The 121,896-nt window shown below is 41.0% G+C and overlaps 1 protein-coding gene across 1 annotated transcript; it reads right to left on the bottom strand.

Moving 5' to 3' along the window:
• Window positions 1-11,079: 11,079 nt before the first annotated feature.
• ofcc1 (orofacial cleft 1 candidate 1) lies at window positions 11,080-99,954 on the bottom strand. The gene is made up of 23 exons (XM_037757599.1): window positions 99,937-99,954; window positions 95,438-95,508; window positions 94,895-95,070; window positions 91,032-91,136; window positions 90,297-90,380; window positions 86,184-86,411; window positions 85,810-85,907; window positions 84,371-84,457; window positions 83,378-83,448; window positions 82,020-82,143; window positions 75,939-76,181; window positions 71,264-71,412; window positions 70,230-70,344; window positions 69,139-69,448; window positions 62,325-62,416; window positions 60,389-60,534; window positions 45,306-45,557; window positions 41,772-42,024; window positions 41,106-41,269; window positions 37,801-37,960; window positions 16,944-17,141; window positions 11,355-11,493; window positions 11,080-11,193 (listed from the first exon to the last, which is right to left on the bottom strand). The coding sequence occupies exons 1-23, from the start codon at window positions 99,952-99,954 to the stop codon at window positions 11,120-11,122; spliced, it is 3,357 nt and encodes a 1,118-aa protein (XP_037613527.1). The 3' UTR covers window positions 11,080-11,119.
• Window positions 99,955-121,896: the final 21,942 nt, after the last annotated feature.

Genomic DNA, 121,896 nt, shown 5'->3' with positions numbered 1-121,896 from the left:
AAAGAAAGTGGGCTACTGCTGTTGTGATGCTGTATTTCTGTAATAACCGAATGTATCATGCTGGTAGAGCGCACTGCAAAACTATGAGAAAGCCAAAGTAAAAGGACAAGTAGGAACGAGTTCAATACTGTATGAATAAAGTTGAACCGATCTTAACACATTTCTGCTGTTCAATTAAACTATCTTTTTTTTTTTTCCTTTGCCGCATCTGTCTCCACAGCCATAAGTAACAAGGAAGCAATTTCAACCATTAATTGTTGATCAAGGCGGTTGGGAAAAGCGCCAAAGGAAAAGGATGACAAATAAGCGCCCACCACGCGAACAGCAGTACAAATTACACCACAAGCAGGAGACGTTTATGCTTGATTGGAGCAATTTAATGTTTTCTTACAAAAAAAAAAAAAAAATGCTCGCAAATCCTGGGAGGACAGTTAAGGAAATGACTTTTTAATCATCCAAGGAGCCGCTGTGCCTTGTCTCTCCTGATGGCCCCATATTGAAGACTTGGAGCCATTAGGAGAAGAAGGAGTTCATTGGTGGAGGCCGTTCTTAGCAACAGTTGGACTGATGTTACTTAAGGAGATAACTTTTTAGGGCGCAAACTGAACAGAAAGAGTTTGAATTGGGGGATGAAACAGGGAATTTGATGCATTTGTATTTCTTTACTTTGTTAAAGGGGCTCTATGTAAGAATCAGGTATTGCTTGTTAACAGTGACACCTGTGGCCGTTAAGTCTCCTGCTGCTCACGCTTGTGCTTGTACTACGTATGTGAGTAAGTATTGGTCAAAACGACCAAAACGACAATATCACTATGTATTTCACATGCTGGGCAGTAATGTTAGATTACCAAACGAAGGTCCCTCCATGAATCAAAGGTCCGGCCGATGTTGATCCTAGTTTTCCCCCCCCGACGTCGGTCAAATTTCTGTTTTGCAAGACGGGCTTCACTATAACTTTAATATTTTTGTTCTTCCGTGGAGTTTGTGTTGGAATCTGTGCTGTGGTGACTGCTGGTTGTTTGTTGGCGTTAGCGGGCTCCATTTCTAACCGAACATTAGCTAAGATGGCACACTGTTAACCCTGTAGCGGAGCTGAAGAGCATAAAGCCACTTGCAAGCGCGTATGATGTCAAACCCGTTGGATTTTCCCATAAAAATCGTCCCGCATTTTTCACATTAAAAGCAGTCTACAAGCTGATAGAGGAAAGGAAGGTTACAAATAGGGCTGTCAAAGTTAATGTGATAATAACGTTTTGATACAAAGACATTTTAACACCACTAATTTCATTAACATGTTAACGCAATTGATCTTTTGGAGGTTGTAGCGGGCTCAGTTCTAAATATACTGGCATCATATGAAACTAGAAAACCCAACGAATCCATTGGTACCAACCATGTCATACTAGCTTGTCCCGAAAGAAGTTAAATAACGCTCCAAACTTACGCTACATTTTGGGAAAGAAAAACTGTCATGGCCATTTCAAAGGGGTCCCTTAACGTCTGACCTCAAGATATGGGAATGAAAATGGGTTCTATGGGTACTCACGAGTCTCCCCTTTACCGACATGCCCACTTTATGATAATCTCATGCAGTTTCGGGCAAGTCAAAGTCAAGTCAGCACACTGACACACTGACAGCTGTTGTTGCCTGTTGAGCTTGAGTTTGCCATGTTATAATTTGAGCATATTGTTTTATGCTAAATGCAGTACCTGTGAGGGTTTCTGGACAATATTTGTCATTGTTTTGTGTTGTTAATTGGTTTCCAATAATAAATATATACATACATTTGCATAAAGCAGCATATTTGCCCACTCACATCTTGATGAGTCTTAAATACTTGAAAAATCTTCTTTTAAGGTACATTTTGAACAGATAAAAAATGTTAATTAATCTGCAATTAATCGCGATTAATCATGGACAAACATGCGATTAATTGCGATTAAATATTTGAATCCATTGACAGCCCTAGTTCCAACCTGTTCACACATTGGCAATGAAAACGATTAAAAACATTTATATGTGTAAAAACTTACATACAGTCCCTTTAAGATGACTTAAAAAAACATTCCTTGCTTGATATAGATATTCAGTTTTTGTAAGATTACGTGTAAAAACATCAGCATGGAGAAGAATTTGTACTCCTGTCTGTTTCTCCAAACTGGGGGCACGCCGACCACCATCTACGTTAATACACTAACTATGGATAAGTACCTCATACAACTTCAAAACACCCAAACTATCCCTTTAAAACATAACATATGCAGTTTTAATCACGGCTCTAAATGCTTTTAAAAGAGGTCCAAACTACACGTTTTGTGAAACAACATAAGCCACAGCCGTCTGTCTACAACCACCACGTCAGGGGGAGCATATGCTTAACAATGCCACACTTACATGCACAACACATTAGGAAATTGACTAATCTCCGCTGTGACATTATGGCCTGTACAAACTTCATGATGAATTCTGTTTTTCCAGGGCCCTCGGAAAATATATTCATGAAATTTCAATGTCCGATGAAACAAGTCATCTTTTAACCAGAGCTTGACTGTGACATACCATTCCTCATTTCTATTCCAGGCAAGGCTTTATTTTAGTCAAATAAATATCCATTTGTCTTGTTGTATTTCTTTTTCTTTTTTTTTTTTTTTCAATCCACACACAGCCCCGGTAATTGAACAGTAGTTGTTGTCGAGGGCCCCGGCAAATGAAACTGCCATTGTAGCATCAAAAATAATCAATTTGATGAGTCTTGTATATACTCCCATACTCAAAGTAATGTGATATTGATTTGGCGCTCTGATATAGTACTCCTCTTCTGCACCAGAATGATTATTGGCTTTAGACAAATTCCAGCACAATCTCTTATCGCCCCTCCCGCTTCGCCCCGGCCTCCTCTTTTGTCTCAAAGCACCGGTGCCAAAGCCCTCAGCTCCAATTCCACTCTGCAGCCTGACTCTGTGTGTGTTTGTAACACACTTGGACAATAAAATACTCTTTTCTTTATTGCCAAACAACAGCGGGAATACAATTTGACCCGATCAGTCTGCATCAAACCATTTTACACGCAACTCAATTTGCATCTAAAAGACGTGCAATTTCATGTAGTATGCCTCTCTCTCTCTTTTTCTTTCTTTCACCTTCACACACACAAACACACACACGCACGCACACACGCAGACACACATACACACACACACACACACACACACACACACACACGTGCGTACCTTTAAGTTATTATGTTTCATAGTGGTGTGAGGCATTGTGGATGGTAGCTCTGAAAATCTAATACATTATTTAAATCCAAATCACCCTCCCCTGTCCGGCCATGTTATAGATGACAATGACGCTGCCTCTCTCTCTCTCTCTCACACACACACACACACTCTCTCTCCCTCTTTTATCCCCTTTCTTTAGCTCTCTTTTCCCTCTGATTCAAAGAGATGTCAAGGACCAAAACAATCATATGTACAGAGTGATGGTTGGAGTGTAAGGTGACGGGATAGAAGATGATGGATGCATGGACAGACGGACGGATGGATTGAATTCAGGGCTGGAGAGACAGAGGGGTGGATGAATGAAAGGAAAGGGAGGAATGGGAGAGATGAGTGATGGGACGGAGGGATGAGGAGGGAGAGAAGGAGGCCGCAGAGGAAAGATGGAACGATGGCAGGCCTCAACGCCGGGCCAGTCTGTATTGATTAGTGTGTGTAATAAAGAAAGTGAGACACTTGGCCCCAGAGAGGACATGGTTCACTTGGTGTCTGCTTTAACAAGGAGTGTGTGTGTGTGTGTGTGTGTGTGTGTGTGTGAGAGTGTGTGTTTGAGATCTAAAGCCACTAAATATGCCGATGCGTGCATTTTACACACAGAAATGCCTATGGGTGTCTACAGAAATGAATAAATGAAAAAGCATGCGTGTGTGTGTGTGTGTGCACACTGTGTACGTGTCTGTTTGTTTGTGTCGGCCCCATGTACAGAGTATGCGAGCGTGTGTTTGCGCACGCTGCAGGCTGCATCCCCTTATGTGCCGTGCATGAAAACACCTCACACACACAACAGGGGCCTGCTCATGGAAAAATCAATATGCTGGTGATAGAAATATGCTAGAATGTTCTCTAGGTGAGAGATTGATCTGAGCTCCACAGAGGGTCTGTCCAAAACCAAATAATGGTTAGGGGCCAGCGACCTCCAGATCTCCACAGAAAACAATAATTATAACCACACCGAGTATGCCTGGACTAAGCATAAAGGCCACGGTCAATGAAGGCTAAATGCTAACACTGCAAAGGTGGTGGCTCAGCTTTCAACTATAATTAGGTCTACAATGTAATTGCCATTGGATTGGTGCTTTAAAGGGTCTGTTCACCCAAATGTCAAAAAAAGCATATTTCCCCCTCTTACATCTACCAGAACATATCTCATCAGGCAGATAATTTAGTTTTTATCGGCCCAGATTTATAGATATCCACCTTTTTTTTCCCCATGCCACCCCAATACAACACTAGAGGGGCATGGCATTTAATTTGTGGTGCTCACAGCACAACACTGATCATAATACAGGACTATATCTTTGGTAGAAAATACTTTGAGTGAAAACTATTTGCAGCAAATAAAACAAAAACTAGTGACTGTCATTTAGATGAAGTGATGATTTAATATGACTTATGTTAACGGTAGGGTTGGTAATGCTGAGAAACTAGCAAGAGTACACCGGAGTTTAAAAATGATCCAACTGAAAAAAGCCGGCACAGTGTTACCAACTCTTTTCCAATGAAAGTAGCTAGCAGCACTAGCTCCAAAAGTCCCTAAATCTAGAGAGAAAGTTGCCACGTCGGAAAAACTGACAGTCCTATACTCCCCCAGAATTATCACAATGAACGTAAACAAAACCATGGCTGGTTCAGTATTCACAGCTGTCAGACTCCGGTGACGCGCAGGTAGGTAGACAGACAGGTAGCCCGTCCAATCATTCCATTCTGGCCGAATAAAATGATTTGACAGGCATTTGATTTATTGATTGCTGTCGGGATGTATTGAGAATTTCAACAAATATAACAAAAAAAATTATTTGAACAACACTACCAACCCTATCTTTAACAGAACGCATAATATCCAAGGCTCTGATGTTTACAACTATAGGTACTTTGTGTCAACACTGTAGTATGCCTGGCCTTCCTGATATGCGACAAAGTAAAGTTGCCACTTTAGATGCAACCTATAGTTCCAGTATCTACATAAATCACCACCATCCAATTATAGAGCCATTAAACATAAGCAATAATCAATACAAAGACTGTACACAACTCTTTTCTCACTTGATTCATTAACAGATTAAGTCTAGAGAGTTTCAAAGAGTTTATTCGCTGACTATATAATCCAGAATGTCTTCAGCCAAAGCAACCTGCATCATGATAATGTCACACTGTGTCTAGTTACAGTTGGTTGGATGCATGGTTGCAGTAGCATAGAGCCACTGTTTTGGCTCTCCAGCACCTTGCACAACGCATGAGCAACAGAGCTGCACACAGTGTTTTCTGTTCTATGAATAAACCAAATAAAGAGCATTCATTCAGGAGGAGGAATGTGTGTTTTCAAGCCAGATTGAAACCCACGATATGCCCAGTGCATAATGTGTTTAGGTCACAGATCCATGGACTTGCTTTGGCATTCTTGTTGGTGATGCCTGTACGCAGCTCGGTCCTGGCAGGTGCGGTAAAACAAGCTATGTGGAAAGCGACCAGGCAGATAGAAAGAGAGACTGTGCTGGCGTAAGGAGGTTTAATTCCTCTGTGTGGCAGGAAACTAACTGTGCCCAACCCTCATCATCAGGTGTCGCCTATAATGAAAATAGGCTCTCAACTATATTTTGTCATTTTCATTCAATTATGCTACAGGACGCAAAAGGTTCCCATATCAAAATGATGCCGGGTTGAGTCTATTATAAGTGTTTGGTTCAAAATGTGGTGTCAAAATGCCCAAGTCAAAATTGTAAATTAATCCCAAAGGAATATATGCGAACATATAAACTGGTCTCGTTTTCTCAGGGCTGGATTGGCCAGCAGAACATCCTGGTATCACCTAGCCAGCCTATCATCGGCACCGCCACTTTTTGAGTGATGAGTCTCCTACAGGAACCAACAGCTGTATGTGCAAATCATGCATATAAATCAATTACTGGGGCCCTATGTACTTTAAATGCACCCATTAATTAAGCAATGTCAGACACAATGAACCGTGAAGTTCATTACACTTTTAGCATTCAAACCCGGGATTATTTGAAGAGCGCGCGAGAGAGAGGGAGACGGGTTTACCTAATGATTAGCCCCATAGCTCAATGTCGGGCAGACGCCAGCGGAAATTTCAGGAAAGCTGTTGCGAGAGGAGACAGAACAGCAGCGGAGCTGTCTCAGCAATCTGTAAGACGCGAACAGGGCTGATCAAAAGGAAAGTAACAACAACAACTACAATGTGATGGCTGTGCCTACTTTTGAACTTTCAACAAAAAAAAAAACCCTCCCACACAACCATCCATCCAAGTTCTACCTCTCGCTTTGCATTTTCTCAGAGTCAGTGAGGTTTTATATGCTTAAAGTGCTCCTGAACACAACATGCATTCTACGACTAGTGATGTGTGTAGTATATATTTACATTACAGCTAAGACAGGTGTATTTTCTATTTATCCAGTGTCTTTCAAGAATCGTCTTAATCCTTTCGGTGAAGTGACAAAAAGAATCAACAAAACTGGAGGTTTTTCTTTCAACAGCAATATGCAGGTGTTTTGTGTGTGTGTGTGTGAGTGTGTGCATGTGCATGTGACCTCGGTGTTGCTTCGTGCCAGGCTGTAGTTTGGTTCAAGTTGCTGTGAGATGACAGGAGAGGTTGGGGGGGTTGTGAGGGGTGGGGAGCGCAGAGAGAAGAAGCTGGGCCCAGCTGCCTGGCATTAAGCAATGACCTCTGCATAATGAAAGATGGCGACAACATTTCCCACTCATTACAAGGTTCCACACTGTGACAAGATTTGCATATTCATATATTTTTCCCCCTCCACCTCCCCTTCCCCTTTTTTTTTTTTTCCACCGCAAATTATTTTTTTCCTGTGAGCAGGACATCTGCCTCCCTGACACCGCTCTGGAAGAGGAGAAATAAATAAATATGTGTGCAGAGAGGCACATGATCTATCCAGATGCCACAGAAATATGGCACGATGTTGACATCTCCGCACACACCCCGAACCGTGTGTGTTTTCCACGGCTTAAGCACCAGGAAATCATGTTCGGGGTCAGTGGAGAAGAATACAGCTCGGGCAGGGAAACCTGACAGAGGTCTGGAATGTATATCTGTTTTGCATATTATTGTTTCTACCACAGTGACATAAATGCCACCGTTAACACTGGTGTTGCAGGTTACGCGTAGTCGGGGCCAACTAAAATTCATGTCATGTGTTGCTGAACTGATGAAACCGGCTCTTTCGTGTAACTGGCTTTAATCTCAAAGCGGAGGTGAGTTTTTCTTTGTATAAATTATTAAAATAAAATATGTTATAATGAACATTTACAGTGCAAAGTTAAGTTAGCATCTTTTTTTTTACACATTTTTAAATGTATGTAAAACCAGAGGTTGAATGATATTACATGATATGCTCTGATTTCTTCAGAAAAATGAATATGATTTATACGAGAAGTCTTGTGAACATACATTTAAGCTGAATGTTGTCAGACGTCTCTGATGGATATTAGTCTGTAGGTCTTCTCTGATTAAAAAAGCATCAGCTCTTCCACTCCGTACCAGACATAATTACATTTCGACATCAAACAAAAAGGTGCCATAAATGAAGTTGGGTAAATAGAAAATGTATGCAGTAAGACAGTAAATGTACAAAGTTCTTCATCAAAAGAAATGCGTTATTGGATGCCTTAAAAAAAAAAAGGTTTGAAAAGAAAAAAAAAACAAAGCAGCAAAAAGTGGGAATTTGAATCCCTTTTATTTAGTTGGTAACTTTAATTCAAATGAATCAGGCTGAGCTGCACCCGCCAACCGCGCCAGAAGAGTTGCCGATCTCAACGTGCCGCATAACGATCACCGCAGCACTTCTGAATACAAACTGTTTTATGTGAACACCTCAAGCTGAGGGCTACATAAATATAGAATTAGACAAAGTGTTATTTTTTTCTTTTTATGTTTTATTTCCCCCCCCCCCCTCTCTTTTTTCTCACTCTCCAGCAACATCCCCAGGTTGGGGTTGGCTCTAAGCAGATGCAGGCACTCACTTCAAAAAGTTGCAGCTCCCTTATGATAGCTCTGCAAAAAGGTTTTTTCTTTTAACTTAAATCAGCAAATGTGTGGAGCGGAGACCTAGCGGCGTGTTTCTCTTCCCCCAGAAATAATTGCTCCCAGGGATCAATTTGAAATTTAAATTGTGGTGAAATGGTGTTTGTCATTAACAATCAAATATTTGAACCATTGAAATACCTTTACCCCCGCTGTATCTGCACCTTGCGCCCCCAGTTGGAGATTATTGCAGAGGGCATTGTTTTGATGATGATGAACTGAAAAGTTGGTGAGAAAACATCACACGAGAGAAAAAAGCAGGAGGATAGAAAAAATCATCAAAAATATAGATTTATATAAAAGTATTAACATATCAAAACAGATACATAGAGCAGAGCGATATTTATGTTTTTTAGCTGTGTTGATTTTGCTACTGAGACCAACATCATGTTGCACATATACTGCACTATTAAAGAAGGGAAAGTAAAAGGATAGAAAAATATAGCGAGGTAGTAAAGTAGGACAAACGGGGAGAGAAGAGAGCTTCCCTGTCATCTCTGAGAGGCAGCGTCTCTGCTTAATGTTCATTAGGGGGCTGATTGAATTGGGGGGTGTAGCACTGTCACTGTTAATGGAGTGATCTCTAATTGGAGCGCATTAGCTCTATAGGTTCTGGCTAGTGTCAAAGGCAGACAGAAGGGCAGGATGCAACGCGAGAGTCTTAACACATCCTGCCAATGCTGGAAATACACAGAATTAAACAAAAATGTCATTATGTGCTGAGCGTTTGCACACAGTGGGGATAAACAATCAATGAATTCACTTTATGTGTTTTGCTTGCCTCATTTTGTATCGCAGATGGACTGATACATTTAAGAATGTTCCATGTATCCAGACTGACTTTACTGTATTTCAGAGGCTGTAGCAGGTTCAGAGCTAGAGTGAAGGTACAGATATCATTTGAAACTATGCATGCATGAAACTTTACAACCACAAACTAGATACTTAGAGCATTCAGGGGATGGATGGCTTTCCTAGGTACATTGACAATAAAAGGGGGTTTCTGAGCAGCTTCCAGAACAGAAGTGCTCGCCATCCAATCGTTGAAAAATGCCATTCTTGCAGAAATATCAAAATGTCAAAACAGCTTGACTTTTTCTATGGTGTTCCTCAGGGTCTTGGTGTCTTAATGTGGTATTTTAGAGGGATTTGTGATCATTTATTTCAATTATTGAGTGGTAAAAAATGGTTAGATTTAGCATCCAAATCTGTGTAACAAATGGTATCATCCCAAAAATTGCTGCAACAATTTATGAGACATAATAGAGCATGGGAATGACCATCATATACTTCCAGCACAATGTTCTAAGCCCTTATACACTTTCACAGTTTATTTTAATTAATTAATTAATTAATTAATGCATTGAATTGTAATGTATTGTACTGTAATGTAATAAAATATGCTGTAATTGTAAAATATGTTGTAAAAATATTTCTCATTTATGACTAGAACAACTTGACACACAGTGCTGAGCTGCATCTCAAATTAATCTTCAGGTTCCCAGCTTTCAGATGATGTGCACCACTTCTATGTGATATATACTGCTGACCTGCTATCTCCCCCTAAAGACCCCCCTGTACCCTCCTAAAAAAGACAAAAAAAAGGTCTATTGTGGGTCTCAGAGGGTTAAAATGTTTATTCTCGAAAGGTCCGTGTCTCTATCAGAGCTCTGAGGATCAGAAACAGAAGCGTTAAATGTGTGTATGTGTGTGCGTGTGTGTGAGAATGTGTGTCCATATGCAGTGTGCACCACGCCCCCCCGGGCCATGACTGTGATGGTTTAAACATGGAGGTGAGCAGCAACTTCAAGGCCAAAGTAAGGTGTGTTCCTGATAATGACGGGCACGAAATGGCCCGCTATCGCCATCCAACAAGACCCAGAAGTTGATCTGTAATGGCTGCCCATAAAGGCGAATCATCGTCAATGAAAATGACAGGTTATTAAGATACGATTTTAGAGGGGGGGGTCTACGGCTTTAGTATGATAGGTTAGCTATCTATAAAACCTTTAAAGCCCGGCCCTCAACGACATCAGCCCCGATTCCCATCTCCCCGCGCCCTGCGCCAGAGACACATGCTAATAAGCTCACAACCTTTAATTAAGCAATATGTGTAAGTAGGCAGCCATTACGGCCTGATTTGTGAGCCACTTCATTACACTGAGCACCGGCTAGCAGACACATATTCAATACAAATCAAGCTGGCCTGAATATTATCCTGCTTAATGTGAGGCCAATATTGATATTTTATCACTCTGTGTTCTGATTAGTGACTTTTAGAATCTTCATTTCTCATTGTGTTGAGGCAGCGCTCAACACCTAACGACCCGCATTCATTAGAAGTGTTGCTGAACATTGTTTATTAGGTTACAAATAGTTTGCATATACTACTTATGTTTACTTGCCGAGAGATGCGAGAACGGCATCATTTGTAATGCTGTCTTTGGTTGCTGTTATTCTGATGAGTCGACTTTTGACTATATCGAGCGTCGTTAAAAGATGTAGCACCCAGGAAGAGCTACACAAATATACAGCGCATATACGCATGCTTTACTACTGAAAAAAAGCTATTGATTTAGCATGATTTGAATCCGTGTTGAGCTGCTTACAATTGAGAAAAATTCCGTGTTTTGATATTTGAATTCCGGAACTATTCAAAGAGCACAAATTGTTAGAATATAACAATGACTGCGGTATGTTGCGGAGACTTCAAGTCAAACAGACGGTTGATGAGATGACTTACATTAGTTTAGGGTCCAACTTTCTCTTTCTTTGCTTTGACGTCATTGGTTGAGGTCTTGCAGTGCAAAACTGGAGCCACACCCGCTTCCTCCTACCGGTTCGACACGATGGGACCCTGAGGGAACGAAACACCCGGTGAAACTGTGCAAATTCTGCTAAGCAAACAGCAGGTAGGGAAAAAAGTTTGCACAGTTAAGAGGGTCATGTGTGTGTGTGTGTGTGTGAGATTAGGTGACTGAATGTGTACTTTGCGTGCTCTCAAAATGCAACACTCACGCGCAAATAGCTTCTTCCGTTTCCGCAGCTGGTGCGGAGCGACCGCGCCTTCCTTGCCCTCTCTCTGATTGGCAGAGCCCTGACCCGGGCTGGGCGCCATCCTGGTCGCATTGTCCACCCCTTCCATGTCACCAATCACCTTCAGAAAAAAAGAGTCAGCAAAAGGCAACATGAACGGCAAAACTCGACAACAAATGAGCAGCGCGACAACTGTTTCAGGAGACCCCAGGGGCCATTATGCATCAAGCGTCTCAAAGTACAGGTTGAACTTGGATGACAGTGACTGAGATTGGCAGGAGAACTGCTATTTTTCCTCGAGGCCCTGCCGAGTAGTGTTGTCATGCATAGTCTCTACCTCTGTCCTGGTGCTTAAGAGTGAACTTGGAGGAAAAGCAGAAATGGAGACTTTATATGACACACTACCTCCAGTCCCAGAGGGGAAACAGCTCTCACAACTCTGGGTTGGCCTACTTATGTACCGTCATATGAAATGCAACTTAAATCTCACTGGTATAAGCCACGCTGAAATGATAGACTGTAAATTTGTCTAAAAACTTACCGTAAATATATGAAGAAAATACATTCAAGTAATAATCTAGAATAATTACCAGAAATGTAATACAATGATGGGTTAAGTCAAAACGACATCTGCATTCTTTCACATCTTCAGCTCTATATTTCATAACAGCATCAAGTAGTCAAAAGGTAGGCCGGCACTTTTCTAAAGTTGCAAATTACACAGATGGAGCAGCAATTGAGCAAACTTGAAAAAATGTGCCACAGAGCGCTTCTTTATCTAAAACTAGTATAAACTTGCCAGATAATTACATGCGGTGTACTTTGGAGAAGTCCTCCTGCTAAGCAGATATGGCTGCCAGGGAGGCATTAATCTCCTCATGCAACATACAGTATGAAGCCAAGGACATCCCCCCCCCCCCCCCCCCCCCACTCTCTCTCTCTCCCTCCCTCTCTGTCTCTCATAGCCACACACACCACATGCAGAAAAAGACAGCACACACACACACAGCATACAGAGCACACTCACTTCCTGTATAAATCATATTCATATTTCTGAGGGCTGCCGATGACCTCACGGCAAATGAAGCGTGGGTCCTCAGCTCCGCAGCGGCAATCAAACGTGCGGCAGAGTAATTACAAAAGAGGGGTAGGAGGGAGAATTGATGCGGTTTGTCAATTAATGTTGCTGCAAGGTGTTTTTTTTTTTTTTTCTTCCAAAGGTTAACTTCTTCATATTCTCTGCATGCTAAATTAGGTCAATATTGGTCCGGCGAAGAGTCGTCGTCGTGTTGCAGACGGACGGCGGGCTGAGTCATGCAAAGACGAGACAAAGGCTCCTTGTTAATGAGAGATTATCATGATGATGAGGTGCCTTCCATTTCTCTCTGATCATCATCATCTGTCATTATTATCATCGGCTTTGTCGCTGTTATTATAAAAATCTACAAACTATAAGGGGACGTCGTCTCCTTAATTATACAAACCATGCATAATACAACACAGTCCTCCCTGCTGAGGTTAACATAATTAAATGCGATACAGTTAAAACCTCACTGTGTGAATAAACTGCATACCTTTTGTTTCTACAAATGGTTAAGCACATCCTCCCCCCCAAAAAGAGAGGGAGAGAGAGAGAGAGAGAAAAAAAAAAGCACAGCTGAAATTGCCGAGAAAAGTGTTTTTATTTATACAAGTCGCTGGAGATGCTCATCATCAGCGTTTTTTCCGAGCCATAAATAATTTGCGGAGAGAGGTAATATTCAAGCTGGCAGAGCCTTAGTTGTGCATCTTTAATGGAAGTTTTACAGAAGCTGAGCCAGTTCTTGCATATGCTGCTGCCTCCCATATGGAGGAAAGGAGACAAAAGGGGCACAGTTGGCTTGTCCTATCTTTTTATAAGTCCATCGACACTTAAATGCTAGCCCCGGAGAAAAAACGACACAGGGGGACATAAACCCACTGTGGTTTTAGGAGGGAAGATAATGACTTTGCCTGCATTAATTTCTTCATCAGCCATCTTGTTTCCTCAGACAGAGTGGTTATGAGGCCCTCTCTGAAGGTCCTAGGTTATATAGATGCATTTCCCTGCATAATTTCGGCCCTAACAGTTGTTGTCAGCAGTGCATTTTGCGAGTCGGCAGCTGGGGAACATCTGTTTATAGGTAATGAGTGTTTGAAAAGCTACACCTCACTTTACCTTTAATGTCTTTTATTGGAGCACACTGATGGGAACGTAGCTTTAACTTTTTCGTATTGTTGTGATTCAGCGAGAAGATTCCTTCAACATGGTCAATATTACAAACACCTGCCCTGGGCAACGCGCTGAAACGAGAGCATATGATGGATCATTAATATTAACTTTCTTTAAACAGAATTCAATATGCGAGTCAATAAAGACTTCATTATCGTTATATTTTTTACTACACACCCACAACTCAGAATTTGCTCCGTTCCTACTTCTCGCTAACGACGCAACACGCAAAGTAAGAACTTTCAGTCAACACTGCCGGTTCGATAATGGCTGAATAAACAACAGGAAATATTTAGTTTCTCATGACTCTTGCTCGGTGTCTCACTCTCCAGCAAATCAAACAGGACACACCTTCGCTGTTCTGTTACGTTCAAACAGTGTCTAACAGTGTCTATAGCTCAGGGCGCTTCTTCCAGGACTTGCTTTTTAATGTGTTCGTTTAGACACATTTTGGATGTAAATTTGTGGGTATTTGGCAGAGCAGCTGGCCCCCGGAGCTATGGTCATGTTAGTCTAAGGGAGGAGCAAGTCCTCCGGGGCATTGGTGTCCAGGACACTGCCTGAGAAAACAGAGCTCTTTAAAGGAAATGAGCCGTCCGTCAATATTTCCTCAGTAAATGGAAACAGACTTCTTAAGTAGGATTAGGCTTTTAACTAACTGGGAAAGAGAATGGAGTCACGTTAAAACACAGTCAGATGACGCTGTTTTGTCACTGTCGTGCTACTATGTCAAGTGTCGCCGGGATGTCATAACAGAATATAAAAAACAATGAATATATTGTAGATACTACTAATAATGATAAAAATATATTTGTACAAATGTTCTAAATTGAAATGTTAAAAACAAATGTAATGATATGTTGCAATAAAGCCAGTCTAGAAACGTCAAATACACCTCACTATATTTGCCTTAAAGTAAAACAAATTATTTTTTTTATTGCTCTAACAGGATTCATGCTACATAATACTTAGTGTGGTAACATATATAGCAGTGTAACCACATCACCATAAAACAGGCTATTATTTGGATAAGTGAATAAAGTAATAAGCCAATACAGGAAAACCCATAAAATTGCTTTAAAATGTCATAAATCTAAGGGGAACTTCTCTGCATTACTGTGGTCACTGCATCTCTTAGTAGAGCCTTTTTCTATTTCATTCTATATTTTTTTTTTTTTATCTATTTAATTTTTTGTAGAAGTGCCTGCTCGGCTGTTATTTCTCTCCGAGGAGCTGTCACCTTCCATCTGAAGGCCAGTTTGTACACAGCACCCTGTCGCAGTGTGCGTGTAGCGCTGCCAGAATTATATAAAGCGCTAATAAAATCAGCTCAAGTGTTCTTCCGAGTGCTGGGGGATGCCCTTTGGTGATTCCTGGATCTTGCTCTATACATAAAACCAGTCTATATATTCAGGGGAGGATTAGTTTTGAATATGTAAAGTGGGGGTCCGCGCTGCGAGGCGAAGGGGGAATGGCATAGTGCTCTCTCGGCGATGCTGCGCGTCGGTGTTATCGCTCCCCACTACCAGCGGGTGAAAGAGGACGCCATCGGCATCTCTTGCTACTGGAGGTCCCTGCCTGTTAAGTCGCGAGGAACAGACAGCAGCACCCAAGGGACACAGTGTGTGTGAGAAAAGAGAGCAACAGAGAGATAGAGTGTGTGTGTGTGTGTGTGTTTTCCAAGGACAGTAACACCTATCTTTCACTTAAGGTGGCCTCTATGAAACTCCCTTCACAGTTTAAAGAATGGCAGCACAGTAGCAGAGATTCTTTTACTCTCAGTGAGATCATATTTTGTGTGTCGGGGGTTATTATGGGTGTGGTAAATATATGTCGGCATCTGCATTTGTGTTTTTTTGTGTATACCATAATAAGAGTTTTCCACAGGAAGTGAAGATCTGTGTGTGTGTGTGTTTGTCTGTGTCAATGAGTGCGTGCTGTTTGGCTATGAACAATCCACCCAGATGTCTCATCTGCTATGCACAGGTCTAGAGGCTACACGCGCGCACACACACACACACACACACAGACAGTGCGACACCAGTAATAAATATACCATGCTGTGTGTTTACTCACATAAGCTCACCATCACTCAAATTATGACGGAGAACCATTAGAACGCAGAAGAGCCTCAGAGCTAATTGTTAGCGCAGATAACCCCCCTCCGCCTCCTCCTCCATCCTCACTCCTCTGACATTCAAACTTCAAAATATTAATTTTGTTGGGACAATCCAGGTTGCTCTTGGGCGACTGACAGAATGATTGAGGAAAGGAATGACTTCTCGCTATACTGCGGCAGGAGTCACAAAAGCACTACTTTTAATTAGGCAACAATCTGTGAATCAGTGTGTTTGTGACCCGCCTGTCTTGCAGGGGGCTTGAAGGACGAGGAGCTAAATATAAAGTTGCGATACGCAGTGAGGCGGCGTTTTTTTTTGCTGTCAAAAATTACATTTCATCATAAGTCTTAACACAGTGTCAAACAGGACGAGGCGCTGGCATTTTTATTACACCGTAGGGATTGTAAATGGTTGTTTCAGGCAGAAAAAAGGTGAGTTTTGTTGACTTAGTTGTAGTAAGTTAAATTCACACGACAAACTAAGTCTTGATTTGTTTCTCGGGGCAAATCCTGTCGTTTTCTGTTTGAAAAGACGAAATTCAAATCTGGTTTTTACCCGAGGAAAAAAATTTAAATCTGTCATGGTTGTTCACCCTTTCAGGCCACAAAGCTGTACTGTTGTCTTTTTATTGTTCAGAAAAGCAGAGTGAGGAACTACTTTCTGCATCCATTTCTGTCCTCCCCTTCCGAGAGGGAGGAGAGAGAAAGGGAAGGAGGGAGTGTTTTGCTCATCTCTCCGCCCTTTTCCTCTCCCTCCCGTTTGTCCTCCTCTCTTCACTTCTATTCTTTATCTTAAAATGTAAACTCCAGTTAGAGAAGGACCTTGCACAAAGCCCTAATACTTCGAGAGATTTAGATGATCTCTAAAAAATCTGCATGGTTGTCAATCACCATGCTCATTTTGATGCAGATCCAGATGGAAATTAAAGCTTCTTTTTTATAATTTTTTTATTAAAACAACCAATTTAGAGGATTGTGCAGCCTTGGCATTGATATGTGCTCTATCTAACGCTATTTATGGATAAGAGAATTCAATGTACTTCTAAAATTACCCTTTCATATTGCAGAAACAATTGTATTTAATCCCACAGGCAATATTATAAGAAAGAATTGACCCTGAACATTGTAAAACAAAACTTGTGTTCCACACGTTTCCAGCAGTAAAATAGATTAGTAAAAGTATTGCATTTTGATATCCCACCTCAATGATAGCCCCATCCGGTTGTCGGAGGAAGTGCCTGTATCTTTGTTTCAGCCCACTCAGGTACAGGGTGTAGACTGCCACATGGGTGCTGGTCTCGCGCTCTGGTAGGGGTGCACCCTCCCTTGGGAGGTCACTAGGGGCTGCAGAGCCTTCCAACAAGTCCTCCACTGTCCAGATGTAGTCATAGACTGCCACCTAATCAAAGGGAGATAATGATAAAGAGTGTTGCATTGACAAGTTATTAGGGGTGGGAATCACCAGAGGCCCCACAAGACCATATTATCACCATACTTAAGTCACGATACAATCTTATTGCAATTTTAAAAATGTTACGATACGCTGAGTATTGTGATAAGATATATTGCGATTTATTACCTTTTTTCCAATTGTATGTAGTTTGTCAACATGTGTTTTATCTAATAAGATACAGATTTCATTCACATATCTTGAGGTCAGAGGTCAAGGGACCCCTTTGAAAATGGCCAGGCCAGTTTTTCCTTGCCAAAACTTAATGTAACTTTGGAGCGTTATTTAGCGCTCTTCCCAACAGGGTAACATGACATGGTATGTCTCATGGAATCAATCGGTTCCTTAGGTTTTATAGAATGATAGAATAGTGGCTTGGATTGTTAAGAGATTAATAGTTCATACTATAAAAGGGAAAAATCCTACACAAAAACAAGAGTCAGTAACTTTATTTCATTGAGACAACCCAATATCAAAAACCCCAGTTACAGCATATCAAAATGAGCCTGAACCGTACCTTGTAAACTGCTGAGATGTTCATTTTAATTACACACAACTGCAGCCACCAGATAAGCACCACTGGCGTACAGTACACCAGCACGCTAATTCCTACTAGTGCATGAGTCCTATGGGGCCTGATCTGTGGCAGGTAAAAGAGACAGGTTGTGTTTGTGATCATGCATACATATGTATAATCCTGCTGGCAGGCTTGTTTGTGACTCTTTGTGTGTGTGTGTGTGTGTGTGTGTGTGTGCGTGCGTGTGTTTTGGGGGCTTACACACCTGTAATGCGCTGCCCTTCTGTATTAGGGTGAGACACGGGGAGCAAGCGGAGCGTGTAACATGTTATATAGGTCATGTAACTCGAAGTCATCCATGTGTGAAGATCATGGGAGCTCTCTCCCTCTCTGATAGTGTCTGCTGGTAAAGGGCTTGAATGTGTGCTGATCACTTGCATTACGATAGATCTTATACATCATGTTAATTAAAAGACAAAGTTGTAAATCCGTACGCACCAAGAGTAAATATAATGAAAATATGACAGAACTGTTTTGTCTGACATAAATCCTAAATTCATGCTCCAGGCTGCCAGTTAGTTTCCTGTTTTAGGATGTGTTTATTAGTCACAAGGCCTCACATACCTCAACGTATTCTCATACGACGGTTCGTATGGTATCTTCCGTAAAAAAAATGTTTTTCCTACGAATGTCCAGCAACACGTGGCATTTCCATTCGTTACATGCATACAGTCTTTTAAAAAAAAACTTGCGTCTTCACATGAAACACCTTCTTTAGGATTAGGCAACAAACTACTTAGTTATTTTAAGGAAAGGATCTACTTGGTTAGGATTAGGCAACAAAAGCACTTAGTTATTTTAAGGAAATAAGGATTAGGCAACCAAAGTACTTAGTTAGGTTTAGGCAACAAAACTACTTGGTAAGGATTAGGCAACAAAAGTACTTGTTTAGGATTAGGCAACAAAACTACTTAGTTAGGTTTAGGCAACAAAACTACTTAGTTAGCTTAAGGAAAATATCTACTTAGTTAGGTTTAGGCAACAAAACTACTCAGTTTGCTTGAGGAAAATATCTACTTGGTAAGGATTAGGCAATAAAACAACTTAGTTAGGTTTAGGAAAAATTTGTGGTTTGGGTTAAAATAACTCTAGAAGTGGCATTACTTACGTACCTAAGTTTCGTGACAAATACATAAATGTTGACTTCAGGTTTCACATGGGGTACCAACACCCGTCTCTTGCGTGAAAGTCTGGTATTTTAAACCCCCTCCATCCACCCCGACCTCCTCCCTATGTGGCATTCGCCGCTCATTATATTTCCTGGTTCACGATTACGTGAATTATACCCAAAAAGATTTTTGACCAGCATGCATACCTACACAATCATAATGCACATCTATAAACTCTTTATTTAAACCTAAATTTGAATACTAATTTTAACCCTCAAGGGCCTAATTCTAACCCTCAGTGACGAAAGTACACATACTGTGCCCACGTGGAAACACCCGTGACACTAGTGAAACCGTGCAGAGTGGTTTCAATGGAGTGAGAGCATGGTTTCACTAGTATGTATGTGAAAGACTTATTAAGTGTATGTATGTGTTTGTATGTGTACATGCATGTGCATATGGTCCATAATACAAACTTTAACTCTCCCACCACAGACTCAGAACAGTATAAACCTCATGCACACACACACCCATACACACACTAAGCCACACACACACACGGTTGGAGTAATAAAGAGGAGGAAGTTTTTCAAGTAGTTTCTAAAACTCAAGGTGACCCCCTAATTGGCTGCGTAATTATGATTCGTCTAAAAATACAGAAAAAGGGAAAAAGGCAAACTCATTCAGCGGGCCGTGAGTGGCAGGGTCAAGCTGAAGGAGAGGTTTAATTTGGCGGTGTATCGCTGTCACCCCCACACTTATAAACGGTTAGCCAAACACAACTCTAGGCACTTCACCGAGAAAACAGTGGGAGCCATTACCCCCACTTGTAATTAGAGACGTTGCATAAACTGCGAACCAGACAGCCCCCATGAGTAGAAAGGACCTCATTGTCAAAATGTCAAAGAGTCACAAGTGCAGAGAGAAAGAAGACTAGCTGAGAACATTTAAGGAAGGTGTGTGTGCGTGTGTGTGTGTGTGTGTAAGGGGGAGGTGAGGACGCGGGAATGCATCTCTTCAACGCTAATTAAGACGCTCATTAGCGAAATCGCCTCAACTGTGCCTTGCCTCTAGCTTGGCCTTGGCCCACACTGGGGGAAACTGATTACCTGAATACTTTAAGTAATCAGCACCTCTGCTAGGCACCAATCAGTCTGTTTGGATAGTGTGTGTATGTTGATCTGCTGTTTTTTTTTTCTTTTTGAGGAAACACAAGTGTGTAGAAAATCTTCCTAAATGGCGCTTCTCAGCTTGTTCATGATACATTAAGAAATCCAAAACATTTAAAGTCACGAATGTGGAAAGAAGTGAGTAAGAAAACATCCTTTCCCGCCGCGCTGGTCGCAGGAAGTGCGCCTATATGACCCGGGCCAGGATTTCATAAACCAAGCTGTACAGCGGTGATAGAAAACACCACGGATTCAGCCTGTGTACTCTAAGTCACTTTCGGTTAAACACACCTGCTTAAATTCCCCTGTGTGGTGTGCATGTGTATGTATTTTGGCTTGCATGAAAATAGATTTTTTTTTTTTTTTACGTTAGCCATGCCACCATCCTACGCTAATTAGCACGTGAAATCCAGTTGACAAGACTAGACAAAAGCTTGAAAAGGTGTTTGTGTGTTCGGTTTGGGTGATGCCATTTCATGCAACGCACCATGGCTCTCAGGATGCATCATTGGTGAGACACAAAAAAAGGAAAGAGCATTAGAGGGCCTGTCTGCTCTACACTACTCTGTTCTGGTCTGTTGTGTCGCGTTATGGTGCTAGTCTGGCTTCTAGCCCTAGCTTGAGTGCTCTCTCCACTCCGCCATTGTTCCATTTGATAGCACTAAGTGACTGATTTAGGTTCAATGCCTGCATGGAGCAGACAGGCCAGCTGTGGGTTAAGCAGATAGCATTCAAGTGAGCTAACCCAATTCAAACCCAATCAAGCCGGGATTTATTGTCGGGGTCTGTATTTAGAAATCTGATATAGTCTGCATCAGTCCCTTGACTTGCATCAGGAGAGACGGGCCTTATTTCTTTTAGCCGAGGACTATAAACGGCAAACCATGTTTTCCAGCAGGGACATAAATTTCAGGATTTGTAGACATTACCGCAAATGCACATGAGAGAATGGGAGGGAGGGACCGGGGCACAGGAAGTGGGGATGGCACAGCTGCAGACATGGCTCCATGGTTCACAAATATAGCCTTTCTGGGAGAAGATGCGATTTCACACCGACCGAATTGTACCATACCGCATATGAATACGGAATAAAAGCAAATCAGCACTTAAATACAGGCGCCTGTGCAGAGCTTTTATTTTTAAAAATGCACTGTGACTTGTAATAAAATTTCGACTGACCTGTCAATCATGTTCATTCAAGTGTGTGCACATATGAAAGTCTGTCAAGTGATGGATTTGGAATTCCTTTGCCGTTTTGTTAGTTTGAGGCCAAAAAAATAGGCAACACTGCCTCGGAGATAAAACGGATAAATGCACTACATTCTAAAAAAGATTTTCTTTTGTGTTATATATATAAAAAAGTGACCCATATTCATACCTAATTTAGGATTTTTAACTTGCAACTAAGAGCTTAAAAAGAGGGCAGACAGTTGCTGGGAATTAAATAGTAATTTTCCACTGGGTGAGAGAGTGGTCTAGTAATAGCTATGTCTGGGACAGGCACAGTGTATTTTATGTATTTGTCTCACACGTCCTTGACTGTCACAAATATCAGCGTCTGACATTTTCATCCATTTTATGACATGTCGGACATAAACAGTGTCTAGAGTTGACCGTTATTAAAAAAAAAAAGGATATTTCCGCTGCTGACAACCAAAACAGTTCTCAAACTTGACCCCGTGCAGAAAACTATGCTATCCTCAACTGATAATCAAAACACAGTGTCAAAATGGGAACCAATCACATTGCCTAGAGAGCAAATTCAAAGTCACCTGTAGTCAACTCATGCGCCGACCATTTTTAAAATACAACCAGAAGGGGGGATGCATCGCTGATTAATAAACACAAACTAACAAGGCCCCAGAGTGACGCATTAAATATTAAGCTTTTATTTAGAGAGTGATTATACATGCGTGTTTGTGTATGATATACGAGTACATACTGTATATGCATGTGTGTGCTTGCGTGTGTGTGACTGAACTGCAGGGAGGAGGGAAGGAGAAGTCTCCATGGCCAGCCAGACTGAGCCGGTCTGGCGACTGTCCAGCACAGGAGCCTAAGGCGTGGGCACGAACAGGCCTGTCAGTCCCCCAGATCCTTTAATGATTGATCCAAACTAGATAGCCATCATTACCATTCGTGCACTCTCTCTTCCCCAGGTCTCCCTTCCTCTGTCTAATTTTACCTTCCATTTGCATGTTCCCATGGACTAATTAAATCTTTCCCCTCTCTCTCCGCCTCTCTACCTCTCTCTGTCTTTCTTTCTCTCTCCGTGTCCATTGGTATGAAAAATAATGCAGCACATTTTTGGCACATTATTATGTATGAAATGTGAGGGGCATAATGTATTCCAGTTGGTTGAAGTTCTCTAGACCCTGTCTGTAATGAGCACAACAGACTTGCTGCACAGCCTGTGTGAATGCCATACCTCCCTTGTTCTCCCCTCCCTGTCTCTCTGCACATCCTAAAAGACAAAAGCCGCTGACCTTCCCTCTGTCTACCATCCACACACTTTTTTCGGTTTCCCACCCTTCCCGCAATCCGTACACAGGAGGGCTGGGGTTTTCTCCTGCCACTGCCGTGATCATTTTGGTTTGTAGTTCTGTCCCACTTGGCTTTAATTTACAGTGGGAAAATAATTAGAATCTCACTTTTGCGAAGAGTGGAGTGAAAATGTAAACAATGCTTCCCTGCGGGCGGGTGCTTCATCACTTTGACAGGTGCATTTGAATTTGCCTGGGTGGCGGACAGGCTTGGTTATTTATGTGTCAGTCGCACATGGAAGCCCCGGTTGTGGCTGGGACTACGGTTGGGACTGAGACTAGGGAAGGGATTGGAGCTCTGTTGAGTGGCGGATATAGGGTTAGATTTTGGAGAAAACAGTTGTGTTGGTTCTGTACATGGTTCTTGGAATGGGGCTGTGGCTGGTTCTGGCACACACGCCGGTACTGGGAATGGAGCTGGATGTGGAGCTGGTGCTGTGGCTGAGGACAAATAGAAGAGGGCTGAGGACGGTGAGGTACTGATACCTGGGGGAGGCTAGATTTAGAGTAAGGGAGTGAAGTAAGGTTGAGTTTGGGCGTGGGCTTGTGGATGGTGCTTGAGTTGGGGCTATCTTTGGAAATGAACTGAAATAGAACTGTGTATGGACGTGGCGTTATAGGCTGGTACTAGCATGTTATAATAACTCTAGATCTTAAAGGTACAGCATGTAGGATTTAGTGAGGCCTAGTGGTGCAGTTGCAGATTGCAACCAATGAAGTACCCCACAAACCTGTAAGAGCCAGGCAGTCAACTCAAGACACTGCAATGGATGAGGCCTAATGGTGTCCATGATGCTTTTTGTTAATGAACGGCTAATGATTTGGAGGAAAAGGAACATTCTTTTGAATCAAGTAAATATAACGTCAGGGCGATGTGAACTGCTTAGGGATCCTGGATTGCTAAACCAAATATTTGGTGATGATAACATATCAGCATTCTGAATCAGGGATGTCACGAAAACCGATACTTTGGTACCAAGTTGATGCCAAAATTCTGAAAACGTGACGATACGCTTCTCGTTTTTCTACAGTTCCGCAGGTACTGTAGGTAAAGTCAGGGCTCAAAACTAACGTTGTTCCATCATCCCGGCGACGATAGAAAATGTGTTTGGGACGCAGTAAAGTCACTATTGACACGTCCATGGGACGCACCCCATTTTTCCCTGATAATGCTACATTGTGAACAACAAGTCCACTTTGAAATCGGCTGGAAGAAAGCTAAAAACTAATTTTAACGTTACCTGGTAGCAGCCGGTGTCTATGGGCAGCACAGACCTGCGGAGCCAACAGCTAACGTCAACGGAGGTTGCATTGAGTTTCATAAAGTCAAAATGAGTATTAGGCATGAGGAAATTAGAATGTTATCATAAGGTGTTCAGATGTAATCTTGTAAAATTTTGTCTATACAGCAGTTTGAAGGAGATGTTTTCACAGCAATATAAAATAGATATTAGAGAGAGAATTATGACCTGTTTAACTTCCTAACACTAGCTTGAAGTGTTTGTTTTTTTGCCTTGGTATCGAATTGAGAATCGAGAATCATAGAATTTCCCTGGTATTGTTATCAACTATTACATTTCTGGTATATTGACATTCCCAACATGAATTGTACACCTAATAGAATCGGCTTATTAGCTCATAACAACTTTATAAACCGCTGTATGGAAGCTACTGTATCTCAAACCGGACCATTGACTTCAATTTCAGTCTCTTTTTTTATCTCTTGTATTTATATTGTCACTGTAACGTTGTTAGGCGTTACCGTTCGACACAGATTTTTCCCGTACATTTCAAAACAAAAGGCAGTCATAACGTGAAAATGCAACGGGCACACGAGCACAGATAGAGCAGAAAGGAGCATCAATGATTATTGCCAAGCGAGAGAAGAGGTAGACACGGTTGCTTCTTTTGTCCACAGATCCTCATGCACATGCACACACACACACACACACACACACGCTCATCTACATGCTAACACACACACATACATCTATGCTCACAAACAGACAAAGCCTCACACAGTGCGAGGCAACGCATGCGTGCATCTCCAGTGCCTGCGGGCGCTTGGGGCTAGGCAGCAGGGAGTGGAGGGAGGGAGGGAGGGAGGGGAGGGAAGGGTTGTGGGGAGATGGGGGAGAGGAGTGTGCACTGTGCAGAGGCTCTCTAAGCTATAGAGGGTCAATCCCTCCACTCCACCCCCACATCCACCACCATCCCCTGTCTGTCAGAGCTGGCCCGGGCTCAAGGCCTGTTTGCTGAGCACTGGGTTCATACCACAGACACAGACTGTATGTAGGCACACATACACAAGTGCCAACACAGGCTAATGGACACACATGTACTGGGCTCACACACACCAATTTGAGATAATAGGCACATATACTGTACTGCAGATGCACAAGCTTTGTACGTCAGGGGTCACACTGCACAAAATGCACATGCTCATTCACAGAGATATTAATGCATGTACACACAGATACACACACACTGGCTTCATGCCACACATACAAGGTCAAGACGGGCTGCGGCACATTGCACATGGCTGGGAACAGACCAAACCACGAAGCATAAAAGACCACCGACATACATGCATGGATAAGCCAAGCAATGTCAGCCATTAGAATGGAAATAGATACGCTATTATTGTAAATTTGGCCAATATGTGGACGGTCGGCGGATATAATTGGAGCAGCTTGAAAATGGCATGGGTGCACACTGTCTGCGTTGGGCCTGATTTGGCTGAAGCAAAGGTCTGCGTCTGGTTAAACGCACCACTGGACAAGACAGGCCACCCATTCATATTTGCATGCAGGGGCACACGCATATGCACACACACACACACACTGAGTGACGAAAAGGCTAGTACGCTACAGTAGCTTTCATCCACCCTCCTCTCATTACTGTGCCTATAAAGCAAAGATCGCTGGCTATAAATATTTCGACTTGAGTAATCATGGTTAAAGTGCAATAACACGCTCCGTCCAAAAGTAGCACACGGACCAAATTGGACTTCGAGAAAAGATAAACAAGCAACAATGGCTATATTTACAGTCAGAATAAACTGAACGACTTTAAAAAGAGATTATCCAGCGAGATGGTATCTCTGAGTGCCTGAGATAATCCAGAAAATAAGATATGCATAATTCACTGTTACTAATCTCCTTTGCAGAAAAATAAAGCCTACTCCCAGCCTACAGTAAACAACTCAGATAGTTGCCCGTCTTTTACTTCCACGCCATGTCTGACTCACCCTGGGCCCTGAGGAGATCACTTTTCCAGGTTTGTTCTGGAGCCCATTGAAGTTTACCTGCTACTTTATATAACAAAGGAAAATATGTGTGCTCAGGGATAATATGCAATTATGATAAAAACACTATTAAAGATGAAGTGGGTAGAATTGGAGCCAATATAAATAAAGAGATATTTTTTTATAAAACGGTCACTATATCCTGACAGTAGTGCATGAGACAGGTGAGACCGGAGGAAAAACAACCAATCAGAGTCGAGCTGGAGCCTGCTCTCAATGAGCAGCTGTCAATCACTCACAATCTCCGATCAAACAGTCAAACTAGTGAGCGCTGATCAAATAAGAATGAATATTCTGTTAGTTTGATGCCTATTTATCCTATTTTTTGCCAACAGGAAAGCTCAATAGGAACGCTCTCTCTGAAATGACCTGTGATTGGCCAGAATCTCCCGTCAAGGGCTAGATTTTTTTAAAGCCTGAAAACAGAGCCATGAGGAGGTGCAGAAGTCTAGTTTGCTCTCAGAATACTTGAATTACAATATGCTGGAAGGTTATTATGGATTTTTTTTTCCCAATGATGCCAAAAACATGCTGCCTACTGCAGGTTTAAGGGAATGGCTCCACCTGCAAATATGTAACATAAACCAGATGCAAGCATTGCAAAGTGACATCACATTTGTGCAAGTTAAAAATTTAGCAAGAAGATGGAATAAAGTATTCATATACAGATTAAATAAAGCACGTGCATGCATGCACATTAAAGCAAATGCCTCTATTACAACTTATATTTGCAAATAGTTCAATAGCAACCAGAGACTAACTGTACGCACAAACCATACACATCTTGCTATTTAGTATTTTTTGATACCTTACACCAAACTAATTCAGTGTACAGTGTCACTTCTGGTAATCATTGAAAACACGTTTTCTCACTGGAACGTGTATTTTAAGATGCTGTGCTCAATCCTCAAAATTTCAGGAGCCCAGGCTTCGTATTAAGATGCTGCAGACAGATGTCAAAGTTGAGCCTTGCCTTTGATATCCAAAATTTGACTTTGGAGTAGCTTCAACCTAATCAGGCCTCGGAGGCTGGAGGTGATAAGTATCCGAGCCAATAACTGAAAATGAGAGCTGGGGAATCAGTGGTACGACACGCGCACACACATACACACATACACATACACACACACACGTACTGTCTCTTTAAGGTTATGAGTGAAACCCTTATGAGAAAAAAAAAAAAAAAACTCCAAATGTCTATCTCTCCTCGGGATGTCATGTGGGGCTGTTAAGACGCGACACCTGTCACAATCACCAGACCTTCCTCATCCCCTCCGGGCCGCAGGAAGCGGCCAAGGTCAAACTCTTTAAAGGAGAGGAAGGGAGAAAGGGGGAAAGAAGTGACTAACGACGGACAGTCACAAAGAATCAGATCTGTCAAGTTCAAGCTGTAAAACCTCGGTGGAGTCGGAGGCTGCATATGCATCTTTGCACGTGTGTTTGAGTGAGCATTACATGCAGCATTGCCCCCTGTGTACGCAAAGTATGTCTGCATATGTGATGCATGCCTTGTAACATTTCTTCAGCTGACATAATTCAATTCCACAATAATTACATCCTACTGCTACTTCCGCTGTAATCTTTTCGCACTCTTCAACCGTCCAACTTGTTGCCTTCTGTTTCACATTACGGGATGGCAAGGGAGCAGGCCAGAACTCTTTAGGATGGAGGAGGAAGGAGGGAAAGGACGGAAAAGCATCTCAAAGTGGTGAAAACCTGGCGTCAATTTAACCTCCTCCAGCTGGACGTGTTTTGACAGCTGACAGGCGAAGCTTCATATTATGAAGACATTGAAGGAATAAATCTCTTCCTCACTGACGGAGTCACAAGAGGCAAGTGTCCGAACCATTCGACGAACACGATGTTTTGAAATATAGCCTCCGAGATTCTTAGCTCGATCCTTTTGTGTGACACTGGGGGCCGACCGTACTGTAGGCTGCTAACCAAAGGCACTTCCTTGTTTTGACTCGCTTTTTCTTTTTCACTCCCTCATTCCCTCCCTCTTCTCTCTCTGACAGAAAAGCCTGCCCAGGCCCAGGCTTTGGTAGATAATGACATCCTCTCCCTGGATTAATTGTGAGGGACACATTAAGCAATGGGGCTGACACTCCCTGTAATTAAACTGTTCACACCGACGAGTTCATACTGGAACGCGTTCTCCTTTCTCTCTCGATGTGCTGCCGGAACTGTGGGCCTGTTTAGAAATGTGATCAGACATTTTAGTGGTGTGTCTGTGAGAAAAGTGGGTGCATCATCTTGTGAAATTCGTGTGCTCTGCCGGCGTTCACAGAAGTAGAATAACCATATTGGCCAGAATATAAAACCCTGATTACAAGATGACCCCACGCCTGTTTTTGAATTCAAAGGCAGAATGAGATTTTCCTAAAAAACGATGTATAGACTGATACAAAAATAATCCTTCTCTATCACCGCTTATGACCCACTAGAAGTGTGAGGTGGTGTCTGCATCTGCAGAGACCCTGCCCCCTGCCTGCATTTTTTAATTTTGCCATGTTTGATACGTTTCTGGGCGTCAACCTCTATAAAAACGATGCGACCAGGTGCCAGATTGTAAGCACGTATTCAGGAGGAAGCTACAAAAATGGCAGACACAGCACCTAAAAACCGCTAATATAGTGAGGCGAAACGCCAAGCACACAAAGCTCGTTCCAAAACAAGAGTGAATCTGGGGTCGACTTTTAACCCTCCTGTAACCCTCGATGAGCTGGCGAGGAGAGACCAACATTGAATGTTGTGTTCACAAACCCAACAAAACCTACTCATTCTGCCTTTCTAAGAAACACTTCAAACTAGAGACCATCTTGCGATGCAGCCCGGTCGTATGAAAATGCGTAGGAATGACACAATGATAATGCCCAAGGCAAAAGCGTGCACTACAAACCCAGTTGCTTTTGGTGTGTCATGTAGTCTGTACTGACTGCAATGTACATGCATCCACGTAAACATGCTATGCTCAGAGCTAGTGACGTAGAATGAAAAGTGAGAAAAACTGCTTATGGTGGTTGGGATGGGAGGCGCATGGGTCCAACAAACACAGGACTTTCAACCAGGAGACCGGTGTTCAGTTTTGTTTTCGCAAGCTATGTTAGTGACGTGTTTTCCATACTTATGTTATGTTGTTTTCGTATGTATACATACTTATTTGAAGCCCAACCATAATGTTTTTCCTAAACCTAACTAAGTGGTTTTGTTGCCTATAACCTAAGTGGGTGGTTTTGTTGCCCCCTGCTGGTAATGCACCTTCATACACGTGTTTAATATTCATGGCCCGGCGAGGCAAAAAGTGACACTGACACGCTATCCTCTGGTGGACAGGTGGGTCTATTACATGCTTTGGCGTGATATCGTGTTGTGCGATGGGATCACACCAGCCGCAACGGCAAATCAGGCCAGGACGTAAAGGGTGTGTGGGGGGGGGGGGGAGCAATGGACCCTCCCCCCCTACTTCCGACACCCTTGTTCGGACCACACCAATCTTCAAACTCTGCCATCATTTTCATCTCAACTACAGACCAGTAAAGTTTTGTGACGCTGTCATGGTGACAAAATCTGTACACAGACAGACAGGCAAAGTACACACACTGTCGCAGCTGGTCATAAAATTACGCACATTTAATAAACCTGGTGCTAGAGAAAGAAAGCCGAACCTTATAGAAAATTAACGTGCACCACTTAGCCAACTGGTTGTTAAACAACTGAAACGTTGGCAATAGCTCTTCCCGCGTCCATCCAGTCACACGCCCAGATCTCTTGAAAAAGCTATGTATGGGCCTGCCTGGGAATTGCTATTGTGTACGGCCCCTTGCTCCAAACAGCAGGTGCTAAACAGAGGTCAAAGAAGAGGCACGTGTATCACAGAGAACAATGCTGACTGAAAAAAGGGTGCAAGGGACAGACTAATGGAGAGCCCATAGCTCATTTAAGGTAGAGGTGGGTTCAAAGTAAACGTGCACAAACAGCTCTCAAGAGAGCTGTTGTATGGAAAGTTATTCTTTAAGTAATTTGTGTCCATAAAAGCTCATACGTGTGAACTGGGAAGGAGGTGAGAGAGTCCATGTGTTTGATCTTTATCTGTTTTTCTTTTTTTTTACCCTTCTTTTTTAACCACTGTATACCGCTTTCACACATTACTGCCCAGCAAAGTCCGTGACCTTTTCAGGAACACAGGCATGTAGCCTTTGCAGTCATATCTCATATTGAGCTCCCTAATGCTCTGACTGTGGATGCTGTGCTTGCTGCTACATCGCTCCTGTCCTTGCCTGCCTGCCTGCTTTGCTTTCGCCTCGGGCCATTGGGGCCCTCAGCGCTGTCCACTAAAAAAAAAAAAAAAAAAAAAAAACAAGAAAAAAAACCCATCCGCTGTAATTGAAGAAGCCACTCTAATGTGACATGCAGGAAGGTTTGCATACATGTTCTCACACTTACAAAATGTGCATGACGGTATACACACGCGCATAGGCGTACTATATAAATGCACACAAGCTTGAATTCACACACATGCAGCTAAGCACATGAATGCACACACATGCACGCACACGCTGACCACATTGCTCTTTGGTAGAGGTTATTGGGGGGTTGGGAGGACTTCGGTGATCCCACGCTTACACACATGCACACACACACACCCACACACCATAGACCAATAGTTGCCCTCTGACTCTAGACGACCTCTCCTCTGCTACTGGAGCACTCAGCTCCTCCTTTCCTCTCCTGGTGTTCCTGTTATGGGTTCCTGCTCAGGAGCTGAGGGTTCTATTGTTGTGTGACAGCGGTTCCTGTGTATCTTTTCACGGCCTGCTGCTCCCTCTGTCCGTCTTCCTCTCTCCAAAGCTTCTCCTTCCTTTACTCGAGTTTAGATTTGCATCTCGGGTGGCCTCATCCTCACTTTTACTGTACTGTTTGCACAGCGAGACTGATGAATAAACCAGGCGAAGTGCTACATTGCATTGTTGTCTTGTAAATAGAGTTACGACTGAATTGCTTTATTGCAGCAAGTTTAGAGGCCATGCTGATTTTATGATGAAAACTCCTCATTTACAGCGATGGATAAGAAATTGTAGTAAATAAGGTAGTCTATTCGGTGTTTTGCAAGTTTATGTCCTGTAACAAACTGCAGCTTTACATCATATTATTTTGTCTGAAAGGCAAGACAATATAGAATATTTCGGTTTTGCAATGAGATTAAAGCTTCAGTAGGCAGAAAGTTGTAGGCATCATTGGGCAAAAATTCCATAATAACCTTTCAGCATATTGTAATTCAAGTGTTCTGAGAGAAAACTAGACTTCTGCTCCTCCTCATGGCTCTGTTTTCAGGCTTTAAAAACTCCCAGCCAGTGACGGGAGACTTTGGACAATCAAGTCATTTTAGATAGAGTGTTCCTATTGGCTGTGCTCCGGCTGGTGGGCGGTGCTTGGTATTTCTTCAACAGATCTCAACTTGGCTGCCGGGTACAAACTTTCTCATTTTACAGCTAAACAGTACACTACAGGATATTTTTGAAAACATTTTAGGAGAGAAATAGACATTACAGTAACAGAATATTGATTTGCCTAGTTTGACCGTTTGATCGGAGACGGCAGGCTCCAGCTCGGCTCTGATTGGTTGTTTTCCTCCGGTCTGTGAAATCTTGCAGATGCCATTAGGGGCACCGGATGACACATGATTTTTTTTCATATTACCTGTCTGATGCAATACTGTCAGGATATAGTGACCGTTTTTAAAAAAATATTTTTTTAATCATATTCGCTCCATTTGTACCCACTGCAGCTTTAATGCTACAAACTTTTTGTAGTCAAGTTAATTGGTAGAAAAAAAAGGATGACCCTGGTATCTCTCTGGTCAGGTGGTACCATCATGACGCTGCTGTATACATTAAAATGTAGAACACATCTTACATGATTAACAGCCAGCCTCCCAGACTCAGGTTATCATTACCACTCCAATCTGTGCTGCTTGACTCTCAACAGGTTTACTCCCCACCAACCACGCTGCTGTTGCAAAGCACCTTGGGTGTTCCCAAACTCGCCCGCTGGTAACCCATTACCTAGACATACGGAGACAAACGGCACGAAGGTACGCAAATGTTGATGCAATCAGGTTGCGAAAACATCTCCAGGGCCACCGCGCAAAACCCCCCACCCCTCTCTCCTCTCTCCCTCCTTCCACACTTCTTTTAATCTCTCCCTCTCTCCTTCAATTATCACAATGTCACCACCACCACCACTGGGAAACTTTCCTTTTAGTGAATTATCAGGGAAAGAGCTTTGCAGCGGGTAAGCCGGCGCTCTACTCTGTCATTGTCATGGCGGTGGCTCTGACAAAACAGTTTGCGTACCTGCTTAAGTATTACAGAAATTAACACCTCCCTTCCAGGTACAGTAATCAACGGGGTGACGGGAGACAATTAATTAGGTCCATCTGCATCACTGCCTTTACATAATTAATGGGGCTCATTACTGAACCACTAGTAGGATGTGGAGCATGCTAGCACACTCACTAGCTCAGAGCATGATAGCACTAAAAGCACCAGGAAAGTAAAGACTTTTGTTTGGTTGTTAGTTTGTATAAATTTCCGATTGTCGATTGCAGTTTCCTATTAAAATCTGACAACTTTTTTTTGGCTTATTCTAAAAGTTTTGTTGGCCTCAATGCTAAACCACCTGAAAAAAACTGTGACATTGCCCTTAGATTTTAGCAGAAAGAAACACCATTAACATACTAGGTAATGTGAATGCAACGATATATACTTTACTTTGATTGTACTATAGAACAGCTGTTAAGTGACAACCTAATCGACCACACTTCATCATAAAGTAGGATACAAGAACATTACTAGGGCTGTACCAAATGGTATTTTTTTGCATTTGATTGAGGTATTCGAAAGAAGCTTTGAATGTCTGTCGTCATATTTCATGAAGTCATCACCCTAAAAAAAAATCCTTGAACAAAATCCTCAATTTGAATAAAGTGATTCATGCGGATTAAATGAGTTAAGTCTTTTTTTATTAAATCGACTTTCAGTTTTGTCACATAAATACATGTACAGTAGGTGTGGACTGAGCGCTGCTGTGTGTGTGTGTGTGTATGTTTGGGAGACAGAGAGAGAAGGAAGAGAAGATGGAAGGTAGACTATTGCACGCAATGTTTCTGTAAGTTATTAATAACTTACTCGCAACGTTGCTCTGTCACCCACCAGCCCAAACCCGGGATATTTTCTAGTAAACTTTCCTGAACCCACACATCACTACTGGAATCTAATTCAAATAGTATAGCCTGCTAATAATAGTGAATGTAGCTTCATTTTGATCTGCAACTGTGCAGAAATAACGGGTTTAAACAGAATGAATAGACGCAAAAAAAAAAGCTGTGCACCATACAAATGCTGATTTAGAATTTGAATGTCAACGTTGTGAACGTTATTTAGTACGGCCTTAAACATAATGTTAAAGGTCTTATTCATAACATTTTTATGTAGATTTAAAAAAATAAATAAATGAATAAAATACATCTACAGTGCCTTTAGAAAGGTGCTGAATAAAAGTATGGCTTTTCCTGAAAAACAAATATTATGATTGTGAATTAATCATTTAAAACATTTTTGGAGAGTCCAAAATGAATGTTTTGTTTATCTCTGTTGAAGATATCTAATGTTTGGTTTCCACTTCTAACAAGGCTTGTGTGCCATAATCAAACAACATTGGTATCACGTGGTATCTCTGTGTCATCAGTTAATGTGGAAAAAACGGATACATGATTGACCGGAAGTGCCTGGCAACGACTTGTCATGAAGTAAATGGAATGGAACGGGGGAGGGAGAATGCGACAGTGTTATCAATAGTACCTTAAATAAAATAAAAAAATCTCTTTAATGGAAGTAACAATGAAACAACAGCACACTAAGTATGTAAATGTGTGGTGTGACTTCTGGTATGTAAATAGCAGTGGGGAATTAAAAGTGTGAGGCAAGTCTTTAAGAATTTCAATTATGAAAAATGCCATAATTTGTAGGTGAGCTAATGCCTCCTCTCTCAGCTGTTAACCACAACACTTGAGGCTAATGATCTTTGACGGAAACTCATTCTTTTTCCTTCCTTCCTGGGATCAAATTAAAGAGCACACAGGTAGATACATCCTCGACTCATTCACCCCTCTTTGCTTAGCCGGCGAGCTCCGCTGCTGACACCTTAACCCGAGAGTCATATTTAAACCTTGAAGCAACTCAAATGATCATATGGCATGAAGGAATCTATAATATAAAGTTAATTGGTGAGAAAGTAAAAATTAGATTATGTTTTATGACCGCCTTGTGAAAATTACAAGTTTGATAATAATAGGCCATTTGCAGGTTGGTTATTGAATGTGGATTCTTTTTTTATTGTTTCAGTGCTGGAGGGAGATAAGGCGTCAGATAGACTTTGCTGACTTCTGAGTTACAGCACACGGCACATCCGGAAAACTTGTTGATTGATTATAATCATCTATCATTTTGTTTTACTTGCTTTCACTTTACCCTGTTTGGTGTTCCTGCCCAGTATAAACAGTGGTAAAGGTCATGGAAATACACACAATATTGAGAAACCTCTGATTTCCTCACATTTTATAGCCTGTTTTCTTATGTATATTTTAAATTAAAGTGTCTTTGTGGAAAAATAATGAATAGCCAGCTTGTCCCACTAGCGTGTTTTCGCATTATAGTCGATTCTGCACGTGATGTGACCAGTGATGACAGTTAAGGAGCACGAGACCCTGCTATTTCAGGTATAAAGTGCAAACTGGTTGACAGATTTCTAACTTGTTTCTATAAAAGGTTTCCTGCCTGATGCACAGTCAAGCAACAAATTACTACCTGTGATCCAATGCAGCTTAAACACCTCTAAAGGGTGCTACCAAAGAGATTCCTAAAATAACAGCTGCATGTTATAACCTACCTTAAGGACTAAATTAACCTTAAAATACTTTTCACTTGTGATTCTCTAAATCATTTTCCATTTGCAGTTACCCTGTCTGGCATCTGACATACAACCGGTATCAAATTAGTCTAAAAACAAACAAGAAGCCTTTGCAGTTCCTGCTTGCCCCAGATCTGATTTGTTGAAAATGTCATTCTTTATCCTTTTAAGAGTGTACTGTTCAATAACTTTCTAAAATTGGCTCAATATCAGACTGCCGCTGTTCCTGTGAGTACCTTGTTTTCCTTTTTCCCTTTCTCTCTCTCTCGGCTAATGAAGGCCTCGTGGCCCACTGTTATTAAAATTACGCCCTTGCCTCTGATATTAATTGGGTCCGTAATAAGGAATGCGTCGGATTCATTATTTAATTGCAAGGGCACATTTGGAATACAGTTTCTGAAATGTATTTTTAATGAAAAACACTACATCCTGACCTAATCATATCAACCTTATTCTATCTAATTAAGGATGCAAAAAATCATTAGAGTTGCAAAATATTAGCTTCAGCTCTGTCGGGCTGCTCCTTTGCTCGCCTTCATGAATATATTTTTTTTCCTGTCTATGATAAATAGTTAATGAGGGAAAAATGACAAAAATTTGCATGTAGGCAAATTAGTCTAATAGGGATATGTCTTTGCTGAGTTAGGAAAGTGACCCTTTTCACAGGAGAAATTGTTACAATAATTATGAAATAATGGCAAGGCCCATCTTATTTTGATGAAAAATGGCCGGCTTGAATAATGTAAAAATCATAAAATGCAATAACCCTAAATTTTCATCATGCTGGAAAATGTGTTAACGTGTTAGCATTTTATCAGTTTAATAACGGCAAATTAGGGACAATATGAAGTATGCTGTAATTGTTGCTGTGGAGGGAGATATGCTGTAATGCGAGGATGATTTAGCAGTGCCACCACAGCAAGAGGCCATCAGCGGCTAAATGAAGCATTTTCTTAATCACAAACTTTGGGGGTGTAATTTCTTTCAAAGTCTCCAAACATTGGGAGGTTCAATTTTCTCCCAATAAACAGGTCCATCACCATCCCATTAGCAGTAGTGTAGTCACCTCTCAGAGCCAGGGTGCAGTTCATTAAGGCTTACAAGACAGGTGTAAAAAAAAAAAAAAAAAAGAATAGGCAGTTTAAACAGCAGTTTAAAGGTTTTCTATACGGTATCCAGAGCATTAATACAGCAGCAATCAACTATTAGCAATGTAAAGGTATAGTGGCGTAATGTCTACATGAGCAAATCTCCCTCTGTGTGTTGTAATCAGAGCTTCTCTGTACTTTGTTGACACTGCCGGCCGTGTTTGCCTTTTAGTGCATGTTGGCTGGCTAGCTCACGGCCGCTGCTCTGCACTGCTCTCATACGGCGGTTACAGCTGATAATGCCATCCCGACCGACGGCGTCGCTACCGAAGCAATAGCACCCACCCTCCACTTCCCCCTCGGGTAAACACCGTTAGCTCTGTCCGCACTGATACCCTTGTTTCCACTGATAGCACTGTTAGCAGCGAGCCGCCGGCTCAGCCACCGCCACGTTGAGAGCTGTGTGGAGGCAATAGATGTGCTCTAAATTTCGACATTGAGCACCTTTAAAACTTGTAACTATGTATGAAGTAAGTTACGGGGTTAAATATTAAATTGTAAAGTAGTTTCAAGTACCAACGACGTGAACAATAACAATTTTCTGTGAAATGTCTGCCTCTAATTGTGTTTGTTAAGATGCCGATTGCCTCCATTCACCTTGTGAGGAGTAGACCTTCAAAGTGTGGACTCATCTGCGGCGTTTCACAGATTGTCCAGTGATTCTATTTTTCGAAAATAAAACAAATATTAACTACTTTGACTCTCACAAAACATGTTTTTCGATTAGTTAAGCTTGCCTCTACTCCCCCTTGTAAGACGAAATAGAGCACACGTTCTTAACAGCCAGCCCATCTTTCGCCAACAAAAACGAGAATCGATTGTAGTAGTTTCTGGTTCCATTTTACCCCTTTACAGCCGTATGAACTTGTGCAAGCAAAGAGCAAAAGGAGTTAATGAACATGGAGAACACCGAGCGATGTGTGCCACTAACAAATCCTGCGGAATAAATTAAAGGGGGGCTGCAGTTTGATCGCTGTGTTCCATTTCCCTTATCTCAACAAGTCACATTTTCAATCACTATGCAAAGATTTTACATCGGGAGTCGGCTCGGTGCTAATACACTGCCCTTCCCCGTGTCATCACCATCGACCTACGCCAGGCTGTCAAAGAAGCGTCAGCCTCTCCCAAGCCGTAGTAATTTCATGCGGACATGCATTTATGCCAACTGGAATCCTGCATTGACACCAAGTTGTCCACATTATGCCCGGTGTAGCATAATGCACATGCACCCCCAGTATGTGTGTGTTGATTGAGCAGTCTTTTTTTTTTTTAATGAAATATCTTCGGAAATTGGTTTCCACAGACTAATCAGGCAGCCCGCTAGCCGAGTTTCTGTTTTGGTAATTATCTTGTACTAATTAGAATGAAGCTAAAGACCTCTGAGATGAATTCTCAGCTTTCTGAAATGTAACTAAAGAAAATGTAATGATATAAAATGAGCCTATCCTATACATCCTCTCGGACGTAATGTCTTCGTTAAAGTGACCGTGGTATTGATGAACGGCGCGATGCCATCATGGCTGCCGTTAAATGTTCCGTTCAGTATCGCACTCATTTTGCGTTTCCCTCAACGCCGCAACATGGCGGAAACCTCCCAGGATTACAGACAACTAACTGTGATTCCTTCCCGATACACGGACCGATCTAACAAGACAACTATCAGTGACCTTTTGGTTCATTCTCTCGTTAAGAAAACATCCATTAGCCCAATTAATCACCATGAGTTTGAGGAGAAGACCATTGTCTAGAGAGACAGGAGAGGCTGCAGTGTAGTGAGATGCTTACCTTGCGCCTCTCCCCATTGAAGCCTCTCCACTGCTCCGCCTTCTTGACGACGTAGCTCAGCTCCTGATTGGACAGCTCCAGGTCTTGAGGCAGGAAGTACGTCCCCTCCCTGGCTGTGAGCCGCTGAAAGACGTCCAGCATGCGACCGTCATTGTGGAATCTGGAAGGTGTGGTGTGAGAGGAGAAGTGAGGAGGAGGAGGAGGAGGATGGGGGGGGAAGTGGTAGCAGGAGTGACGCCATACTGAATCACTGTCTTTGCCCTGTAAAGGTCACATGGGGTCAAATGTTAAAGCAAGGAAGAACATGTATGTTTGCCATGCGTCAAAGATGATAATGGCTACCTCCATGCCAAACAGCATCATGTCCTCTTTTTATCACATCTTCTGGCTTTTGTGGAACAGGTCAAATCCCAACGATCCCGACTTGCTGGAAGAACATATGAATCTTCTATTGATTACACAAAGCATATGTGCAGTGTGGCGCTCTATAAAAGTCTAATACATCAATACAAACACTATGAAAGAGCAAAAAGGAATCAAACAAATTGGCCTGTGAGTGGGAAGCACTTTGTTAGCACAAGCTGCAGCGGTGTCTGTGTTTGGCTGTGTGTCTGCGTTGGTTGTACATCTGTTACTGTGTGGGAGTCAGATCCCGGGATATTCTTCAGTGTTAATGCCGAGCTTCAAAAAGATGGCAGATGCGATGGACGTGCTGGTTGCAGATGTGTCTGGAGAGACCGGGCCTGAGTCACAAGAAAACGTTCGGCGCAGCAGAAGGCATATTGATTCATACCTCCAGATGAGCGCGCATCACCAAAGTGTTGTTTTTCTTTCGCCGCGCAAGGGTGCATGCAGCCAACCCCTAAAAAGAATCACCATGTCTGTAAACAAATGCCTTGGCTGACCATCAAAACCAGTAGACCTTGTGCCCTTCCATAGAGATTCTAGCCTGTCAGAGGGTAATCAACTCTCAAATAAAACCAACATCAAGGAGACGGGGATTTATACAAGAAGCTGGTGCGGAGCTTTGAACTCAGCATCATTCCCCATCGCTCTTGGGAGAGAGATGTTTGTAGAATCTTGACCTCAGACACAGGAATAGCATGCATTCATTTTCATCCTACACTTTGAGTTGTGCTTCTCATTCATTTATGCGGTCTCTCTCTCTTGGAGGAATTCACCATCTTTGCATCTCTGCGCTTCAAAAAAACATGCTTGTTTCCTCGGCGTTGGAAGTGCCCTGAATGTAAGTATGTGCTACTTATATCTGGGGTTCGACCTGGGTGATGAGGCTCTCATCAGCTTTTCTTCATTGTAGGGGTCGCCTTAAGGACATGGGTTAACTTATGGAATACATTTCAACGGAATATTTATGACGACATGACCGTGGAGGATAAAAAGGGAAGAGTATTTTGCGTGGGAAACCTACGCACATTAATCAATTGGATTTCTAGAATTATGCAGTGTTTTCCATCTTTGACTGAAAATCAAGTCACTGAATATGCTATATACATTACTGTTTTACTGCCAAACAATATATATTAAGTATCTTTGTAATCATTTGAATGGAACTGCACCACTATCAATGTCACTCTTGTTGGTGTTTATGAAGTTTCAAAGAGGATAGAGATGTAAAAACCGCATCACTGATGTGTATATTTGCAGCCAGTGAATAAAGGCTGCCTAAAATGTAATTAAAAAAGGATAACAGTCCATTCTATCTATACATATAGCCCCGGGCATTTTTTTTAGAAATAGGTCACGCTCTGTGTCAGAGCCCCTTCCTTGCAGCCAATAGGAAACTGTAACCCATAAAATTATCAGCCTTGCTTCAGCCTCGTGGCCTACATTCAATACAAACCCGCGTGGCGGTTGAGTGGCAGAAGTCATTATTCCCGGCTGCTGTTTTAATATTGTCCATTTAGCTGGAGCCCGATAAGCGTCCCGCTTACTGAAATTAGATGGCACCCTCTCCTCGGCCGCCAATCTCAAACTGATTAATTCAATAAGGGTTTTCTTACATTTTGAGCCGTTAATGGAATTTGGTCGTATATGAGGGTGGGAGAACACACCTTGGATGAATACTGAGTTACATTATTCAGTAATTTATCACCCGCCCTTCTACTTTTTTTTACCTCCATGCTGCAAGAAAATGATGTCCCTCTATTATTTAAAAAGTGCAATAGTCATCCTTTAAGCTGGAAATTTGGAATCAGTGGTTGTGCAGTGCATGTTTAAGTCCGCCCTGCCATTGCAATGCAGAGCCAATCTCCTGTCATTTTTCTGAAACGGAGGAAAAAAAGGCGATGTTTGACTCAACAGTTAGGGACCAGGAAGCTTCTAACAGCTCCATAGAGGACACGCAGGCCTCGTAGAAAAATGTGTTAAAAACCTTAGGAAGTGCATGTTTCAGCATGTGTGACCTCAATCTGCAAGACGTGAGTGAAACGCATAGTGCAGTAAGATAGAGTATGTGTGTTCACCACCATGTAGATGCAGTCCATTTCAATATGTATGAAACCTGCAGTGATAGCAACCATGCAAAACATTCAGCCTAATCGTATAATGCAAGAGGGGGGGGGGGGGGTTTATGTTCATGCTATATCAAAACACATCTAACTTTTGAATTAGAAACGCTTTCGATTTTCCAACCAATTGCAGAGTATGGTGCATTCAAAAAAAGGCAAACTGCATGTGTGTATTTCTGCTTTTGTGTCTGCTAACTCAATGTGTGTGCGTGCGTGTAGATGTGTGATGCTGATGCATAACTGCATAAGTAATTCCATGCGACTATAAAATCAAAATGGATTAGATCAACATTTGTTTTCATTTTCTGTTGTGTTTTTTTTTTTTGGGCTTTTTTCTGCGGACAGAAAGAAGGAAAGAAATGGTGGATGGGGTGGAACATGGCACGAGGCTGCGGGGGTGGGAGTTATTTCTGAACGGGTGCTTGAGAATAGTAGGCTGGTGAGGGCCGGAGTTGTTTTCAAAGAGGGTCTTCCTCTTCATTGGCAGACTGTCCCTACAGGCTGCGTCGATTCACACATACCCAAATGATAATTCCCAGCCAGAGCTGTGTGTGAGATGCTTTTTCAGCCACCAGGAAGGTCAGATAGGGACTCAAAGTCAGGGGTGAGTAAGCAATATGGAATAAAAAAGGAACCACTGGAAACAGAATTGATCGGGAACCTGCTCATTTGCTGTGTTTTGCCTCAGTGATACACCATGGTACTTCTTAATACTGACATGCATTGGCCAAATTATCGGAATTGTATCAGGCCGTCATCTTCCTGCTTGTGTCTCACCTGAGTATGTTAATAGAGAGGATGGTGATGGAGAGCAGGAAGATGACTGCGTACAGGAAGAGAGTGATGATCACTCCCGCCACACCCGATTGGTCCACTCGATAGAAGTGCCAGTAAAGCTTGGCTGCGTCACCCACCGGTGTGTCCGGGCTGTAGGCGAGACGCTGAGGAGACGGAGATTGAAAGAAAAGAAGAAGAAAAAAGAACAAAACTGTTATAAGGCTGGACATTTGCAATATGGAGAAGCTCTTGGCCAGGACAGAGATTGATCAAGGGGGGAAGTTTCACATGGTCAGCTGTGTTTCTCTCACTCTACATCTTACATTGCTGACTTTTTAAAATGAGAAATTGAACAACAGTTTGGATTAATTTAATACAAAGACTTATTTGACAACGTCACAATGTCATTTATATAGGATTTGACATAGACATCACCTCTTGTCAACTGTCAACAGTCCAAATCATCCATCATCTCTTCACTGACAAAATCCAAGCCGCTGCCAAAAAAAGACACCCATCTAACCTTGCACATTTCCTTTCTCAACCTCTCCCCCCTCCTCCCCCCCCCCCCCCCCCCTTTTTTTGTAATCTAAAGTCACTTTGCCAAGATAAAGTGAACTCCTATTTAAAGTGCACAAGTGTCCAAGTTATTTTTAAGTGACTTACCCCGAGGACGGCGTCCACTGCAAAGACCGCCAGGGGGTCGAGGACTGTCCACACTCCCTGAGCCATGATAAACTTTGACGTGAAGGAAGGGAGTGAGCCAAATATCTGTTGACAGCCCCATCTGATCAGAACCAGCAGGAACGTTGCTGCGTTCAAGGTCAGGGGACCCACCACCACCATCGCCAGCTCCTCCCGGGTGTGGAGCAGAGAGCTCTGGTACACGAGGTCCACCGTGTGCGCGTGGAACTGGAATCTGGCGGGAGAGGAAACGGAGGCGTGTGATGTGGGTAGAGTGTGAAGAGTGTGTGCATGTGTCAATATGCGTGTAGTATATTTGTGTTTGTGATGCTTTGCAGCTCAAGGGCAACTGGTTCCAGCAATTCACACACTGTGTTGTATTGTTTGTGGTTGATTCAATCATATTTAATTAGTTTGATGACAATTAACATTGTAATTAGCTGTTTTACTAGTATATGCTGCCTTACTGGTCACATGATATGTTTTAAGACAACTTATATAATACTTTACTATATTATACTTATAAACATAATGTCAGTTGATTAAAATATTTAATCGCAATTATTCATTTATTTTTTATCTGTTCAAAATGTACCTTAAAGGGAGATTTGTCAAGTATTTAATACTCTTATAAACATGGGAGTGGACAAATATGCTGCTTTATGCAAATGTATGTATATATCTATTATATTCCTTTGGGTTTATAGTTTCATATGATACCATATCTTCACTCTAGCTTTAAAACTGAGCCTGTTACAACCGAATAATCGCAAGTTGCATTAATGCGATAAAGAAATTAGTGGTGTTAAAAAAAAAAAAATTGCGTTAACGTGTTACTATCACGTTAACTTTGACAGCCCTAATACATATATAATAACAGATTAAACTTAAAAAAGTAAAATACATCCAACGCTGACGGAACGGCATTAACACCTGTGCTGTTACTTGAGAGAGCTTCTTCTTCTTTCTAGCCCCCTATTGTAAGCTAGACTCCCCATTTACTGCAAGCCTCATGAGTTTCCTAATCTTCCCATCAGTCAGGAGAAGGTAGAGCCAGTGGTGGGAGAGGAGAGGTCCAGTTTTTGCTCATTAATTTCCATCTGATTTGCTCCAAGAGTCAAGCTTCTCTCAGATTCTGTCCATTAATCTGACAGTGGAGGTCCATTGGTGTTTTTTTATCTGAGGCAGATCTCCCAACACACAGATACAATCCTCCAAAAGTCCCTTTTTAGAGCGCAGAGATTACCTCACTGAATGACCGGTACAGACAGAAGAGTTTAAAGCTATTTTTAACATTATAGGCTTCTATTTTTTTCCAGATAAATTGCACTGTTAAATCTCATTCCAAGAATGACAGGGGGGAATATTTCATTTATAGTGGATCTTGACATAATACGATGAAACTTTCCAGTTCAATAAATCGTAACAGCATTTTGACTTTGGCAGCATCGTTCCATATCAAACATTGACGGTCATCATTCCATATCAAATCTAATTTGGTGTCTCTTCAAATGTGATATTTGAAATTTCAAAACTGCATGTGGTAGTTATGTAACGGTCTGAGCATGTGCAGTGCTACTGTCAGGTAATGTGGCTCTTGAACAGCGGTGGAAAGTAACTAAGTAGATTTACTCAAGGAGAACAAAGTACTTGTTCTTTATGTGAGTATTTTCATTTGATGCTACTTCATACTTCTACACCACTACATTTCAGAGAGGAATATTGTACTTTATACTGCACTTACACTTTCTTTCAGATAAGATTTATTTTAAAACCCTATAATGAGCATATATTACATTGTATTTTACACTGTAATAAAGTACACTTAACTACCCAACAGGACAATAATGAATATTGGCCCTCCCTGACCCAGCTACAAAAATGCTGCTTAAACATTGATGCATGAGCAATAATCGTCCAATAATATAATATATAATAATATATATAACTGACAGGGGTAATTGTACATAATGAGTACTTTTACATTTACTTTTAGGTAAGTACAATTTTGTACTGTAGTAATATCACTAGGGCTGTCCTCAACCAAAGAAATTCTTAGTCGACTAACACTCGTACGATTTTGTTGACTAATCGATTAGTTGATTTAATCGACAGATCTGTAAAACTGAGTTTCTCCACAAAGACAAACACAAAAGCACCACTTTAAATCTTGTGTTTACCAGAGAGATGTGCTCAGAAGTTGTTCAGCATGAAAAAGCATTAAAAAAATAACTGATCGATTAAAGAAATCTTCGCCGACTAAGACCAAATCGATTGATTAGATGACTAATGGACTAAGAGGGGGAAGCCTTATATATTAGACTGTTGTTTTACTTATGTAAGTATATAAAAAAAACTACAAAATAAAAAGGAAGGAAGAAGAGCTCATAGGTGGCTGAAGTAACAATCGGGCCAGAGACTGTTGCTCCTGGGCACACTTTGCTGTCCACTGATGTCCACGAGTGGGGAGGAAGGAGGCAAAAAGAGACAGAGTTAGAGAGGAGGAAAAAAACAGAGCGAGATAAAAAAAAACAAGAAGGGAGGGAGGCCTGTCATCACACTCTGACTGTCACTTGGCCTCTCTCGCTCTCTCTCACTGGGCACCACCAGCTCTGGCCATCGCATGGAGAGAGAAATGCTCGGAGGGAGAGCAGCAGATTTGGACATGTGGAAGTTGTCATCCGACGTTGACCCCCTCTGTTTTTCGCATTTCTGTTTTTTCACCTCCTATCCACCCCCTCAGTCCATCCTTTTGTTTTGATTCCGTCACTTTTTTTTTTTCCTCTCCCTCTATCACTTTCCATGATTTAACACGTCATGTTTTCACCCCCATGTTATTGTAATAAAAACCTGCTTGTATGCATGTTTGCAGCCAGTTCTTTTTTATTGTGATGAATTAAATCAGCACCACATGCCATCGAGATGTGATTTAACAGTGCTGTGGTATCTTATTGCTGTTTATTATCTACGCTGTGTACCGAATAATAACAATAAATTCCTTCCAAATAATGTAGCCTTTTGGGACTTGAATCCGCGTGGTGAAATCAGCAAACTCCCCCAGCAATGGTTTGTTAATATTGAGAGAGTCTTGTTAAAATGTTAATGGGGGGATTCCAAACAGATGATTTGGGCGTATCCCGGGTGTGTGTGTGCATGTTTGCCAACACGCACTCACACAAACCGCACATCCTTATTCTCTCCTCTGCTCCTTAACCCCTGCACATCCCATATCACAACCCTGCTTTGGATGTCTGTGCTTCCGAGCTTGGATGCATGCGTTGTGTGTGTGCATCCGCAATTTGCCGATGTGCTTCGGCATAATCTATGTATGTATCGGCCCTCCATGTAAAAGGATTTATGTCAGCAGTGATGCGTGTGCTCAAAGTGTCTATGTAGTTCTGCTCTGTGTGAGTGTATCCATACGCTCCCTCACCACCCGCCAATACGTGTGTGTGTGTGTGTGTGTGTGTGTGTGTGTGTATGAGTGCAGGGGAATATCAAAGGAAGCAAACTCACTTGTTGACAGGAACTGCTATGGCCTGGAGGTAGAGCCACTGGCTGCAGTAATGCAGGTAGAGCCTCACAAACCACATCAAAGCCAGCAGCAGCATAATGAGGCCGAGCTGCCGAACGGAGCCACGCCAGCTACTATGCGGCTGTTGTTGCCGCGGCAACGGCAGGCCCAGCTCGGACGGCAGCATGCGGAGGGCCAGGCGGGCTCGCTCGGACAGGCGCGAGGGGCGGGAAGCAGATCCGGTCAGCGCTGATCTGTTTTTTAGACAGAGGAGAATCAGACACACCACACATGACAACATCTTATCTCTACTTTTTTCGTTTCAATATCTCTCCTTTCATTCTTGACATTTTGCGTTACACTTTCAGCTAGATGGCTTAAACAGAGGGTGATTAAACAGTTCCTTCGTGCCAATGGGTGACGGTGTGAGTAAAGATCATCTAAATAGCAACATGTACCCTGTAGACCTCAGCAGGTACAAATATAAAGTGAGTTACAACACTAGATGTTATGTATATGTGTGCATGTGTGAATTCACAGTTCAAATACTTCACTTTTCTGTGCATTACATATGGTATTCATTTTTTTTACCATCTTCAGATGCATGCAATAAATAATAGGTAGGGAAATGTAGTATTCAAATTGACACACATTCACACACAAACAGATAGGAATCCCTTCCAGCAGTGCTCAGCTTCCCTCAGCACCTCTGCGCCGCCCTTTGTCAGGCCTGCTCAACTATTCCCTTTCATATAGAGGGCACAGATGGAACAGAGGAGTGGAGAGGAGAAGAGAGGAGAAGAGAGGAGAAGGGAGGAGAGGAGAGGAGAGAAGAGGAGACAAAAGGAAAGGAAAGAAAAAGAGAGAAAACAAAAGGAAAGGAAAGGAGATGAGAGGAGAGGAAAGGAGAGGAAACAAAAGGAAATGAGACGAGAGGAGAAAGGAAAGGAAAGGAAAGAAAAGGAAAGGAAAATAGGAGAGGAGAGGAGAAGAGAGGAGACAAAAGGAAAGGAAAGGAAAAGAGAGAAAACAAAGGGAAAGGAAAGGAGATGAGAAAAGAGGAAAGGAGAGGAAACAAAAGGAAACGAGACGAGAGGAGAAAGGAAAGGAAAGAAAAGGAAAGGAAAAGAGGAGAGGAGAGGACATGTTACAATGTGCTCATAACATTATAGCATAAAAAACGTCATCCACATCACATACAACACTATACAGTGTGTGTCTGTGTGTCTAGTGAATTAGTGAGTATAGTTACAACGTGCATAGAAATCTTTTTATTATAGTTTGAACATGTTAACACAAGCAGACACTGATGACCCTCATCGTCTGGCTGGCAGTAATTAGACGAAGGCTAAAGTAGGTGTGTACAGTAGAGCTATGGTTAGCATCACAGAGTGTGACTTAAGGCCTTTGCCTGTGGACATCTCTGTGTCTCACCACTGTGTCCCAGAGCACAGTTGGAATTCACTTTGTAGTGTGTATCTAGGGAAAACGGTACACTGCCTAAAGACGAAAAACAGAATCAATTGTATTGCCCCCCCCCCCCCCCTTTCCCCTTCCCCCCTTCCCTTACCAAATAATTAGGCTTGCATCAAAATGCAGCATTGTGTTTTCTTCTGCTTGCATCGCCGCTGAAATATGAATTGTCACACAGCTGCATTTAAAACAAAAAGAGATCATCTTTCCTGTTCCTGTGAGGTGGGTATACTCTCTGAAGTGTTAAATTATTTGAAGTTATCAAGTTCCTCAGTGGATGCACACGAGAGCGGTGGTGCGGCGTATGGTACACGTGGGAGAACTCGAGATCCATTCAGAAAATGCTCAGTCAACAGTTTGGGCTGATAAATATTCATAGCTTGGCTGAAATAAACTCGAGCAGAGAGGATAAACATCTGGCGTACAAGTCAGTTACCGGTCAGTTCTGTGGTGGAGAATTTAAACTACAGCATGTATCCCAAGTGTCCCACTGTATATATACTGTATGTTTCCTGTGTGAGGTTAGTGAGATGCTCTGCATTCAAGATAATACATGCAATAGAGAGGATTAAATATGCATCTATTGCTTTTCATTACATGTAAATTAAATCATCTGAAGGCATTGTTTACTGTTGTTGTTTTTTTTACTCTGATATTAATGTTACATGAGAACAGCAGTACGTAGTAAAAGAACAAACCGTCAGCTCTTTATAATGGGATGCCACAGCCTCCATATTAATGAATGACACTGACATTAAAGCAGCGGTAGGCAGTTTTTGGCATCATTGGGCAAAAATTCCATAATAACCTTTCAGCAAATTGTAATTCGAGTGTTCTGAGAGAAAACTAGACTTCTGCACCTCCTCATGACTCTGTTTTAAGGATTTAAAAAATCTACTCCATGACTGGTGACTTCCAATCACAGGTCATTTCAGACAGAGTGTTCCTATTGGCTGTTCATTCAACGGAGGCAGCTGTCAATTACTCGCGAACTCTGATCAAACGGTCAAACTAGGCAGCGCTGATCAAATATGAATCAATATGCTGTTACTGTAATGCCTATTTCTGCAAGAAATAGGCATTACAGTAACAGCATATTGATTCCTATCTAATCAGCGCTGCCTAGTTTGACCGTTTGATCAGAGTTTGTAAGTGATTGACAGCTGCTCATAGATGGCAGACTCCAGATCAGCTCTGATTGGTTGTTTTCTTCCAGTCTGTGAAATCTTGCAGATGCCATTAGGAGCACTGGAGGACACCGGAGGACACAGAGGCACATGATTTTTTTTTCAGATTACCTGTCTCATGCACTACTGTCAGGATATAGTGACCGTTTTATAATTATAATTGATCCAATCCTACCTACTGCTGCTTTAAAAGGTAGCTTTAAAGTCACTACCCTGAATATTTACAATAAATAAGCCATACATGACACTTTAGATTTACAGGAGATATTGCAAACATAAATATGTTGGCTGTCAGGTCACTGCAACAAAAACATGTTTTACTGTGATGTTGAAGAGTGTGCAATTCCGGTGTCAAGTCTATGATAGTACAAGATTTTGACGCAAACCGAAAGATGATAATGTTTGAACAAATGTGTGTCTCTGCTTCTCTATTATGATTTTGACAAAAGGCACTTCCATTCTGTTCCAAAGCTTTATCACGACTTGCTCCACTGTGTGGTATAAAACTGCTTTCCGCACGTCTGCGAAAGTGGAATTACAGAGTAGACAAAAAAAAAGCAGTGCGTCACAGACACGGCCAAGATGCTACCCTGTCAAGTGACATTAAACGAAAACAGCAAATACAACCTGACGCCCATCTTTCATATAATGAAGATATTGATGATGCATGAAAGAGGAATATTTTTAGCCGTCTTCGTGCGGCGGCCTCTTCCAAAGGAAACTGGTAACATGATGTGAAATCTGTTATCGCCACTGAATTGATTTCATTATGGCACCTCCAATTACAAAAGTACAATACAGGAAAAGATGGGAAAGGCAGGGAGGGGGTGGAGGTGTGGGCTTTTTATCTCGCAGGAACGAAGGATGTTTCACAGCTTGTCCCCTGAACGACTGATAGCATGTGGCGTAGCGGCACCAGAGATGAAACTAACCATTTCAACAGGCATGCATTGGCACATAATATACTATATTTTAATTGTAGTATTCTGTGAAATCTGGGCCAGAAGCTGTTCCTTCATTATCTCAGTTCTGATATGTTTGTTGTTCAATTCCAAGTCATCAAAGCGCATTGCAAAAGGACTCATCGTACTCCTTAAACCTTGCCACAGAGTGCCAAAGCCTGTAAATCACATTTAACTAGCGTATATCTGTCAACCATTGGAGCGAGAACCATCTCCTGGACCGGTTTTCCCAGGCTGTGTCCCTTAACGTTGTTCGGCATGACAACAAACGGGAGCTGTGCTCTCAAAAATAGCACAAAGTGAATAGCAAGTACAGACAAGTATTAAACCTCTAAGACGGCATGGGTAATGAGAGATGGAAGGGCGGGGGAGGAGAGGAGTACAGTGGGGTGTTACATTTTAAATAGCAGATTTATGGTGAGAAGGCTCCAGGGCCGAGGAGAGTGAAGGTAACCCTCAGAACCCCTCTGCAGTGCCCTGATGGCTTAAACCCTCCAGTCTAAGGCCACTTAAAGTATTGGACTTATCCCTTTTATTTTGAGGATTAAGTTATTTTCTGTCACTTTCTTATTTGGGCCACCGGCATTGTTTATAAATGCACTAAAACCACACATCTTTCCCCACATAGTCGAAGAATGGTTTGCTGTTGGGGAAAAGAGAAAAAGCAAACGGTGTGAAAATAGACTTAAAAGATTGGCAGATAACGTGATTGTTTCCTTAGTGGCCCAGATGCATGAGTGTTGAGGTGATTATGGAAGTGTGATTATCTTAGGTGTCAAGAGATAGGACTGATACCACATCTTTGTTTACATTTCATTTTTTTGAAGAATGCTAAGCATGCATTTGTTTTGGATTGTGACAGTATCTGTCATCTGTCCTCTGTGGGTTACACTACTAGCTCCTTTCTGACGCGTTATTAAGGCTTTGATTGTTGTTGAACAAAGAATGAATTGTGCAACTTGTAAACGAATGTACGAACAACTGATTCAAACAGAACACGAGACAGCCTTGGCTGTTTCTTTAGGTTTAACAGGTTGAACATTTGCATGAATAACCTGCAGCACTTTATTATTACCTCTGCCAGGAGATAATGAGATCGGTCGTGTGTGCGTGAGTAAGAGTGCGTCTCTGCGTCTGTCCACGGCTAATCTTGCATATCTAACTTTTATTGCCTGTATGATACTGCCATTGATTGACTGCTGACTCCTCGCTCATTACTCTTCACTGGCCCCCGGCCGGTAGGGGCCGCACAGTGGGGGAAAACGGTTTGCTCAGTTTTATTGTTTTGGATGGTGTGTTTGGCTATCAGCTAACAGCAAACTGAACTACACACAGAGCTGAGTGCATCGCCACCGCTAAAAGCTAACGGAACTACACACACAGCTAAGTGCATCGTTGCCGCTCAGCCGCTCTGAGGCCTGAGACAGTTATTTTGTGCCTTTATATTGTGTATCAGCCTCACATTTACACACGTTTTGTTGAACAAATAGACTTGGAGCCCTAATAAACGCTTCAAGTTGCGTTGTGAGAGACGTGCAAGTGAAAAACATATCTGATACATGATGTGTCATACGGGTTGTATTCATTTAATCAAACATTACAGCAGTAGTCATTGCAGACACACCTGACGGAGATCTGCACTCCACTGAGTGCACCTTTCTTTTTAACCCCGTGTTGCATAAACATGAACAAATGTACATACACAACAATCCCAGTTTATAAATCATGTACAGATGCTACAATGATTCTCACAGTAGAAGCGTCAACTGCCGATTTATTGCATCTACGCAGAAGCACATAAGTTTACGTAATGATTGGCATGTAAGAAGGGCTTTGCACAGGTGGGGCAAATATAATACAGGAAGCTATGAAACCTCACAAAGTGGAAATCACAAAGAAACCTGCTCCCACAAGATGTATTAAATGATAATCATTGGTTACTAAGCTGGTATCATTTTCCAAAGCACCTTGAATGTGTGTGTGTGTGTGTGTGTGTGTGTGTGTGTGTGTGTGTGTGTGTGCATAAAAACAAGTTGAACAAAGTAGCAGTATATGGCTGCAGGGCTTTTAGATAATTGAGTCATTTTTATATCATCTTGTGAGAAGTTTTATTTATACTGAAAAAGAATTACAAAAAATACAAAAATAATGCCACGGATTTAACTTTCTGCTCCCTCTTTCTCTCTCTTTTAATTTTATTTGTTCCAAGAACAATTACCTACCATTTGGGGGCTTTATAAGCACAGCTTTTTTTTACAGAGACCCTGGCAAAGCGAGAATACACATAAATGAGTTTCATTGACAAAATGGGAGCACAGTGGCAGGTATTTGGGGTGTAGTTAAAAGAGAATTATGGAATAGTGACTCAGCTGCAGAACTGGAGTCCATCACCATGTAATTAAAATAGTACAACGATGCACCACCAAATTATCAGAATTATTTGCAGCTGACAGGGAGTGGAGGAGAGCATAATCAGAAGCAGGGAAAAAAAGAAATGTTCCACTTAATTAGGAATCCATGTTTGACTAATAGTTGGCTGCTCATTTTTACAATGCGAGGGAGGTTCTTGCATGCAGGCGAGCATATGAGGGCAATGGAAAAGACCACAAGTGTTCTGTGCTGTTGATCAGCCAGCAGTGGGTGAGATGCAATGCTGGCACAGAATCGCAAGCTCATACAAATGTTGCATTGATGATTATATCATATTTAATGTCAAATCAAGTGGACTGGGAAGAAACATTGGGAATTCTGAAAGATAAAAGACCATCAAAAATGATCTGTTGATTTATAATTGACTCAGATAAAAACATAAATTACTATTCATTTCGTATGATCAATAATTGTGTGTGCAATTGTTTCAAAATCTTTAAAGGAATTGTTCACTTAGGAGTAACTTCCTGGAGTGTCCGCTAGTTACTTGGCAACCTCACGACAAAGACAAGACAGGAAGTACTGCGCCAAGAAATGGTCATGGCTAAAAGGTAGCACAGAAATAGTGAAACTCTTGCGAGATGGTTACGGTTAGCCATTGACCTTGAATGGTTAATGTTAGGATAGATCATTGGGCAGTCTTGCAAGAGTTTTTGCAAGTTTTCGCAATTTGCAGATTATCTTCTAGACCCCACCCCAAGAAATAATCCAGTACATAACCCATTGTTTATGCTATGTTTGGATGGATTAACAAATGTTTAATAAATGAGGTTTAGAGGTGCGGGTAGGAGGATTTTGTTACCCTTGTACAGAGCCAGGCTAGCTGTATCCAGTCCAATACGCTAATATGCTTTGTTTAATGGCAAAGCTCTAAAGCTGCTAGTCAAATGACCATTCAACAACATGAATTTGATCAGCGACAATCCAGTTTTGTGACTCTTAGGCTGGGTGTTGTTTAAGAACATTACAATGACAGTCCCAATACCAGTACCCTTAAAGTGATACTGAAACCAATAGAGTACTTCATTCAATACCAATCATGTGAATGGAAGCTGTGTGTGTGTCCCACTGGCTAGCTAATCAACAGCCACACTGCACAGCGCTCATACAGCAGTTACCGCTGATAATGCCATCCCCCCAACCCACAGTGGCGGGACTGCGTTGTTGCGGAAATGTGATGCCCACCCTCTTGTTCCCCCCCAGGTTAAAACTGTTAGCTCTGTCTGCACTGTTGCTGTTGTTAGCGTTGATTGCGCTGTTAGCCACGTTAGCTGCTAGCCACCGGCTCAGACATCTCCATGTTCAGAGCCATGTGCAGGCAGGCAATCCCGGCTGTAGGGGTTGTAGCTGCTGCGGTAGTGGGCCAAGCACACGTCGCATTAAATCGAACGCTTGTGGAAATTGGCTGCGAGCAAAACCACACAAATAGTAATTGTTTTTCTAGGTCTGGACACAAAAAGGATAGATTGCAGGTATTGTTTGACTGGAGAAGTTTCGACACTACTTGGTACTGGGTTATTTCGGTCGATGCCTAACGCCCAGCCCCAGTGACTCATTCCTGCACTGGGCAAACAAATTTCTCCTGCAAAAATGTGTTTTGGCCTCACCACACACCTTGGAATAGTTTAGATGTATACATGAGGTAGCCGTTTCATTGCCATGCAACATGTGGCGTTTTTATGGAGCGCCTGACTTAGCACGAGAGGGGATTAAAACATGGAAATGGCAGGTCCCTTGGTGCGCCATAAACTAGGGTGGAAACATTTCAAATGCAGATGCACCTGGGATCAACAAACACAGAGACTTCCCGGGCATTCGTTAAGCACACAGCTACTACAACTACCACCACGGTCCTCAACAATGAAGAACAGGTTGTTTTTTCTCTCTATAAACTTTTTTTGGGAGCAGTGAGGAAAATACTCAAAACATGGTGCCAGTAGATGTGTAATACATCGAATGATTAATGCAGGGCAAATAATAAATGTTCTAAGGAGATCTTTCCATTCATCAATTTGGGTGAGGCGTACAGGGAAGAGTGCTATAGAGGCTGAGTATGGGCCTCCAGAGAGTTGCATCAGTATTTAAATGGCTTTCACTTCTCTGACCTTGCCTCATAACTGCAGGACATTGTCACCAGAGAGATAGAGACAGAGAGAGAGAATGAGGAGAGGATGGCGAGAGACAGATGGAGGCAGAGAAAGTGAGATAAAGGAAAGGAAATAATTATGAGCCAGAGTGACTAACCATGTGTTATATGTGTGTATAGAGAGAGCAATTAAGTGGGTGATGGACAAAGAAAGAAAGTTGTTCTGTGCAAAAGACATGACCTGAAATGCCACCCAGCATCGCAGAGCAGATTAGGCATCTGTACCTCTTGAATCACTCTCTTTCTATTCTATCAGTTGTGTCAATGCGGAAAAGGGCCTCTGAAAACTGTTGTTTCCACATGACTTCTGATGAGGCTGGGAAAAACACCATAAATGGGCTACGGGTTTCTGTTGGGCTGTGTGTTACTCTTATCTCATATATGTGTGCCTCCAAATAAATAAAGCGTAAGACAAACTGTTAAAGGGATAGTTCGGGTGTCTTAAAGTGGGGTTGTATGAGGTACTTATCCATAGTAGGTGTATTACTTACAGTAGATGATGGTCGGCGTGCCCCCAGCTTGGAGAAGCAGACATGAGTACCGACACCGAAGCAAAGCAATGCAATGCTGTGAATGGGGACGGCAGAAAAACATATTTTAGCTATACCTAAAAGAAAGGCTCACCTAAAAAAAAAAGTGTATGCTATATTTAGAATATTTTCGCCTCTTTATCTTGCCGTCAGACAGCCCTTTCCTTTTCCTTTCCGACGGGGAACTGAAAGTGAAACTTATCTATGCTCTCTTCAAAGCCAGCAGGCTCAGATGACAAAAACAGTAAAGATATGTTTCACTTTCAGTTCAGTTTGCCATCTGACAATATTCTAAATATAGCGTACACTTAAACGGATATCAATTTTTTAGGTGAGCATTTCTTTTAGGTGGCTAAAACATGATTTTCTGCCGTCCCCATCCACAGCACTGTATTGCTTTGCTGCGGTGTGGGTATTCCTGTTCATTTCTCCAACCTGGGGGTGTGCCGACTGCCATCTACTGTAAATAATACACCTACTATGGATAAGTACCTCATACAACCCCGCTTCAAAAAACCCAAACTATCCCTTTGACTGCGGTGTCGGCGCAATTATCAATCAAGCACACTCCGGTTCTAAACAGGCAATGGTTAAAAATAAGTGCTGATGACGTCGTGCTCATATATACACAAATGTTCGAATCAAATTCTGATTACATCGACATCTACGACTTGTATTATCAGAGCTGCCAGTCAGGGATGTTTTCCCAAAAGTTCATATTTATTTGCACAGGGCACAGTGTATTAGTGCATGTTTGTGCTACACTGCATTAGCTAACATGTATCTGCATGTACAAATCCACTTTTTAAATTCTCGGGGAGTTGTTTGTTGACTTTTGAAATATTTTTTAGATGTTTATGTCAGACTGGGGAACGAGTGATTACAGATGAAAAAAGAAGAGCGTGAGGGAAGTGTCACCTCTGGCCTAGCTCTCTTTCTCTCACACACACAATCATGCACAAATCACACGCAATCACTCATACGCTCTCACATATAGTTCCTGTCATTTTTTTTCTCTATCCGACCCCCCACCCCACCTCCTCCCTTCCTCTCTCTTACGTGTCTGTGGGAAACACGTTCATTTGACCCAGACCACCAATGGGACCGCAGTCAGCTCTGACTGACAGCCACATCACTGCAGATTAACCAATCATATTGCAACGCAAGCCTGTCAGGGAGCTGACAGCTCTGATTTCCATAAAGGAAGCAGCACGTTGATTGTGTATGTGTGTGAGATCCGAAGTGACCCAGGGCGCGTCTGGCTGCAGAAAACCCTAACATGTGCACTCGGGCCGCGGTAGCCAGGGGCGCCCTCTCTTTCACACATGCACGCACGCGCTTGCGAATGCACGCACGCACGCAGACACATTCCTGCCCCCTCAGCACAGGAAAGCACTAGAGACCCAGGGGTGAACAGCACTGCCATCTCCACCCACCTCTCCTACCAGCATTACATCAGAATTGATTGACCCTTGCACTGAGTTGTGATTTGGAGCTGCAGTGCGCAGGGGATTGACAGCCTGGAACTAGCTGTTATTTCAGGTGGTTTTCTCTCGTTCTCTGTCTGTTACTGCGACACCGATCTCTCTTTCCCTCCATGATAGTTAATGGCTCTTCTTTAGAAAAGGGAATGACACTGCAGGGTGCACGTCTTCCGCACACGATCCTGTGTAGATGAGCTATATAACTGTATACTTACTAACCTTACACTTGAGCATGTACAGTATATGCAAACAGATGGAGGGCACGGAAAGATAGAGACAGAGACACACAGTGAGTGAGTGCTCCGATAGGCTCGGTTGGGGGAAACGGGCGGAGAGGATTGTTGGTCCCCAACGAGGCGAGCTAACTGGGGGAAATTAGGTCAGTGTGTTCCCTCTGACTCCACAACAAGAACAGGCTGTGCACGCGTGTGCGTGCGTTTGTGCACCTACAGCGCCATACTGCACCGTTATAGCAACATACTGTGCAGGTCTGTGCATGTTTGTGTGTGTGACACACGCTGGCATGTGAGCAAATGTGCAACCGCAGGTCGGGCCGGATTTTAATACCAGTGACGATTATTTCCATCATATTTGCTTCTACAGCCAGACTTAATAGTGTTTGATAACTAGCTAGATGGTAAAACTGTATTTATTTGGACTCATCACTCATCTAATTGAAACAGAAAACTAGGATGTAACTAATCATAACATCATTACCAGTAACAAAATAGTTCTGAATATGAAAAAAATTAAGGTTAAGTGGCATTTATCCCCAAATGGCCATACTGTATTTTGGAATAAAAGCTTCGGGGACAGATGGAGACAGTTCTGCAGTCGTTTGGCCTCCGGAGTATGTGGATGCTCTGTTTTATTCTACCTCCCACCATGCTTTGTCTTTACTTTCTCTCTCTCTCTTCATGTCTCCTGATCAGGACAAGTCACACATACTATAATTGATATGAGATTTAGGGGGTATATTTCAATGTAATTAGAATCTTGATAATTGGACTAATTAGATCTAATTGCTATGTGAGAATGACTTTGATTAAAACAGGTTTCTCTCCTCAAAACCTGAGTAAAAAAAAAAAAAAAGAAATAGTTGGGTGACATTGGTGAGACACAATGCTAATTGGCAATAATCATGGACGCATGAAAATCTAAATTTGTATTAGTAACAACAGATCGGAGCAACTGATAAGTAATTGTTAGGATGTAAGTTTTTTAAATGTAAAATGTTTGTAAAGCTTAAATGCGAGCTAACAACAGTAACTTATCACCGTGCTGAGTACATTTAGTGTAAAGTACGGCTAAAGTACCCTCTAAGGTGTGAAATTAATTCAGTCTGAGCATGTTTACCTTTTCTAGAAGTTGTTGCCGTGCCGTCCGAAAGCATTAAATTGGCCCTATCGAATTACAACAGCTGTATTGAATCAGGTGCTTTGATTTTGCTCAGTGCTATTCTGTGAGAAAAAAAAAAGGTGGTTAAGATTACACTTGTAGACATCAAATGAGCTGGAAGGTCGGCAGAAGCCTTTCATGCATGTTCAAACAGATAGCAGCAGCATAGGAACTCCAAAAAAAAAAAAAGAGAAGAAGAATCATTCCTGGCTTGTTTTCATTTGCCCAGAATTGACTTGCTACTGTCAATACTTGCAGTGAAAGGTGTATTGTGTTGTCTTTGAAATTGTAATTTATGGTTTACGGTTATTATGATTCCATATACCATGTTGTATTTTTTTTAGAGGGATGGATGTGCTTTTGTGGTTATCAACCAGGAACATTAAATCATTTGTTTTTTAAAAAGTACAATCATTTTTCTAAGTTGTCCAAGTTGTTAAATTCTCTGTTTATATACTACACACATATACTGGAATTTTACTTCCTTATTAAGTTTTGATCAATTTGTGAATTGTAATTCCTGTTAATTTTGAAGACTTTTTTGCCACGTTGTTGGCGTGCAATTTATTATTTTAATAATAAATAACAATTTAATAAATGTATGTAATGTTATCTATGTATTTATTTGTTATATTTTGTTTTATAAAGCAATATTTATATATATTAATATTTAAGCCTGATGTTGCCTTACACATGAAAGATTAATCCCAGTCTCTTCCACACAGAGAAGCATACAGCTTATTAATCATACACTGGTATTGGATCGGTACTCGGTATCGGCCAATACCCAAAATATCAGGACTAAAAAAAACGGATCGGTGCATCCCTAAAAAAAAACAAAAGAAAAAAACATCCACATCTTCTGTTTAAATCATTACTGCTACTTATCATTATCATTATTCACTATCCGCCCTGCCTTGTCTCTTTCCCACTTTTCTTTATCTTTACTCAATAGCCATCCTCGTTATAAACACACCTCACATAATCTTAAATGTCACAGTTCAGTTCAATATAAACTGTCGTAGTGTACTGTACTTGTCTTAACGTCCAAATATCTGTATAAAAAATAAATCTAAGGTGTATTTCTAAGTAGTTCTGGTAGTCTTAGGTCGGGAAAAAGAGGTATTGTTAGTGATACAGTATATTAAGTACATTATTGTAATTTGTGCCAACTTTTATGTGACTGACAATGTGATGTCATTAGATTCATAAACTGTTAGTTGCCACCTGTAACAACAATATTTGATTTTCAGACAATTCAGAGATAGTTGAGTTCTTACTGTAGCATAAAGTTAGGTTTTGAGGTCACACCTACAGCTACTGTACATACAGTGCAGGAGATTTACTTTTGTTATACAGATGTGGAGCTCTGTAAGATCCCAATATATTTCTTTACATTTATTGTACTTAGTGAATAAAGCCTTTGCATTCTGGTGTTAAATATGTCGTGTGATTCTCAGACTATCCTAACTGAATCTTACTGTGTTCTAAGTGTTTCGCTTAATAATGCATGAGCATCTGATTTGCACATTTGTGCCGGGACACCCTATAAAAATCTCAATGAGGCTCAATCTCTCGTGGCTCAATAGATGGCAGTAATATCCCTCAATCACTGCAGTATGAATCCTGATACCCACATGAAATGCATGTATACGCAGACATCCGTGTGCACACATACTGTACACAGACACACAGAAGAGATGATGTGCACATAAACACACTCCCACACGCGGGCACAAATACATATAAACACACAGATGCACTCAAAATGCCAGAAGAGATGGAGATGGAGATGACATCATTACGGCACATAAAATAATAAAAAAAAAATCAGTAAACAATTGCTTTCGTCTCTGTCAGTCCTCAGGTGATGTAGAGAATCCCAGGATAAGTCAAACAGCACAGTGGGAGCGATGGGTGAGGGTATGACTTTGAGACTGCGGTGTCTTTAACTTCATTCTGAAAGCCAACACTGGCACCGTATCTTTCTAATGTTCTGATTAGGCGAGGGCAAAAAAAAAAAAAAAAAAAGCAGCCTTCAGCTCAGAGATACTGTAATGTGTGTGCTTGTAAAGATAAAATCAATAGCGGCAGCACCTTCACAGGGCATCAGGGAACCGCCAGGGCTCCAGCTCAATACAATCCGTACCTATAACTGACAGAAACGTCTCATCTCGCGGAACCCGGCGACTGCTCAGAGGTAAAAAAAGCGGCACTATGAATAATCGTGAAAACCATTTAATTGTGTCCCTTTGTGTGCAGCCTGCCCGGGTTTTTCTGTGTTCGTTTTGTGTTCGCTCTCCCTCAAGATAGTCCCTGTGTCGTCATTTGTTGGCAGGATACGCTGGTAATCATTTGAATTCCCCCAGTATGTTCAGAAGATGTCAGGGAGTAGTCTCTGATCTTGTTTAATATGTGACCAGCAGCTATAAATTACCAACTCCCAGAAATGAGGAAACATGGGTACTTTTAAATCTCCAGGGAGAGCTCTCTTTCTGTCTCCCTCACACACACACACACATAGACTCCCTCTCTTTCTCTCTCTCTCTCTCCCCCCTAGTGTAGTAGTGTGTGTGGTAATCCCCTCCCCTTAATTTAGTTGACGTTCAAATAAAAACAAATACCTGTGACTTTTTTTGTTGAAATAAGCAATTTTGCTTTTAGCCTATTTCGGTGCTCCATGGGCAAACGCGGGCGGCGCTGCACCTTGTTGCGTTTTAACACGTTTGGCCAAGGTGTTTGAAATGCCGTGCTTCCTTACTGCTTTGTTTATATTTCATACATCCCTGTTTTTCTCATTAAAATCAAATGCTGTAAGCCACGGCGAAGTAAAAGGGAAAAACTAATTTTTCCCAAAACCTCCTTTTGTTGCATTTTTGTTATGCGGATGAAACAAATAAACCACACGGTGACATAATGGGTGGAGGTTGAGCAGTGTTTGGTTTGGCTACCCGCAATATTGTTACAAAGCAGATTAGTTTAGATTCTTTTGTCTCAAAACTGTAAATCGCAAAGTGAAATTTTCTCTTATAATTAAACATGTTTTTGCATTTGAGTCCACATTAATTCCGATGAAAAAAAGTTCAATTCAAGTTCTTATTTAAAGTAGAATTTCCCTGCTTTCTAACAAAGTTGTGACTTTCTTTTTATCAGGACAGATTAGGCCTGAGGCTCTGAAAATGACTTATGTTGACAAATTAAAATGTAGCTATACAAGATTAAAGCTATAGCCGATGCAAACTCCATCTAGTTTAGGATTTCCCCTGAAAGACATGTGACCACTGTATCTGTATCTGTACAGGAGGTGTTCTAGGCACATTCTGTTGTCAGCGTCTGTCTGCTTGATGCTGTGCACATCACTGTCTGTGAGTCTCAGGAACCAGTTGTCACCCACGTTTTTTTTTCCTCCTCTTTTTTTTCTCCACGTTTGAATTTTGTGCAACACTGAGGCAGGATAATGAGTGGTGAGACTTACTGTAGGGAGAACGTATACTCCTCCATCTCCTCCGCGGAGAGGTTCTCCGTCGAAGGCTGCATCTTCTGTTTGCCTGCCTGCCGAGGCGGCGCGCTGCCGCCGCTCATGCTGGGGCCGCGGCTATTTGTCTTCTTGATTGGCTTCTTCTGTGAGGAGCAGAAATCGGGGAGAACACATGCGGATGTCATTTGTAATCAAAGCAGGAAGCAGGCCTCGGAATTTATCTTGGGGGATGCACGCGGTGACAGTGACAGTGTGCGTGGCACTTTGGAGCCTTCTCCTATATCTCAGCCGCGCCTCAATTGACACGAGACATGAATGACGGCGAAATCGCATACGGCACGCCATCATTCAAGTTGGAGTTCATTTGGGAAACGTGCGTACAGTGACGGTGGTGTTAAATATGTGATATCTGAGCAGCTGGCACTGTTTTTTTTTCCGCACAAGTCGTTTACTGTCATCGTCATAAACACAGTCAAATGGAGTTAGGAAGTGGGGTTTTAAATATTTCACCGAGGTACTTGGGAGCAGATATTATTTGTTAAGCCGCCAACATGTTAACGGCTTGCTTTCCCTGGCCCTGTCAGCCCTGCCTGTGTTGCCCTTGGGTGGGCTTAGTGCCTTTCTGCTTGAAGTTGTGAAATACTCACTGATGTATGTTAATGAGATCCACAGTTGGAATAAGCAACCTCTCTCTTTCTTCCGCTCCTGTCTCACTCTACCTCTCTCTCCATTTCCTTTCCCTCTCCTCCATCTCTCTCTTTCTGTCTCTCCCTCTGAGATAAACTGGGCCCAGGAAGTAGTAAATGGGCAGGGCCCCATAAAAGCTCCATCCGTTTTCATAGGGCAATCTTTGCCAAAGCAAGCTTGGATTCCAGAGTGATGATCACAATAAAAAGGTGGGAAGGAAAGCGGGAAAGCAAGCGGAGAGAGAAAAAAAATGCAGGAGATATATAAACCACAATGTTCTCCAGTGTCTCCCCACAATAAATTTAATGCAATACCTTAAGAGCGGATTCCGTATATAGCTGGATTCCTGCCCTGTGGGCAAAGTGGTCGCCTGGAGAAAATTCATTTTAATTAGGCCTGCACTGCAGGTTGAAGGGTTGAAATCTGATCCCTTGCGCTCCCAGGCTGGGGCAGGTTGGAGATCACTCCACTTAATCATTAGACAACTGGGTTCCACACCACGACATTTGACAGAGTTAGCAAGGTTTTAAAGGCCAAGAGGAGAAGGAAAAAAAAAACACATGGTCTACAGAGGCTGCAGAGAAATAAAAGCTCATATCAACAAACTCATTTATTTAACAGGTCATCTCTGATTAATGGTCTGGAGAACCTCTTGTACATCAGTAGAAGGAAGTTAGCAAGAATAAAAGACTTGGAGGGGTAGAAGAGGGAGGGGAGGATTGTGTATATGTGTGTGACAGACGGAGGCTTGATGTTGTTCATAGGCTTCTCACTACCTCAACAATAACATCACGACAACAAAAGGCCGCAGCGGAGGCACAATGGCAGGGGCGGACCGGGAGGCAGCAACGCCAGATCAGCACACAGAGTAATTTCGCAATTACCACTTCAAAGTATGGCAGGTAACATGCAGGCTTTGATTAATTTAGCTTAAGTCCTCTGTAGCACAGGAAGAGGCGTGTTTAGAGGGGCTTGGAAAAGAAGAAAAAAAAGGGAGGCCTGGCTGGCATTGCTGATTTCACAGAATTTGAGCTGCTTTGGCTTGTCAAGCAGATCAAAACTGGCTTTGAAGGCTGAAAAATACCTGTTAGTGTGAAATGTATTTTGACAAATCTCAGATAATAAGCCGGGGAGGTGTGTGTAGGGGTGTAGAGAGGGGCGGGAAGGAAAGGGGAAGGAAGGGGAAAGAGGAGAGAGGGTGCTCATTGCAAGGGTAGGAACACTTTCCCTTAAATCACAGTGTTACCTTGTAGTGAATCCCGCCCTCTGCTTTCTCCCGGCACGGATCACTCTTCTGTCCCGTGTTTCCAGAAATGGCTCCCGAGGAGGAATTCTTCCCTGCAATCCCAAAAAAAAGAGAAGTAACGTGCAGTGAGTGTGAAAAAGAATGTTTGTTTTCTTTTGCAAAACCACATCTGGCAATCATAGTGAGGATCAAGGGTGGTTGAGTGGTATTTATATTACAAAATCCAAATGATTACGAGTCAACACTTGTTAAAAGTTCTGATGAAATACGCACAAAAGCAATAATAGAAATTTTAAAAAAAATCATAATTATAAAAAAAAATTATATACTACAATGCAAATTAAAAAAAAGTTTAAATTTAATTACAAAAAATAATTTAAAATTGAGCTAAAATGCTAAAATAAAAAATCCAGGTTTGTAGTGACACTTAAAATAAGAACTGTAAAATATGTTGTTTGCAGTTTACCAAGAAATCAAATACTTTTTGAATACACTGCAAGTGTTGCTGCTTTTGTCTTGTTGTTCTACTCTGAGGCAGGTAGTCAGGATGTTTAGGTGTACTATCTGGAGACTTGCAAAAAGCAACAAAGGCTGATTTGAGTCTTTACAGAGAGAAGCAGGAGTGTTAACTTATAGAGCTCTCACTGCACAGTCATCTCTGTCTCCCACAATCTCAGAGCAGAACACTCCCAGCCTCAACGCTCTAATGTATGCAATTAGAAATGATGAAAAATCGAAAAAGAAATTAAGTTTGGTTGTAATACATTTCCCCATTCTTCTCTTCTTTTGGAAAATTACTTTTGAAGTATTTTTTTCATCCTAACGCTCCTTTTTCTTTTCTCTCTCTCTCTCTCTATCTGTCTCACTCTTTTTTTTTTTTTTGCTGTAATTTAAATGGTAAGCCGCCAGATGTGTGTCTCATGCTTGAAGAGTCGGAGATCTGCATTATTTAGCATATTAACATTCACAGAATTTAAAAAAGGGTTCCTGCATTGCCTGGAGGTTGTAATTAAGTAAACCTTAGCTTGATACATGTAAAAATCTCACTATGTGAAACTTTTTTTCCCCCCGTGGAACCAGTCACATCTATATGATGCATATGGAAACCTCTGCGATGATATAATTTTTTTTTTTTCTTGGCTGCGGGATTAAATATATCAGTGATAATAACTTAAATATAGGCGACACATCAGGAATCCTTCTGACAGCTAAAATGTACTTAAATGGCAGGAGGAGTCTGCTCACTGCTATTTTTAAGCGAGTCTGAAATCAGATTTCATCCTGACACACAGATGTAGTTTTTAATTACCAGCGCTTTGCTGGTAAACATGTGGAGTGCCTACAGTTACGAGGTAATAAGGTTATATTTGCTCTATTCTAGGGGATAAAATAATTCAGATTTCTACATTTTAATGAGATTGCATAACTGGAAAAACTCACTTTATGTCAAGATTCAGATCAGATCAGTCAAATATTTTGTGTACGCAGTGTAAACAGATCTTAATGCCTGGACTTGAAGACAAGATATTTTTTTACGCACTGTGAAAGTGCATTAAGAAATGAAAAATGACTGCCATGAGGAAATGTCAAAGATGGAAAAGCACTTAGAGAGCGAGGGGAGGTGGATCGTATCAAAAGGCACATATCCTTCTGTGTCAAATACACAAAAATGAGTATTTGTTTTTGCATTTTTTCTGACTGTATTCACCCTCAAAGAAAATACAGTACATTCTGCATTTCTAACTTTTAAACCATCCAAAGCAACTATTGTTCATTCAAGTTGTGATGCATTGTTTTAATACTTTATTCCTAATATTCTAAGAAGAAGCAAATATTACCTTTACAGCATGTGTTTTGCTGTGCAAACTGTATGAGACCGAGCAAAGCCAGATGCTTTTTACGCACACACCTCAATCTCTATTAGCAACAACAACAGCAGCAACCGTGGCCTCGCAGAATTGGACCACCATGGATAAGGATGCTTTCTTCGACTGCACAACCACACACACACTCATTACACCGGGCCCCGCTTGCTAATGCGCAGACGCCGTGGAACCAGAAAACGAGCGCGGAGGCAGCATCGACAGCTTCGACAGCTAAGGGCTACGTCTGTGAACTCGGAGCGCTGGAGCTGCCACAACTCCAGCCTCTCCGGGCACTCAAGGCCAACAACAAACTCCTTGTTATCCCCCTGTGCTCTGAGCTGTGTTAAGACCAACACACACACACACACACACACACACACACTCATCCAGTGCACTGTGTTGACGCACCCACACACAGGAAGGCATACAAACAAAGATATTAATATGTAGACACTTGCATACGTGCGCAAACATTTTCCAGGGTAGAAAATACAAATGAGTGCACCTCGCAAGCGCATAACTCAACACACCTCTTTTTCTCTCTCTTGCTCGCACACAAAAAAAACAGGCCGAGGAAAGAGAAGCGCCGCAGGGCCGTAACACTGTTGAGACCCCATCGCTGTGTTACCGGTGAGATGCAACCGGGCTGGGATGGCGGTTCTCGCTCACCTAGGCCCCTAATTGCCTGATGACTGGTCCAAAGTTACAGAGGGATCGAAGGTCAGTGACTCACGGATTACCCCTGAGTCCATGTCCGGATCTCGTGTTGTGGTTGCTATGATACGGCGAGGATTCGGTGTCGCTTCACAGAAGAGTTTATTTTCTTGTAATCCGTTGCATTTAAATGACAATAACAGACACTCAGTGCATACTAATGTGCACAAATATAAGACGTTTTCACTCTCACTGGTGAAGCCTCCTTGAAAGTCAAATTTGTCTTTATCATGTTCACATAGGCGGTCTTTGTCTTATCGCACAAAAACTGGGACTTTTCAGCGCGACACTGTCACCTTTGGGTGTATTTGTCCCACATGCTCTTTACTGTATTTGCGCCCCCCACCACCATGCAATCCTTTAGGCTTGTTTACCACACCCACTGCGAGGGTTTTACACGTGTATCTCTGCAAACAGCCTTCAAAAGGTTGAATCCGGACATTGTTGAATTAATCGGCGGGGATGCAGAGTGCGACTGATTGAGACGGTATGATGTAACATTGTGGTTTTTAGACTCTATGATGACTGGGACCGGGCCTGGAGGGGGAGCACATCCTGAAAGTGCAGGGCAGCGCTCCAAAGAAGACATTAGATGTGGAATCCTCGAAATCACCATCGGTGCTCAAGGGGATGGATGTTACGATGCATTTGTAAAAAAAAAAAAAAAAATAACAAAAAAGGCAGAAAAATGAAGCAGCAATACAGTTACTGTGCTCGTAGTGATCCACTAAAGGCGATCATGAAACAAGAGGCTAATCTAATTAGTCGTTTGGGTTCAAACAAACCCAATGTAACTGGATCATTCAGTTAATGTGAAAGGTCACTTAACCCAGTGCGCCTCTAGCTAATCTCTACGTTAAAACACCAAATATTATGCTTGGACGAGTCAACTGAGGTAAATCAGGATAATTAATGGCACGTTAATCTGATATACACAAAAATATCAATGCACACACTAAAAGCACTAAAGTCATCTTCCAAATTTTTCGATCAAAACTTGTCAGTTACTATCTTGGATTGGGATGTCAGGTTTTGTTCTGTAATAGACACCTCACCGCACACTGTGATTTTTCTACAGGGATTAATTAACTTAAGGCCTCAGGAATACAAACTTCCAGTCTCGCTGTCAAGCTCTGCCGTGTGTGTACGTTATCGCAATGACAAGAGGTCTCCGTATACTTGTCCTGATTCTGAGACAAACGGGTAATGAGGAAAAATCCTGCCGTCACACGCGCGCGCAGAGAAAGCGATCTCCACGCAGCACACATCAGAAACAGAGAGGCATGAAATGGGAAGGAAACGTCTGAAACCCCCAGACTTGACGGAGGACCGAGGAAGGGGATAATTTGTTCTTCTTCTCCTCGCTGAATTGGATTTACATTTTTTTTTTTTTTTTTTTTTTGGCTAGGTTAAAGTTGTCCGTCCGATCGCTCCCTTCAACCTTGACGTAATCTCCCCCATCTGAATGCCATAATTCGCTCCAGAGGTAATGCAAAATGAACAGATCTGTATGCAAATGAGGCGCAGACGTCAGGTCGGCTTAGGGAACGGCGTGGATGAGGTGTTGTGCGGGACACCTTTTGATCCGTTGTTTCACTTACGGATCGGGTTCACTTCCCAAGCAACCTCCTCACCTGGCTGTGAGAATGTGTGTGTGTGCTGAAGTCCGAGTCTGTGTGTGAGCCAGAGTATGCGGCCGTGTGTGTTGAAGAGACTCGGTACCTTTTGCCTTATGTGGCAGAACATAAATCTCCCATAGTGAGTGCCTCCCACCCTCCCTCTCTCCCTCTCTGGAAAGGCAGTCAGTTCGTTGGGGACACTTCCCTTGTGGGCGTTAGGATCTCTGTGGGGGGTCACAGGTCAGTCGGCGGAGGAAGCGACAAGCTGTGAAATGTAAAAGACCAATTTCTTCCACATGTTTCAGTGCTGGGAGAACACTGCCAAGCTGTCAGCCGGCATCACGTTTAAAATGGGCCAGGGTGCTACCCAGCAGACCTGTCACAACTCATTTGTAATTAAAAAGCCTGTGTGATGTTTAAAGCAGAGCACCCCAGAAACTTTTGAGGACTGTTAAATAAAGATGAGCTGTGCGTGCAAAAAAAAAAAAAGAAAGGAAAAAAAAGGGGGGATGTATTAATAACAAAGAAGCTAGCCAGTCGCCTTTGTAGTAGATCAATACCAAATGAGCCTGGATTTGATTCCTGGCAAAGGCCAGAATGTTGGATTACTTAGGTGGGAAACAAGAATAGTTTTTGAAAATGTGGGAGTGGATTCTCATTACTATTAACAGAAGTCATTAGCCGCCTCTAGATGTGGTTAAAATTGCGGTATGACCTCGCCTGGACCACCAGATGAGCCCAAACCACATCGGAACAGCTTATCAGTGTATGTGAAGGACACACTTGTAACAATAGAGTGGTGCAGGGATGACGTATATTTGTAGACCAACTAGGAAGTAAGCATCGCCCTGATATCTTACTCTTTTTGTTCAGCAAGATAATCTCCATAAATAAACACCACTTTTATGATTTTTGAAGCGTGAATGCGATCACCAGAAGTAAAGAACTAACGTTAGGCTACAAACGAACTACACCACAGTCGCATGAGCGCGAGAATACACAAAGAGGCTGTGAAGGCAGACAAGTCGGGGTGATGACGTTTAGTAGTCTCATTTAGCCACTTGTTAGCACCCGTTTTCTTTAAGACACGTAAAAGATTCAAAATTCACAGGTGGGATATTTACTGATGTATTTGATATCGTAGAACAAAAGGTTAAAATCTCTTAAACTTGTGTTAACCACAGACCTTTTTTCAGGCATCTAACTAAAAACTCATTCAAAAAACTCATCGACTGCGAGTCGAGAGAACTGTAAGTGCTAAAATGCTAACTCTTTTCTGGGTTTTAGGACTCATTCCTGCACCACTCTATTCAGGATCATATAGGAGCGTATCCCAGCATGCACTGAAAGAAAAGCAAAGTAGCACCAGTCCATCACAGAACTAAAAACATGGAAACATAATCATATTCACACCTGGGAATGTGAGTCTCAAATCAACCTGACCTGCATATCTGCCGGACTGTAAGAGGAAACGAGAGCACCCGGAGGAAAATAGCACAAATGCGGGAGGGAACATGCGAGCTCCACACAGAAAGACTAACCACTGAGCCACTAGGCAGTCGCTGCAATAGTTCATCTGCTATCTAAAATCATTTCATTCTGTGTCTTCGTGCCTCTGGAAAAATTTGGTGCAAAATGACGGTAACCAGATTACATGTTGTGTATTCCAGTCGATAATGGGACAGATAAAAACTTCCAAGACGGTAATCAGAAATGTGTGATGGATGGATCTCAGTCAAATGGCAGAAACAGAACAAAAGTGCTCTATTTGAAATTCTAACTAAAAAAAAATGTATGTTTCTCGAATGTATCACATGCTGTCTGTCTAACACGTGCAAAGTGCACAAGGCACAAAGGTACTTTTTTCTGCATGATCAAATTAAAAAAGTAGCGTGTTAACACCTATGTATATGTAATGATAAAGTAATACAACAGTTTGTGTTTGCCAGGTCATAATGCTTTGTTGAGTTTAGACACTAAATAGCACTTCACTATGTAAACATAAGACTCAGAGACTGCCAATATTTCTCAAATGTACTGTTTGAACATCTAACTGCCAAGAAAAGTTTAGTTGAGTTTAAAAATGAGTTTTTTTTAATAGCTTGGTAACAGTATTATAAGTATCTAGAAGTTATATGTGGCACCTAATATTGGATCATTGTTTTGTTTTTTTCAGTACAATGAAATAAAAGAAAAGAAAAATGAGAAAATCTAAATCTAATGATGCTGTCATTTTATTACTTTAATAATACTTCCCATGCCAATGTGCCGAGGAGGGTTTTGTTTACTTATTTAAGTTGGTGGTTGTGTAATCAAAATGCTTTATCTGGGTGTGTTACAAGCCTATCAGTGTTTATCCTTAACTAACACTAATGCTACAGTGTATCTGTTGGAAGTTTTGCATAATATATCTAACTAAAATAACATCCGTTTGTTTGATTTAATTTCCATCTATCAAACTTGGCCTACTGTCTCTACCCAACCCTACCCTCGAGCACTTTCACCTCAGTGCCGTGAGTGAGGCCTGCCACTCTTCTCATCCCAGTGCTTGTGACATTAGGGTGACATTTTCTCCCCACTGTGGCATAGTCGGGGGTTTTAACGTCGGACCCCTACCTGGCAGAGATGAGGAAGAGCACGCGGAATAAGCTGACAGGTGGAGAGGAGACCCCCGGTGAGAATGCACTGCAGCGGGCTCTCCTGCCCTGCTGCTGGGGCCCGCGTGCGGCTGCTGTTGGGGGTAAAACTGGGACTGGGGATGACTGGGCTGAGGACGGAGCTGGATCTGCGATGGAGGCTGGGGCTGGAGAGGCAGTTGGCCTCGTGGTTGGTCATGATGGACCTCAGGTTGAGGGTTATTCAGGGGTATTGATAGGGTGATGCAGCGCTCTGGTCCCCCAGATGTTCCAGAAGGGAGCCTCTTCACCTGAAACACCACAAACAAAGAGGGAGGCGTCTGTCCGTGTGTTTTTGAGGTCTACATATGGGTTCAGTGAACATTAATATAACCTCGTCATGTTAATGTCATCAGCAGTTATGTTCATATCATTCCATTGCATCACCATTGTTTGGGAAAACAGCATGTGTGTGTAATTACCCTACAGGTGTTAGTGATCAAACTGCAGACATAGCCAACTATTAGTATATGTCATGGTGTGCCATAATGGCAGAAAATAATTCAATTAAGACCATAATTGTGACTAATATGAATATTGCACATCCTATTGTGCTGTACGGCCACAGAGAAGTACAAAAACATGGCTATTTACATCCCTCGGAAGTCAAAGCAGTAATGATAATGCGGTAATACGAACAACATGTCACAGTCGAAGGGACAAATGCAGAGACAAACCTAAGACAGAGAGCTTTGTTCTGGCTTTTAATTCAATTAAGATGTTTACTAATCTAATCAATGCATCAGCTCAAATGCATCCGGAATTGCTGGGCAAAGATGTGGTTCTTGTTTGCTCTCTGGGGCCAATTTCCAATTGCTTTTATCATAGAAAATCCAAAAATCCAAACCCCCATCTACACAGATCCACCATCCTGCCTCCCAAATAATAGGGGAGGGTCTGAGTGAGGGAAAACACACACAAGAGTATAACATAATTCATACCTGCATACTTATGAATATAACATGAATAGATAAGAAACTTCAAAAGAAACATGCATGCACATGTTTCCTCATCGCACACACACACACACACCTGAAAGTACAGGTTGCACAGCCAGTGGTCTAGATCAGAGGAGATGACGGCTTCAATCTTTTTAAACTGGTCCAGTTGTGTGTTCGGCTCCCCCCTGAGCAGAGGGGTTTTGAACCTAGGTCAATGACACATAACCGGTAATGGTCACTGTACAACCAGATGTACGATGGGCAAACTTTTTTCAAACTTAAAGGGTGAGTCCATCTGTGTTCTGTTCCTTTTTTTTTTTCAAATGAAAACTTTCTTTAAATTTGGGGCTGTCAAAGTTAACGCGATAATAACGCAAATTCCTTTTGAAGCCACTCATTTTTTTAACGCATTAATGCAACTTGCGATTTTTAGGCTCAGATTTATAGCTAGATTATGAAACTACAAAACCTAAGGAATCCATTGGTACAAACCATGTCATACTAGTTTGTCGTGAAGGTGGCTAACTAACGCTCCAAACTTGCGCTAAATTTTGGCAAGGAAAAATTAGCATGGCCGTTTCCAAAGGGATTCCTTGACTTAAAAATGGGTTCTAGGGTTACCCACGAGCAAGTCATAGTCAAGTCAGCACACTGACACACTGATAGCTGTTGTTGCCTGTTGGGCTAGAGTTTGCTATATTATGATATATGATGATTTGAGCATATTCTTTATGCTAAATAAATGCAGTACCTGTGAGGGTTTCTGGATCATTGTCATTGTTTTGTGTTGTTAATTGATTTCCAATAATAAATATATACATACATCTGCATGAAGCAAGCATATTTGCCCACTTCCATGTTGATAAAAGTATCAAAGGCTTGACAAATCTCCCTTTAAGGTACATTTTGAACAGATAAAAAATATACAATTAATTTGCGATTAATCATGGACAATCATGTGATTAATCACAATTAAACATTTTAATCGATTGACAGCCCTAATATATAGTATATATATATATATACAGTATATACAGTATATATACAGTATAAATACAGTATATACAGTTCAAAATACAAACTCCTTGAGGTCCAATAGCTAACTTTGGTCTGCCATTAACGCACCTGCCCTGGACAAGCCCCAGGCTCGGTCCGCAAACAGGAAATGCCCCCCAAGCCAGCACAGAGCTGATGTGGCTGCTGTCTCCCGGTAGTGCAATCAGTTGAAACACCAGGACCATGGAGGGGACGACCTGACAGGCTGCAGGTAAGATCTGCAGACACAGATGAAGGCACAAAGTCACTCACAACTCCACCCAGGTGAACGCACAAGCCCACAGGCGCACACACATAACTTATGCACACATATGCAGACACATCGACACGGCATATACAGTACAATACTGCAGCAGGGAGCACGCATAGACTTGCTCGCAACCAGGAGACCAATGACAAACAGACACACAGAGGGTAACAAACAGGACAGGAGCCCTGAGGGGGGTACTTAATCTACATCCTAGACTCGAATCCTCTTTTAACTTATTTGCGGGTTCTTTAGTAGAGCCATCTTAACTGCCATTCTCACCCGTCCAACTGAGCAAATTGCCTAAAAGGAGATGTTGGAATGATAAAGACTGTCGGCATCAAACGCAGGGTGGAGGAGAAGTTGAGATTGCCGTTGTAGTCCATGAGATGACAGTTACTGAATTTCCGGCGCAGCGAGGCCGTCATCAATCAAACTGATGATATTAAGGGTATCTCGCGTGAAGCGAAAAGTGTTAGCGGTTAGCAGTCGATGGCAAACATTCTTATTTACCCAGAGAACGGTGGGTTTGCTTAAAAAATGAACTGACAGTGAGGTGTGTGCCACTTCATCCATCACTGGGTGGAAATATTTTAGCCCTTTATTAGTTGTAATGGAAAACGCAGGGGACTTGTTTTAACACATAAATCATGTGTATCCCTCCCACCCCCCTCCTGATAATCTGCTTTTGGTATGCACCTGTGAAATGATGGGTAGTAGTGTCTGACTCAGGACACAAATTTATGGCATAATATCACGGATTATGGATATTGAGGATATTTCATATTATTCATTTGCTGTAAGAAATATGACCTGCATAAATAATAATTTGTGTGCGAGTGGATATGTGTGAAGCAGACATGTTTGCATATGTGTGTGTGTGTGTGTGTGTGTGGGAAGTGTTGCTGTGAGGTTTGTGAGACTGGATGATGTGCTTCAGAGGTTTTCTCACTTCCTGTGTTTGCTGGAGGAGCTGCTTAAACCATTAGAAGTATCCGGTTTAATTCAAAACAGACACATTTTTAAAAAAAAAGAGTGCATGTGTCCAAAAAAGGGAGATTATCATTGTGCAAGATGACTGAGTTCTTTGTCAAATGATTAAACCTCCTTCCTCAATGACCACAACATGGAACAAAAGATTTTTTTTAAAAAAAAGGAAAAAAACAAGAGCAAATTCATAGATCTCCATATACATTTCACATCTTTGTTTCCTCTTTTCTACCTCATTCCTTCTTCTTCCCCCTTTAAAGTGGGGGTAGGCAGTATATTTTTGGCATCATTGGGCAAAAATTCCATGATAACCTTTCAGCATATTGTAATTCAAGTGTTCTCAGAGATAACTAGACTTCTGCACCTCCTCATGGCTCTGTTTTCAGGCTTTAAAAAATCTACCCGTGACGGAAGGCTTCCGTCAATCACAGGTCATTTCAGAGAGAGAGCGTTCCTATTGAGCGTTCCTATTGGCTGTGCTCCGGTTGGTGGGCAGTGCTTGGTATTTCCTCAACTGTTTTCAACAAAGCTACCGGGTCACAAACGTTCTCATTTTACAGCTACACAGTACACTACAAGATGTTTCTGAAAACATTTCAGGCAAGAATAGGCATTACAGTAACAGAATATTGATTCATATTTGATCAGCGCTGCCTAGTTTGACCGTTTGATCAGAGTTTGTTGATTGACAGCCGGCTCATAGATGGCAGGCTCTGATTAGTTGTTTTCCCCCGGTCTGTGGACAACGGAGGACACAGAGGCAGATGATTTTTTTTTTCAGATTACCTGTCTCATGCACTACTGTCAGGATATAGTGACCGTTTTAGAATTTTTTTTTTTTTTTTTTTTTTTATCATATCATATTTGCTCCAATTCTTCCCACTGCAGCTTTAATATTAAAATGTGGAATCTTATGCATCTTCCCATTCGGTGTAAAAACTGCACAAAGACCGTGGGCCCGACTCTTCTCATGTGCTCTCACTTGCCAGCATATCCAAGACATCTCCAACTGCACTGTTTCTTTCTAAATCCAAACCCAGACGCACAAAGCTAAGGGTGAATGAAAAAAAAAAAAGAGAGAGAGGGAGGAAAGGAAAATAAGCTCCTGGCTTCCTCTTACCATCACTAATTCCTCATTTCCTCTTAGAAGGCACTGCAAGCACTCCTGAAATCGCACGCTACAGTGTGGGCAACAGGAGAGAGACAGAGAGAGAGAAAACATCCAGGCCAATCCAGATAGTGGTGGAATCAGATTTGTCTGAGACTATCAATGAGGACGACAACAACAGGTTTGTCTATAAAGCTCAGCCGAGGGTTTGGGGAGGAGAGGAGGGAAGGAAGAGTGACATGAGGCATTTACCACGCCATACTTAAACCTTTTTTACCTCTGAATCAGATCCCAGGTCCGCATTCAGTTTATGCCAGCTTTTACCCCGTCCTTTATGTCTGATGGGAGCCGGAGACAATATTATCAGGATGCTCTAGCTCAGTGAATACGCCCACCAGCACATTGGCAATGTCCACATGTGCTAAATGCTCCAGCTAAGGCCTTTAGAGTTGAACAGTGAAGAAGCCCTTTTCTGTACAAAACTCTATGGAATCAGGAGGGACACTGGATTTAGTGGCTTCTGTTTTAAGGTTTCTCTTGTGAGTCGTGCACACATCATCAATGAATAAACATAAACAGAGATTTCTAATCCACTGGTCAATATCGACCATCCAAAAGCAGTATGTAGGTTTTAAAGATTAGCACAGCCTCTATAGAGGATGTTTTCCCTCATATCAAGAGGTTTAGGGAAGTGGTTGTGAGATGTGCATACATTTAAAAATCTGCCGTGTTGTTTCATCAAAAGGACCAAATGTGAAAAACATGTTTGACTATACATTGGAGATGGAGGTTGAGATTTTTTAATAGTAATTTTAAGTCAATTCTGCCTAACTTTTCGATTCCTTTTTTTATCCAGCTCAACTGTGTCACAGATGCTCAAAGACGTGCAAGAAAAGAAGCTAAATTTTTCACTGCGTTTGTACATTTTCATTCCAATAAAACATTACTTCCTTATATAAATGAATAATTGATCTCGGGGTTTGATTTACATGCATGGATTAAATGTCATGTTTGAGAAGTTGTTGTTTTATTCATATGGAGATCCCCGGAGAAAAACCCAGAGGCTGCGTGTGGCATATTTTCATATGCCGTCTTTTACAGCAATATAACTTCTCATAACCCCTTTCAATCTCCACCGCAACTGATGAAACCAAGGGAAACAGAAAGAGGAATTTGGAAATACTGTGGCAAATACAAAAACTAAAGACACGCAGTGTGTGTGTGTGGTGGGTTCTGTCATATTAGCAAAGCATGTTTTATTGCTTTTATCCAAGGGGACTGGTTGTTTTTAAGATTGCGTTTTTACTAAGAAAATTCTATTGAATTTCACATCAAAGGCTTCGTCCATGTCATTTGAAGTGTTTTAATTCAGGTTCCCTTAATGTCAAAATTGCTTTCGGATAAGAGATGTTTTATATTTATTCAAATATTTTTCGCTGGAAAATAAAAGAAATATTCAAAGCGGCTTCACAAAGCATCACATGAATAAAGGGGTTCTTATTAAATCAAATTGCACAGATCACAAATCACAACCGGATTCTGTCCTTGTTGTTCCTTGTTGAATAAAAACACATTAGTGTCAATAGAGAGGAAAGCAACATGCAGACCTCTGTGTTTTGCAATAGCCAGTGTTCTCTTTCAATTCTTCAACCTTATTTGCGAATGGCGTTCATGAACTGTTTATTTGTTTAGACTCATCCCATTTATTTTTTACCACACTCCAACATTTAGGCTGCGTCCAAAATCGCATACTATGCACTACATACCCAATATGTGTACACTCAACTTACTTTTGCGTGAATTAACAGTGGCATGTACCTTTTTGGATGCACCGAGCAGTAATTTACATCGTCACTTCCAGAAAGCCTTCTTGCCGGTTGGAGACGTGTAACCATGGTAACCCGTGCCAAACTCATGTGACCAAAATGACGATTTGTGAGAATTAAAGTCTGAATTAACTGAAATATACATTATGCCTAGCGAAGGGAAATCGTATACTTTCCGTCAACGTCTCTCTTACGAACGTTGTCGTCACTACCCGCATTGCATTGTGGGATATGTATGCCACCGTAGTGTCCAGCATTGCATACAACAAAATTTCCCCAGAAATAGTATGCAATTCGCCTACTATTGGTTTCATACTAAGGTTTAGGACATACTAAAAACTCTCACATAGTGTTTTAGCGTACTAAATAGCATGTTAGTATGGAATTTCAGCTGTAACTTTAAACAAAGCTAAAAACAAACTGAAGTCATGACTCATGATTCATTTATCTTAAATTTTCAAGCAATCCATCTACATCTAATTAAATAGCATAGTATTTCTGATATCTGAACTGTTACGGTATCATCACCATTCATGTTTTAGTGTGTAAAATGTTCTGCTTTGGTCTCCTCACCATGAACAGGCTCTGGTTAAGGTGCAGGTCGGTGTCGCAGTAGCGGCCCCGATGTTCGATCGGCTCCGTGGACGCCGCCCATTGCCGCTGCTCTTTCTTACTGCACCAGGCCAGAGCTGGACCCCCTAGACGGCTGTGAAGGGCCACGCTGACAGTGTAGAGGCCCCTGGGTAGCTTGTCTCTGGTGGCTCTTAGGCAACACACACACACCTCCACAGGCTGGGGAGTCGTGCTCTGGTTCACCTACAATACACAAAGTGCAGGACATAAGATTAGATTGCAATATTTCATCAATTCCATGTTATTTCAAACACCAACTGATTTTATTAGGTTGACACATGTGTCATTTAACCCGAGTGACAGACACAAATGTCCAGATGATTAATAGTAGCTAACTAACGGTAACTGTGAACATAATGTACATGCTACACTTTACCTAAACCTAGTCAAACCTAAACCTAGTCAAACCAATTCTCAACATTTATTATATTTATTAACTTGTATGTCTTGGAAGTGCAGAAGTAAAACATTCATACCTCACAGAACAAACCGAGATTATGTATTGTCTCACACTACATCTAAATGGAAAAAGGATAATCTTCTTCTATTTAAGCCAATATTAGTAGCTTGACAGGACAATTAAGCGCTGAAAACCCTCACAATTACAGTAAGACCATATATATACTGTATATATATACTGTTCAATGCTGTCATGTCTGTTAGTTGTTGGATGTTGCAATCTATCACTAAACCATCAACCCATGCGTCACACACCTGTAGAGTAATTAGTCAACCTGCCTCTAAAACAAATAATTTTTTGACATTGTGCGTCTACCATATTGACCACTGCTGTCAACAGTTATGTTATCTAATCTAATCAACATCTGTAACTACTGTTTGGAGTGCTGCTACGTAAATAAAGTTTAGTTAGATGCTCATCACATCCCACGTTTTTCACTATGCCTCCTTAATCATACTTAACTGTATTTGAAACTAGCAGTCTCTCTGTACCTTATCAACTAAAAAACAATTTCCAAATCATTTTCTTTATCCTGTCTTGTGTTGTCTTTACTTCAGATTTTGAGGACAGACGTCCGGTTGATGAAGAATACTTGTAATTGCTGATATATATATATATATATATATTTGTAAGGTATAGAGTGGTGCAGGGATGGCATATTTTTGTAGGTCAACCTGGAAGTTAGCGTCACACTGGTTCCCTCAACAAAAGGCCAATGGGATTTTTTCATTGGATTTAGGATTATTGCAGAAAATAAACTCTGTGGCAAACAAACGTTTACGATACTTACAAGTTTTATTCAGCAAGATAATCTCCACAAATGGAGACACAAAAAAACAACACTTTTATGATTTTTGAAATGTATATGCAATCGGCAGAAGTTAAAAGCTAACGTTAGGCTGTCAACGAACTACACCACGGTCGCATGACTTCATGTCACTACCACTAAGCTAAAGGCCGACTTGTTCGGCGTGATGACGTTTGAGCAAACCCCTTTTTTAAGACACATAAAAGCTTCAAAATTCACAAGTGGGATATTTACCGATAGAATAATTTTTGCCGTAGAACAAAACGTTAAAATCTCTTAAGCTTGTGTTAACCACAGACCATATTTCAGGCATCTAACTAAAAACCCATTCAAAAAATCCATTGAATTCCAGACGAGGGAACCGGAAGTGCTAAAATGATAACTCATTTCCAGGATTTAGGACTCATTCCTGCAGCACTCAAGTTGCATACAAGTTGCATGTAATTTAGTATAGGAGTGAAGTGAGAAATATTGTGACCTTGCTGCATGCAGGCCGCGTCATGAAACAATGCAAGCAAAATTCGGATGCACATCTAGAGATGAGACAGCATTGCCACAGTGAAGGAAGACAGTTTTTCTGTCACTAACTTGGCTCTTGTCGTAGCATTGACGACCTCTAAATTATGTTTTTTATTTGACTTTTTGGGGTGTTTTTTTTAACTTCAGGTATGTTTTCTGAACAAAAAAGTGTTTTTGTCCAACTGCAGTCAAGCAAACATATATGTAAGACATGGCCAGTACAGCTGCAGGCTTCCATCTGATGATCTCCATTCAACCATTTAGGGGTTAAGTGCCTTGCTCAAGGGCACATCAGCATTCCTTGTTATCGAAGTGGAGAGTGATATTTATTTCCCCAGGCCACGCTGCCCATTCAGATGAAGGTTTCAAAACGCCAACCTTCTGGTAGCGAGCTCATCCCACTAACCTTCAGGCTATATCAGCCCACTTGTTGTTTATTTGCTTGTTTGTTTTGGTGACATGTGCCTCTTTTTTAGGGCTTAAGATGAGTAATAGGGTAAGCTGGTGAGACAGTTTAGTTTTTTTTAATGAAATATAATCGGAGAACAATATTAATACATATTCAGTCTTTTGTCCCCTATGGCATCTGTTGAACAGCACTGAATGAAAAGTCAATCTGGCTTAAACAGAGCCACTTGGTCTTTATCATCATTTCTATGTTTGAAACTTCAATAGCAATATTGGCTGGTCCGTTGATTGGCTGTTTGGACATTTTGTTCATCCATGTATTCACCCAGCACAGACCAAGATATCCCAAAGACTACTGGGCAGATTGCCATGAAAATGTATATGGACATTAATGTTCCCCAGAATACGAGTCCTTCTGATGACTCCTTCACTTTAATTCTACCGCTATCGTCAGACCAAAAGTTCCACTGGTGTACAACAAATATTAAAATCAAATCAGCAGATTGCTATCCTAACCAATCCTTTCCCTTCTTCTCCTATCCCACTCTATCGTCCTATCCTAACCTATCTGATCCAATCCAATCCTATCCTGCCCCACCCTATCTTGCTGTATCTCATCCTATACTGCCAAATCCTATCCTAACCCATTTTATCCCATCCTATCCTGTCCTATCCTATACCATCCTATTCTACACTGCCCAATCCTATCCCATTTTATCAAACCCTATCCCATCCTATGTTATCCTATCCCGATCAATCCTATCCTATCCCGCTCTATTCCACCAAATGCTATAGCTTATCCTATCTTATCCCGTTCTATCCCACAATATTATATCCTATCCTATCCTGTTCTATCCCACCATATCCTAGCTTATTCTATCCTATCCTGTTCTATCCCACAATATCCTATCCTATTCCGTTCTATCCCACTATATCCTATCCTATCCCATCCTATCCTATCCTCTCCTATCCCAATCTATCCCATCCTATCCTATCCCAATCTATCCCGTTCTATCCCATGCTATCCTATCTTCTCCTATCCCATTCTATCCTATCCCAATCTATCCCATCCTATCCTATCCCAATCCATCCCGTTCTATCCCATGCAATCTTATCCTCTCCTATCCCGTTCTATCCCATCCTATCCTATCCCAATCTATCCCATCCTATCCCATCCTATCCTATCCTCTCCTATCCCGTTCTATCCCATCCTATCCTATCCCGCTCTATTCCACCAAATGCTAGCTTATCCTATCCTATCCTGTTCTATCCCACAATATTCTATCCTATCTTATCCCGTTCTATCCCACCATATCCTAGCTTATTCTATCCTATCCCGTTCTATCCCACCATATCCTAGCTTATTCTATCCTATCCCGTTCTATCCCACTATATCCTATCCTATCCTCTCCTGTCCCGTTCTATCCCATCCTATCCTATCCCAATCTATCCCATCCTATCCTATTCCATCCTGTTCTATCCTATCCTATCCTATCCATCTCTTCCTTTCTTAAGTGCAGGCATTTATTTTCTCTCTGATTATCCAAGTTGCATCTCTTAATGCCCACTTATTTTATGTACTCTAATTTACACCGTGTTGACCAACTCCCTAGGGCCAATTTTGAGTGTCTGGCAATTAAAGCCCTCATTTCCAATCGATGACATAATAGCACTCAGGGGCTATATGTGCTCACACACACACACACTCATACACTGACTGTATCCACTGTTTGTTTTACAGTATTACTGTGTGTTGTGTTGTCACCAAACAACCTGAGACTATTCCTATCCTTTTCACAGACGCACACATTCACCTAACGCCGGCTGGCGGTGCCCATCGCTCTGGCAGTCTGTGAGGGGGGAAGGTGTGTGCTGAGCCCTGCAATAATGCCCCTCAATCTCCCCACTGTGAGCATCTTTGCATACCAAAACAACAAAAACAATTTAGGCAGAAGTGAAATTAGTATAATTGGTGGCAAAGCGGTTTAGCCCACACATCTCCCATTTGGGAGGAGGTGATGGAGGCCTCCAAACCCCCACACTGGAAAGAGATGTATGCATGCAGACTGGAAAGGAAGAGGAGGAGGATGAGAAAGGAGAAAAAAGAAGCAAAGAAATTAAAAAAACAATAACATCGCACCGGTGTCCAATTTGCACTATGTATGTTTTGAAGAGGTATTGTCATTATCTGGCCCGCATGCTTTGCACAGGCGTCGTGAGAGACAGTCAAGACAGCAAGGCGAAGGTAAAAGGTGAAGTGAGCCAATTTTCCATATCAGAGGTGGTTTGTTTGCCCCAAGCCTGAGTTGTGCCTAAAGTGCCATAACATTACAGCACTCCTACAGATGAGATCAAAGGCTCCAGCGAGGGATCCTCCGTGGTTTTGCTGGCAAGCAGCCGTCCTTTCGCTGAAATATCTTTTCAGGGCTTTCCACACATTGACTGATCACACAAAATGCACTCTTAATAGAGACAGGAAATGCCACATACAAAAACTTCCTTTCTTTCTAAGTATGGGCTAATATTCAGAGATTAAGCTTTCTCGTTAATTATTTTCATTTTAATTAGTAAATCTTAATTAACAATGAACATTTACCCTTAAAATTTTTTGGCTTCGGAATGAAGGAGGGGGGTGAAGAAAGCAGAGAATAAATATGACAATCTTTTTGGGACCTCCGGGCAGGATTACTGATGCAGGCTGCCTTAGTTATTAAACACGTTCTAAATTAAATGCCTCCATGAATTTTGCACAGAAATATATTTTCATAGTTTTGCATGCCAAATGTGACATTTTATATTTCAGATTCATCTCGCTGCAGTAATTTTAGGGAAATGTCATATAAACAAAGATTTTGTCATTTACCAAAGGAAATTACTATGCGTGGCAGGTTTGGCCATTGCTTTCTCTCTCTCTCTCTTTCTCTCTTTTCCCTCTCCCTCTTTTGCCCCCTATTCTGCCTGTGCCGGTTGTTTCAAGTCAGCAAGCCATAAAAAATCTTTATCTCAGTGAAACACAGCAATTTGGGAGATAATCGAATGGTGACTGGGGGGCACAAACGCCAGTCTGAGGAATTATACCACAATCTCCCCTGCATTTACAACCTTCCTCAAAGCCAGTTGTCACCCTGGAAGGAAAGCCCCCGACTGAAGATTCATTACATCTTTAAGCCAGCACGGTGGCATGGCAGCCTCATCCCCAGATGCAACACAACAGCACACTCCTCCCACAGCTGGTGATGCTACCGCTAAAGCTGCAGCTTCCTTCTCTCTTTCCCACTTGGTTTCTCTGTTCTCTCCTCTCCCTCTGTTCCCCTTTTTTCATCTCCAAAGACTCCTTTTTCCTCCTACTTAGATTCCTAAAACCACAGACACCATCCACACAAAGCGGGGAAAAAAAAAAAAAAATCTTTATATACTGTATAAAAATAATGTGGCTGAATAGTTAGCATCCTGTATAGGGAAGCCTTTTTCGCTCAGTGCTCGCATGTGAATGTGCCATTGTGTGGGCATGTGCACATACAGTACCCATTAGTGCCATGAAAGGAGTGAGGGAATTTGAGAAACTAGAAAATGCGGGATATTATTTCCCCCATTCTCTAACCGCTCCCATTCATCACAGGATTTCACATAATTACATCATTGGAGTGTTTTTGAACAAACAACCCTGCATTTATTTTAAGATTCGTAAACACTTTGGGATCAATATCTCCTCCTGAGAAACAAGCCTCTCAGAGATTAAAAAAGGGATGTCACTTCCTGTTTGTGTGCTTTCTTTTTTTTCTTCCAACGAATGTGTTCACAGTCGGAGCGGGCTAACGGACCTTACCTGCCACAGGGGCCGTGACGCCAGAGAGGAGGATTCTGGGAGCTCTGTCATCGGGCCGTATTTGGCCATCGCTTCCTCTTGGCCTTCCCCCAGCGCTCTGAGTGACGGGCTTTCAATAGTTCTGCTGCTACATGCACAAAAACACACGTATACAACACACACACAAATACATGAAGCTAACCCTGTTAACAGCCACCTGCATTTTGGACTCTCTGTTGTTCCACTCTGTAGCCAACAGCAGCTCAATCTAATAACACCACAACAAAACACTTTCCACTGGGTCCCTCTCTCTCTTTCTTTCTCTCTCTCTCTCTCTCGCTGCCTTTCTCGGCCTTTCAATCTTATCAGTGGTAATGTAATAAGCGGTTGCTTCGCTCTGTCTCCTCGCCACCTCTCTTAATTCCTCAAAATAAAGCAATATCACAGGGGCCCTGGCCTGCCTGTGACTGGGGATAAGATGCTTGTAAAAGGAAGGATAATTCAGCAAATAAATGCTCGGCATCAAAGGCAGGCACTGGGTCTTTTTCTCTCCTTTCTCTCCCTCTCTCTCCCTTCCTCACTGTTCGCCTATCAAAAGTATTACATGTGCTTTCATCAGTTCACAACAAGGCACAATGTGCTTCCTAATGCAATTACTCGACCTCCATTAAATCAGAAACAGTGGAAACAAATGAATTACACATTTGTTACAAAAACCACAAGTCAGCTCCGCGTCTCTCCTCTTTATTTTTTTATTTTTTTCCCTTTCATAGGCGTAGGGAGAGAAAAAAGTGAAATCATTTCTCATTAAATTTCAGGCAGATGTAGCCCTAGGTGATGCATAGAAAGTCTCCCATGTCTAATAGCCACCCACCATTGATATCAGAAGGAATTTACAGGGTTCAAGGCTGTCGAGAGGAGGTCATCTTCGCTAAACTCCGAACCACATTCATCTGACAGGGCTGGTGTCCGACTACCACCCACCCATAAAGCAAACCAAAAAGAAACTGATGTGTACAGTAGCGTCTTGATTTTATCATGTCAACCAGCATGCTAGTCCATAATTGCTAAAAACTTAAACATGCTAAGCTGATTGCCCGCGGGGGCTCTCGCCACGAGATCTGATATGTGATCTCCGACTAGAGTGGACGGACCAGGAATTGATGCCCCTCCGAGCCCGATGACATGGACAGATTCCTGCGCCCTCGAGCCGTGCTACCCACAATGCAATGCCCGTCGACAGGAGAAGCCATGCAGAGGACATATTATATATATACATATTACATTTCTTCTCGGACGTCAGTGGGAATACAAATGCTTTTCGCACAATTAATGATTACAGTCATGTGACATCAATTGTACATATGCGCTGGACTTACCACTGGAGCAGCGTGTTCAGCCTGGGTTGTGGTGCTTCTCTCGCTGCCTCGTCTCTTTGTGAATGAGGCTCCTTTGAAATATTAAAGTGGATATGTTAACAAACACTGTTAATGTGTTAATCGTCATTAGCGTTATCAGCTAATTGACAATTTCATTTAAAATACATGACTCTAAATTAGGATGTAAGATATTATTCATTTCTGTGACTAACTATAATGAGATATCTTTAAAGATGAGCGCTTAAAGCTGCAGTAGGCAGAATATTTTTGGCATCATTGGGCAATAATTCTGTAATAACCTTTCAGGATATTGTAATTCAAGTGTTCTGAGAGATAAATAGACTTCTGCACCTCCTCATGGCTCTGTTTTCAGGATTTAAAAAATCTTTGGCTTTGGCCAATCACAGGTCATTTTAGAGAGAGCGTTCCTATTGGCTGTGCTCCGGCTGATGGGCGGTGCTTGGTATTTCCGCAACAGATCTCAACATTGCTGCCGGGTCACAAACGTTCTCATTTTACAGATAAACAGTACACTACAAGATGTTTCTGAAAACATTTCAGGCGAGAAATACATGTAGGCATTACAGTAACACAATATTGATTCATATTTGATCAGCGCTGCCTAGTTTGACAGTTTGATCAGAGTTCGCGAGTGATTGACAGCTGCTCATAGCTCAGCTCAGCTCTGATTGGTTGTTTTCCTCTGGTCTGTGAAACTTTGCAGATACCATTAAGAGTACCGGAGGACACAGAGGCACATGATTTTTTTCAGATTACCCGTCTCATGCACTACTGTCAGGATATAGTGTGTTTTATAAAAATAACTTTTTTTAACCATATTTGCTTCATCTCTACCCACTGCAGCTTTAAGCATTAGAATTTAGCTATAAACAGCATACAGTGCCTAAGTTAATGTCCTGTGGGCTGCTATACCTCTAACTAAAAAAGCAACACATCCTTCATACAGCTTATATACAGTACACGAGCCTTTACCTTAACATTCCCAGCGAAGAAGGCCATTAGTCTTTCCTTTCTCTTTGCCCACTCACTCCTCTTCAGTGGTCCCTTCTGAGCCGCTTGCTGAAAATACGTGTAAATACACATGCACACTTTCTTTGGATGCCGCTTTATGAAAACAGTGCAGTGCGCCATAATGGCAGAATTAAGCACAAGGAGCAACTGTAATGCAATCTGCAGGCAATCGATACCGAGCCAGGCCCTAAAGACATGTAGCGTTTGATGAGTATTTCTGCCGGTTTTACATTCAGTCAGCACATTCACACTCCCCATTCAGACGCATTGACACTGCTAAGTGACAGCGTCTCGCCCTGTAGAGGCTTTGTGCGGCAGAATAGAGAACGAAGAAAAACACTATTATTTTTAAAATAGATGTGAAATCTCTGGTGGATAATGTGCTTTCAATGGGAGGTGGGTGTGGAAACAGTAGGAGAGCGCATACATATTATGGCAGAATAAGATAACACTGATCCCAATACTGATACAGTACACAGTAGATGCCACTGATTATCCAGTAAGGGAGGATGAGTCAACTGTTGCTGTGGCTTCACATTGTTGTACCGCTTTTTCCCCCAATTACGTTTACTTTCTATTCACATAATTTGATGCTCCTGCTCTCTTTTCAAGCGAGATTAGAACTAAAAATACAGTGGATAGAAGTTGTGCATTCTTAATGTTAATGTTTGTGTTTCTTTGCAATCTAGATTTGCCAACACAATGGAAACCCCGTGTTCTTGTATCCTCTCCCATTTCTTTTCTAACTGATGGAACACTTGTTTTGTAAAGGAGCTTCAGATCTTAATGCTAGTTCACAATATCCCTACTCCCCAGTTGAAAAAATAAAAAAGTAGTCACGCTCTATTTTTTTCCTGAAAAGACCATAAGACGGGTAAAGAAGCAAAGGGAATTCAGTTTCTGTCAGAAACAAATATGCATAATAATGCACAACAAAGTTCAAAGACGAGAACATAACTGTTCTCCACAAATAAGTTAATTGTGTGAGGATATCATACGTAGCGTAGATTATACAGCTGAAATCCAGGCACTCCTACTGAGCTGAGGATGAACGAGTTATCTAACCTTGAATGCATGTTCTACAAAAAGCTATTTCGCATGAGTGCATTCAGATTCATTGAAATGTAGAACTTTTATAAAAGGTAGCAGTGAGAGAAAAAAAAAAAAAAGATTGGGGACAAAAATCTGAGCAAATATGGAAGGAAAGAGAAAGAAAAATTAGTAAGCCGAGTATGTAACACACGCGTCCGTATACATATGTGAGCAGACAAAACAGCACGCACACATGCACACGCTCTATGTCCATTAGCCGAAGCCACTGATACACAGCATAATGGACGTGGCTGATGTGCTGGTGAATATGGGATGATGACACAGATATTCCTCTTTGTAGCCCTGACCTGCTGCAGTGAAAGGCTGCCAAGCGTGATCATGTCAGGCCGCACACGCTCCCTCAGCTGCTGGGCGTAGTGGGGGATCACCTCCTCGGCTGTCCTCGCTGCAAGAAGTAACACAGTGGCATCACAAGCCTCCTAATATTTATCAAAAATAAAAACGCTATTGTGGCATAATTCTTTGAATATGATGTCATGTGTACAAAAATGTACACAACTTCCTGGAATGATTCCTTGCTAGTTTTAATGATTGATTTTATGTATGTGCAAATAAAATACATTTTATACTATACTTAATAGTGTAATGCTATATGATACTAACATAATGCCTCTACGAATACGAAATCAAATATATAACTTAAATAAAAGCATGGCATTACTTTTTACGGTGCACTCGCTGCCCATTACCATCCTCCCCGCTTCGAGTCCAGCCTCTCCTCCCAGCCCAGCGCCAGCCCCAGCCTGGGCTTTGGCAGTGGTACGGGTCTGGGAGGGCCTGGAGCCCGAGGCTTCACCACCACCGCCGTGGAGCAGCAGTCGCCGCTGAAGCACCGGATCACCCGCCTTCACCTCCAACACCTCCTCATCCCTGGAGGCTAGCTGCGTACCTGGAGAGATACGCATCAGTGGGCATGTGCACAGACACACACACACACACACACACACATGCATACACATACTGATGGATGTGCATACTTACCAAATCCAGAAACAGACACATACTCGCAGAGATGAGTATGTATATACAGACATTTATGGAGGTGGACGATGATGTACTCCGAAACAGTAACGCACTCATATACGATGTGAACATTCATAAAATCAGAGTATCATGTTGAAGCAGACTCTGAAAGCATTTCTTATTCTTGGAAACCTGATCTTGACATACTCATACTGAAACAGGACCTTAGTTCGACATGGGCATTAAACAAGGACCACATTAGCCTGCTTTGCTATTTTGTTGGGGGGGGCTAATATGCTCGCAGTTGTTTATTCAAGCACAATCATCTGTCACTGTCAATATAAATCCTACACACTGTACATACAGTATATAGACATCTGTATGTGTACATGCTTTACATAATCGTCCAGCCCATGTGTATTCATTCAGTATTTATTTCTTTGCACTATTTGTATTGTTTACAACTTCCAGAACACTTGACTTGTATATAGATGTTTTATTTTATTTTATTATTTTACTCTTATTTTTATATATAACATTTATATATACACCTATTTTTGTACTACTTGTGTACATATCAGCCCTGTCTATTCCTCACCTTAATTTGTCCGGCTTTGTTGTCCTTGTTCCTAGCTGTTATTTCTATTTCTGTGTAAGTACATTGAGAGAGATACATAAAATCGGAGTTATATTCCGTGTATTTATGTATTTGGCAAATAAACCTGATTCTGATTCTGGTCGGTGGTCTTTAAATGGAAATATCTCATAACATTCATCCGAACTCGTGAATATTAGACACGGCTGGAATAAACAGGAGTTTGTTTATGTTTTTGGCTCAAGAGTAGATATAGAATAGGGTACAAAAGGTTGAACTGATGCTGCAGAAAAGAGTACAGATATCTAATATGCATTTTCTATATGCAATTTCTGGCCAGGATTCAAAGGATGGTGTAGGATCTTTTTGCTAAATAAAAATGTATGCTATCTTTTATAGAGCTGCAACAATTAATCAAATAATCAATTAGCTGTCAACCATTAAATTAATTGCCAACCATTTTGATAATCGATTACTCAGTTTGAGTAATTTTTTAAGAAAAAAAAATCAAAATTCTCTGATTCCAGCTTCCTTAATATGAATATTTTCTGGTTTCTTTACTCTTCTATGACAGTGAACTGAACGTTTTTGAGTTGTGGACAAAACAAGACATTTGAGGACGTCATCTTGGGCTTTGGGAAGCACTGATTGACATTGTTCACCATTTTTTGATATTTTATAGACAAATAGCTAATCAATTAATTGAGAAACTACTCAACAGATTAATCGACGATGAAAATAATTGTTAGTTGCAGCCCTAATATCTTTAAGATAATTAAAAATGTGAACAACAGGCCCATACATTGAAAAAAAAGTTTTCTTCTGCACCATATGTGGACTAGTTTTTCTAGTTAGTAACCTAGAAATCATCACTGAAAGCAGAGAAGCATCGTCTTCAGGAGCTAACCTGCTTGCTGTGTGTCTTTTCAGTTTTGCTGCGCCGCCTCGTTGGTAGAAAGCAAGAGGTATTCTTTGAGCATCTGTGTATTCAACGTGTGCAGTCCAACATGTGCAACAGCCAAAGCTGTTATCACTGCCTAATGCTTTTCACATAGAAGCTGATATCAATGCCTAACGCCTTAAAGAGAACTAGAATGAATAGAATACCGATGTTCTTTCATCTCCGAGCCAAAGCAATAGAATTTATCGAGATAAAAAGATCTTAGACAGACAGAAGGGATTTCTCCAGGAATTTCTTTTTCTGAGAAAATGTCTACAACACTGGCCACTGTCCATTTTATTAATACTTTGTCGTATTCATGCTCTTTCTTGTGATATGTGCATGGTGCTTTGTGGCGGGCTGTAAGACAAAAGCCTGAGAAGCAGTCACAAAATGTCAGGATCAGGAGTGACATACACTGAGCCGGTTCTGCAGCTATAAAGAAGACTTGCGGCCTACACCGGTGGGAGGCATCCATACAACAGCGTAAGGTGATTGTCTTGAAGTCTATTGTAGCTTGGTGAAGTGCTTACTGGCAGTCGCCGCAGTTGGACTCCAACAGTACAGAAGTAAGAGCTCTCTCTCTCTTCCTCTCTCTCTTCCTTTCCCGGTCTCTCAGCCTATTGCATGGAGGAACTGTTAATCCAAGATCCTCTTTACTTTTTCTGTGGGATTTCATGAACATTCCAAGACAATGGATGGGGCTGCTAATCTCGGTGGTACAGCTAAATCCGAGACAATGGCAAATAATACAAGCCGGCTAAATTCTACCGTGTTGAAGCGGGCCTAAACCCATCACTTGTGCGCCGGAATTACAAGGAAGATGTGCGTCATGTCAACAGGATCTGGTGCGACTGTCTTCACCCAGAACAATGCTAAGCTTAAACCACCTCAATGTTGCCTGGTTGGCTACATATTTAAATGAAACTGAGCTAATGAGAAAAGGCACGCCTACTGTGAGACAATGGCTGTGCTTGGAAAGCAGTGACTACAAGTGAAGGTCCGTTTCTAGTCTTAGTCTTTGTTCTGTGTTAGTGCTGCTTTTAGTGTTGGTGGAAAATGTGGCGTCTTATTTTTTTGTCTGGGTTGTTTATGATTTCACTGTCTTGAGCTTTACTTAAATATACTGTAGCTTCAGTTGTGGTACTAAGTGGCACCATATTTAATGCTGTGGACACTGTTTCAAATGGTAACTGTGGTTTCATGATGTTAAAATGTGAAGTTTTTATCAATATAACACTATGCAAATTAAAATACACATAATAAGTGTTTCAACTGAATTAATACACTGGATCTTAACAATATTAAGTAGCAGTTACACATGTGATCAGATCTGGAAAAATGTAACTTGAAATCAGATACATTTTTCTAAATTAGAACATGTCAATTAAATAGTGATCTCGAGGGATTAAATGGACATTATATGATTAATTGCAAATTAATCGCACATTTTTTTATCTGTTCAAAATGCACCTTAAAGGGAGATTTCTCAATTAATTAAAACTATATTAATACTTTCAACATGGGAGTGGGCAAATATTCTTGCTTTATGCAAATGTATGTATATATTTATTATTGAAAATGATCAATTAACAACACAAAACAATGACAGATATTGTCCAGAAACCCTCACAGGTACTGCATTTAGCATAAAAAACATATGCTCAAATCATAACATGGCAAACTGCAGCCCAACAGGCAACAACAGCTGTCAGTGTGTCAGTGTGCTGACTTGACTATGACTTGCCCCAAACTGGATGTGATTATCATAAAGTGGGCATGTCTGTAAAGGGGAGACTCGTGGGTACCCATAGAACCCATTTTCATTCACATATCTTGAGGTCAGAGGTCAAGGGACCGCTTTGAAAATGGCCATGTCAGTTTTTCCTCGCCAAAATTAGTTATTTAGCCTCATTCGCACCAAGCTAGTATAACATGGTTGGTACCAATGGATTCCTTAGTTTTTTTAGTTCCATATGATATCACATATCTTCAATGTAGCTTTAAAATGAATGCGTTAAAGAAATTAGTGGCATTAATATGAATTTGCGCTAATGCGTGATTATCACGTTGACTTTGACAGCCCTCGTTCTAAATTAAAGTAATGTAATAGTTAAGTAATTGTTCTAAATTAAAGTAATACAATGTAAAGGTAAAGTAATTGTTCCAAGTTAAAGTGGTGAAAAATGGTATCTTTACTATTTTGATTAGGGGCAACCAATCAGCTGCTTCCTAATTACCAAGATATAGGAGTGCAGTAATATGTGGATACATACCAGGTATATTTATGAAGGTATCGTCCTCATCCAGCAATGCAGCCATTTTCTGATACAGCTTGTTTTCATCAGCATCCAATATTGCTACAAGTCAAAACAATTATAAAATGAGTACACCCTCAAAAGGTGCTGGAAAATTACACGCACTCTGTGTGCTTCAAAATTACTTTCTACTTATCAGACAAGTCAATCTAAACCACATCTTAACATGCAAACTGGAGATATTAGCCGTGGCTGGAGAGGGGGTGAAAATCAAGTGTATGCAGAGGGGTAATGAAATAGGAGCATTAACATGCCTGTTAGCCGGCCTGTCATCATGTGATGAGATTTGGTTTGGCGAATCCTTTGATATTACACGGCAGTGATATCCAAAAGATACAGGTGAAATGGCTTCTCCATTAATAGCCATGTTTCATTATAACATGCATATTACTTGGCTCCCAAGAGCTCGCTTTTAATAGGCCTACTTTAGGAGGGGGGCTGCAAACTATTGATGTGGCTCTGCGTGTGTCATTTGACAGGGGGGAAAGAAAAAGCCGCGGTGAAATGAAAACTGACCAAACGATACGTGACCTTCGTCAATGACAGCGAGTTGGGTAGCCAATCTCGTGATGCCATCACTTGGTGTATTTACATAGACCGTCCTGCCGTCACAAACGGCGGCGTGCTACCCGTGATCTCTCTCACCTCACTTTAATGAACCGAGGAGAACTATTATGACAGAGAATGGCATACTTAATTCCAGCTCATCTTCGCCGCTGACCCCGGCCGTCCTGCGATGCCTTGGGTCTGTCTGCTCCGCCGACGATGGGTCAAAGTAATTTTGGGCACGTTTATTTCCTGTGGAAAGAGAGAATGAGAGAAAGAGGGGTTGGGAGTTGGGCGAAGGGGGGAGGAAAGAGGGGAGTTGTACAGGTTCAGGTTAGTGGTTATTAGAAGCACATGAAGCGAAATGTTAATTTTGAAACCCACACTGTCGAAGGGCAGGGGCAGCGGCTGCTACCAGATAAGGCAGAGCCAAGATGAGACGGGAGTACAGAGGCAGAAAGAGAGAACTGGGAAAGAGACTGCTGGGTCTCTCGGTGCACCTCTCCGCGGCCTGCGGTGCTCTGGGGCCTAATTAGCATGCCGCGAAAGGTCACGGCAGGCAATCTCTTAAATACGACTGCCATATGTTTGCCGTGTTCAAAAGGAACTAATGAGAAAGTCTACAAGCTCAAAAGTACCTGGAATTTCAAAGACAATACCTTCTAAATACTCCGAGGTCAGCGGCCCAGAGGACCGGGCAAGTTTGGAGGAGCAGATCCAAAGGAAAATAACCTGAGCCCATGTCTCATTGACTTCTTATTAGCAATCACTGACCTATGGGCATCAAGTCTGCTCCACAGAGTTTATGGGAATCTGATGGCTCCGGGGCTCTTTCTATTAAGGGTGCACCCCACCAAGCAGCTTTCTTAACCCCAAATCATTCTCATTACAGGCCTTGAATATTTCACTCCAATCTAAATTGCTTTACTTGTATTTCTCAGGTTGTGGGGCAAAAAAATGATGCATTAAATCATGTCATATATTCCACACAAGGATCACCTTTATAGAAGTCTGTGGGTATCGGCGCTTGGACGCATAAAAATGTGAGTAAGTGTGTTTGCATAGGAGCACCACTGGCCCACTAGGCCACTACCCAAAAAAAGCTTGCCGTGCTCATGTGAAATATCTTGCATGAGGTTTTCTGTCCTTACTCGAAGTCAAACAGTCAGACTGAGAAACTTATTAAACGAGGAGCAGCCGTGTGACTCCTCGCCGGCGCCATAAATTGACTGTGAAATTCCCATGTTAAATCCTTCTACGTCGTTAACAAAGAGTTTGAACAATTTCTCCGCAAATAGCTCTGAGGTTATGAAACCCTTTTTTCAAACACAAATTTGCATAATGGCGGTAGCTTCGTGGATCGCCTTTTTGAATCATATCTGTGATTTACCTAAATAGTCTGGCTGTCCTCCAGTTCATCTCTCTAATGAAAATTTCAATTCTCTGTTCTTATATGCACATTATCAATAACTAGCACTTCTTTGCCAGAGCCGGAGTTTCTGCGAACAGAGAATTGGAGATAATGAAAGGTTTTGGTTGAGGCCAAATAGAAGTGTCACAAACATGGAACGATCTGCCTTTGTGATCTTCCAATAAAAGGCACACGAGTCACTGAACTGTTATGCATATTCACACTCCCTAATGAAAAACTGTTGCTTATTTTGTGTTAGTGATTTGAAGTTTATGTAAATCTTATATTCAGTGCAATTACCACAAAGAAATTAAGTTATAAACCTATAAAACACGTAGTGTGTGATAAATATAATGCCCTTTGAGACATGTAGTAATAAGAGGGAGTGCGTGGACTTGAGACAGCCCCGCAAAAACCTATTCATATAGTGACTGTGTTGATATGAAATGCATCACATTTTCCTGACTTCTAATCTTTATAAACTACCATATGGTTAAGTTCATTTCAAAATGAATAGAACAAAAAAGGAAGAGAGTAAAATCAGTAACTTAACTCATCCCTCATCATCAGCATGTCAATATGTGTTTAAAAAGAGTCTATATCGGTGCACTAAGATACAGTTGGTCTTGTGTTCCCAATAAAACAACCTTTTGAGACTTAGGATTAGTGGTGTTTTCTTAATTCGATGAACAGCATTCCTTCCTTAAATTGAATTTTGAGGTGGAACATAATGTATGGAGAGATTATTGTAGTGTGTAAACAAATAGGACATCAATATTTTGTAGCAGGTTTTTTAGCATCTACTATCAACATACGGTATAATCTAATCTAAGACAACATAATGACATAATGTTTAAAACACACTTTATGAACAAGTTCTATTCTTTATTAGGGATGAACCGATACCAATACCGGGTCTTATACCGGGGCCGATACTGACTCAATTAGATGGATCGGGTAACTGTGACATAAGGGCCGATCTATTCAATTAAATTCTATGTTTGTATACAATACACATTATATACTGGAATTTTAAAGTTTTGACCAATTTGTTGCTGCATTAAAAGGTTTACAATTGAATTGTATTTCCTGTTAATCCTGAAGATTATTTTTTACCAAGTTGCAGGTGTACGATTTTATTATTTTAATACAATTCAGTAAAATTTGATCTATGTATTTATGTGTTACATTTTGTTTTACAATGTTAGGAAAGCAATGATTGAAGTCACTTCCGCACAGTGAGGCATGCAGTTTATTAACTAAACACTGGTATCGGATCAGTACCCGGTATCGGCTCATACCCAAAGCCCAGGTATCGCTATCGGGACTGAAAAAGTCAGATCAGTGCATCCCTATTAATTCTTTTTTGGGATTGAGTCATGTAATGGTGAGTGGTGACAATTCAGTGCAATGCTGTTTTTACACCTAAGCCAATATACTGGAAGTTTTGTAGGCAGAACTTCTTAATGCTCAAAAACATGTGGATAGAAATGTACTGTATCAACAATCAGAAAAAAAGCATGACATAGACAGTCCGTGCAAAAGAATGAGCTATAAAGTTTCCAATAAATGTGTGATTCGATCCCTTCTCAGTTATCTAGAGTATAATAGTAGAAAGTCACAAACCTATCGGAGGAGAGAAAAAGAGACGTGGACAGACAGCCAGAACAAGCAGACTTTCACTGTCAGTTATATCTCCTTATCTGACCTTACCTATACAGCATCCATGATTTCATCGTTTTCAACACCAAAATAAATGTGATATAAGAAACAAAGATGATAACTACAGGAATGGTTGATTGCTTTGCTAAAGCCATTATCTTCAACCAATGAAAAAGTCTTATTAATTTCTGGTTTAGATTTAGCATTAGTCTCCTATATCATATACTGTATGTTTATGGTCTTTCTTGACCTGATAGAAAATAATTTTTCTTCATATGCTTCTTCATATTCTACGCACCATGGTGCAAGTGCAATCCTATCTCTTGTGCATAAAAACATCATGACAATAATTGATAATAATTACTCGCCATGCACAGCAAAAAAGCAAAATAAACCGCATTAAATCAAGAATCTTACATGTGACTCATCCCTGAGAAAACTGGCACGCTCGCAACCTTGAACGCATCCTAATTTACCATCCCATTCCTCAAGAGTTCTCCCTGACATACTGAATTATAAGGGGGCATATTCGTATGCCTGATTGGCCTTAAGCCGTGTTTCGGGGGCGTTGTGAGTACACCACACAGACAGCGGATCGGCTTGGTAGCGTAGTAGCGTATGTAAATGCACTCTCCTATGACTCCAGCCCACCACAAGGCATGTAGCCGAGAGTGGGAGTCAAGGCTGATTGTGTCGAGGGTACTTCTAGATAGAGATAGAACACCCACTACTGTAGCGTTCTCCAGCGGAGGAAGAAGTTATACGAGGGTTGCTTGTTAGGACACGCTTGCTTTGGAATGCAGGGACCAAGGGCCCCCCGAATGGAGAGAGAGAGAGGAAGAGAAAGAGAGAAAGAAAGAGGGAGTGAGAGAAAAGGTTAGATCAGGAACACATCTACTGTCAACAAATTTGAGGCTAATGAAGAATGAAGCTTCACCTCTTTCTTTGGCAGGGGCTTGCAGCTCCATTTTTTTTTGGTGAGCTGCAAGGGTGCTATCTGGCCTGTCACCTCGAATTTCTCTCCCCAGACAAACCGGAGGAGCAGAAAGCTCCGTGCTTCCTCCTCCATCGAAGGCTGGGTTTTCTATGCCCACCAGAGCGCCTCTCTCGTCTCTCCCTGACAAAATAAGTAGAAACATAAATAAAAAACACAAACACCGACATGAAGGGGGAACACAACAGTTAGGTCGAAGTGACAAAAAAACAAAAGCACATTTATTGGCCACAAAATGTTTCTATTTGGTGCCCCAAAATGTTCAAGCGCATCCTCCTCGAATGACACTAAAACACAATTAGGTTAAAATTAAATCAGAATCCTGCAAAGGAGGAGGAAAAAAAAAAAGAGAAGAAGAAGAAATGATTAAAATAATTACAAATTGCGCCCTGACAAGCAAGAGCAAAATTTAGCCCAAAGCCATTTGTCTGTAATTAGTTAATTAATCCTTACACAAATTATGAGCAATAACTCATCAAGCAGGACTCACCCATCAGAAATTCAGCCGACTTGGATTTCTTCTGCTTAGGTTGCTGCAGAGCCTTCTGCTGTAACTTCTGGAGGGAAATTGTTAAATGAATAAATTAGCTGCAGAATGAAGATCATCATTTATGATCCGCAACTAACGCAGTATTTTAAATATGGGACGACACTAAAATGTCATTTAATTTACATCGCCGCTAAAGGGGTCAAGCACTAATTGAACAACAGGAGTGGAAAAGAATTTAATCATAAATAGATAAGAAAAGTTGACATGAATGTGTAATGAAGGTCACATTAAAATACTTCCTCCTTGTTTCTAAAATGAATGGGCAACAACAGCTCGCTCCTGGAAAAATTATGCGTTTTTACACAGAGAGAGTACACAGTCTTGGTGTGCAAATGAGTATGGAAATCCAGGCACACTTCTCATTACTTCAATTCACATGAACTCAACCTAAAAAAATCTCACAGGAGAGAGAAATATCGTCTTTAATAACACCATGTCAGGCCCCTTGTATGTGTCATAAAGCTTGGGTAATTTTAACAGTAATTTCAATATTGAATTCATGTGTAAAGCATGATTATCTATCTATCTGTATACACATGCAAAGTCAACATTATTTGGACTTGTTAGGTGGTCTACATTGGCATGGAATGGAAAGAAAAAAAGCAAGTATGAGTTCCTTTGAAATCAAGAGTATGTGGAACAAACTCCGCAGTCCCACATTTCTCTCATTTCTGCGGACAAGCAGAACAATAAGAAAGCCGAGGTAAAAGACATAAGTAGTTGTTTTTGTTATGGATATGTTTACATAAGAATGCACCATATAAAAGAGCTCCGTTGCTCAAAGCGTATGGAGCTTTTTAAGCATCATTTTATGCAGATTTCAATGATGAACTGTGCTCATGCCCATGAACAGCATGTATTTGTATACAATATTTAATTTCAAAGGCAAAATCAAGGGGGCAGAAGGGGTGGAGGGGGGGGCTTATTTCAACTCTAAATGACAGAGCAATTAAAATGGAGAAGGACTACTTCCAGACCAATCTGGTAAGAGGAGTTTTTGTAAATCTGTTTTTACATTCAACAAGCCCTACAGCAAGACATTCATTTATACCACTGAGATTAATGCTTATCTAATTGTAACTTATTTAAAAACCATTTTCATTTCGACTGGGTTCCAATCAGTTTTTCTGAGTTTCACATACTGTGGAGTACGAGAGGCTGGCGAATTCGGCGTCAGTGGTGATTGTCTGCCTGTGCTTTCTTTTATTTTCTTATTTTCATTTTGTCAGACACACCTTTTTTTTCTGCAAGACAAATCTTGTTTGGGTGCATGTGCAAATTAAGAAACTCCCTGAAACAATTACGGGCAAATGAATCAGGTAATTTTACTAATAAAAAAAAAATGCCATTTGCTCTGTATTATACCAGACCAGTTTAACAATACTGTGTTGTAAACTGAAGCAGTCATTTAAATAAGCTACATGACATTTGCATTCATTATGTGGTATTAAAATGTTGACTGTTATTGGAGCCTCACAGACAATTTTGAAACCATAATGAATACATTTAAAATTCTCTACAGTAAATTCTGTTGTTACTTTAACAGCACATACTGTGTAAGTTATTGTTGGAGTTGATATATTATTTTGCCAAAGTAATGCATCATCAAATTAGAACAATGAAGGAGGATAACACTCTTTATTTCACAAATTATTGCTTTTGCCCTCAGGGCTAAAGGCACTTTGGAGAGATCAAAGCAGAAATCACATTAAGTTTTATCTTAGGCTATACAAATGCATTTTGTTTATCACCCTAATTACTGCATAGAATAATCTAGAATATCATCTTGAAAAGTGTATGTATGTACAGCAGCCTTTAATACATATACATAATTCACACTGCAATGTAACATAGAATTTTTTAATGTTTTTATTTAAAAAGTTTTTTTATAGTTGTTTTATTCCTTTTTGTTATGTGACTTTCATATCAGTTCGTACTAGTTCTCCTCTAGGCACCGTTTTGTTTTGGTCTCATTTCTAACAGTCCCCATGTTTATCACTGTGCAAACTAAATTAGCTCCATGTCCTGCAAATGTCAATAAGTCCTCTGATTACTATAAATGTATTCTTGCCTTAAGTTCAGTTCCAGTGAAAAAAAAAAAAAAAACAACCCTAGTAAACACACAAGGGAAAGTACACAGAAGGAGTACAGTACATACACCCCAGGCCTACAGCTTTGGGTCATTGTCACTAAAAATCTAATCCACACAGCGCCATGTGAGCCTCTCTGTCTAGAGAGCTAAGAAAAAATGCCTGGTTCTCATCTCGTTCCCTGGACCCCACTGACATTGACAGCATGCTCCTTGTAATACAAGGACTGTTGTTTAATGTGCCATAACCGGATGGAACATGCAGATGTTGCATTTCTGAAACGATAAACAACAATTCAATCCTGAGGAGAAAAAAAAAAAAAAGAATCATAGAGGTTTGTGATATTAAACTGGATTTGTAGAGGTATAGGAATAGCTGTTCAATAGCAGTGTAAGCCCGCCCAGTGCAGGCTAAAATTCCCTGTCACATTGCACTTAAATGTTAAATTCACGGTGCTGCAGCAAAATCACATGCCAAGAAATTTGGGTATATTACAACATACATATACAGTAGCACAACGCACCCTGAGTTCACTCTGTTGTCATCTGAAAAGCATCTATGCATGCTCCCTTAAGCCGTCACACATTTCACTGTGCAGCACACAAACTGCTTACTTCGCAGTCAACATGAGAAAAAAATCATTTATAACTGGTGACAAAAAAAAAATCCATGACTTTCTTTTTTTTTTTTTTTTTTTTTTTTAAATGTGATTGTTGTCAAAAGGAATTGAGCACAACAATGCCTTGTTCAGTTCTTGTTGCATTCAAAGGCATAGCTAGAAGGGCTTGGGGAAGACCGCTTGCTGCTAGGGGCTGGTGGGCACAGACCAGCTAGAAAGTGAATTTTGCATACTGTACGGATCATCGCCCAGTTCAGCCCAGTCACATTGAATCTGCCGTCAACCAATTGTGCTTCATGAAACCGTCAACCCTCATTTACGTCTGCCTGTTTTCTTCCCCACGCAGCTGTAAACAAGGCCCCAGCTTTGAGCTGTCTTGCTCTGTCCCTGTGCGCGCGCTGCTTGCCAGGGGAGCGTAGACAGCACAACCTCGTCTTCACAGAGCTACTTGAAGCTACCATTTCCAGACAAGCGCCCTGCGCGCCAGGCAGAGGAGTCAAGGACAAGAGTGTTTCTGGAAACGACAAGAGTTTTAAGAGCTTCTTGCACATGTTTTGTCTCTTCCTTGAGTTCTAATTTATACTTAAAAAATATTTTGTGTGTTGAGGCTATTCTGTCAGCGGGTCCCTTAGAGTGGCATTGATCTGAATTTGAATGTAAATGAATGTGCAAGTGAATAAAATCATCTTGTCTTAATAAAAAATATGTGTGTGAATATATGTCATAATGGGTTGTAATAAAATGATAAGACATAATAAAGATGAGACAATCAATAGACATAAAAGTTCATGTTTATAAAGCCTCTCTTTATCTATCAACATAATAGAAATGACCATATCAATGAAATGTCATAGGAATAATGAAAACATCTACAAAGCATATTTTTTTTTTATATCACCACAGATAAGGTTAGCATTTGGTTTCAAAGGCACACAAAGCCATTCTCGCCTTAAAATGTGAAAGCGTCTTAATTTATGGAGCAGCCTTATATGTGCACGGTAATTGTGACCCACCAAACAGTTTCTTATTAAACAACAACGGCGTCAGTTGGTGTAGACAGAAAACATAATTAGTATTCAAGCTTAATTAATCTACGCTGGCCCCCTTTAAGTGAATTAGTCAATTATTTATGCATGTGTGCTCCTTTGATGCTAACAGATTATGTATGTTACTGGAAAGAAAAAAAAAACCTTGAAAAATGACTTTGAAAACTTTCCACCATAAAATGTCACTACAAGCGTCTGCACTGACTCAGAAATGTCAGTGAATGATTATGAAAAAAAAAAAGAACTGGACTAAACTGTGAAACTTCTACAAATTCTCATTATTGCCAAATCACCAGTGCCAGTCAAGGAAAACATTGCAATTCATTGTCTGCAATCCGGAGCGAAAGATAAAAATAAATCAGCCAAATATGTACTTTTTGTGCGCCCTAATCCGCGGAATGGAAATCTAACACAGGTCGGATCAAGGTCTTTCCTGGGATCATGGGAACTCCTTGGGATTTTCAAGAGCCTTTTTGTTTTTACCCTTGAGAACCAGGCACTGGCCTCTGCACCCCTCAATCCCCCATTGAGAACCCAGAGGCAGCGCGGAGGAATGCTAAATGTCAATGGTCAGACTCCACCAGCACCTTCAGTGAGAGAGACGGAGGTACAAGGCCTGACCTCTTTTGTGTTCGGCTACGCTTGCTTATGAGGGGGGCCAGAAGTGAAACTGTACTCACGCCGCTGAAGGTGTCCATCTCCGCGAACTGCAAAAGATCATCACTGGCTGACGTCGATTTCTGAACGACGGCGAGGCCTGCATAACGGAACGTGTGAAGAAAACGGTGAGAAATGTGTCAAAACAAATACGTTTTATTGCTCACAAGAATCTGATCTGCATGTGAGGAGAATGTTATTGACAGAAAACTTTAAATTTGCCTTATAATTCAAAGTTTGTTGATGTTATTAGAGCTCTTTTCATAGCTTACTGTGAGGCACAAAATCCCTCTTTCCACGCAGCGTTACACTATCTCTCCCCTGCTTGTGTGTTTAAACCTGTTATCTCTGCAATGCATCTCGGAGAATAAAAGGACAATAAACACCATTTATTATCACAGATAACAAATTATTTGCCCTGATTATTCAAATAGTTTATTCATTTACATCCGATACAATATCACTTGGTATTTTTATCGTCTTTTTTCCTATGGTAATTCACATGGCTTGCACAAGTTTCTGCTGAAATAGCAAAACAAACCCCAGGCAAAATGTGAAAGATTATCCCATACCATGCGAGCTACGATGAAATGCTATACTTTTTCACACTGAACACTGCTCCACTGGGTGTGATTGAAAAACATGTAAAGCTATTGAATCTGTGGTTTGTATATGTGAGGGGAAAATGAGTGTTGTAACAAGTGGGCCAGTGTTTTTGTAATTGTTTCAAATTACACTCGGCGTAATAACTCAGTGAAAGCAGAGCCAGTGTGCGGTCCCCGCACATTAACTAGGCAAAGACCACAGGATATCCATGCACCTTATCGCGGCCCACAAAAAAACTTGATTGTGTAAACAACTGTGGAGACTAAAAACGCCTTAGCTGTATTTCCAGCTGTGTCTATTTGTGTCCAATGGCGCTTATCGCCAGCTACACAAAAGAAGGACAATACTTTTAGATAAAGAGGTACTTTGCAGCATTTCCTTTACATGTGTATTTTATTGAATTAAAGACAGCTTTAAATTCCTGTTTTTAATTTGCTGAACTGTTTTTCTGGGCTACTAATAGGGATGTGTGTGTGTGTGTGTGTGTGAATGTTTTACAGGCTGTAAAATTGTGATGCTGTGAGAAAAATAAGTACATTAGTTGTTAAAACTGCATGCCTCCTGCCAAATACTGGCTCCCTAACCAATGAGATTGCCAACATCATTGTTAACACATAAATGACTGACTCATTTTTCAGCTTGAGGTTCAGGCTTTCTGTCAAAAAGTCGTATGCAGATTTTTTTTTTAAAGTGCGTGCAATAAACCCCCTAAAGTCCTACATAGTACGATGTACTCGCTGGACTTGACTTAGTACCAATCCAAAGAGATAGTCGGGTTAGAGAATTATCTCATGTGCTTGCTAAACAATACACCCTTGTAAAAACACACTGCTAACACCAGCCTGCGTGCAGCAAAATCATCTATACAGGGTTTCCTCACAGACGTATTTGTTTTTGACCCGCCATAGCAGTGCTTCCTCGTTTGCTCTCAGCAACATGCCGGGAATAAGCATCTGTGGTCAGAGTTTAACAGCAGAAAGACAACACTGCTGTGATTGATTGCTGTTATCTCAGCAAGATGCCTGTACTTTTTTTCTAGAGCTTCTTTTTGCACAAACTAGTGTTTTAGGGTTTTTTAAAATTATGCAAAAGTTTGTATAATACCTCCTTTAAAGCTGCAGTGGGTAGAATTGGAGCAAATATGATTTTAAAAAAAGTTATTTTATGAAACAGTCACTACATCCTGGTAATAGTGCATGAGACAGGTAATCTGAAATAAATCATGTGTCTCTGTGTTCTCCGGTGCTCTTAATGGCATCTGCAAGATTTCACAGACCGGAGGAAAACAACCAATCAGAGCCGAGCTGGAGCCTTGCCATCTCTGAGCAGCTGTCAATCACTCGCAAACTCCAATCCAACGGTCAAACTAGGCAGCGCTGATCAAATATGAATCTATATTCTGTTACTGTAATGTCTATTTCTCGCATCAAATGTTTTCAGAAACATCTTGTAGTGTACTGTTTAGCTGTAAAATGAGAATCAGTTGAGGAAATACCAAGCACCGCCCACCAGCTGAGGCAAACTTTCTCATTTTACAGCGAAACAGTACACTGAAGTCTACATATAATGCCAGTATTAACAGACCTACTGCTTAAATCACATAATAGTTATAAATAAAGCAAGTACATTGTTCCTCTAAAATGACATGCCACTATATTTGACCTGCAACCATTCTTTTTTCCATCTTCCTCTCCTGCCCTGAGAATGACCATCTCCTCTGTCATCTAGTCAGCTAAGCTCAATCAACCCTTAATCCAGAACGACAGTGGGGTCTGTGTTGCACTAGACGAGGCACTTCCCCTTTTCTATGGCATAGTGCGACCTGAAATCTTTGCTTGACATTCTTTTTTTCTTCTCCGCGAACATGGAATAAGGGATGTAATTCAATAGTCACCGAGGGACGGGGCACCGCGCACCAAAGACTATTTTATTTGCTTGTGGACAGAGGCCTTTTCTTAATGTTTGACAACAGCCAGTCTCCCTCAAGACATGGAGTTCACACGGCTGACGATAAGGGTAGAGAAAGGGCAGATTCTTTCTTCTTCGTCGGGCAGTGGAGATGTTTTGCATGCAGATTTACTCTAAATGCACTCTTTGCACTTTAAAGTGCACTTACAAAGGCATATATCAGCAGTGCACTGCGGAGTGAGCAGTGGAGTATATACAGTAGGAGTGAATTCATGCGAGTCTTTTACATTGTATTCATGGGAATTAAGGGGTACATTGCTCAGGTAAATAAGTACACTTTTCACTTAAGAATGTCATTTGATCCTAATGTGATATAAACTAAATCTATAGCAAATAACTAGTACATTCTTTTAGTAACTTTATACATGCATGTTGTTTATGTTTAGGATTAAGAGGTATTTTACCTTGTGAGGCCCGAATTCGTCCTCTTCATGGTCACCTCAGTCGTCATGGTGATGATGACGCGCTCCATAACAACACACACACTCACGTGTACATGTAGTCTCAGGTAACCTCCTCATGTTCACTTTCACTCACTGAAACAAAAAGTACAAGAGACAGTCTGAATTAGATTATACACCTCACAAATGTATATAATACATCATTTAAATCTCAGGTTTCTAAGTGACTATCTGTGATATGCAGCATATGTTATAAATTAGCAAATGGAAAATAGTACATGAATGATGAAAGTAGAAACTGTGTGTCGTTTAAACTCGGGGAAAGGAGAGATATCTGACACAGTCTAATGCGCGCCATTACCAAAACTATAACCGTTGAGTTGTGCCAAGATAAAGCTTCATCTGTGTGACAGTCTCATCTACCAGATGGCATCACTGTTTTTTGTGTTTTAAATGCTGTTTCATTATTAATGGGGAGTGTGGCGTAGCGCTCCTTCAAAGAGATGTTCGCTCGTTGTTTCAGAGATATTACAGGTAAAACAGGCTGCTTTATCACCTTTCAGTGCCGATTACAATGAACTCCTCCCAAACTGGAGGTAAAGTGCTCACGCTGCTTTGTAAACATCCATTATGCAGTATATGACAATTCACACAAAAGTTTCCCCCCCCGCCATGCATTATTTAGAGGGAGCTGCAGACAAACGTATTTGCCAGCCAAAGACAACCCGGCAAGCTTTACAGCTGCTGTGAAGGATAGGTAGAAAACGCCCGGCGGATTGGCCCTGCTCACGTTAGGAATAAAGCACATTAACACTAATATCCCCCTTAGAAGTGATCATGAACTACAGCTAATGCATGAACAAACAGACTGTGCTTTTATTTATGACTGCAAAGCCATCAGGCCACTGGTGGCCTTTTCAACTGAGGAAGAGAGATTGCTCATATGTAATTGAAATGAATAATCCTCATTTGTTTTGGAAAAATGGAGTCAATGTTTTGTTTTATGTGAAGTTTATGAGTTTATGAACTGTGAACTAGGGCTGTGTATTGGCAAGAATCTGGCGATAGATACAGTATGTATCACAACACAGGGGTTACGATTCAATATATTGCGATATATTGTGATTTTTTTTAATCTAATTTTTGGAAAACTGTCATATAATAAAGAACACACCACCTTAAAAATAAAATAAAAGTCAAAAAGAGTTTTTTTTCTGTAATCAGAAAAGTGGGATCTGCATTTGTATTTATCACAGTCCCTATAAAATCACTACTTTGAGAGGGCACATCTCTTTGCCAATGAAATAAAGTATTGACTGAGTTAATCTTTGCATGTAAAATATTAATTCAAAATCAATACAGTGTTTTTGAGAATCGATCACAAAACATAATATGCGATATTCGATTTTTTTATATTTTCTTACACCCCTACTGTGAACTCTGTTCTGTTCATTCAAGTGACCCATACTACAATCTCTCCTTGATTATCCCACAATGCTAAAAACCATCAGAAGTTAACAAGGCACAATAACACATCATTAATGCACATTTTAATCAATTCAGTCAGTGCATGTGAAGTACCGCACCTACGTATGTTACAAACCAATGGAATATTTCTTTGCTCATTAAGCTGCTAAAATGTGATCTAAATAAGATGCCCACTGATCTGGACCTCCTATTACCTGGCTAAGCTGTCGTTGATCGTTTATGCGATTAAATATAGACCTAAATCTCCATCTTATCCAATTAATTCTCCGTGCAGGCATGAGAGTGGCTAATGATGTTATCTTACCTAATTAACCTGTATAGGGATTCAACTCCAGGACAGGGGATTGTTCATCCTTCATCCAAGTGTTCATTATTATCATTACAATCATTATCATAAAGGGGCTAACTTATGATGTTGGCCATTCCATCACCATTAATCTAGATTGAGTCCTTTTTTTTTTTTTCTTTTTGGGGAGGGGGATCCTTTGGGGTCATTTTTAATTATCACTAAAAGGATGGGAATTCTAGCAAAGCCGAATAAGTTCAGTTGTGGTCACAGCAATCACCGGGATCCCGTGAGAACGCGTTGCACGGATGTGATTTGACTACTTATGACTGAGGGGACGTTTCTGATTTTGCTGTGTTTAGGGCCCTGCGTCCTGAAACTCTCCTCGCAGTTTCCTGTCAGCTTCCCCATTGAGTGTCGGCTTCAACCTATTAACACAGCAGACTTGGAGCAGATCAATAGCCCTCATTGGGCCATGTGTCATTAGTTAATCGGATATTGATGAGGGTATTGACACGCACCTAATTAATCTCGGGCCCAGTGCCGGCTTTCATATGTTACCTTAATTATGCACTTCATCTTAGTCCGTACACATCAGCAGGCTGCCGCGTCCTGTTTGACAGTGAGTAAAAGTTAGCTGTCAAGTCTCACTCTTGCATTATAAGTTTATTTTCTGTCTTTGCTCCTTTTAAACTGTTACATACTGCAGCATGCACGTTAAACATTACGTTAAACAAGTTCTAACAGTGGTGGAAAAAGTTTTCAGATCTTTTACTTAAGTAAAAGTAGTAATACTACAGTGTAGAAATACTCTGTTACAATAAAAGTCCTGCATTGAAAATCTTACTTAAGTAAAAGTACAAAAGTATTAGTATCAAAAGTACCAAAAGTACTCAGTAGTTATGGCCCATTTCAGAATAATATATATTATATTATTGAATTACAATTATTGATGCATTAATGTGTTAATTTAATGTTGCAACTGGTAAATGTGGAGCTAATTATAATTATTTATATATTGTTGGATAGCTTAACCTATAGTAATATTAGGGCTGCCCCAAATATACCATTTTGTGGGCTTTGTAGTTTCAGTGAGAAATATTCGAAGGTATTCGAAGCTTTGTGACGGCGCCGCTGCCGCATTACGGTACACACACACGCACCTCTACACGTAACAAACAGCGATATCTGTCTGAGAATAACTCATAATAATTAATGTTGAATATGAATAATGAATAATGTTGTGGAATTATTCCTTATTTCATGGGATATATACTGTACATTATTATCACATACTTATAGTATGATATTTCCCCCTGAAATGTAGCAAAGTATTAAGTATAAAGTAGCATAAAATAGAAATACTCGGGTAAAGTACAAGTATCTCAATTTTACTCAAATACAGTACTTGTGTAAATATACTTAGTTATTCTCAAACACTGAGTTTTAACTTCGGCACGTGCAATTTGCATTGCTTTCCAGTTACAAAAAACTTTAAATTAATCTTGTTGACAGTTTAGAACTTCTAGCAGTGTTTTTTTTTCAGTAAATAATGAAATGCAGTTGCACAAACCAGCAGATGCATACAGTATGGTGTAATTGGAAAATTATGCATTTTTAATAAGAGTAAGAAAGCTTTTGTTCCCCAGCACTAATACAAATAAATGAACATTTTAAACACTGTAGTGTAAAAAAAAAAAAAAAAAAATATATATATATATATATATATATATATATATATATACACTGTCTCTCTACTGTCTACTTGGCTGCATTGGTTAAAGCATCTCTCTACTATCCTGGTACCCGGATGTGTATGTATACAGCATGTGCTGATGAAGTATGCATGCATGTAACCCTGTGTCTATGTATAAGCTATTAGATGTGAGCTCATATCTGTGTGCTTTGTGTGTACCTGCATGTGTGTGTGTGTGCGTGTGTTGACGCATACATGCTGATCAATAGAGCTGCGCATTAGCGCGCTGGAGTACAGATGAGAGAGCACCTGAAGGTGACCCTGACTACTGGCATCACCACAGGGCTCCAATAAGCTGCTTCTCCACCGCTGCTCTGCAAACCACAAATCTCCAACTTTTAGCCTGCTGCTGTTGGTTTGATTATTGTTTATAGATACAGCCGAGAATTAAAGTATGGCCCGCAGGCAGCATAATTATTTACAGCTGAAAACTCATATCATTACCAGCATGCTCCTAATTGCCAGAAGTAATATCAATGTTAGTTGATTAAGTGTATTTTTTTTTTTCATCTTCGCTCTCCATAATGTGCAGAGATTGTTTTCCCTCAGCATATGGGGTGACGGTTTATCTCAATACAGCTGTTCATCTGGCTTGACTTCTATTTTTTTCTTTTTTTTTTTTTTTCACTGTTCATTCCAAAATACAATATTGCGGTATCTTCAGAGGGTAGCGATCGATTGCTCCACTTTTTGTAGTTTGCTCGCAAGGTCAAAGAAAACACAGGAGATTCATCCTTCATTGCTCAAAAATAATTCCTCTCTGTAAAGATTTTCCCTAAATAGACACAGATGTGACTTACAGGGGGCAGACTTCTTTTTGACTCAAGGTGATGTCAGAGCTAAGAGAGAGAGAGGCCAGTGGGCTGTAAAGCTACCTTTAATGCACAATCTGATGATTAATTAAAACAAATGTTTATCTGGCCTGGACCTCCCTCTCTCTGCTATGAACATGTCAAAATATTTCATCCAGTATTTAAGGCGACGAGAAAGATGAGGCTATTAATAACGCCGCCTGTGAAGGGGAAAATACATAAACCTTGAAGGCTACTTTATTATTCACATGTAGATTACTCAAACATGAATGTGGCGCTGCAGCGCTAGAAAACCTATTTCTTGGACCTGAGCATAGAGTTCATACAGTGTTAAATTTTAAAATTCAATTTCAAAAGGGCAAAGGTCAAATAGTTCTTACAGTCACAAGTCATCTATATATTCTCTCAACATATTCTCATACAACTGTTCGTATGATATGTTACGAAAAAGTTATTCCTCCTTTTTCATTCGTTTTCCTACGAATGTCCAGCAACAAGTGTCAATTTCCGCTCGCTACATGCATACGGTCTTTTCAAAATAAACTTCCATCTTCACAGGAAACAACTTCCTTAGGTTTAGGCAACAAAACTACTTAGTTAGGTTTAAGAAAAGATTGTGGTTTGGCTTAAAATAAGAGTGGAAGTGGTGATACTTAAGTACAGAACTTAAATGACAAATCAAAATGTACTTCTGGTTTCATACGTGACACAAACGCCGGTGTGTCCCGGTGATATATATGAATTACAGAGCAGTTTTGTAGGTATAGCTACGAGCAGTGTGTGAGACAGGCCTGATTCTGGTCATGCTTTTCAAGATTAAAATTGACACATCATTAAAACAATTGCTAATAATAGTATCAGATGTGTTGATCCTGTTCTACCACGCTTGCTTTGCTTTCTCTTTGACCACAGAGTTCACACAGCTTCGTAAGAGTGGGAGCGAGTGACATTAAAAAAAAAGGCTTGTATGTGAAGTCTCAACTTTGCTTCAATCAAACTTGGGAGCAAGACAGCTCGCCGTGCATGATACAGCATAAGTAATACATAGCGGAAAAGAAGTAGTTCTAAATTTTTCTTTTCAATGCATCATATCTTGTGAGGAAAAAAAATTGACGTGGCCCCAAAAGATTGTGTCTATTAGGCATTTAACAATCACAGGAATCTGTCTCATGCTTCTAGAGTTAAAATTGTGCATAGGAGTGGAATGATTGTTAAAAGGGCAATGCAAATAGTGATTAAAAGTGGGCCTAGGGTCATCATTAGGGCATGATCTCAGAGAGATTGAGAGCAAGGGGGGAGTGTTTGAGAAACATCTTGCTGACCAACAAGGGGCATCTCGCATGCAAGTGACTCCTCTATGACAAAGAATTATTATGCGCCTTGTGACAGGCAGTGAATCTGCCCCTTTGATGAGCACACTGACTGCGAGTTCACGCACAAAACGCTTGAGGAATTTAGACAATTGTCGGAATGAAACTTTGCGCTATAAATACATTTTCTTTCTTTCTTTCTTTGCCATTCATTTGAGAGACGCAGTGATGTCATTGCACAGTGAAGGTCTTGTGATCCCTTTTAAAGTTCAAGAGGCCACAGGCAGTGGTGTGTCAGTGGCTCAGAGGGTCGGTATGTATAGGATATGATATTAAATACAGTCTGAGGCATTAAGCTGCAAGAGCAGGCAGATGAGTTTGACTCTATCTATTGCACGAACTGCATTTGATGACTCATGACACGTGGAAATGTAAAACTGGGTGATATTCAATCATCAGTTGATCTACAGTATATTCTAGTAATCCTTACAGTAATTCTTCTTATATTTATAAATAGTTATTATCTTATTTGGACTGCTAAAACATTAAAGATTTTCCAACTTTGATATATATAAAGAGAATAAATTACATTATGGTAAATGTTCTTTTCTATCCTTTAAATGAAGAAGTTTGCAATTTAAGTAAGTGTTTTTCCAGCCAACTTAATTCAATTAGTTTGCAGCTCTGTTCATCTTCTTTGACTTGACAATAAACCCTATGTTCCCTGCCTGTCATTTGCTGAAAAGCAGGGTGATTATAGGCGCCCCTAACTACTTAACAGTTTGAATTCCCTAGAGGTGGTGTAATGACATTATACGTTTGTTTCTGTAATAGTGGCAGCAGTTGCAGATGTAGTTACTGAAACCTGACAGTCTTTAGAGCGGCGTGTTTGTTCTTGAAGGTCAGAGTCAATTTAGTAATTTTTTGACTAGTGACCAGATAAACTTGATGATGAATGGTCAACAATTTAGAATAATGTAACGTTTCCTATAGATTTATATCGTGGCCACCAGTTTTAAATTTGAACCCGTTACCGCTTACCACAGCAGTGGAAAATATCTAAGATGTTTTGCGTACACATTGCCACTGATAGATGCAATTAACTCTCAAGTCCTCCCACAGTCCAACCTGTCAACCGAGTTGCTTATGTTGTAATGCTCGAAATTGATGTGTCAATACATCTCCCCCTTACATTTCCTGTCACTCTCCACTCTCATTTTCTGACTGCGAAACATTTGATGTTGCCAAAGGCAAAACATATGCCTTGACATCATTTATTGAGGAGCAGCTACGTAGAACAAGATTTTCTTTCTGTTAGTTTTTGGGGAAAAAATGTTATTCATTGCAACAGCGGTGCAGGATCAGTGTGACAGTAACAACTACTGTATATCAACAATGATTTAGGGTTTTCAGCTCATGTAGAATAGTGGAGAAAATCTTTCAATCTGCTGTGCTTACTTTCAAATGTTGAAGCTCAGTGGGTAGAGCTGGTCGTCCTTTAAACCTCAAGGTTGGTGGTTCGATCCCCAGCTCCTCCTGTCCGCATGTCAAAGTGTCATTGACCAAGACGCTGAACCCCTGGTTAATTCACAGCAGCCCACTGCTCCTAAAATGCATAGGAAGGGGTGAAATGCAAAGGTTAAATGTCATGCATGTACCTGTATACACATGGCAAATGTAAATACATGTTTAAAACTAAGATTTACACCAGGAAACACTATGGAGAAGCTTTATAAGCTTGTTTACGGCTCAAAAATACTCATTTACTGATGACTCACAAGGATGTAAGCCTGTTTGAATTAACATACCAGGAAATAGTTTGTCCAGGTAGGACTCCTGCTGTAACAGCCTGAAATGAGATCAACCCTGATCTCCCGGGTCACTAGCTAACCCACACATCTGTCTTAATATCTAAGGAGAATGTTTGAAATGTAAATGTCTTCAATGACCAACTCCACTCGGCTTGTCTTCAATGGACATGCAACGCTGACCCTCGGGGCAGTAGCATGCTCATTGGACTATTCATAGACGGTGTCCTCTGCCGCTTGCCTTTTAAGTTTTTTAAAGGGTGTAATGTTCACTCTGTGAGTTTAACCTGGATCTCTTTTGAACTTTTAATGATCTATTTCCTACAGTTAATGATTCAACACTAAGTTTACTACTGTGTGTGTGTGCACTGACATATTAACGCATGCAGGGAAAAGCAAAGGACACATTTAGATGTAGAAGTTAACTGAGGTAACACTGTATTTATCCATGTTTGAAAACATGAGCTTTAGGGCTCATTCTTTTAGACAAAAACAGTGGAAACAAGACTTTTACTCACCAAGGTTAAGGTCAAACTAGCTACTGTAGTGTAGGCCTAAACTACATATCTAAATGAAACCACTTCAACCAACTGAGTGTGGTTCAAGACGCCCTACCTTTGAGTAGTTGTTGTATATCCAACACTTTATACTGTAGAAGACAGCTGTAACGTTTCTTTACACATCCAGCAACCTAGGTAACTATTGTATTTTCTTTCAGACAACACAATAACACAACGACATGGCTCATACCTGTGAACTCTTCCACTGAAAGGAGCCAGCTCTAGCTCTAAAGGTGGCTAAGTCGCTAGCATCGCCAATAGACGCTCATCTTTATATTGGTGAAGTCATTGCACACTTAATTTGCATAAAGGTGACGTCACATGTGCGCAAACCTTTTTTTTTTTTTTTTTTTTATTATTTGAAAGTGACAGCATACATAGTAACAGCAGAAAACATTAAAAACATTTACATACTAAAGAAGCATGGCAAAAACATAAACAAAGACATAAAAGGACAACAGAAATGAAAGAAAACCACCATAAAATAAAAAAAAACACAATAAAAATAAATAAATAAATAGATAATAATAAGAAAGTATGACAATAATTTCACTTAAAAACTTTAAAGATATTGTTTATATTCATTGTTTTCATTGCTTTTTTTGTTTTGTGATGAAGAAATTGTTGACAGATATAGATCCATTTCTTTCATAAATACAAAGAAATGACTTTTTGGTAAATTTACACTTGTGAATGTGGAACTTCGCAAGAATTAAAATTAAATTAAGAAAAAATGCATTACTGTCTTTGTCACTTTAATCATAGCAACCAAATATAATATTTCTATGGTACAGTGCTAAATCTGAGAAAATGTTAACAAGTATAAAATCTTTTCACAATTCACATGTAAATTTACAGGACCAGAATAAATGAGAGCAAGTTTCAGGATGTGATTCGCAGAAGGAACAATTTACATCTATGTCACTCTAACTTTTGGAAGAAATATTTCACTGGATAGAATCTGTGGATCAACTTAAATGACACCTCTTTTGCATCTTTGCATTTGCCTGGAGTATTTTGGTGAACAGATCAAGTTCAAGTTATTTATTGTCATATGCAACAATTACAGTCATTGGGAATGAAGATCTTAGATCTCAGGCTCCCTTCAGTATTGCTCATTGAGTATATAGGCCATAAAAGATATGAAATATGGGGACAGTAAGCTAATTGCTAATGAATAAACTGAGCGTAGACAGGACTGTAGTAACCTAATGTATATGTGTTATGAAAAGTAATAAATCAAAGGTGTGAACAGTTTGTAAAAGTGTAAAGGCCTAAACGTAAAGTAACAATATAATGGTATCTCTGATGAGCCTGTTGGCCTTCTTCCTACACCGCTGGGTGTAGAGGTCCTCCATGGATGGCAACTCCATCCTGGTGATGTGCTGAGAAGTTTTCACCACCCTCTGTAATACCTTTATTCACACTATTCACTCTTTTCGTTGCAGCTAAATTGCTCATTCACTTCAGGGAAAAAGAGAGTCTGATCAAACTGAAAAGTCTGTACCAAACAAGGTAGGTGAAAAAGGCCCTATATGTTTAACAATATGATTCTTTAATATTCTCATATATTATTTATTATATTCTTTTTATCATACATATAAAACTGAGCACAAGTGTTGAAGGTTCACACCCACAACTTGTACTTGTTGGATTTTTAAGAATGTCGTTCTTAAATCCAGATAATCCACAGACTTTGTTGGTGTGTTTGCTGTGAGATTAACAGTGTTAACGGTTACCGTGAGGACGCTGTTTAACCAGAGATGAAAAATACATAAGAGGCAAAGTCAACGCTAATGCAGGTGATGCGTGATGTCAGTGTAGCTCAGGCTTGCTAATTCTTTAATTGCTTGCGTCTTGTTCCACATTTCATCTCAGAGATCAGACTCCCCTTTTGTGTCGGGAACTAACGCCTTATTAGTCGGCTGGGTAGTACAATAACTTGCCATTTAAACAATGGATGTGTTCATATAGACTAAATCCTGTTCATGGCATTGGATTCTGTTTCCGTCATCTCAGGGTTTTGACAGACAAGGGAACACTCAACAATAGAGGAGCATTATTATATAACTGTCTCAGAGCACTTATACTGTTTTGTCAGTTGAACTTGTCAGCACCTATAATTTCTGAATGCATACAGTAGTTTAGAACCAGTTTCGGTAATTACTGACCCTGATTATCTGACGTAGTCATATTTGCACACTTCTTTCTTGATATGTACTGAATCAAGGTTTCCAAGTGTATTGATCAGATTTTAGGTCTGTCAATTGATTAAAATATTTAATCGGGATTCATCGCAAATTAATCACACATTTTTTTTTATCTGTTCAAAATGTACCCTAAAGGGAGATTTGTTGAGTATTCAAAACTTTTATCAACATATAACAATATGCTTGGTTTATATAATTTTATATTTATTATTGGAAATCAATTAACAACACAAAACAATGACAAATATTGTCCAGAAACCCTCACAGGTACTGCATTTAGCATAATAAAATATGCTCAAATCATAAAATGACAAACTCAAGCCCAACAGGCAACAACAGCTGTCAGTGTGCTGACTTGACTATGACTTAAGCCCAAAACTGCATGTGATTATCATAAAGTGGGCATGTCTGTAAAGGGGAGACTCATTGGTACCCATAGAACCCGTTTTCGTTTACATATCTGGAGGTCAGAGGTCAAGGGACCCCTTTGAAAACGGCCATGTCAGTTTTTCGTTGCCAAAATTTAGTGTAAGTTTGGAGCGTTATTTAACAAGCTACATGTAGTATGACATGGTTGGTAGCAATGGATTCCTTAGGTTTCTAGTTTCTAGTGCCAGTATCTGCACTCTAGCTTTAAAACTGAGTCACTACAACCTAAAAAGTTGTGTTAATGCGTTAAAGAAATTAGTGGCGTTAAAACAAATTTGCGTTAACGCATTATTATCACATTAACTTTGACAGCCCTATTAGATTCACACAAAAATGGCTCCTTTTGCAGCTTCATCATAACTTAGAGTGATGACTAATGTTCAATTGAGCACTTTTCCATCACTGTGTTTTTGTCATCTATATCTCTCTCTTTCTCTGCAAGACCAAAAAAAAGTGCAGCCGAAGAGAACGCAGTCAAAGCTGAAGGCGATCACGACACCGTTCTCACATGAGCGAGCGTTAGATGTGGGCCTGCGTGCACGGGGCAAGACTAAGAGCTCAATATCTCCGGCACATGAAGTTATAAAGAAGACAGAAGCAAAGCATCCTCTGTTGTATAAAAGTCATACATCGCTCGCAGGCACCGAAACACAAAAGAAGTTGAGCCGTGAACGTATTATGAAACAAGATTGGGAGAGTGGCAAATTGGTAATTAGCCTCTACGTTGCAAATGAGCATTACAGTCTTGCTTATGACTTTCCTCTCATGGTCCCCAAAGCCTCTTCTATTAATTTAGCTCTGAGGGGCCATCCATAAACAGGCTGAATAAGCTGTTAGCCTTAACGACGAGTGCAAATGAAGGGCTGGCTAAATATGCTGAAGGTAACAGAGATAGCGAAACATCCAATACTCAAATTACAGTGAGCGGAGAGGGGAGAAGGTGGGAATAAATTAGTTTTCTCAGGTATGGCTGGAATCATGCACATTTCTCCTGTAATTTCATAGAAAATGTGCTGCATCAATTTAAAAATAATTTCAACTCTTTGCTTATAACTATTTCCATCTTGCAGGAAAACACATCATCGCCTAATTGAGTAAAAAAGTTAAGTCAAGTCAAAATCAGTGGTGGAAGAAGTACTCTGATTTTAAAGTAAAAGTAGAAATACCATAGTCTAAAAATACTATATTTCAAGTAAAAGTCTTGAATTCAAAATGTTACATAAGTAAAAGTACAAAGGTTTTATCAGTGTAATTAAAGTATGAAAAGTAGAAGTACTCATTATGCTGAATGGCTCCTTTCACAGTTATATTATTCTGTTATTATCATTAACCAATACACATAAGAGTTCATTCATGTTCGTCAATGTGGAGCCAATTTTGTATATTACTGGATAGATTAGTAGGATAGTACTGCATCATATCATGTAATCTGATAATTAAAAAAGTAACTAGTCACTATAAGTGTCAAGTAAATAGTACAAAGTACAATATTTACATCTGAGATGTAGTGAAGTAGAAGTAGAAAGTCTTAAGTACAGTCCTTGAGTAAATGTACTTACATTCCATCATTGGCCAAACTCATTAAAGGGCAGGTTACATGTAAGTAAGTAACTTCTTGCATGTATTTTCTAAATGCTTGATGAAAATACCTTTAATTGGCAACCAAAAGAGTTAATGAATTCTTATACATTTACTGTATGCAATTTAATGAAAAAGTAAAATCAAAAACATATAACCTATAAAATAAAATATTCAGTGTACAACAAAATGATTATGTTAATGATGTGAATTATTTATGACGGGGAGACAATAAGCTCTAATCTACTGCATGTAGCGGCTATTGGCACAATATGCTCGTCTGGCATCGTTTGTCACATATCATGTTCTGTCTCCCGGCTCCTTTAATGGAAATTGCTCTGAACTCTTGAAATCCTGTCTCCCTCCCTTCATGAGGTCAGTTTCCTGCCTCAGAATTCATTCAGCCCCCTGGTCGTCTTCGCACGAGAACAAGTACGGCCCCATTACTACCAAATGAAAAGGAAGTAAGACAGAAACTTCCAAATTAATTTACAGTAGAACACACCTTACAGGTAACTGACTCGAGTTTGATGTAATTACTCCAGAAGCCATAAATGGCTGTAATTGAGAAAAAGCCTACAGCATACAAGGATAACGAATGGCGAGATAATGGAGGCAGTGAACGTCTTAGCTATTCAGATTGATGTTCGGGGGGGGAGAAATATGTGGCTTCTTTGAGACGGGGCGATTCTCGCAAATACACCTCACCAACACTGGTAGCACTGCTGCCCTGCGCTTGCCCTCCCCTAAGCATGGCGCTTATATTCAGATGAGCCAGCCATTAGCACTAAGTGGTCTTTACCCCCAAATTCTGTCATTTCACAAATTAGCCAATTTTCGACATTAGATGTTAGCCAGTGGCTAAGGGGTCAAAAGGTCAGCTGTGGTAAATATGAGGTGCAAACCTGCAGTTAAGGGGATTAATAAGGGCTCATTCTAAAGCACTTAAATGGAGCGTGCGGCACGTTTACGGGGAAGGAAGGATGGGTGCTGGCTATTTAAGGATGAGTGACATTTCAGCTTTTTAAAATGTTGGGAATATTTTACTGCTGCTCTGACCTCAACTGCACAGGTTTTAAAGCTCTCTCTCTCTCTGCCGTGGCCTACATAGTGTCCTAAATGGCCACCGCATGGTTTAATGCAATAGACAAAACAGCATTAAGCTTTTGCTCTGCAGGAGAAAGGCTCGCCAGCCCTGCAAAGTAGACTGGAAATATAGAGAGAAAGAAAAAGGGAGCGAGCACTCTAGCATCCCTGCCCTTCCACTCCATCGAGTATGCACCAGGGCAGACGGACATATGGGTGACGCTACATTCTTTAAAGGGAGTGAAGCAAATTCCTGACCCTCCCCTTCCCTACCCCGCCCCCGTCGCTCACAAATTGCCCGTTCGAATGTCAGCCCTCCTCTTTATCAAACAAGTCCATTGTCTGCCAATTCGTGGGGCACTGACATGAAGTGGCTAGCAAACTGTGGAACCTCTCGTCTGTGAATGAGTGCGTGTGTGTGTTTTTTAGATATATGCTCGCGAGCTGTCGTATTAGCAGTCAGCCTTTTTAACATGGCGGCGCACAGTCAGACGCACAACCCGAAAAATCAATACAGCTTTGCATGGGCCTGACCCACATACAGTAAGGCCAGTGGCTGCCTAGTCGAGGTCATTCCATTATTTTGAAAGCGTGAAAGTGTGTGTGTGTATGGAGAAAATGTGTGCCTGTGTTTGCATTTGTGATTTAATGCACAAATGTGTGCGTTGTACATACGTTTTTTTGGGCTCACATGTGAGAGGTCGTGTGTTTGTTGACCTGGCTTCGGAAGAGTGCAAGTTGTGAAAATGCACATACACACATTGTCAGTGTGTGTGTGTGTGTGTGTGTGTGTGCGAGTCTAAACGTCGAGTCCGAGTGGGTGTTGAGTTCACACAAGCCCTTCCTGCTGCCTGACTTCACTGTCACTGATTGCAAGCGACGCAGAGCTAATAAAAGAGCAAAGCTGACTGTCAGCAGCGATTAGGCTGGCTACACAGACAAGACAAAGAGAGGGGAGACCACGGCGGCATTAGCTATGGTCATTAAGCAACTTGAGTCAAGGAGAAGGCTAACCTGGTTTATTAAAGGGGAGCAGGGCGTTGGTATAGAGCTGTTTTGCTATAATTCTGCAACCACATTTTACACCAAAGTTTTAATTGAGTGCTTTCAAGTTTGGAACGCGGAGGTGAGGCCAGTTTAAAATTTCACACAGACTCCTTGCCTGTGTGGAATATAAATATGCACATGCAAATATGTCTTTATTTAGTGATGTATGCAACAGCTACTGTACCATCCAATCGGTCTTCATACCAACTCCAACTTCCATGGGATCTTGATGGTTATTTCCGCCTAAAAAGTGCCGTACAAAAGCAAAACAAAATTATTTCTATTCTATTGTCATATTCTGCCGAAATGGCCTGTGTTGAACAATGAAATATTATAAATATAATAAGCATTTTCAGTCTACAACGGCTGTTGTAAAAAAAAAATAATAATAAAGTTTTGTCTCTTTGCTTCTGTACTCTTTGCTGCAAGTGAGTCAGCATGAGTTGTATTCAGATGCACAGCACAGAGTATGTCTGTATTGTGAGTTTATGTGTGGGCATTTCTGTCTAATTACACTATCTATATATCTCTGTATCTCCTGATCTGTCCACTTTTTATCAATTATTATTGGTGATTGATGCTCAGGTAGAATTTTCCTTGTGGTTGTATTGGACTAAATCCAAAAAAGTCTCTCCCTACAATGTTTTTGTTTGTTTCTTTTTGCTTGGTGCAGTCATTTGCACGCTCACAAACTCACATCGTTGCTCTCCATCTCACATATGCCCTCACTCGTTTCTTTTTCTCCTCACTGACTTGTTCATGCGCATGCAAACATACACAAACACACATGAAAACACATTGACTCCGTTCCAAGATTTCTTCCAGTAGCTGGCTGCCGTAGCAGGTACCTGTAGATCTCCTGACAAGCAGGTGGGGATTAGTAAGTCTCCTCTTTTTGCCTTTCAGCGATGTTAGCTCTCTGGCTGGCTGGCTGGCTGGCAGGAAGGTTACCTCACCATCTCTGCCTTCCCCCCCCCCTTCAACATCATCCATACCAATGATATTATCTCCAGATAAATCAAATCTGAAACCAACCCATCTGCTTTTTTTAAGATTAAGGGGGTACACGTCATGTGTGCAAATGAGAATGGGAGAGAGTGTGTGTTGGTATTGCAAAGAAGCAGCAGTCAACCAGTTAAGGATGGCTCCTGGCACATCAGCACTTAGTGAGGCATTTATGAGCAAAACTAGCAGCTACGTTTCATCTTCAGTGGCCTCTAGGTGCTTAAATCTGAATCTGTTGATGACAGCGTGGATTAGGAGAGAGAGACGAGACATGACGTGGGAGAGAGAGAGCGAGAGAGGCAGGCAGAGTAAGTAGGTAAACAGCAGTGATAGGGGGAAGCAACAAAAAATATTTTGGTTGGATGCACGACAGATACAGAAACAGAAACTGTAAATTTGCTTTCTAAGGATCAAAATTGTCTTCCCATGCAGGCCTGTGCCAACTCCATACTTCAAGATCCACAGTCCACAGCGTTCTTTTCCAACCATAATAGTTATGATGATGCCAAATGTTTGTATGAATACAAAGCTATACATGTGTCACATGGTCTGGCTTCTACTTCATGAACCAGAGAAAATAATGCGCATTTGGATTCCTGAGTGTTAAGGTTCAGGAATTGTCAATACTTCACTTTGTGAACATCCTACCTAATGGTACGTGTCCACAGCCTCCGTCCTTTCCACGCTTCCCATTCATTATCTATGTAAGCAGTCGTGCAATGCATTCTGGTAGCGTTGCGGCGCGATTCGAGCAATGGAGCGGCACGACGCCCGCTCCTTATTTGCATAAAGTTGAGGACTAGTCTACTTTATTCAAATCACGGGCATCCGACGCGACTCGCCGCCTCTCGAAACTCCCGAGAATCTTTTAAAATAAACATTGTCGATCCAAAATAGAGACGGCTTCAGCAACGCTATGGATTATTTCTTGCCTTAAATGTTCTCAGAAACACATTTCAGTGAACTATTTTCGTGAAATAAGAGAAGAAAGTTTCCAAACGAGCCTCCACACTGTTTCCGGTTTGAAAGCTGGGAGCAGCAGCCCACGGAGGGAAAGCATTCATCCAATCAGGAGTCTAGTGCCTTGTTTCTAGTGATAGCCCACCAAGTGTCCAATGCTGGGAAGCGTCGCGTCCCCTTGCGATAAAAATCGCCCTTGTGGACACATACCATTGACACTGACTACGTTTATATGTACAGACAATATTCCTACTAATATTCTTGTTTACATGCAGCCGTGCCTACTCCGATTAACATAACTGGTGGCGGACTTGTTCGGCCGTGCGATCACAGCCTCCCTCTTTCATTCCTTCAACCACCCTCTTGAAAAGGTCGGCGTGATATTTGCACCTATCCAAAGTCCTTTTCATATCCAAGTCTTTCATAAAGTTTAGAAGTAGGTCTCCTTCTGACCAGAAATGTGGGCTTTTCTTTTCGGCATTCATCTCTGCCAAATGTCGGATAGTTGGTTTGTGTACAACGCACAGAGCTGGACGTAAACAGACGAGAGGCTGTGCGTCGAAATTGCCGTAAAAACTCCAATTGAGACACATATTCCAAATGCGCTGTAAACATGTCCTAAAAATGCTTCCAAACTCAAATAATCGGCATATCCCAAATGTCTTAATCGGAAAATGCTCCATTTGGAATAATGTGTAATTTAGAATATCCACATGGAATATGCGGTTTACATAATCCGTATCAAATTCAGAATATTGTCACATTTGGAATATTAATGTGCATGTAAACACAGTCACTGTGATGAAGTAAAACTTGCCTGAGTTATGGGACCGAACGCAGACCCTTTCTGCTTCAAAAAGACGTAACATAACACATACTGCTCAATAAGCAACACCAGAGATCCTTCAGACACAACTGTCTCCTGCAAAAAACGTTTTTTCTTATGTTACTCATTCCCACAGAGGACCCAAATGTAAAATAGGAAGAATGAATATATGGATGGAGGGATGGAGGGACGGACAGATGGAGGTAATTAAAGGTAAGAGGTGACCTGAACGCCCAGACAGGAGGCAGTTAAAGCAGCAGTTAGAGGTGCATGTGGGAGTTCTTAGGGAAACGTGTAAGTGAGATGTAAACGGATATCCTTCTTTTAAACTTTGCCTCAGAAATTATATCACGACCCTGATCATTTCAATTGTGTTATCATGGTCTGACAGCACAAACTGAACTTTCTGCAGTTTTTTATGATATGCAATGCACCCTCTCAAATTCACCTAAAAGCTACTAATATTGAAAGATGTGAAAACTCTCTGTACAGTGCGAAGACAGCGTCTGAGTAACACGATATGAAATGTTAAAGATTTTTTTTTGGCCCCTGAGGCAATTTAGCCCAAATAAAATGGAAGAATAGAACATTTTTAAAATTTAGACTCTGCCCCTCTGTCATTTATACATTCACATATAAATCTAAAATTTCTTTTTCCCTTTGATTAAAAATGAAGTAACACCCCAAATCCTGCATAAAAAACATTCTGAAATCCTTTTGTTGCATGTACAAAAAGTCAACGGGGGTGGATTCATTTTTTGAGAAAACCATGCATGTCAAGTTTGAGTTGGATCTTTCTTTTCTTATTCTCCAACCGATTGTCGTTCCCTCACATATTTGTCACTAATGCGTTATTTTTTCTATCTATTTATAGCTCTGTTTTGCCTCCTACAATCTGTACAGAATGTGCATGCACGCGGAGGCATGCAGACACAAGTTATCGTACAAACAAAAGCCCATATAAAATGCACATGCCTCGCAAAAATACATATAAAAACAAAAAATGAGTCAGAAGCGCAGACGCACACACTCACACAAACCCAGAGCCTGTTTTTCCAGCTTGTGTTAGAAATGACTGCCAAGAAGCAGGGGTATCCCACAAGCCCTGTAGCCAAGAGACCAAGGCTGATAACCAGATTGAAAGTTTCTTTGTGAGAGTGTGTATGTGTGTGTGTGTGTGTAGGTGAAAGAGGAAGAGAGTTGTTTTATTTGCTGTATGCAGAATATAAGTGAGAATCTCTGTCCCATGTGTAATGGTGTTCAAGTATACACCAGCTTTATGTGTTACTCTTGATACTTCTGATTTGTGTGTTTCCCACACGTGTATCTGGGCTCAAATACAGCAAGTTGTTCTGCTTGTTTTCATATGCACGTGGGTTTGGCATTAATGTGGTCGTCTCTGCTCCCTGAATCCCGCCCACTGACTAACCTGCCTTTGAAGGCCCAGTCTTATTGCTCCCCTAACCCTCTGCGGGTCACCATCCCTGGGAAGAGGTTGGCAGTCTGCCCCCCCTAAGGCTGGCCTCCCTGGGGGTCTCCTCCAAAAGCACCTGAGGAAGATTTTACACCTCTTCTCTGTAGCAATTATTCTATTACCATCTGTGTCTGAATAGTTTTGCTGCTGCAAAATTGATGTTTCCAGGATTAATTGTTGCATTTTAGTTCTGATCCGTTTCCTGTTCACACTAACTTTTTTACAAACGAACCAAGAAGAGTAAACATGAGACAGGTAACTCGTTGATTGGACAGTTTTGGTGATCCTGCATCATCAGGACCCACGTGGGGGAAATCAAAATCCGATGACTGACAGAAGTTTACGCAGCACTTTAATGATTCTGTTGTGTATA

Source organism: Sebastes umbrosus, chromosome 21, assembly GCF_015220745.1.
Source record: "Sebastes umbrosus isolate fSebUmb1 chromosome 21, fSebUmb1.pri, whole genome shotgun sequence".
Lineage (NCBI taxonomy): Eukaryota > Metazoa > Chordata > Actinopteri > Perciformes > Sebastidae > Sebastes > Sebastes umbrosus.
This window is presented reverse-complemented; position numbering and strand designations above follow the sequence as displayed.

Excerpts from the sequence above, each read along its gene's own strand:
- ofcc1 (XM_037757599.1), bottom strand. Across the intron at positions 86,412-90,296 it reads TACCTTCATAAATATACCTG|GTACGCAGCTAGCCTCCAGG; the intron begins GTATGTATCCAC and ends GTATCTCTCCAG. Across the intron at positions 85,908-86,183 it reads CAGCGAGTGCACCGTAAAAA|CGAGGACAGCCGAGGAGGTG; the intron begins GTAATGCCATGC and ends TACTTCTTGCAG.